At 42.4% G+C, this 144179-nt stretch overlaps 6 protein-coding genes across 22 annotated transcripts; 4 read left to right on the plus strand and 2 right to left on the minus strand.

The window, feature by feature from the left end:
* Positions 1–7978: 7978 nt before the first annotated feature.
* LOC112215749 (ADP-ribosylation factor GTPase-activating protein 1) lies at positions 7979–22866 on the plus strand. Of its 9 annotated transcripts, none has more exons than XM_024375108.2 (14): positions 7979–8162; positions 8480–8550; positions 8786–8895; positions 9208–9379; positions 9545–9645; positions 9768–9854; positions 14271–14385; positions 14592–14648; positions 14740–14772; positions 17824–17853; positions 18525–18581; positions 19015–19074; positions 19504–19571; positions 19680–22866. In XM_024375108.2, the coding sequence occupies exons 2-14, from the start codon at positions 8491–8493 to the stop codon at positions 20059–20061; spliced, it is 1332 nt and encodes a 443-aa protein (XP_024230876.1). In that variant the 5' UTR covers positions 7979–8162; positions 8480–8490; the 3' UTR covers positions 20062–22866. The 9 variants fall into 9 exon arrangements, with proteins under 9 accessions (XP_024230876.1, XP_024230884.1, XP_024230903.1 ...); XM_024375116.2 differs by having other exon boundaries at positions 14286–14385; XM_024375135.2 differs by lacking the exon at positions 19015–19074 and having other exon boundaries at positions 19510–19571.
* Positions 22867–25872: 3006 nt separating this feature from the next.
* On the plus strand, positions 25873–59694 carry LOC112215735 (engulfment and cell motility protein 2). Of its 6 annotated transcripts, none has more exons than XM_024375065.2 (23): positions 25873–25972; positions 27436–27506; positions 40065–40165; positions 40985–41025; positions 42410–42482; positions 43778–43828; positions 46228–46397; positions 46777–46876; positions 47657–47808; positions 48114–48192; positions 52512–52547; positions 52967–53017; positions 53159–53281; positions 53394–53513; positions 53676–53780; positions 53946–54054; positions 54296–54432; positions 54674–54837; positions 55838–55950; positions 56121–56228; positions 56571–56653; positions 57666–57743; positions 57890–59694. In XM_024375065.2, the coding sequence occupies exons 3-23, from the start codon at positions 40088–40090 to the stop codon at positions 58088–58090; spliced, it is 2172 nt and encodes a 723-aa protein (XP_024230833.2). In that variant the 5' UTR covers positions 25873–25972; positions 27436–27506; positions 40065–40087; the 3' UTR covers positions 58091–59694. The 6 variants fall into 6 exon arrangements, with proteins under 6 accessions (XP_024230833.2, XP_024230843.2, XP_024230852.2 ...); XM_024375075.2 differs by having other exon boundaries at positions 47657–47802; XM_024375084.2 differs by lacking the exon at positions 52512–52547.
* A 9856-nt stretch (positions 59695–69550) lies between these two features.
* Positions 69551–82774, plus strand: tbc1d20 (TBC1 domain family, member 20). 2 transcript variants are annotated; one of them, XM_024375027.2, is made up of 8 exons: positions 69553–70298; positions 72152–72337; positions 75693–75773; positions 76313–76499; positions 76860–76961; positions 77097–77238; positions 77595–77779; positions 80742–82774. In XM_024375027.2, the coding sequence occupies exons 1-8, from the start codon at positions 70241–70243 to the stop codon at positions 81007–81009; spliced, it is 1209 nt and encodes a 402-aa protein (XP_024230795.1). In that variant the 5' UTR covers positions 69553–70240; the 3' UTR covers positions 81010–82774. The 2 variants fall into 2 exon arrangements, with proteins under 2 accessions (XP_024230804.1, XP_024230795.1); XM_024375036.2 differs by lacking the exon at positions 75693–75773 and having other exon boundaries at positions 69551–70298.
* On the minus strand, positions 82694–98481 carry rbck1 (RanBP-type and C3HC4-type zinc finger containing 1). Of its 2 annotated transcripts, none has more exons than XM_024375012.2 (13): positions 98247–98481; positions 97905–97952; positions 97557–97701; positions 96890–96986; positions 96559–96757; positions 96262–96368; positions 95982–96155; positions 95624–95784; positions 93875–93986; positions 93396–93575; positions 93183–93281; positions 92706–92849; positions 82694–83888 (listed from the first exon to the last, which is right to left on the minus strand). In XM_024375012.2, exons 2-13 carry the CDS (start codon positions 97942–97944, stop codon positions 83808–83810), a joined length of 1539 nt encoding a protein of 512 aa, XP_024230780.1. In that variant the 5' UTR covers positions 97945–97952; positions 98247–98481; the 3' UTR covers positions 82694–83807. The 2 variants fall into 2 exon arrangements, with proteins under 2 accessions (XP_024230780.1, XP_024230770.1); XM_024375002.2 differs by lacking the exon at positions 98247–98481 and adding an exon at positions 98125–98238.
* Positions 98482–98747: 266 nt separating this feature from the next.
* Positions 98748–104210, plus strand: LOC112215722 (repressor of RNA polymerase III transcription MAF1 homolog). 2 transcript variants are annotated; one of them, XM_024375056.2, is made up of 7 exons: positions 98748–99623; positions 99828–99956; positions 100685–100853; positions 101256–101377; positions 102078–102197; positions 102851–102943; positions 103138–104210. In XM_024375056.2, exons 1-7 carry the CDS (start codon positions 99541–99543, stop codon positions 103160–103162), a joined length of 741 nt encoding a protein of 246 aa, XP_024230824.1. In that variant the 5' UTR covers positions 98748–99540; the 3' UTR covers positions 103163–104210. The 2 variants fall into 2 exon arrangements, with proteins under 2 accessions (XP_024230824.1, XP_024230817.1); XM_024375049.2 differs by having other exon boundaries at positions 98750–99623; positions 103135–104210.
* Positions 104211–107463: 3253 nt separating this feature from the next.
* LOC112215701 (tribbles homolog 2) lies at positions 107464–112729 on the minus strand. Its single transcript, XM_024374987.2, has 4 exons — positions 111921–112729; positions 110767–111069; positions 110169–110461; positions 107464–109723 (listed from the first exon to the last, which is right to left on the minus strand). Exons 2-4 carry the CDS (start codon positions 111067–111069, stop codon positions 109264–109266), a joined length of 1056 nt encoding a protein of 351 aa, XP_024230755.1. The 5' UTR covers positions 111921–112729; the 3' UTR covers positions 107464–109263.
* Between the last annotated feature and the right edge of the window lie 31450 nt (positions 112730–144179).

Below are 144179 nucleotides of genomic sequence, written 5' to 3' on the forward strand. Positions count from 1 at the left end.
GCAATCTAACTGCAATCTTTTTTAGTGAAGTACAGTACAATATATTCAACAAAACATTCCAAATCAAATGGAAAAAGGGTTCTACCTCTTCAAGAAAGTGTGTATTATTGCAGTGGATGAGAATATACCTTTGCTTTAGCCCCTATCAGTGAAATTGTGCTGGGTTGGTTAGCAAGTGGTTTTCCAAACTTTGAAGGTTTTACAAACTTCTACAAACGTGCTGTTTCCAAGTTGTGTCCTTCATTTGTATGAATATGTTGATATCTAGTGGGCATATACAGACATTACAGGCACTCGATCTTTACAACAGTCGTCCTGTGGCCTCATTTATAACATTTGAGTAAATTTCACACGACATTTCTGAATGAGCATTAAATGAGCAAGACACAAATCCACTCACCTTTTTATGGTGATAAAAACAACCCTTTATTTGCTGAATCATTTGGAACTCTTGGCATGTCGTGGCACGGGATACAAAAGACTAATTGTTGTTCAATAGTGTATATATTCTACTAGGTCCAATTAAATGATAGTTGCGCATGGTCATTTGTTGCATGGGAGATCTGTGGCTAAATCGAGGGTGCCTACTGCGCTGGCTAATCGGATAGCTACAACCACAGTGCCTATAGCTTCCATGACACCGGCCACAGCAGAGTTTGATACTAGCCTATATGATAAGTCAGAGTACAACCAATATTGTCTAAGAATAACAATAGTCAGGCCAGGCTTATAGCCAATATGCTGTTATAATGTATTAAGCCTACTGCACAAACCTCATTCCTATAGAATTGTTTTTATAGGTTTAGGTTAATGTTACAATTTTTTAGTCGTGTTTAAAATAATTCTGAGAGGTAGATTTTGACTGTGAAAGTGATCTTCACGCCAAAAAGGTTGGTGACCACTGGTCTAAAGTTCAGGGAGGTGAGCACATTCTCCCCTCAAGTTCATTAAAAACAAAAATCTAACTTTGCGTGAAAACTGGGCTGGCACATTTTTTACTATGCATGGTTTATAAATGAGGCCAGAGGGGCCTCGTCTGGCCCGCCACAAGTAAGTGTTCAGACCCTTTACTCAGTACTTTGTTGAAGCACCTTTTGCAGTGATTACAGCCTCAAGTCTTCTTGGGTATGACACTATAAGCTTGGCACACCTGTATTTGGGGAGTTTCTCCCATTCTTCTCTGCAGATCCTCTCAAGCTCTGTCAGGTTGGACAGGGTATGTCGCTACACAGCTATTTTCAAGTCTCTCCAGAGATGTTTGATTGGGTTCAAGTCCGGGCTCTAGCTGGGCCACTCAAGAACATTCAGAGACTTGTCCCGAAGCCACTCCTGTGTTGTTTTGGCTGTGTGCTTAGGGTCGTTGTCCTGTTGGAAGGTTAAACTTTGGCCCTGTCTGAGGTCCTGAGCGCTCTGGAGCATGTTTTCATCAAGGATCTCTCTGTACTTTGCTCTGTTCATCTTTCTCTCGAACTTGTCGAGTCTCCCAGTCCCTGCCTCTGAAAAACATCCACACAGCATGATGCGGCCACCACCATGCTTCACCGTAGGGATGGTGTCAGGTTTCCTCCAGACGTGACGCTTGGCATTCAGGCCAAAGAGTTCAATCTGGATTTCATCAGACCAGAGAATGTGGTTTCTCATGGTCTGAGAGTCCTTTAGGTGCCTTCTGGCAATCTCCATGCGGGCTGTCATGTGCCTTTTACTGAGGAGTGGCTTCCATCTGGCCACTTTGCCATAAAGGCCTGATTGGTGGAGTGCTGCAGAAATTGTTGTCTGGACCTTCTGGAAGGTTCTCCCATCTCCACAAAGGAACTCTGGAGCTCTGTCAGAGTGACCATTGGGTTCTTGGTCACCTCCCTGACCAAGGCCTTCTCCCCCGATTGCTCAGTTTGGCCGGGCGGCCAGCACTATGACGAGTGTCTCGACACAATCCTGTCTCAGAGATCTGATGATTCTGATCATCTGGACCAGTCCAGTGACTGCTGTGAAAGGACAGCTGACAACATAGGAAAGTCTGTGTGACAGTTTGGAGAGACAGCTGACCGGAGGAAATAGACCCCACTGGGGCTGTCATGGGCTAGCTACCCATGTTGGCAGTCTCCGACGCTGTTTCAGGATGTTGGAGACACCCGCTAAGTGCTACTGAAAGTCAACAAAGGAACATACCCCTAGAGCCTGCGAGAGCTGGGGCGCAAGATGGCTCAACGACTGATCACACGATTACGGACCCAGGAACGGAAACGACTATGAGTAGGAACACAGCACATGAGACAACCATAACAGCAGCAGGACACACACTTCAGGTGTGCAGCTGTGGTTGGGAGAGAGTAACATCGGCAAGGGGGTTAAGGATCCATCAAGGGAGGAAAAGGTGCTTGGGAGAGCAGAGACAGGGACCTCGCATTGACCAGTACTTCTTACGAAGCAGCCAGTCAAATCAGTCGAATGAAGCACAGCGACGGGACGCAAACCAAAGTTCGCAGAGCATCAGCACCCCTGTAACCGAGGAGGATAACACAAGCACAGAAATGCCGGTGGGTGAACTCACCCAACCACAGAGACCTATAAAAGAGAAAAAGATCAAAGGGCACAGACCGAGTGTGAAGTGGCCCAAAGCTGTTGAAAAGAGAGAGTGGGAAACAATCAACAACGACCTGACAAAAATCTTGGAACAACAGGTAGGAACAGCAGAGAAAAAGCTTAAAAGGATGGGAGACATTATCTACCACTACGGAGAAGAGCGCTTTGGAGTAAACGAAAGGAGAAGTGGCAAGACACCACCCGCGCCAGCCAAATCTAGGAGGCAGCAGGAGATCGAGATACTTGTCAGAGAGAGAAGGCAGCTGAGGAAGCAGTGGAAGAAGGCCTCTGATGCAGAGAGAGAAGGTCTCATGCTACTCCAAGCAGACATTAAATGTCGGCTGGCAACCTTGCGAAGAGCGGAAAACTTAAGGAAACTTCGTAGGAAGAAGGAACACTCAAGAACACGGTTCTATAACACCCCCTTTAAGTTTGTCAAAAGATCTCTTTGCAAAGGAAAAGTGCAGAATCCTAAAAACTCCAACGCCTGAACTGGAAGAACATCTGGAAAAGGTCCACCAGGACATGAAAAGGCATGAGCAGATAATCATCCCACATGACATCCCACCTATTCAATCACCAGAATTCAATCTGGACACAGACCCTCCAAAATGGAGGGAAGTAGAGAACGTTGTCCGAAGAGCAAGAGCGGCCTCGGCTCCTGGGCCTAATGGAGTACCATACAAGCTCTACAAGAACGCCCCGGATGTTCTACACTTTCTTTGGAGGCTCATGAGGATAGTGTGGCAGAAGGAAATAATACCAAAGGCATGGCGAAGGGCTGGTGGTGTGCTAATCCCGAAAGAGAAGGATGCGATAGACATCAGTCAATTCCGACCAATCTCCCTTCTCAACGTTGAAGGGAAGATCTTTTTCAGTATAATAGCACAGAGGCTGTCCACTTATCTGGAAAGGAACAAGTACATTGATACATCTGTGCAGAAAGCAGGCATTCCTGGTTTCTCTGGTTGCCTGCAACATACTAGTATGATTTGGCACCAGATCCAAACAGCTAAGAAAGACAAGAGAGACCTCTATGTCATCTTCCTCGACCTGGCCAATGCCTTTGGCTCAGTTCCCCATGAACTCCTCTGGGAATCCTTCAACATTTTCCACGTACCAGAACCCATCACTACACTGGTAAAGGCCTATTTCCAAGACCTGCAATTGTGTTTCACAACACCTGACTTCACAACAACATGGCAGCGCTTGGAAGTAGGCATAATTGCAGGCTGTACAATTTCTCCTCTGGCCTTCACTATGGCCATGGAAGTCATCATCAGGGCATCGAGATGGGTGGTCGGCGGTGAGAGAACTAATGAAGGGCTCCATCTCCCACCTATCCGAGCATACATGGATGACATGACTACACTGACCACCACTGCAGCATGCACCAGGCGGCTACTTGCGAAACTGCAGGATAACATCAAGTAACATCAAATCTCGAAGCATCTCCATAGTCAAGGGACAGCTTAAAGATGTGAGGTTCTGCATTGGAGATGACCCGATACCAACGCTGTCTGAGCAACCCATCAAGAGCCTGGGTAGATGGTACAACGAAATCCTCCGGGATAAAGATCAAGTTCAGCAAGTAAGGCAGTATTTCGCCAACGGTCTTGAGAACATTAACAAGACCCTACTGCCTGGGAGGCTCAAGCTTTGGTGCCTACAGTTTGGACTTCTCCCCCGGGTAATGTGGCCACTCACCGTCTATGAGGTCCCAATAACAACAGTGGAGAAGATGGAGCGAACCATTACCTCATACGTGAAGAAATGGCTGGGTGTCCCACGATGCCTGAGTAACATCGGCCTCTATGGCAAAGGGGTCCTTGAACTACCTCTTACAAGTCTAACGGAGGAGTACAAGTGCTCTAAAGTAAGACTTCAGATGACATTGAAGGACTCCAAAGACCAGACCATTAGCAAGGCTGCACCTCCCCTACAAACTGGACGGAAATGGACATCATCCAAGGCTGTGCAGCAAGCAACATCAGCCCTGAGACACCAAGACATTGTGGGGAATATCCAGCATGGAAGAGGAGGCTTTGGCCTGGCAGCAAGCAAACCAACGTTCCATAAGGCAACAACATCTGAACGCAGGAAGCTGGTGGTCGAGGAGGTGCGCAGACAGGAGGAGACTGCAAGAAGTGCAAAGGCTGTCTCTCTTGCCAAACAAGGGCAATGGACGCAGTGGGAAGGCCTGGAGAGGAGAAAGATCAACTGGAGTGAGCTTTGGCAAATGGAGGCAAGCAACATCAGCTTCATCATAAGAGCTGTTTAAGATGTGCTTCCATCACCAAAAAAATCTACATCAATGGTATGGCGAGGACTCGACCTGCCCCCTCTGCCCAGCGACTCTCAGGCATATAATGACAGGTTGCAAGACCAGCCTCTCACAAGGCCGCTACACCTGGAGGCACAATCAGGTCCTCAAGAGCCTGGCTGCAGCACTTGAGACCAAGAGGAGTGCAACCAATTCATTACCTCCAAAAACAAGCAATCCCGTCAAAACAACAACATTCATCCGGGAGGGACAGAAAAGGCCCAAGTATCCTCCTACGAAGCCAGAAACTGGACACCTAGCCATGGCCCGGGACTGGAAGATGCTTGTCGATATTGGCCAGCAACTAATTTTTCCATCTGAGATTGCTTCTACCAACCTTAGGCCAGACATGGTACTCTGGTCCCCTTCACGAAAGGCTGTGTACATCATAGAGCTCACAGTCCCGTGGGAAAACTCTGTTGAAGAGGCCTACGAGCATAAGAAACTGCATTACACAGAGTTGGCAGCAGACGCAACTCAGCGTGGCTGGAATGCAAAAGTCTGGCCAGTTGAAGTGGGATTCGTGGCTTCTTCCACCATCAGGTTGCTGAAAGAACTTGGAATCCATGGACAGGCTCTGCGGCAGACCGTCAGAGCAGTTTCTCAAGCAGCTGAAAGAGGCAGCCAGTGGATCTGGATCAAACGGAAGGACCCTTGCTGGGCTATAACTTCATGACCCCCACCCCCACCTGAGAACCCAATTCAGATCCCTCCAACTTGAGGAGGGCATATGAGGTATGTGGTCAGCTGTAGGGCTGGCTCAGGGAAGAGGACGCCCCTGCCTTGCATAGTCCCGTGGGACATCTTAATTGGGCATGGGACACAAGGCTTGATCACCCTTTAGCTGGCCACCTTTGATGAGGGTGTTTAGTGATTAAAGGCCAAAACACCCACTGATTCGAAGGCACACTACTGAGGATGTGTCCCAAAATTGACATCTTAACCCAGTCTAAGAAATAAACCTCCCATGCCACTCTGTCAACATCACAGCAAATCTCATGTGAGTGCATTCCATCTATTGGCACAATGGACAGTTTTTAACATCTCGTCCCGTGTTTTATGATTCTAGACAGATGTGTGCCTTTCCAAATCATGTCCAATCAATAGAATTTACCACAGGTGGACTCCAATCAAGTTGTAGAAACATCTCAAGGATGATCAATGGAAACAGGATGCACCTGAGCTCAATTTTGAGTCTCATAGCAAAGGGTCTGAATACTTATGTAAATGTGATATTTCAGTTCTTTATTTTTAATACATTTGCAAACATTTCTAAAAACCTTTTTTTGCTTTGTCATTATGGGGTATTCTGTGTAGATTGATGATGGAAAACCCCCCAATTTAATCAATTTTAGAATAAGGCTATAATGTAACAAAATATGGAAAAGGTCAAGGGATCTGAATACTTTCTGAATGCACTGTATAGGCATATATACTGAACAAAAATACAAACACAACATGTAAAGTGTTAGTCCCATGTTTCATGAGCTGAAATAAAATATCCCAGAATTGTTCCACACACACAAAAACCTTATTTCTTTCAAATATTGTGCACAAATGTGTTTACATCCCTGTTAGTCAGCATTTTATCCTTTACCAATATAATCCATCCACCTGACAGGTGTGGCATATCTAGAAGCTGATTAAACAGCATGATCATTACACAGGTGCACCTTGTGCGGGGGACAATAAAAGGCCACTCTAAAATGTGCAGTTTTGTCACACAACAATGCCACAGATGTCTAAACTTTTGAGGAAGCATGCAATTGGCTTGCTGATTGCACGATTGTCCACCAGAGCTGTTGCCAGAGAATTGAATGTTAAAATCGTTGAAATTGTTGCGTCTATATATTTTTTCAGTATATATAAAAGGTTATTTTACTTAGTTCTATAAAGCAAGGCTACCCCAGGAGTGTGAGTGGGCTGAGGTTGCACTTAACTCGCCACTGATGAACCTCCAACCACTTTGTATAGGATCATGCACGGTCTGTTCTTTGACTCGTGGGGAGGGGTTGGCATGGAGAAATAGGCCTACCGGCATGTTGCTTGTTAGATCCAAATGGCTCATACGCCTCATATTTAGTTGCCTAGATTTCTCCACGACTATGAAAGCTTATTTTGAAGTGTTGCGTAATTTCCAATCGTTGAAGCAAAATAAAATATAGGATTCGCACCCCTGTAGATTATTAGATATGGGTGTTATTCTGATGATGTAAACCAATGTCTCTGATAAAGCTGTGGCTTTCCTTGATCTAACCCTATTAAAATTGATTCGGCTTAGTTAGCTATTTCATTTGGGATGAAATGTAGGCTACATTGAATGTTAATTTGAAATGAGCAAGCAGTATTGACATAAATAAATACAATAAAAAACGACCTATGCATAATTAGCCTAAACTTGTTATTAATAGAGCTCGCCAACTTGTAGTCCATAAAAACCGCAAATGACTTACCTCTGGTTCGTTCAGCCATTCCTATGGGGCAAATGAATGGGGGAAAAAACATGGTTTGGGGATAAAAGCTCAAAATAAGGTCTGAGGTTAACACAGGCTTAGTAGATCTAATACGTTTTGTTCTATGAGATAATATCAGTCAGTTAACATGACCTTTATGAATTAAGAAGCCTTTTATGTGCTTTAAAAAAAGTTCATACATGCTTCAAAATTCACAAAAAGTTACGTTAGCTAATGAATATTATCTAAACGTATGATATCTCCTAAGCCTGTGTTTACCACAGACCTTATTTTCTGAGTTTTTCCCAAATCTCTGCAAAAACTACATTGATTTTCCCATAGGCTTCGTCCAGCAAACCATGGCTGAGTGCCTACAAAAATATGCCATTACTATTGCAGAGATGAAAGCCTCATGACGCTAACATTTTGGCTCTGTAAGTGACATTTATCTTCAATAGACTAATATTGTAGCTGGCTATGTATGCATCCTGCATTTTAATAGGTACAATAACTCAGGCAAATGGAATAATGCTCCACATAACAGTGTTTGAATGTCGGCGTCACAGTCCTTTATATAAAAAAATACAAAAATAAATATACCCATAATGCATTGCAATGCCAACGTAGGCAAATCTGCCACTGGCTAGTTGTCAACATGGCCACCAGTGTTTGCAATCCGCTGTCATAGCTCTTCTCAATGGGATGTCATTTAACTCCACGTATTTCGCAAAAAGCCTTATCGAACTAGCTAAGCAAGAGAGACGCTTTAAACACCGCATTCTTTAGGTTCTACAATACCCAGCCTGGTAAGAGACTACGAGCTAGCAGTAGCATAGTAGTAGTTAACATCAGTTAGCTACAGTAACTATTAGATCTCTTCAGATACACTATCATACATAGTATAGACTATTGAATGACATTCAGCTTTCTAGTTGCAGTCAGTTCGAATATTGTTTATTTAACAAGGTATGGCTTTCAAAGTCTGTCAAAGGCGTCCTACGTTAGCCGCTTGGTAGTTAGCTAAACTATACACGTTATTGCTTTGATGCCGGCTTGGTTGGTGATAACAGAAGAAGCTAGGACATGATTTATGTGTAAGATTGCTAATAATTACTCTCTTCAGTGTCAGTCAAAATGGCAAGCCCAAGGACCAGAAGAGTTTTGAAGGAAGTGAGAACCCAGGAGGAAAACAACGTGAGTAGATAGCTAACGTTAGCTTGCTGTTTGACCAGTAACGTTGTAGCAGGTTTAGTCACGACGTGATTGCCCAAAGGGCCAAGGCTGAACTATCTAAGGTTTAATATGAACACTGACGGTAGGACCTTGTGGGTGAACAATTTCTGTTGAGATATTCAATGTGATAGTGTCCACATCCATGTTTTCAATATCGACATCAAATAGTGAGCCAACATTTCCCCTCTTTTCTCAGCTTTGCTTTGAGTGTGGGGGCTTCAATCCTCAGTGGGTGAGTGTGACCTATGGGATCTGGATTTGTTTGGAATGTTCTGGCAAACACAGAGGCTTGGGAGTACACCTTAGGTGAGTAAATTCCAAAAGGCCAATTTTTCTGATTGTTGGTATTTCTGCTTGCCTGCAGAGGCTCGTCTGTGCATGAATGTCAATCCTCTACTGTTGAATCTCTTATCCTGAATAAGTAATTGTTCAAGCCTTCAGCCAGACCCTTCTAAGATGGTGATTACCACTTATATTCTTTAACCCACCATACTCACCTAGTCATCCAAATGTCTTCCTATATAAGGTCCCATGCCTAGTTAAATAAAACATGAAGTAACATTTCCTGTCAAGTCGGTTTGGAAGTATTTAACCCCTAATGTGATCTCTGTACTGTAGCTTTGTGCGCTCTGTTACCATGGACAAGTGGAAGGACATTGAGCTGGAGAAGATGAAGGCGGGAGGGAATGGAAAGTTTCGTATGTTTCTGGAACTCCAAGATGATTACAATGCCACCTGGACCATGCAGGACAAATATAACAGCAGACCTGCTGCACTTTTCAGAGACAAGGTAAGGAAGCCTCCCTTTTGAGTCATTATTTTAATGGTCATGTACATAATAAAGTTGCCGGGGACACTCCAAATCAACATTTCTGAATTTCCAATGCTAATATCAAACAGTACACCTATAATGGTCTCACTCACTGAAATGCATGCCTCTTTATTCGATTGACAGGTTGCAACCATTGCAGAGGGGAAAGAGTGGTCTATTGAAACTTCCTCTGCCAAGGACTGGACTCCGCCTCAGGCTAAGACCGGACTTTCGACGTCTCATCGGTAAGGGTGAAAAGAGTGTTATTTCATATAGCTAAAGTATTCAATGACTTGAATATTTTCAAAATACTCATTTCCAATGTTATCACATCCCAAAATAATCTGTGGTTGGTTTTCCAATGTAGCTCAGGGGGCCCTGGCCAGAACTCGGGAAACCCTTCAGACAAGGTGTTTGAGGACTGGTTGAGTGACGATGTGAACTCTTATCAGAGGTGAGACCATTGTATCCATGACTTGCTTGTCTCTGAAGCAGATGTACAGCCCCCCCCTCTCAAAACAGCCTCAATTTGTCAGGCATGGACTTCACAAGGCGTTCCACCGGGATGCTGGCTCATGTTGACTCCATTGCTTCCCACAGTTTTGTCAAGTTGACTGGATTCCCTTTGGGTGGTGGACCATTCTTGAAACACACTGGAAATAGTTGAGCATGAAAAACCAGGCATCTTTGCTGTTCTTGACATAAACTGGTGCGCCTGGCACCTACTACCATACCCCATTCAAAGGCACTTAAATAATTTGTTGCCCATTCACCCTCTGAATGGCACACATAGTCTGTCTCAAGGCTTGAAAATCCTTCTTTAACCTCACTCCTCCCCTTCATTTACACTGATTGAAGTGGATTTAACAAGTGGCATCAATAAGGGATCATAGGGGTCAGTCTGTCATGGAAAGAGCAGGTGTCCTTAATGTTTTGTGTATGTATACAGTGCATTTGGAAAGTATTCAAACACCTTGACTTTTTCCACATTTTGTTACGTTACAGACGCATTCTAAAATTGATTAAATAAAAAATGTTCAATCTACACACTATCATTTTTAGAATTTTTTGCTTATTTACCTGAGTATTCAAACCCTTTGCTATGAGACACGGAATTGAGCTTAGGTTCATCCTGTTTCCATTGATCATCCTTGAGATGTTTCTACAACTTGAACGGAGTCCACCTGTGGTAAATTATATTGATTGGACATGATCCTGTCCCCTGGGGAAGGGATGCCTGGTTACTCTTTAAGCGTTTTCCTCACCAACTTAAATAAGCATGCCCCATTCAAAAATGCAGAACCAGGGACAGATATAGCCCTTGGTTCACTCCAGACCTGACTGCCCTTGACCAGCACAAAAACATATTTGGCGTTCTGCATTAGCATCGAACAGCCTCCGCGATATGCAACTTTTCAGGGAAGTTAGGAACCAATATGCACAGGCAGTTAGGAAAGCAAAGGCTAGCTTTTTCAAACAGAAATTTGCATTCTGTAGCAAAAACTCCAAAAAGTTCTGGGACACTGTAAAGTCCACGGAGAATAAGAGCACCTCTTCCCACTGCACCGAGGCTAGGAAACACTGTCACCATCGATAAATCCATGATAATTGAGAATTTCAATAAGCATTTTTCTACTGCTGGCCATGCTTTCCACCTGGCTACCCCTATCCCCGGTCAACAGCTCTGCACCCCCCATAGCAACTTGCCCAAGCCTCCCTGATTTCTCCTTCACCCAAATCCAGATAGCTGATGTTCGGAAAGAGTTGCAAAATCTGGACCCCTACAAATCAGCTGGGCTAGACTATCTGGACCCTCTCTTTCGAAAATTATCCACCAAAGTATTTTCTATACTTCTGGTCTTTCTTTGGACACTGTGTTAACTAACCTGCAGACAAGCTTCAATGCCATACAACACTCCTTCCATGGCCTCCAACTGCTCTTAAATGCAAGTTAAACTAAATGCGTGCTCTTCAACCTTCAACTGCTCATCCCCATATTGTTATTTTATTTTTTTGCTCCTTTGCACCCCAGTATCTCTACTTGCATATTCATCTTCTGCATATCTATCACTCCAGTGTTTAATTGCTAAATTGTAATTATTTCACCACTATGGCCTATTTATTGCCTTATCTCCCTAATCTTACTTCATTTGCACACACTGTATATAAACTTTTCTATTGTGTTATTGACTGTACGTTTGTTTATTCCATGTGTAACACTGTGTTGTTTGTGTCGCACTGCTTTGCTTAATCTTGGCCAGGTAGCAGTTGTAAATGAGAACTTGTTCTCAACTGGCCTACCTGGTTAAATAAAGGTGAAATAAATAAAGTAAAACAACTGTCTATACAAGGTCCCATAGTTGACAATGCATGTCAGAGTAAAAGCAATGAGGTTGAAGGAATTGTTCTTATAGCTCCTAGACAGGATTGTGTCGAGGCACAATCCTGTCCACTAGGGAAGAGTAGCAATTTAAAAAAATATATATTCTGCATAATTGAAGGTCCCCAAGAACACAGTGGCCTCCATCATTCTTAAATGGAAGAGTTGAATCCACCAAGACTCTTCCTAGAGCTGGCCACCCAACCAAACTGAGCAATCTGGGGAGAAGGGCCTTGGTCAGGGTGGTGACCAAGAACCCTCCGACAGAGCTCCAGAGTTCCTCTGTGGAGATGAGAGAACCTTCCAGAAGGACAACCATCTCTGCAGTACTCCATCAATCAGGCCTTTGTGGTAGAGTGGCCAGACAGAAGCCACTCCTCAGTAAAAGGCACATGACAGCCTGCTTGGAATTTGCTTAAATGAACCTAAAGGACTCTCTAATCTGAGGAAATCAAGATTGAACTCTTTGGCCTGAATGCCAAGCGTCTCATCTGGAGGAAACCAGGCACCGCTCATCACATGGACAATACCATCCCTACGGTGAAGCATGTTGGTTGCAACATCATGCTGTGGGAATGTTTTTCTTCGGCGGGGACTGGGAGACTAGTCAGGATCAAGGGAAAGATGAACAGAGCAAAGTACAGAGAGATCCGCTCAGGACTGGGGCGAAGTTCACCTTCCAACAGGACAACGACCCTAAGCACACAGCCAAGAAAATCCAGGAGTGGCTTCTTGACAAGTCTCTGAATGTTCTTCAGTGGCCCAGCCAGAGCCCGGACTTGAACCTGATCAAACATCTCTGGAGAGACTTGAAAATAGCTGTGCAGCAACACTCCCCATCCAACCTGACAGAGCTTGAGAGGATCTGCAGAGAAGAATGGAGAAACTCCATAAATACATATTTTTTTTCACCTTTATTTAACCAGGTAAGTTGTTGAGAACAAGTTCTCATTTACAACTGCGACCTGGCCAAGATAAAGCAAAGCAGTGCGACACAAACAACAGAGTTACACATGGAATAAACAAACACAGTCAATAACACAATAGAAAAAAGTCTATATACAGTGTGTGCAAATGGTGTGAGGTAAGGCAATAAATAGGCCATAGTTGCGAAGTAATTACAATTTAGCAAATTAGCACTGGGGTGATAGATGAGCAGATGGTGATGTGCAAGTAGAAATACTGGTGTGCAAAAGAGCAGAAAAGTAAATAAAAAATGGGGATGAGGTAGGTAGATTGGGTGGGCTATTTACAGATTGGCTATGTACAGCTGCAGCGATCGGTTAGCTGCTCAGATAGCTGATGTTTAAAGTTAGTGAGGGAAATATAAGTCTCCAGCTTTAGTGATTTTTGCATTTCGTTCCTGTCATTGGCAGCAGAGAACTGGAAGGAAAGGAGGCCAAAGTAGGTGTTGGCTTTGGGGATGACCAGTGAGATATACCTGCTGGAGCGCCTGCTACGGGTGGGTGTTATCGTGAGCTGAGATAAGGTGGAGCTTTACCTAGCATAGATGACCTGGAGCCAGTGGGTCTGGCGACGAATATGTAGAAAGGGCCAGCTGACTAGAGCATATAGGTCGCAGTGGTGGGTGGTATAAGGGGCTTTGGTGACAAAACGGATGGCACTGTGGTAGACTGCATCCAGGTTGCTGAGTAGAGTATTGGAAGCTATTTTGTAAATGACATCATCGAGGATCGGTAGGATAGTCTGTTTTACGAGGGTATGTTTGGCTGCGTGAATGAAGGAGGCTTTGTTGCGAAATAGGAAGCCGATTCTAGATTAAATTTTTATTTGGAGATGTTTAATATGAGTCTGGATGGACAGTTTACATTGCCAAGCTTGTGTCATCATACCCAAGAAGACTCGAGGCTGTAATTGCTGCCAAAGGTGCCTCAACAAAGTACTTAGTGAAGGGTCTAAATACTTGTGTAAACACTTTAAAAACCTGTTTTTGCTTTGTCATTATGGGTTATTGTGTGTATGTTGGTGAGGGGGGGAAACTATGTAATCCATTTTAGAATAAGGCTGTAACGTAACAAAATGTGGAAAAAGTCAAGGATTCTGAATTCTTTCTGAATGCACTGTTAACATATTGTACCCAGAAATCAGTCTAAATCCAAAAGTAAGATGCCACAGAGCACATGACTATTGTTTAAAGATAACTTGAATCTGATTTTCTCTTTATATGTTCTTAACCATCATTTTAACTAACAACTTTCAAGACTTTATCTGTAAATGCTCAACCAATGTATAGCACAGGGTCTTAATCCAACAGTAAGATACCACAAAGTACACATTTGTACTTTTGCTTTAAGATCAATTTCATCCATATTTGTCATTTTTTTCCTTTCCCGCTGGGACCACCCATATGCGTACGCATGATTGTAAGTCACGTTACATAAAAGCATTTCCTAAATGTAATTTATTATGTTTTTGCTCACCTTTTTATGAAGACTTATAATTTATGCAAACATACCATTTCCCCTGTAGTGGTGGCGGTTATAGTGGGAATCAGGAGAACCGCTATGTTGGCTTTGGGAATACACCGACCCCAGAGAAGAAGGAGGATGATGTCCTGAACAACGCTCTATCTTCCATTTACTCGGTACGGCAGTAATATGGCACAGCATCTGGGAATCTGCGTGGCCCTGAAGTAAAGGGGGGGGTTCCCAAATGGCACCATATTCCCTATATTTGGGACACAGACATGGAGTTTAAGGTATCTGTCATGGTGACTCGTGTGTCTATTTGGGACGCAGAGTTTAAGATATCTGCCGTGGTGAATTGTGTATGACATGTTTTGTTTGATAGGGCTGGAGCAATTTCACAATCGGAGCAAGCAAAATTGCAGCAGTCGCCAAAGATAATGTAAGTATCTCCAAGGAAAGCTGTTATCCTGTCACAGAACTTAATTTCACTGTTTATTAATAGCTTTTTTTCTGTCTTTTCACTGGAACAGACTGCAAAACTTGCAACCTCAGCAACTCTAAAGGTATTACTTTCTTTTATTAAACAGTTCATTAGTACCCGATTTGATGAGCACCAAGTTTTTAAACTTTTAGTTACTATTAAGATATTGTTAAGGTTTGTTTTACTAGCATCATTTTGCAACTATTTATATGAATGTGTAGATACAAACTCTTAACCTTACAGGTCTGAGATGCCATTTAACAAAGTAGATAAAGATGTGATTGTGTGAATCCCTTTTTGATGAAAAAGCAAACCATTATTATGCTCATGCTCGCATGACACAAGTAATAAATAGGTTTCAAAGTTTATTTGCCACATGCACAGGATACAATAGGTGTAAAGCAGTACAGGGAAATTCTTACCTTCACCTGCATTCTCTCAACCAGCTGGAATGCTTTTCCAACAGTCTTGAAGGAGTTCAGCACTCTTTGGCTGCTTTTCTTTCACTCTGCGGTCCAACTCATCCCAAACCATCTCAATTGGGTTGAGGTCGGGTGATTGTGGAGGCCAAGTCATCTGATGCAGAACTCATCACTCTCTTTTTTTTGGTCAAATAGTAAATAGCACACTCTTTTTTTGGTCAAATAGCCCTGTTGGGTCAGTTGGGTCATTGTCCAATTGAAAAACAAATAGTCCCACATTAGCGCAAACCAGATGGGATTGGGTATTGCTGCAGAATGCTGTGGTCCTTGAAATATATATATTTTTTTGTTGAATTTTTACCCCTTTTCCTCTCCAATTTCGTGGTATCCAATTGTTTAGTAGCTACTATCTTGTCTCATCACTACATCTCCCGTACGGGCTCGGGAGAGACGAAGGTTGAAAGTCATGCGTCCTCCGATACACAACCCAACCAAGCCGCACTGCTTCTTAACACAGCGCCATCCAACCCGGAAGCCAACCGCACCAATGTGTTGGAGGAAACACCTGGCAACCTTGGTTAGCGCGCACTGCGCCCGGCCCGCCACAGGAATCGCTGGTGCGCGATGAGACAAGGATTTCCCTACCGGCCAAACACTCCCTGACCCGGACGACGCTAGGCCAATTGTGCGTCGCCCCATGGACCTCCCGGTCGCGGCTGGTTACGACAGAGCCTGGGTGCCAACCCAGAGTCTCTGGTGGCGCAGCTGGCGCTGCAGTACAGCGCCCTTAACCACTGCGCCACCCGGGAGGCCCGTTCCTTTAATTCTTAATAGATCACTGACAGTGTCACCAGCAAATCACCATCACACCACCACCTCCTTGCTTCACGGTGGCAACCACACATGCGGAGGTCATCCGTTCACCTACGCTGCGTCTCACAAAGACATGGCGGTTGGGAGCAAAAATGTCAAATTTAGACAACAGATTTCCACTGGTCTAATGTCCATTGCTTGTGTCTCTTGGCCCAAGCAAGTCTCTTCTTCTTAGTGCTTTCTTTGCAGCAATTCGACCATGAAGGCCTGATTCACAGTCTCCTCTGAACAGTTGATGTTGAGATGAGTCTGTTACTTGAACTCTGAAGCATTTATTTGGGCTGCAATTTCTGAGGCTGGTAACTCTAATGAACTTATCCTCTGCGGCAGAGGTAACTCTGGGTCTTTCCTGTGGCGATCCTCATGAGAGCCAGTTTTTGTGGCTGCACGTTTTTGCGACTGAAATTTTACGCATTGACTGACCTTGATGTCTTAAAGTTATGGACTGTCGTTTCTCTTTGCTTATTTAAGCTGTTCTTTCCTGCATTCCAGGTGAATACCTCATGAAGCTGGTTGAGAGAATGCCAAGAGTATGCAAAGCTGTAATCAAGGCAAAGGGTGGCTACTTTTGAAGAATCTCAAATATAAAATATATTTTGATTTTAATACTTGGGGAGGGTGGTGTCACTACATGATTCCATATGTGCTATTTCATGGTTTTCATGTCTCCTACAATGTAGAAAATAGTAAAAATAAAGAACCCTGGAATGAGTAGGCGTGTCAACTGTACTGTACATGTAAACAGGGCTGAAAAGTGACTGGTAGCAGATATATATATATATATAATAAATAAAATGCACACATACTGAGTTTACAAAACATTAGGTACACCTTCCTAATATTGAGTTGGACGTCGAAAGCGTTCCACGGGTATGCTGGCCCATACTGAATTCAATGCTTCCCACAGTTGTCAAGTTGCCTGGATGTCCTTTGGGTGGTGGACCATTCTTGATACACACGGGAAACGGTTGAGCGTAAACAACCCAGCAGCATTGCAGGTCTTGTCACAAACCGGTGCGCCTGGCACCAACTGCCATACCCTGTTCAGTCACTGAAATATTTTGTCTTGCCCTCTGAATGGCACACATACACAATTCATGTCTCAAGGCTCTTTAACCTGTTTCCTCCCCTTCATCTAGCTACACTGATTTGAAGTGGATTTAACAAGTGACATCAAATAAGGGATCATAGCTTTCACCTGGTCAGTCTGTAATTGAAGGAGCAATTTGTATACTCAATATAAATACTTATGGTAATGTACAGTATATTTTACCATTAGTATATGTGAACAAGAGTAATAGTGACCAGTAGCATGACAAATAGGTAAATACTAATGGTAATCGTGATCAATAATCAATGGACAGCAGCATAATGGAGTAATAAATCTAATCCAATAATAATTTCAACAGTTGTCTGAGTAGGTAGAGACCCGTGGATGGGCATATAGTCAGTGTGGATAGTCATGATGATCTGCTAAAGATAAATAGTTCTAGCCCCCTCCTCAGGAAATACCAAGCTAGAGTCATTTATTTGAGTAAGACATTTTCATGTATTGGTTAAGAGGTTCAACCTCCTAATTCCATATTATGTACACACAGAAAAATCATTATTCCAGATATAACTTAATTCTATGGATGCACCACTGTATGTGATTCCCTCTGCAGCAGAAACAGCAGTGCAAATGTTTAGCCTTTAGAGCTCATGGAACATAGATTTTCTTCCACGGGTTTCCCTTTTTATTTTTGCTCATAAATGAACTGGACATAAATAACTGTGAACATTACTGTAGTTTGAACTGTTTGTCGCTTCTTTAACTTCCTTGCTTTCTCTGGACGTAGTTAAGGGGCTATAAGCCGCCCCCAGAGCCGGTAAAATCAATAACAAATGCATGCTCTTTGTCCATATTCCTGCATCCCATTTTACTCATTGTTTTCATGAATGTATTCATTCCCACCCTAAGCTTGTCAGCTGGTCATCGGTGTCCTGTCTGAAAATGTATGTGAAAATGACCAGACCCACCACTGCAAAATGGTGGATAAGTACAGTTAGCCTAACCAGTAGTGTTACATTGAGCTTTTCTTGGCTGCAGACAGAAAAACATATTTAGCAGTTGATGGATAATCTTAATGTCAAGGGTTGTCGTAGTTTAAATTATTAAATTAATTATGAAGTTCTTGGTCACGTTCACTTTAGTGGCTCATTAAGACCATGGTTGAGAAACCATTCAAGGAGTGTGAACATTCCTGTCATTTACAAACAAAGAAATCTTGGCATAATAATCAACATGATGACCACTTATTTTGTACTCGCCAACCATAGTTATTTATCCCTGCATGACCGTTCCATTGCTCAGTTCCCTTTGAGGGTCAGCCCTCGCTGTGCTGACTGTGCTTGTTTAATGTCCTAGTGAATGGAATGACAGTTCCCTCGCCTGCCTCAGCTTCCTGCTACTCAGAAATTCAGTCAGTGTCTTGCATTGTCGTGAATGTCGAACTGTTCTGTTTAATTCACACATCTTCTCCCTGTCACTCCCAACTAGGCCACAGAGTTAGGACAGACATTAAATGAGAATGTTATCAAACCTACCCACGAAAAGGTAACTGTTTAAAGTTTAGTTAATAGGCTAATATGCTTCATAAAACCAGCTTTACATTTGATTTGCATTGTCTCCTTTGGAATGTGTCTGCTCTAGTGACTGACTATAGTGTGCACTGTGCATGTGCAATAGCTAATTGCTTGATGTAGAAAAATTCCACATAGCTTCTTAAAATGGGTGTTTTCAAATCTATCTTGACTGAGACTTAACAGAAATCACCTACTGTCTCATAAGTAGGCTAATCATCACATTATTGTCCTCTCAGTAAAATAAAATCTAAGACTAATTCCTTTGCGCACAATAAAATGTGCAACTGTTCACAATTAGAAACACTGCCTGAGCTAGCCTGTGTGGTGATGTCCTGATTTACACACCCACCTCTTGATGCTGTGAGTTGTCTCCATTTCCATTAACGGTGATTTGGCTTGTCCAGGTTAAAGATGGCAAGTTGCTAGATGAAATGTCCGTCGGCATTACTGGGCTGGCATCCAAGGTAGGAGAAGGCGGACCTCTGCCACACTGCACACCTACAACCAGTCTCCTGAGCAAGGGTCGTGGGAAGCTATGCATTCATCAGGAATTAGCCTAAGTTTAGCACGGCAAAATACGTTGGTGCTGTCATCGCACTGCTTACTCTGAAAAGGAGACTAGTTTGGGTGTGTTGATGTACATTTTGAAGATATTCATGCAATTTGTATCTCCCTTTTCTCTTGCTGCTATTGTTATTCTGGTGGTGAGTACTGTGTAGATTGAATTGTACTCATATTAACTTGTACAACCTTTACTTTGGTCAGTGAACTATTGTGAATCTGATAAACATGATTTGTAAACTTGTTTTGGTGAGTAGTGTAGACTTTTTATCAACATTTCATGTCTATTGTTGTTTTCTCAATTTTGTTTGACATGTGTTCCCTCTTCTCAGGTTCAGGATGCTGGTGCAAAAGGCTGGAAAGACATGACTGACTTCTTTGCTGGAAAGCCCGAGGACGAGTAAATCAAAATGATTAAATCTGGAATTTGGCATAGTGATGTGTCAGTTGAGGGTCTTTATTTCTGAGATAACAGTCTCCCCTCTTTGTGACGAACCCTCTCCCACAGATCAGAAGGAGAGAGCTACCAGAACATGGACGCCACTGAAGGTTACCAGTTCAACTCCTCAGGCCCAGAACTAGGCCAGGCCCCTGCGCAGGATTTCTGGACGTCCTTTGGCAGCGCCAGCTCCTCCAAGCCCAAGAAGTCCCCAAGCAGCGACAGTTGGACCAACGTCGACAACTCTGCCGCTGAGAAGAAGAGCTCCGACAGCTGGGACAACTGGGGCTCGAAGGCGGCATCCAACAACAAACACAGCACTGGAGACAGCTGGGAGGCCTGGGACAACAACTGGGACAACGCTGCTGGGGGAGAGGCCAAGGGCAAGACAAGCCCCGCAGCCGCCCCCACCAAACCTGCTGAGGAAACCTGGGACAATGCAGACTGGTAGAGGCCTCACTCACAATCCTCCCCAGCTCTATTTCTCCCTTTTCCTCTACCTTCACCGCCATTCTCTCTTTCCTTCCTTCTCACAGGCACTTTTACAGTTGCACAGTTCTGTCTCTAACCTGGGTTGAGTTCAATGCCAGTTCAGTATGTATTTATTTCTCAATAAGAACTAATTGAAATGAAATTGATCTCAACCGACACTGAGTATTCCTGAATATTTACACATTTTAAAGGAAGGTTGCAGTCTATTTAATTTTGCCTGGATGTGTATACATTTCTTTAATTCATTACAGGAGTTAAATCTAAATCTAAGTCTATAGTCTGACATTTTAATACATCATCCTCAACTAAAGATGGTGGCAGTCACCTACTCAACCAGTGTTTTTAGAGTGAGAGGAGCCCGGTCTGTCAGTGGGTATCCCTTGCAAAACGGGGATTTCAACTTTCTGAGTTTCCACATTCAATTTATGCATAATGAAATTGACAAGGAACTGGAATCCAATTTAGTGTGCCGTAGTGTAAAGCCAGCATCCCTTGCACCCCAACAGTGCGGTCTGTGTTGACTAAAACTTATGGTCAAAATGTTCCTTTGTGTGTCAATTTACGACTGCAGCTAAGCTTGGTATGATGATGCTTAACATTGTGCAATGGCGTTATATGTATAAAATGTAGCTGCTGGATTCATGTGATGCAAGTATAGTATTTTACCAATATTCTTTTCTTTCCATTCTCAGCCGTCTTCATTGAAACCTGAACAGAAAGCTCTTATGAGTCGGTACGACTTGGTTATTTTGATGAGGAACAGGGGATAAGTACATTTAGGTTTTAATACAACCGAGTCTCAAAAGCAGTTGACAGTGTTAAAGTTCTATTGCACCACCCAATCAGTGGTTGTCGATCGCATGGCATTAATCTCAGCAGCTAACTGTAATATAAATGATAATGTGTTAATTTAATGTGGTAAGCTGTACAATTATTGTGTGTGTGTTGAGAACTGGACACATTTGTTTTTGGAGCAGGGACTGTAACTCTGACTTATGGTTCATTGCATGTAATACTGCCGAACCTGTGGGACCACCACAGCAACCTTCTGTGACCTCAGCAACCTTCTGTGACCTCAGTGGGATCTAGTATAGTCTAGTTGTGTCTATTGTCCTCAACACACACCAAAAAAAAAAAAAAAGCTTTCTCATTAAGCTGATCTTTTCAGTCTCCATGTCTGTGTTAAGTGTTGCATCCAAGTTTTCATGACTTTTCATGACTTCATGTTAAAACAGACAATGGGAAAAGAACATGTCTCAGGCCAGTCATGTAAGAATCTTTGATACGAATTTCAGTTTGATACGGACAGTCACTTCTCAAGGAGTGAGGTTGAATACTGCCAATTTTGAAAGAGCTTTTCGCTGGACTTCTAAGATGAGTCCGATGTTTTACATTGACGTGCAAACTTCAGCCATGTAATCCCTTGCCCCTGTTCGATTTGACATGTTTTTGTGTTCGTATGCAGGGGTTAAATGGGCATTTCTATGTCCTCTGAATTGCTGGCTTTTCCAGTCATTTTTCACAGATTAGCCTAGTTCCTACGGTTTACTATCTCCCCTTGTAATGTCTCACGTTGGAACTCTCAATTTCACCCTTGTATCTGTGTGAGAGAGTGGTGTTGCCTAGATTATTTTTTTCACTCATGAAAAAGAGAACAAGGCAAGGCTACTATTTCTTAATTGCACCAGATTGTTGGCATTTCCTTCCCCTGGCTGTTTTCCTGGTGGAACCACAGCAATATGGGCTGATGTGGCTTGCATTGTCTTGTGTGAACGAGAAATGCTTCTGCTAAATGAGAAACAAAGACTGTCTGAGTTGTTTTCTACACACCAGGATAACTTTAATGACTAACTGCAACGCTTGTGTAGTAGTGCATGTTTTGCGGTATTGCACTCTCCCCACCCTCTATTTTAATGTTGTGTTACAAGCCTTAAAGAGCTGTCCTCATAGTCTATCTATTGATAAACCGGTGTCCATTTGGTTTTAAGTGTGTGTTTGGGTGTGTGTTTTCCGTTAATAGATGGACAGCATGTATGATCAAAAGATAAAATATGAACGTAAAACGAGGTGCTGCTGTTTACAGTTTGCCTCCATATTTCTGATGCTTTGACTTTTTTTGTACTATATTAAGTTTTATGACGAAGCACACAGCCTGGATGGTGAACCAGCCTGATGGTGAACGTAGCGATTGGGCTGTCTCCACCAAGCTAAAATACACATTCTTAGTCCCAATTTTGTTATTTAAAAAAAAAATATATATTATTCTTCAATGAATTCCAGTGTTTTAATCTAAAGGATGTTAAATGTTAGATATTATGTTTTATAGATCTACAAGTCTTAGTAGATCATTAGGTATAAATGTGTTATGTAACACTTGCAAATTAAAGAATCTTCTCATTTTTTTACCATTGATGGTAATGAAGACTTTTCAGCAGTGCGGTTTAGTGAAATATAGGCCTAACGCTGAAAAGTACAGTAAACCATGTGCTTTTATGTCCATTCATGTTTTGACTGCCACATTGTTGATTGCCACCCACAATCTTTGTAGTCAAGTCAGTCAACAAATACTATTTTTTGATATTGTACTTGGTTTCCTAATGTGTAACTATGGTTTGGAGATTTTAAAAAAAGGTACTTTTTTATTTTGAAAAAGATAGTATTTCTAAGTACAGTGGGTGTTGGTAAGTTGAGTTCCACTAACTTATCTAAACAAGCATTCCATATTGGTGATTGATTAAAGGGAATTTCCCCCAATGCTCTTGAATCTCATGTGAACCATAATTACTTTAGGCTTATCCCTTATAGTACTGTAATATGTATGTGTACAATTTACAGTTATGGGTGTATGTACAGTGGCTTCAGTATGTATTCATACCCCTTGACTTATTCCACATTCATTCAGCCACGAGCATTAGTGAGGTCGGTCACTGATGTTGGGCGATTAGGCCTGGCTCGCAGTCAGCGGTCCAATTCTTCCCAAAGGTGTTTGATGGTATTGAGGTCGGGGCTCTGTGCAGGCCAGTCAAGTTCTTCCACACCGAGCTCAACAAACCATTTCTGTATGGACCTCGCTTTGTGCACGAGGGCGTTGTCGTGCTGAAACTGGAAAGGGCCTTCCAAAACTGTTGCCACGAAGTTGGAAGCACAGAATAGTCTAGAATGCCATTGTATACTGAAGCATTACGATCTCCCTTCCCTGGAATTAAGAGGCCTAGCCCGAACCATAAAAAAACAGCCCCAGACCATTATTCCTCCTCAACCAAACTATACAGTTGGTGCTATGCATTGGGGCAGGTAGTGTTCTCCTGTCATCCGCCAAACCCAGATTCATTCCTTGGACTACCAGATGGTAAAGCGTGATTCGTCACTCCAGAGAACGCCTTTCCACAGACGATTATCACCATTCTGTGAGCTTGTGTGGCCTACCACTTCGCGGCTGAGCCATTGTTGCTGCTAGACGTTTCCACTTCACAATAACAGCACTTACAGTTGACCGGGGCAGATCTAGCAGGGCAGAAAATTTGAACTGACTTGTTGGAAAGGTGGCATCCTTGGACAGTGCAACGTTGAAAGTCTCTAAGCTGTTCAGTAAGGCCAATGTTTGTCTATGGAGATTGCATGGCTGTGTTAAATCTTACACTTCAACAACCGGTGTGGCTAAAATAGCTGAATCCACTAATTTGAATGGGGTGTCCACAAATTTTTGTATATATATAGTACATGAGATATCCATAAGTATTCACACCCCTGAGTCAATACTTTGTTTGAAGCAACTTTGGCAGTGATTACATCCGAGTCTTTCTGGCTAATTCTATAATCTCTGAACACTTGGAGTGTTCAAAATATGCTCAATATTCTTTTCAAAATTCTTCAAGCTCTGTCAATTTGGTTGTTGATCATTGATAGACAACCATTTTCAGGTCTTGCCATAGATTTTCAACTAGATTTAAGTCAAAACTGTAACTCAGCCATATTCAGTGTCTTCTTGGTAAGCAACTCCCATGTAGATTTGACCTTGTGTTTTGTGTTATTGTCCTACTGAAAGGGGAATTAATCTCCCAGTGTCTGTTGGGAAGCAGACTGAACCGGTTTTCCTCTAGGATTTTGCCTGTGTTTTGCCTCCATTCCATGTATTATTTTTGTTTTATCCTAAAAAAAAACTCACCACTTAACAAAAACAAGCATTCCCATAACATGATGCAGCCACCACTATGCTTGAAAATATGGAGAGGTACTCTGTTGTATGGGATTTGCCCCAAACACAACAAAGGTTAATTGCTTTGCCACATTTTTTGCTGTATTACTTTAGTGTCTTGATGAAAACAGGATGCATGTTTTGGAATATTTTTATTCTGTACAAGCTTCCTTTTCACTCTGAATTAGGTTTAATATTGTGGATGTTGTTGATCCATCCTCAATTTTCTCCCATCACAGCGATAAACTCTCAACATTTATTTCATTTTTTGCCAATTTCGTGATATCCAATTGTTAGTCTTGTCCCATCGCTGGAATTCCCGTATGGACTCGGGAGAGGCGAAGGTCGAGAGCCATGCGTTCTCCAAAACACGACCCCGCCAAGCCGCACTGCTTCTTGACACACTGCTCGCCTTACCCAGAAGCCAGCCACACCATTGTGTCGGAGGAATCACCGTACACTAGGCGACTGTGTCAGTGTGCATGCACCCGGCCCACCACAGCAGTCACTACAGCACGATGGGACAAGGATATCCCGGCTGGCCAAACCCTCCCCAAGCCTGGACGACGTTGGGCAAATTGTGTGCCGCCTCATGGGTCTTCCGGTCGTGGCCGGCTGCAACACAGCCTGGTATCGAACCCTGATCTGTAGTGACGCCGCTAGTACTGCAATGTCACTTGGGAGGCCTCTATAACTTTAAAAAAAATCACCATTGGCCTCATGGGGAAATCCCTGAGTAGTTTCCTTCCTCTCTCGCAACTGAGTTAGGAAGGATTCCCGTGTCTTTGTAATGACTGGTTGTATTGATACACCATCCAAATGTAATTAATAACTTCACCATGCTCAAAGGGATATTCAATGTCTGCTTTAAATTATTATTATTATTTTTACACCTACACCCATCTACCAATAGCTGCCCTTTGCGAGGCAACCTCCCTGGTCTTTGTGGTTTCATTTGTTTGAAATTCAGTGCTTGACAGAGATGAGGTAGTCATGAAAAACTTATGTTAAACACTATTATTCCACACAGAGGGATTTCATGCAATTTGTGTGACTTGTTAAGTATATTTTTACTCCTGAACTTATTTAGGCTTGCCATAACAAATGGGCTGAATACTTATTGGCTCAATATACTTCAGCCTTTTTAAATTTGTAATAAAAATAAAAAAAAACTAATTCCACTTTGACATATGCGGTATTATATCTAGGCCAGTGACACAACATCGCTATTGTATTCATTTTAAATCCAGGCTGTAAAACAACAATGTGGATAAAGTAAAGGGCTGTGATTATTGTAAGTAAGTAAAGGGCTGTGAGGCACTGTATGTGCACTACCTGTTGTCTGAATGGAAAATAAAAACATGTCTGTAGTAAATGCTGTTTTAGATCCCCCCCTTTCCTTGGTAGATATATTTTTTGAAGATGGTGTCATGAGATCAATTATAACATGTACATGTGACATTATGATATGTATTAAATGTTAATGTGTGCATTGCCCTGCACATGCACTGATTAAAATCAAAATGTTGAATTTATGTGAAAGACAGGATTCTTGTGCAGTAGCCATGGACGTATACTCTATGTCCCGCCTACGAGGCGTGGTGATGTATCGTTTTACCACAGATGCTGCATTGGTGGAAGTATCAAACGGCGGCGATCCGGTCCAGGCCATGGGGTAAGTAACCGCAGTTACATGAACTATTTACTATCAGTAAATTAACCCTTTTGAGTAATTATAGAATTTTGTCGTTATATTGTAGTCACTGTTGCGCGCCTGCAGACTAAAAAGCACATCGGCAGTAGCCTAGTGAAAAATAGATGTTTGCGAATGAACAAATCGCTCTCTTATGGAATATCGTGTGTAGGCTTTTTTTTTCTCAGTGTGGTGATTCACTCTTGAGACGAATACGTTCTATAAATTCATACAGTTAGGATTTTATTCACTTGGAGGGGATTTAATTGTTTAAATATGAATGCCCAGAAGTTATGTTGAGCGCTGGCTACAATTTAATTCAAGGTAGCTGTGTTTCTCAAATTAGTAAATGGATTTACATGCTTTGCCGTCCGATGTGGCTCATTTACAGCCCCACTGCCTTCGGTTGCTAGTAAATGATCAACGCTCACTAGGCTACATGTGAGGTTATCATGGTCTATAAAATGATAATTAATATCCGTTTCACAATTTGGCCAGGTTTCTGAAAATACAGCGTTAAGAGCAGGAATGTCATTTTAATAAAGCTATGCATTGTGGCTGCAGCCCATTCTGTCTTAATTACACTGGCCTTACAAGGTGGTGGTGGTCAGCAGTAATTGATACATTGTTACAAATGTATCCAGCTGCCTTGTGTGACACACTGAAACCACCCTCATCTGTCTGAGGGGGACTCTCTGTCCCCATCATTCTACAGAAGGTCGATTTTTGTCCTCCTGCAAGCTGGGGACGTGTCACTCAGTAACCTATCAGATCAGGTACCTACCTACCTGTCATACTATGTGAAGAGCCAGGATCATGTCCTGAAAACAAAGGATTAACTCATTTTCCTGTAACATAAGATAACTGTAACATTGCCACTCAGGATTTGTAGTTAGGGCCAATACATGGTAGGCTATGGGGTCTTTAGGATCAGTAATCTGAAGTCTCTCCTAACTTTTACAGATTAGGTACGTCAGTGGTTGCTTGAGTAGCTGAGCTCCTTAGCAGCATCACCAGCAGACAGGATTATCCTTTATTTTAGTCAGGATGCCTTTGAAAATGTGTATTTTGTCTGGCAGTTTTTACATTCCCACATCAATAAGAATTGCAAGACAGAATCCTTCTGTCTATGAAATAAGAAATTCAATACACTCAAATGATGTCAGTTAAAAGCGTTCTGCAAGATTGAAACCAATCTGAGATGCAATTAAAACAGTTTTAGAAGGAATGTCTGCATGAAAGCAGGTTGTCAGTATTTGACTGGTTATTAACATCAATACAAGGATAAAGGGAACTTCTCAAGGAAGGGATTTTATAGGGGTGGAGAAGCATTAAAGGTGGAATGTTTGACTATATTTTACAGTTCCTCTAATGATACTTTCCCACTGTTAGGCTTTGCACCAGTGTTTGACCCAAAGATGCCTTGACAGTTTCTATCTTTACAGGGGAACTGATGCCATGGTCTAAAACGTGAGATTGAGAGAGCGAGTGAGGTGCCCACTCAACGCTCCAACAGGTGAGGATGGTCGCCATATCTTGTTAAGATGAGACCCAGGATGAGAGGAGAAAACATAAACAATGGCACCCACTTAACCTCTGGGATATTCGGGACGGTAGCGTCCCACCTCAACAACAGCCAGTGAAAGTGCAGGGCGCCAAATTCAAAACAACAGAAATCTCATAATTAAAATTCCTCAAGCATACAGGTATTTTACACCATTTTAAAGATAAACTTCTCGTTAATCCAGCCACAGCGTCTGATTTCAAAGAGGCTTTACGGCGAAAGCACACCAAACAATTATGTTATGTAAGCAGCTAAGTCACCGAAAAACACAGCTATTTTTCCAGCCAAAGAGAGGAGTCACAAAAAGCAGAAAGAGAGAATTCATCACTAACCTTTGATGATCTTCATCAGATGACACTCGTATGACTTCATGTTACACAATACATGTATGTTTTGTTCGATGAAGTTCATATTTATATCCAAAAATCTGAGTTTACATTGGCGTGTTATGTTCAGTAGTTCAAAAACATCCGGTGATTTTGCAGAGAGCCACATCAATTTACAGAAATACTCATCATAAATGTTGATGAAAACACAAGTGCTATACATGGAACTTTAGATACACCTCTCCTTAATGCAACCGCTGTGTCAGATTTTAAAAATCTTTACAGAAAAAGCACACCATGCAATAGTACAGCGCTCAGACAACAAAACAGCCAAACAGATATCCACCATGTTGTGCAGTCAACAGAAGTCAGAAATAGCATTATAAATATTCACTTACCTTTGATCTTCATCAGAATGCAATCCCAGGAATCCCAGTTCCACAATAAATGTTTGATAAAGTTCATCATTTATGGCCAAATACCTCCTTTTTGTTTGCGTATTTAGTACACAATCCAAACTCACGACGCACAGGCAAGTCCATGCGAAAGTTCAGACAAAGTTATATTACAGTTTGATTCTATACTTCGTTTGACATGTTTATACAATCTTCATAAATCTTCGCTATTGTTCCAACCGGAGAATTCCTTTGTCTGTAGAATTGTAATGGAACGCAAGCTAACTCTCACGTGAATGCGTGTGGTAAGCTCATGGCACTCTGCCAGACTTCTGACTCAATCCCCTCTCATTCGCCCCCACCTCACAGTAGAAGCATCAAACAAGGTTCTAAAGACTGTTGACATCTAGTGGAAGCCTTAGGAAGTGCAATATGACCCCATAGACACGGTGTATTCGATAGGCAATGAGTTGAAAAACTACAAACCTCCTGGTTGGATTTTTTTCTCAGGTTTTTGCTTGCCATATGAGTTCTGTTATACTCACAGACATCATTCAAACAATTTTAGAAACGTTGGTGTGTTTTCTATCCAAATCTACTAATAATATGCATATATTAGCAACTGGGCCTGAGTAAGCAGGCAGTTAACTCTGGGCACCTTATTCATCCAAGCTACTCAATACTGCCCCCCCAGTCCCAAAGCAGTTAATGAGATTAGCATTGCCGACTTGAGAGATTTGCCTTTTGGCATTAGAGAAGAGCCCTGGCTGAGATTCTTCTTCAAAGGTGTGGGGGAAAGTTGTGCTAGGATGGAAAAGGAGTAGGGCTTTTTGTTTTGAATTCACATTGAACAAGATGGCTATCTAGACTGCATAGTCCTCGTTATGGGCAGAGGGAGAAGCCTACTAAATTAAGAATGTCTCTTTCAGGCTTACTGGGCATCTGTTTTCAATTCCCTCCCTTATTGCCCAGGCACATAGGTCCTGACATGTACTGACTGTCTGATTCGCCTCCTCCAACCTACACACACACAGACATACTGTTTCTCTTAATAACCTCTTAGCCTTGTCCTTCATGGACTCTGGTTTCTTATTGGTGCTTTGTGGTTTCCCCCACCATTGTGGCTGTAAGCACATGGCCCTCTGTCAACTACTGGAATTCTGAGTTAGTATTCAGACGGTATCCTTACTATGCTGGACTTAGTGTTTCATGCCATGCATATTGTTCCCCATGTAGAATATTGACTCAGCTCTTAATTATTTCCTTAATTTAAAATTAAATGATAGATTTCAGTCATGTTTGCTTGCTTTGGTTCAAGAATTTCATTGATACCCTAATTTTTAAAGATTTTTGTAGAGCTAGTCAGTGAACTGAGAAAATTAACACCATTCCAAATCAAATCAAATCAAATTTGTCACATACACATGGTTAGCAGATGTTAATGCGAGTGTAGCGAAATGCTTGTGCTTCTAGTTCCGACAATGCAGTAATAGCCAACAAGTAATCTAACTAACAATTCCAAAACTACTGTCTTATACACAGTGTAAGGGGATAAAGAATATGTACATAAGGATATATGAATGAGTGATGGTACAGAGCAGCATAGGCAAGATACAGTAGCTGATATCGAGTACAGTATATACATATGAGATGAGTATGTAAACAAAGTGGCATAGTTAAAGTGGCTAGTGATACATGTATTACATAAGGATGCAGTCGATGATATAGAGTACAGTATATACGTATGCATATGAGATGAATAATGTAGGGTATGTAAACATTATATAAGGTAGCATTGTTTAAAGTGGCTAGTGATATATTTACATAATTTCCCATCAATTCCCATTCTTGCCAGCTTTAGGTACACTCTGTGTGTGTGTGTGTGTGTGTGTGTGTGTGTGTGTGTGTGTGTGTGTGTGTACACACACACACAATTATGTGGACCCCTTCAAATGAGGGGATTTGGCTATTTCAGCCACACCCGTTGCTGACCGGTGTATAAAATTGAGCACACAGTGATGCAATCTTCATAGACAAATATTGGCAGCAGAATGGTCTTACTGAAGAGCTCACTGACTTTCAACGTGGAACTACCGTAGGATGCCACCTTTAAAAGTCAGTTAGTCAAATTTCTACCCTGCTAGAGCTGCCCGGTCAACTGTAAGTGCTGTTCTTGTGAAGTGGAAACGTCTAGAAGCAACGACGACACAATCGCAAAGTGGTAGGCCACACAAGCTCGCAGAAAGGGACAAAGTGCTGAAGTGCGGAGCTCGTAATAATAGTCTGTCCTCGGTTGCAACACTCACTACCGAGTTCCAAACTGCCTCTGGAAGCAACGTCAGCACAAGAACTGTTTGTCGGGAGCTTCATGAAATGGGTTTCCATGGACGAGCAGCCGCACTCAAGCCTAAGATCACCATGCGTAATGCCAAGCGGTGGCTGGAGTGGTCTATAGCTCGCCGCCATTGGACTCTGGAGCAGTGGAAACGTGTTCTCTGGAGTGATGAATCACGATTCACTATCTGGCAGTCCAAGGAACGAATCTGGGTTTGGCGGATGCCAGGAGAATACTACATGCCTGAATGCATAGTGCTAACTGTACAGTTTGGTGGAGGAGGAATAATGGTCTGGGGCTGTTTTTCATGGTTCTGGCTAGGCCCCTTAGATCCAGTGAAGGGAAACCTCAGCGCTACAGCATACAATGGCATTCTAAACTCAGCAAAAAAAAAGAAACATCTCATTTTTCAGGACCCTGTCTTTCAAAGATAATTCATTAAAATCCAAATAACTCCACAGATCTTCATTGTAAAGGGTTTTACCACTGTTACCCATGCTTGTTCAATGAACCATAAACAATTAATGAACATGGACATGTGGAACGGTCGTTAAGACACTAACAGCTTCCAGACTATAGGCTAATAAGGTCACAGTTATGAAAACTTAGGAGACTAAAGAGGCCTTTCTACTGACTCTGAAAAACACCAAAAGAAAGATGCCCAGAGTCCCTGCTCATCTGCGTGAATGTGCCTTAGGCATGCTGATAGGAGGTATGAGGAGAGGTGATGATATGTGGCCAGGGCAATAAATTACAATGTCCGTACTGTGAGATGCCTAAGACAGCGCTATAGGGAGACTGGGGACAGCTGATTGTCCTCGCAGGGGCAGACTGTGTAACATCACCTGCACAAGATCGGTACATCCGAACATCACACCTGCAGGGCAGGTACAGGATGGCAACAACAACTGCCCTAGTTACACCAGGAACGCACAATCCCTCCATCAGTGCTCAGACTGTCCGCAATAGGCTGAGAGAGGCTGGACTGAGGGTTTGTAGGCCTGTTCTAAGGCAGGTCCTCACCAGACATCACCGGCAACAACGTTGCCTACAGGCACAAACCCACCGTCGCTGGACAAGACAGAACTGGAAAAAGTGCTTTTCATTGACGAGTCGTGGTTTTGTTTCACCAGGGGTGATGGTCGGATTCGCGTTTATCATCGAAGGAATGTGCGTTACACCGAGGCCTGTACTCTGGAGTGGGATCGATTTGGAGGTGGAGGGTCCTTTATGGTCTGGGGCGGTGTGTCGCAGCATCATCGGACTGAACTTGTTGTCATTGCAGCCCAGCTCAACGCTGTGCGTTACAGGGAAGACATCCTCCTCCCTCATGTGGTACCCTTCCTGCAGGCTCATCCTGACATGACCCTCCAGCATGACAATGCCACCAGCCATACTGCTCATTCTGTGTGTGATTTCCTGCAAGACAGGAATGTCAGTGTTCTGCCATGGCCAGCGAAGAGCCCGGATCTGAATCCCATTGAACACGCCTGGGACCTGTTGGATCGGAGGGCTAGGGTCCGGGAACGTGCAGGTGCCTTGGTGAAAGAGTGGGGTAACATCTCACAGAAAGAACTGCCAAATCTGGTGCAGTCCATAAGGAGGAGATGCACTTGTTGTTGAGTTGTTGAATCTTATGTTCATACAAATATTTACACATGTTAAGTTTGAAAATAAACACAGTTGACAGTGAGGGGACATTTCTTTCTTTGCTGAGTTCAGATGATTCTGTGCTTCCAACTTTGTGGCAACAGTTTGGGGAAGACACTTATCTGTTTCAGCATAACAATGCCCCCATGCACAAAGCGAGGTCCATACAGAAATGGTTTGTCGAGACCGGTCTGGAAGAACTTGACTGGCCTGCACAGAGCCCTGACCTCAACCCCATCGAACACCTTTGGGATGAATTGGAACGCTAAATGCGAGCCAGGCCTAATCGCCCAACATCAGTGCCTGACCTCACTAATAGGGGGACTCCATATTAATGCCCATGATCCTGGAATGAGATGTTCGTGTAAGTAGGCGTCCACATACTTATGGCCATGTAGCGTATCAGAAGTCCATTCACAAAGTTGAGCTGACAGCTGCAGTACTATTTGTACTGGACTTGACTAGTGATGTGGCTCAAACTGTTATCTTAGAGGTTCCTTTGTGGAGACTGCAGTCAGCGGTAGAGGTCTTCACAGGTCCAACTTCCGAAATGGACCTGGGGTTTTCCCGCCCTGACCAGATATAAATAAATGTTTTGAATATAGACCTGTTCCAAACGGACACGGCGACAACTAGACCCGTTCCGTATAGACAGGGTTGGATCCATACCCAGTCCGATCTGAGTGAGGGAAGCAGCAGATTATAATTTTTTTTTTGAGCTACTGCTCAGTACCTGTCTTCACTGCGTCAAACCGGGAAATGCTGATTAAGCTAGGTAACGTTTGCTAGTTAGGCTAGTTGAGGCTGCAGTGCATGTGCTTTCTCATCCTACAGTTACGCAACAACAACTCCATTCAGAATATTAAGTAGCCTGTAGCCTCTCCTTCTCTTTGAACTTTTAATTCCTTCATTGTAATTCCATCTTCCATTGATTAGATACAGTGGGGCAAAAAAAGTATTTAGTCAGCCACCAACTGCAAGTTCTCCCACTTAACAAGATGAGAGGCCTGTAATTTTCATCATAGGTACACTTCAACTATGACAGACAAAATGAGGGAAAAAAATCCAGAAAATAACATTGTAGGATTTTTAATGAATTTATTTGCAAATTATGTTGGAAAATAAGTATTTGGTCAATAACAAAAGTTTCACAATACTTTGTTATATACCCTTTGTTGGCAATGACAGAGGTGAAGACTTACAGAAAATGTTTGACAAGGTTTTCACACACTGTTGCTGGTATTTTGGCCCATTCCTCCATGCAGATCTCCTCTAGAGCAGTGAAGTTTTGGGGCTGTTGCTGGGCAACACGGACTTTCAACTCCCTCCAAAGATTTTCTATGGGGTTGAGATCTGGAGACTGGCTAGGCCACTCCAGGACCTTAATGCTTCTTACGAAGCCACTCCTTCATTGCCCGGGCGGTGTGTTTGGGATCATTGTCATGCTGAAAGATCCAGCCACGTTTCATCTTCAATGCCCTTGCTGATGGAAGGAGGTTTTCACTCAAAATCTCACGATACATGGCCCCATTCATTCTTTCCCTTACACGGATCAGTCGTCCTGGTCCCTTTGCAGAAAAACAGCCCCAAAGCATGATGTTTCCACCCCCATGCTTCACAGTAGGTATGGTGTTCTTTGGATGCAACTCAGCATTCTTTGTCCTCCAAACACGACGAGTTGAGTTTTTACCAAAAAGTTATATTTTGGTTTCATCTGACCATATGACATTCTCCCAATCTTCTTCTGGATTATCCAAATGCTCTCTAGCAAACTTCAGACGGGCCTGGACATGTACTGGCTTAAGCAGGGGGACACGTCTGGCACTGCAGGATTTGAGTCCCTGGCGGCGTAGTGTGTTACTGATGGTAGGCTTGTTACTTTGGTCCCAGCTCTCTGCAGGTCATTCACTAGGTCCCCCCGTGTGGTTCTGGGATTTTTGCTCACCGTTCTTGTGATAATTTTGACCCCACGGGGTGAGATCTTGCGTGGAGCCCCAGATCGAGGGAGATTATCAGTGGTCTTGTATGTCTTCCATTTCCTAATAATTGCTCCCACAGTTGATTTCTTCAAACCAAGCTGCTTACCTATTGCAGATTCAGTCTTCCCAGCCTGGTGCAGGTCTACAATTTTGTTTCTGGTGTCCTTCGACAGCTCTTTGGTCTTGGCCATAGTGGAGTTTGGAGTGTGACTGTTTGAGGTTGTGGACAGGTGTCTTTTGTACTGATAACAAGTTCAAACAGGTGCCATTAATACAGGTAACGAGTGGAGGACAGAGGAGCCTCTTAAAGAAGTTACAGGTCTGTGAGAGCCAGAAATCTTGCTTGTTTGTAGGTGACTAAATACTTATTTTCCACCATAATTTGCAAATAAATTCATTAAAAATCCTACAATGTGATTTTCTGGATTTGTTTTCTCATTTTGTCTGTCATAGTTGAAGTGTACCTATGATGAAAATTACAGGCATCTCTCATCTTTTTAAGTGGGAGAACTTGCACAATTGGTGGCTGACTAAATATTTTTTTGTCCCACTGTATCTCCTAACTTTTGCCACACATGGAGGCTCTGACTGTAGCCTATTGCCACTTTGACTTATGATTGGCCAACAATAAGCTACACACGTCACGCTCCACTCTCATGAAAAAGCAAGAGCAGCAGCATAAATAATACAATTTCTCTTTCTACTGCACCGGTCTCGTTCGAATCTGTACGGCCGTTCTGGACAAGTCAGTTAAAATTACACATACCCAAGACCTGTGAAAATCAGGTCAGACCCGTGACATTATTTAGAATTCTGGATCCGGTCCTGCATTGGGTCTTGAGTTTTCGAGTACAGGTGGATGGATCTGTGAAGACCTCTAGTCAGTGACTTTCGGACTGGGAATGGACGATTCTGTCCGAAATGGCACCCTGTTCCCGATGTAGTGCACTACTTTTGACCAGAGCTCTAATAGGCCCTAGTTATTCCCATTTGGGACTGGGAATGGACTTCTCTTATTTATACCCCCAGACAATAGCAGCATTGTGGCCCAGATGATGTGTCATGGCAGGAGTTCCTGTCTGGCAAGGTTAAGTTAGCCATTACATTGTGCCTGGTCTTCCGGCGTCTATTTTCATGTTGTTGTTGATGTTTGGCCACAAATGCACTGACGGTGGGGTAGTGTGTCAAGAAAAACATGTTGTCTGTGAAATGAAAAAATAGAAATTACTTTGAGAATTAAACCCTCACAAAGAATCCCCAACGCTTTTGATGTGTTCTTATAAACCGTTTGTGTAATTGTATGCAGCAGTGAAACATGGTTCATTAGCATATGCTTTTGTGTATAACAGTGTGGTTAACTTTACAGGTCTGTTTTTCTTGTTCTTTCATTTGTGGATGTGGTGGGTTATAGTGAAGTCAGAGTATCTGAATGTGCTCTGATGAGCTGTCCTGCACTTGCCAGTCTTGGACTAAATTCTTCTAAGTATTTTTCTGCAGCATTTTCACAGCCTTTTTAGGCAGCCTGTTGCACAATGCCCCATTCATCATTCCAAGCCAAGTCTCATCACTGATTGTTGTTTGACTTGGTGTTCTCATTTAGCTAAATTCCCCTATCCTTCCTACCAGGCAAGTCTCCTCATGTATGGATATTATTGCCTGATTTGAGAGAAGAGGAAATACTTTATCAAAAGGCAGTATTGAATTGGATCCAGCTTGTTATTAGAGGTGTTACGAATGGAATTACATTTTCCTCAAGAAAGTAAACAAGTGTTTTCACAGACCATTTAAGAGTTGATCATTAGGCTACTACTGCAGATTATGAATTTAACTTTGTCTTTGCAGTACAGGATATATTCAGTAGAATCAATTGATCATCAACTGAAATGCTTGAATTTATTAGTTCATGGTCCCTGAAATTGTTTGCTGTGAAAATATCCGTATTGAAACTCAGGTGTCCTCAGAGAACCAAGGCAAGCAAACAGACACTTTTAAACCATGTCCACACACCATCTGATCTCCAGCCAGAGTCAGGGCCGGATTACTGAACAGGCACGCAAAGAAAACAATTCTGAAGTTTTGGGGGGCCGAGATAGCATATGATAGCAAAATGTGTACAATTGCAGGAAATTAACTTTATAACTGCAATGTATTTCATGCCAAATGTGAACAAAAGCATGAACTGAGCTGTATAACAGCCCCCGGAGACAGGAGAGGGAAATCCCCCCCCCCTCCAAAAAGCCCCCTACCCTTCTCTTCTCCCCCTACCGCCCAATACTCAACAAAAAATGTTGGTTACAGCTATTTGGCATCTGCCCAGTGCAGTGACAAGCACTGCTTGATTATGTGTTGTGTGGTTCCCCAAGTAAAATGCCCGCTCTTGGCACTGATTTCTACTGCTTTGACGCGCACTCTCATCTGTCATCACACGACGCCAGCCGAGTGCGGAGCAAAGAATCCCTGTGGATTTAGAATAGGGAGGCTAGCAGGGGTATACCTGATGCTGGTGCTGTTGTATCTGCAGTAGATCGGGGAGCTGTGCTAAACCAACCCCAGCCCACGTACAGGTTCTAGGGCTCCTGAGTGGGAGGACTGAGCCTGCCAGAGATGTGGATGTATGAAACTTGCTGTTTCTCACTACCCCAGATTGTGTGTGTGTGTGTGACTGCATTCACATTTTCTGTAAAGAAATGCGCAGAAAGATTCTCAGTCCGTAGGCATCTGAATACAATGTCGATGAATGAGAATGTTTTGATTTTTTTCTGGCAGTAACATCAGAGAATACCACCCTATAGTGGAGTTTCCCATATATTCATTTAGCTGCAGCTTTTAAAGGAATAGTGCAATGTTTTGGCAATTTACGCTCTGTTTAAAAAAAATACACTTTTTTTACTCATGGATACCATTGTTATGCCTTTGCATGCAGTTTGAAGGAAGTTGCTAACTAGCATTAGCACAATAACTGGATCTCTATGTGAACAGCTAGCATGCTGGATGTCTACAGGTGTGGTCAGCAACAGGCGAGGGGGGGATTTTTTGGTAAAAATACTAAAATCACCAGAAATTCAGCTAAAACTTTGTTTAATTTAGTTAATCTGTTCACCTACTATTCCAACGAATAAAAGAGCCATGTGATTGTGTCTCAATGCAATCGAGGTGTAAAATGATTACTTTCAAATACAATCTTTTTTTTGAGTTTGGTGGTGGTCAATTTGCAGTGTACAAATTATTATAACTGTTACGGACCCCCGACCTTCCCTCCATCAAAAATTGTCCTGTGGCTGAATCAGTTGCCTACCGCTGGACTACAGGAACAGCTAGCATGCTAGCTAGATCTGAATGAATGAAATATTCTTATTAAATACTTTTTTCTTTACATAGTTGAATGTGCTGACAACAAAATCACACAAATGATCAATGGAAATCAAATTTATCAACCCATGGAGGTCTGGATTTGGAGTCACACTCAAAATTAAAGTGGAAAACCACACTACAGGCTGATCCAACTTTGATGTAATGTCCTTAAAACAAGTCAAAATGAGGCTCAGTAGTGTGTGTGGCCTCCACGTGCCTGTATGACCTCCCTACAACGCCTGAGCATGCTCCTGATGAGGTGGCGGATGGTCTCCTGAGGGATCTCCTCCTAGACCTGGACTAAAGCATCCGCCAACTCCTGGACAGTCTGTGGGACATGATATCCCAGATGTGCTCAATTGGATTCAGGTCTGGGGAACGGGCGGGCCAGTCCATAGCATCAATGCCTTCCTCTTGCAGGAACTGCTGACACACTCCAGCCACATGAGGTCTAGCATTGTCTTGCATTAGGAGGAACCCAGGGCCAACCGCACCAGCATATGGTCTCACAAGGGGTCTGAGGATCTCATCTCGGTACCTAATGGCAGTCAGGCTAGGCTACCTCTGGCGAGCACATGGAGGGCTGTGCGGCCCCCCCCAAAGAAATGCCACCCCACACCATGACTGACCCACCGCCAAACCGGTCATACTGGAGGATGTTGCAGGTAGCAGAACGTTCTCCACGGCGTCTCCAGACTCTGTCACGTCTGTCACATGTGCTCAGTGTGAACCTGCTTTCATCTGTGACGAGCACAGGGCGCCAGTGGCGAATTTGCCAATCTTTGTGTTCTCTGGCAAATGCCAAACGTCCTGCACGGTGTTGGGCTGTAAACACAACCCCCACCTGTGGACGTCGGGCCCTCATACCACCCTCATGGAGTCCGTTTCTGACCGTTTGAGCAGACACGTGCACATTTGTGGCCTGCTGGATGTCATTTTGCAGGGCTCTGGCAGTGCTCCTCCTTCTCCTCCTTGCACAAAGGCAGAGGTAGCGGTCCTGCTGCTGGGTTGTTGCCTTCCTACGGCCTCCTCCACATCTCCTGATGTACTGGCCTGTTTCCTGGTAGTGCCTCCATGCTCTGGACACTACGCTGACAGACACAGCAAACCTTCTTACCACATCTCGTATTGATGTGCCATCCTGGATGAGCTGCACTACCTGAGCCACTTGTGTGGGTTGTAGACTCTGTCACATGCTACCACTAGAGTGAAAGCACCGCCAGCATTCAAAAGTGACCAAAACATCAGCCAGGAAGCATAGGAACTGAGAAGTGGTCACCACCTGCAGAACCACTCCTTTATTGGGGGTGTCTTGCTAATTGCCTATAATTTCCACCTGTTGTCTATTCCATTTGCCCAAGAGCATGTGAAATTTATTGTCAATCAGTGTTGCTTCCTAAGTGGACAGTTTGATTTCACAGAAGTGTGATTGACTTGGAGTTACATTGTGTTGTTTAAGTGTTCCCTTTATTTTTTTGAGCAGTGTATTTCAGATGGTGTCAACATAGTTGCATTTTGGAGTAGAATGTATTTTTCAAAAGCCACCAGAAGTGACCTTCTCAGTCGTTCTACAAAAAAAATTCTCCCAGGATGCATGTGCCCTGACCCCCGCAGGAAAGAGCACAAACCTCACCCCCCTCCCCTGCTGTCTTTGCCACCGCTGCTGAAAAAAATCCTAGAGAAAACTGCATCGAAAGACAGACAAAACAATGTGTGTTTTAACAAGACACGGGATGTTTTTCTTTGTCAAATCTGGTTGGTTTTAGTGCGTGTCTATTTCTGGCAGCGACAGAGCTGGAGTCTAGTTCAGGCTACAAGATGCATAATATCAGCCTGTTTTCTACTCGGTGGTGCAGGGCTTTGATGTTGAAAACCCCTGGGCACTGATATTTAGAAGACTTTTTCTCCCCATCGTTGGGCTTGTCCATCAGGCTGTTGAAATGCCCTTTTGAAGTGGATGTAGGTAATAGCTAAACAAAGTGTGGTGCTACCTACCACAGGTAATACATCTGAGGATTTAATGGCATTGATAGCTGATACCTTAAGCCACTGCAGCTGTAAAAGCTGTCCTGGGCCCATCTTTTTACATTAACATGTCCTCTTAAAAACAACATTTTGTCATGTGGGGAAAGCTTTACCAAAGATGGGCTTTGACAAACTGGACTGTAATGAGAAAAAATTGAGTGATGTTGTTGCTAAAATGTACATTTAAGAGGGGTGTACTTGTCTGACCTTGTGCCAATGATAAGGAACAGGCTTTCTAGAATACTTTTCGACAGGCGTCATAGTGTTTTTAAGCCACAATTGGCTTTAACTATGAAATGTAAAAATTGCTGTCAAACCTTCATACCAACATAATGTGATTATGGTGACATATGTAATAATATAACATGGTGGCAGACATGGGATCCCTATATCTAACAGTGTAACAGTAATAAAGGGCTCTCATCTTCTCTGTGATGTCTGTCCTCCAGTGGCGTGTGAGAGGACAGCAGCCATGCCACCCCACTCTGACATCGTCAAGGTGGCCATTGAGTGGCCCGGCGCCAACGCCCAGCTCATCGAGATTGACCAGGTCAGTGCCCGTCTACCCCCCACCCCTAAAGGACAAGACATACCAACATGAATGTCGGTCATGCGCAGTAGAATACCTGCTTGGTATCGGCGAACAGTGTCGATTCAACGTGTAGGATCGTCTGGAAATTAACAGAAAAATGAGAGCCGATGTTCTGTGGTCAGAGGCGATAGGACGGCCACTGTGCTCGGCTGCTGATTGTGTTGGTTGGTCTTGTCCTTAACAGCATCAATCCTCCACTCTGTCTACTCAACCAAACATTTTATAGAAGTCTATTTTCCCGGTGCCGGAGACTTTAAACTCCAGAGACTCCATGTTAAATAATTGTAGGGAAAAGACATCTACAGTATGTTTCTGCTCAGACCAGCATAAACTACTGAGATTTTGTTGGTAAGTCTAGCACATCTTTCGACTCTCAGCATGAACTGTAATGTATGTTGCCGGCAATGACATGAAAACAAATCCATCAACGTTTGTTTTCCACTGAATGCCAAGCTAGGCAAGGAATGAGAACCATTGTTGAAGTTACTTTAGGGCAGCGTTTCCCAAACTCGGGCCTGGGGACCAACAAGGGGTGCACGTTTTGGTTTTTGCCCTCGCACTACACAGCTGATTCAAATCGTCAAAGCTTGATGAGTTCATTATTTGAATCAGCTGTGTAGTGCTAAGACAACCAAAACGTGCAACCCTTGGGGTCCACAGGATTGCCTTTGTAAAGCTCTGCTATAGGGCCTTTTTATGACCAATCGGCAACTTTCCTGTGATTCCAGTGGCTTTGCAGAGTTTGACTGTTTTTTTTTGTCTGTTTTGTGTTTGCAGAAGAAGCCTCTGTCCTCTATCATACGGGAGGTGTGTGATGGGTAAGCACCAGGTCCACACCCAGCTGTTTCTGCTCACGCTGGAGATAATGGCCGCACAATGTTTACGACTGATTTATATATGTGTGTGATATGAGCACACACAGACACACACACCCTGCGTTCACTTATGTAAGATTAGTGCTAGCTAGACAGACTTAGTTAGGGCCAAATGTATAGCAGGTCCATATTGAGAACACACAAAGGAACATTAGTAAGAGCCATTACACATGGACTGGATCACACATGAGTTTCATTACAATGACAGAATTCTTATTATAAAATGACTTCTTTAAGGGTCTATATATATTCTATATTATAATATATTACCCTGTGTAGAAATGGAACAGTTTGTGCCTGTTGGAATACTGCAGAACGTTCTGCTCAAAATACAAAAAATGTAATTTGAATGCTTTCTACAATCTTGCTCCATCATAGCCATTGATTCACTACGCTATATTATCACATAAGTTTAGAATTCTATTGCATTCAAAGATGTTGGATATCATTCTTCACTTTTGAGGTGCAGATATTTCTACAATAACATACAAGGCATTTCAGTGTTATCTCCAGATACACATAAATGCTGTGGTACTCCACCTTTTGCTTGGCTCCCGAGTGGCGCTGCGGTCTAAGGCACTGCAAGAGGAGTCACTGCAGTCCCTGGTTCGAACCCAGGCTGCATCACATCTGGCCGTGATTGGGAGTCCCATTGGGCGGCGCACAATTGGCCCTGGGTAGTCAGTCATTGTAAATAAGAATTTGTTCTTAACTGACTTGCCTAGTTTTTATTGCGCTTACTCACATACCACTGCCAATAAACACACACCTCTAGCCAATACACTAAAGGAGGTATAATGGCTCATAGATGGGGGCCAGACTTGAACTTTTAATGTGTTTATATACTTATGTAACCATTTAGACCCCCCTCGAGTGCCTCCTCCCATTGCCTTTCCATTTCCTCTCTCTTGTCTCCTGGTCCACCTTGTCTGTCTATGATTACTGAGACTTTTCCTACCTCGCTACTTCTCCTTATCCCTCTCTCTCCAGTGCTTCCTCCTACTCTCTTGCTCTCCCTCTCGCATCTGAATGTATTTTTTTTGCCCACTGAATATCACCCTGTACAATCTTCTCCATCTGCTTCTCTTGCAAATAGAAATGCTTGAGGCTCCGATAATGACTTTTATTAACCTTATGCACATGGTATGCATTTTCTGTAGGGTGGAAAAACAAATGCACAGCATTACAGTAGGTCTTATTGAGATACGTGTGGGTTTAGCTTCTGCCTGCCTCCATGTTTAGGGAGGTCAGTGCACTCTGGTATTGAGTGGAAAATTGGTGAATTCATTCACCTAGTTTTCAATTGATTTTGTGCGTCTGTCCACAGCTGGTCTCTGTCTGGCTCTGAACAGTTTGCCCTGCGTTACGCTGACGGTCCTCAGCTCTACATCACTGAACAGGTGAGCCTCAACACCTTGGCAGAATTCATTACTATAATACACTACGTGGTTCCTTAGTTAATATGTTACTGTTAGTACACTACATGACCAAAAGTATGTGGACACCTTTTTGTCGAACATCTCATTACAAAATCATGGGCATTAATATGGAGTTGGTCCCCTCCTTTGCTGCTATAGCAGCCTCCACTCTTCTGGAAATGCTTTCCATCAGATATTGGAACATTGCTGCAGGGACTTGCTTCCATTCAGCCACGAACATTAGCGATTAGGGCTGGCTCGCAATCGGCATTCAAATTCGTCCCAAAAGTGTTTTGATGGGGTTGAGGTCAGGGCTCTGTTCAGGCCAGTCAAGTTCTTCCACACTGATCTCGACAAACCATTTCTGTATGGACCTCTCTTTGTGCACAGGGGCCATTGTCATGTGAAAACATGAAAGGGCCTTCCCCAAACTGTTTGCACAGAATTGTCTAGAATGTCATTGTAACCTGTAGCGCTAAGAGTTCACTTCACTGGAACTAAGGGGGCTTGCCCCAAACATGAAAAACATCCTACTCCACCAAACTATACAGTTGGCACTATGCATTGGGGCAGGTAGCATTCTGGCATCCGCCAAACCCAGATTCGTCTGTCGGACTACCAGATGGTGAAGCGTGATTCATCATTTCAGAGAATGCGTTTCCACTGCCCCAGAGTCCAATGGTGGCGAGCTTTACACCACTCCAGCTGAAGCTTGGTGATCTTAGGCCTGTGTGCGGGTGCTCGGCCATGGAAACCCATTTCATGAAGCTCCCAACAAAGTTATTGTGCTGACTTTGCTTCCAGAGGCATTTTGGAAATCGGTCATGTGTGTTGCAACCGAGGACAGAAGATTTTACGTACTTCAGCACTCGGCGGTCATTTTCTGTGAGCTTGTGTGGCCTACCACTTCGCGGCTGAGCCGTTGTTACTCCTAGACGTTTCTACTTCACAATAACAGTTGACCAGGGCAGAAATTAGACAAGCTGACTTGTTGGAAAGGTGGCATCCTATGACAGTGCCATGTTGAAAGTCACTGAGCTCTTCAATAAGGCCATTCTACAGACAATGTTTGTCTATGGAGATTGCATGGTGGTGTGCTCGATTTTTATACACCTGTCAGCACGAGTGTGGCTGAAATAGCCGAATCCACTCATTTTAAGAGGTGCCCACATACTTTTGTGTATATATAGTGTATGTCATATCACCAATATGAAGTTGTTGTTGTTGCTACAGCATCATGCTGTGGTAGTAGCAATGTTCACCATCTTTCTTTCCAGAGCCGTAGTGAAATGAAGAATGGGACCATCCTTCGATTAGCCATATCTCCCGTGAGACACTTTCTCTTCTTGTACATGCAGTTATTTTCATTTTTTTCAAGTAAATTACCAGTATTTCTTAGGTATATTTTATTAACTCTAAATAGTGACTGCAATGCTCATAGTTTCACCAATGATAAACAGGGAGAGGCTATACAGACATGCCTGGTGCCCAAAATTGATAACCTATGTCGCGCAGTGAGAGTTGAGTGTGGACTAATGGATTCGGTTCAGTCAGTCATCCTGATGAGCCCTCCTCAGCTAGCTAGTTTATGCTTGTGGCTAGAAACTTCAGTGAGAATGTGAAACTTGTTTGCCAAAGTTGGGACTTGGGAGTGTTCAGAATTATTCAGTTTTTATTGGACTACATAATCAACAAATGTGCTTTAGCTGCCTGTCACCCTTGCCTGATATTAGCTATACTATAGCTACTTCCCTAAAAATGAGTTACTGCAGGACAGCCAGAAAGTACTGACCCTACCTTTACGCTTGTTTACACTGAGCTGCACTGGGGTTGGAATGCAATCATGCTTACATTAAGACACCGAGGAGCCGGCATGAGATATGGGTCGGAAAATGTACCTCAATTCAGGGATGGGATATCAAATAAAAAATGTATTTGCCACTGTACTCCACACTGCCGCATAGACAAGATTGAAATACTGCTGCTTTTCCGGGAAAACTTCCCTTTCTGTCCTCATGCTAGCTAGCAGTAGCCACCGCTGCCAATTTTGGAATGGCAGTGTCAGCCAATCAGCTCCTTTGTTGTTTGTGACATAATGGCTACTGGTAGCTAGCATGAGGATGCAAAGGGCAGTTTTCGGGAAAAACTTGCAGTATTTCAATCTTAGCAATGGAGCAGTGTAGATAATTGTACAATTTTGGAGTACCGTGGTATATCCCATCCCAGCATTAAGGTACGTCTTCAGACCCATATTGCTCGTCGGCTCCACGGTGTCTTAATGTAACCATGAATGCGTTCTGACCCCCGTGCAGCTCAGTTTAAACGAGCGTAAGGGTAGGTCGGTATCTTCTGGTAGGCTTGGGTGGTATATCATATACCTGGTTATTTGGAAAAAACCATGGGATGGTTTTTCAATACCTTCAAAATGATTTATTAGACATTTTTGAATAAATCTGAATATTTGTAGCTACTTTTTAACTTAATACCTGCAGTCAACTTGTGCAATACTTTAGGAGATAAAGCAGGGTGTGTTCTTCATTTCACCTGTCACATTATTTTACATTATGAAGCTTACCGTAGTTTCTCAGAACAGTTGAGCCAGTCTGTTTGTAAATAGCACAACGGGAGACGGCGGGAGCTGGTGAGTCTATAGTGTTCTATATCGGCGAGGCTCTGTTGTGCAGTGTACATGGGGTGATGAACTTACACTTGTATTCAATTCACTACTAAATGTTTGCCATCAGATATCTTATAATGGCTTTCTGCCAGAAGTCAATGAGCTCTGGATGAGTTATCTGTACAGCTTACATTTTTCCTTATGCTTCCTACTAGTGTTTTTTTTTAAATCCGTTCTTCTCCTCTGTGCTCCGTGTACACATTCTGCTCTTCCTTATGACATTCGGTAGCTAGTAGCTATGCTTGTATAATTTATGAGCTGTTTTTTCCTGTCTTTGGGATTAGTTTATGTTCGTTTTCGCTCATTAGCATTTAGCTAAAAGCATCTTTGTGATTTCGCTATTAGTTTGTGCTCATTTTGTTAGCATTCTGGTAAGAGGCCCAATGGTCATCCTGATAGTTACAGCAAGTTATTTCTCGTGTAGGCTGCTATCCTACTCAAAAATATAATAGAGTATTGAACAAATTGGCTAATGCTAGCGACGTTATACAGCTGCCCGGTGACGAAACTATTGCCCAGTGGGAAGCAACAGTGGGAAGCAGTGAAGCGCCTCGGTACAACATACAACACCGTTGCATTGGTCATTCACACAGGCTTGCGTTAGCTAATTGGCATGTCACGGTGACTTCCAGATGGTGAACAATACTAAGTTATTTATCCCTCGCCCATCAAAAATAAACACAACTTTCTTTTACAAGTTTTAACTAGCGCAGTGCTGTTGTTGCCAGATAGCCAGCATAAACTAGCTAGCTGGAAAGGGCTTATCAGAACGACTGACTGAACTGAATCCATTAGTTTCCACTCTGCTCTCAGCTGAGTGACATGTCATCAAGTTGGGCACCCGACGTATCCGTATAGCCTCTCCCTAATAAACAGATCAAAAACATGGCAGCTGCTTTAGACTAACCCTATTGCTGACTTATACGTTTCGGTCGCTGCCTACATGTATCAAGCTAATGTAGTCGTTGAGGTAAACCAGGTAAAAAAAAAAACTGTCAATAATGGCCAACATTGCCTTGCCTGACCCCCCCACCCACCCACCCACAATAGGCCCGTGCAGCACGGCAGCTCCTGGACAGGATCCAGTCTCATGGCATAGATGCCCGCCTGGAGGCCCTGAAGGAGCTGGCCAAGCTGTCAGCTGACCCCACCTTTGCCACAGAGTTCATCAACATGGAGGGCATCGGGACCCTGGCGCGCCTGGTGGAGAGCGGCACCCAGTGAGTCTCATGCAGTGTATGGTGAACTGCCACTAGACACTGATCCTGGGTCAGTTTTGCATTTTCCCCACTAATGATTAAGGTAAGAATTGGGCGAGGGGAAGCTGATCCTAGATCTCTACCTACGGGGAAACTTCACTCCGGAGCGAGTCTCATTATGGTCTCGTACAGACAGACAAACCATGTTGTAGGGTACATACCACACCACAGCCCTTGGGCTACTTCTACTGGCTACTAGAAGCCTTTCTAGATATGGTTGCCGTAGGCTAACACTGATTGCCCTATACTGATACCTTGCTGTTTGTGGCTGCAGTTGTCTTGCTTCTTTTCCCCATCAGTTGGTGAGTGTTGTCCTCTGACTCTGGTCTCCTCTCATCAGCTTTGGAGAGATGCTGGCCTTCACACTCACTGCCTTCCTGGAGCTGATGGACCATGGAATAGTGTCCTGGGACCTCATCTCTCTGTCTTTCATCAAACAGGTCAGAATCCATACCTGCCTCAACTAAACAGTTCAGGCTGCATATATTGGAAATGCTATTCCCTATACAGTGCACAACTTTTGACCAGGGTGCATAGAGCTCTGGTTAAAAGTGCACTTCATAGGGAAAAGAAAGTGCACTTCATAGGGAATACGGTGCCATTTCGTACGCAGACACTCAACATAACACTTGTCATATAAGGAAGCCACTGTCAGATTCCTACACCATCCACAATGGAAGTAAGACTCAATGTATTTCTGACTTATTTTGATGGAACTTGGCCCTATACAGTGTGTGAACTATCTTTCTCAGTTTGAACACTGGTAAATGAGTTTGGGTGGGTTCAGTAGTTTGAGGCCTTTCTCGAAGTCCTCCCCCATGTTTTTTTTTCTTCTCTTTTCTTTAATTACTTGACCTTCAACACCTCACTGGTTGCCAGAACTGAGTGGGTTGCGGTTACCTAGCAACCCCCCATGTTATTTGGAGCTCTTTCAGCTGAATTGTCTGTGAAGTTTTCACCCTGATGAAGTCCTCTGAAGTGCTGCACAGCAACAAGCACTGTAGAATTTAGATACATCGTTTTCTGTAGGCTGTGCGTTTATGCACAAGTATGGATATTATTCATTTTTTTGTCCACTGTATGTCATTTGATAGACCTACTTTTCAAGTCCTAGTCTTGAGTTTTCAAATCTACTTCCATAAACCAAGTTGTAATCAAGAAGACCCTAGATTTATGTGTCCATTTTAATGGAGTATTTCCCTCCTATCCTGTCTGGTCAGATTGCGGGCTATGTGAACCAGCCGATGGTGGATGTGTCAATCCTGCAGCGCTCTCTGGCCATCCTGGAGAGCATGGTCCTCAACAGCCACAGCCTCTACCACCGGGTGGCGCAGGATATCACTGTTGGACAGCTCATCGGACACCTGCAAGTGTGAGCACACACACACGCACTGGGGCCTCCCACATACAGCTATGTGGGGGATGTAGTCGAAGTTAGTTTGTAGAAATGTAGTGGCGTAACTTACTAATGTCGGTGGAATCAAACGTAGATGACGAGCCTTGCCTTGCTACGCAACCTTATGACTAAGCTTAGAAGTGTAGAACCCCAGACTAATGCTATCTGAGTACTGTATTAATACATTTAACCAGCTGCTACTTTAGTTTTTGTAACCATGTGAGAATTCCTAGAACCAGATGCTTCTAACTGGTGTTGCTGTGTCTGATATGCCTTTTTAGATCCAATCAGGAGATCCAGACGTATGCCATCGCACTCATCAACGCCCTCTTCCTCAAGGCACCGGAGGATAGACGGCAGGTCAGTGCAGTACCTGCTCACCAATACACCGAAAGGGTACCCTTGCAATATACACTACATAACCAAAAGTATGTGGACACTAGGGCTCTTACGGTGACCGTATTCCCGCCACACTGGCCGTCATGAGTCATGACGGCAGTCAAATTCCACTTGACCATTTAGTCATGGTGATTAGGCTTCTCCAAGCTCTGATGCTGCTGATGGCTATTAGTAGCCTACCAAACCTGCCTGGTACTCAGCTCTCTATAGTCCCTCTAATCACTCTGACATCAATGCAAATGTAATTGAAAATCTAATTTAACACTTCATGAGAGCCCATGAGCTCATGTTGCGCAACATTTCAATAGGCTATGCAATTGCATGAGAAAACAGAGTGATGGCCTCTACTAAAAAGAGGATCCCACCAGATTTCTATAGACTAGACCTACTATATTTATTTCTCAACTTTTCTAATATTAAGCACATTGCTTCTCTTTACAACAGGAGTATAGCCAACCTGCCTGGCATGAAAATTAACCACGGAAAAAGCATCCTCCATTCGCTAATTAGTTGCATAGATGGCGCATTTTTTTTCCACTGACCCAGTTTCGAGACATGATAATGGTCCATTCTAAATTTAAAACAAATTTCACACACATATTATTTAGTATATGTAAAGGCAATATTGAATCAAGAATATTGTGATGGGTGACAATATTAGCCTATCACTTTGTGAATGATATATTATCACTTGTGAATCATGCCCAGCTGTTGCGCATGTTGTTTTTTTTGTGAGACTTTTTCCAACTGAAAGTCACACACCTCATATAGCCTAGACCATAGGCCTACAGTGCCTTCGGGAAAGTATTCAGACCCCTTGACTTCTTCAACATTTTGTTTAGTTACAGCATTATTTTAAAATGGATAAAAAATAATCCTAAGCAATCTACACACAATACCCCATAATAACATCGAAACAGGTTTTTAGAATTTTAGCAAATTTATTAAAAATAAAAAGCAGAAACCTTATTTGCATAAGTATTCAGACCCTTTGCTATGAGACTCGAAATTGAACTCCGGTGCATCCCGGTTCCATTGATCATCCTTGAGCTGTTTCTACAACTTGATTGGAGTCCACCTGTGGTAAATTCAATTGATTGGACATGATTTGGAAAAGCACACACCTGTCCATATAAGGTCACACAGTTGACAGTGCATGTCAGAGCAAAAAGCAAGCCATGAGGTCAAAGGAATTGTCTGTAAGCTCCGAGAAAGGATTGTGTTGAGGCACAGATATGGGGAAGAGTAACAAAACATTTCTGCAGCATTGAAGGTCCCCAAGAACACAGTGGCCTTCATCATTCTTAAATGGAAGAAGTTTGGAACCACCAAGACTCTTCCTAGAGCTGGCCACCCGGCCAAAGTACAACCATCTCTGCAGCACTCCACCAATCAGGTCTTTATGGTAGAGTGGCCTGACTGAGTTGGAGTTTGCCAAAAGGCCTCTCAGACCATGAGAAACATGATGCTCTGGTCTGATAAAACCAAGATGGAACTATTTGGCCTGAATGCCAAGCGTTACTTCTGGAGGAAACCTGCCACCATTCCTACGGTGAAGTGTGGTGGGGATAGCATCATGCTGTTGGAATGTTTTTCAGAGGCTGGTACTTCCAATATCTGAATCAAAAGCATTAGTGAGTTCGGAACACACTAGCTCACTAACTGTGAGCTAGTGTGGCCTACCACTTCGCGGCTGAGCCATAGTTGCTCCAATATGTTTACATTTCACAATAACAGCACTTACAGTTGACAGGGACAGTCACCACCACAAAGACAACAGTGTTAAAATGAGGCTTTACACAACAGACTAGAGCTTTGTTCAATAAATCCTGTAGTACAGTGTTTCCCAACCCTGCTCATCGAGTACCACCAACAGTACACCTTTTTATTATAACCCTTGACAAGCACACCTGATTAAACTTGTCAACAAGCCCTTAATGAGCTGAATGAGGTATGTTTGTCCAGGGCTACAACACAAATGTGTACTACTGCTGTAGTAGATGGCTTCCTCTCCAATACAATGTAGAGGACTCATGCAATAAACGTGGTTGCATGAAGATAATGTAAACGTGTGAAAAGTAATTTCTATACCCTCTTTTTCAGGACAAACATACCATACCAGTTTAACATATTTATTCACACAAAACAAAATACATTTTTTTTTAGTAAGGCAACAATTTATACAGACGATTTATATATGAATACCATATGTACAGTTGAAGTGGGAAGTTTACATACACCTTAGCCAAATACATTTAAACTCAGTTTTTCACAATTCCCGACATTTAATCCTAGTTAATATTCCCTGTTTTAGGTCAGTTAGGATCACCACCATTTTAAGATTGTGAAATGTCAGAATAATAGTAGAGAGAACAATTTATTACAGCTTTTATTTCTTTCATCACATTCCCAGTGGGTCAGAAGTTTACATACACTCAATTAGTATTTGGTAGCATTGCCTTTAAATTGTTTAACTTGGGTCAAACGTTTCAGGTAGCCTTCCACAAGTGTGCTCGATTTTATTTACCTGTCAGTAACGGGTGTGGCTGAAGTAGCCAAATCCACTCATTTGAAAGGGTGTTCACATACTTTTGTGTGTATATATAGTGTATTTACACTGAACCATGGTCACTCATACATGCATAGCACCTACAGTGCCTTCAGAAAGTATTCACACCCCTGAACTTTTTCCACATTTTGTTAAATTGGTTTTTTTGTCACTGGCCTACACACAATACCCCATCTTGTCTAAATGTGTACAAATCAATGAATGATAATGAAAAGCTGAAATGTCTTGAGTCAAGTATTTCATCCCTTTGTTTATGGCAAGCCTAGGTAAGTTCAGGAGTAAAAATGTGCGTAATAAGTTGCATGGACTCTGATATTAGTGTTCAACATGATTTCTGAAAGACTACCTCATCTATGTACCACACACATACAATATATAACGTCAAGCAGTGAATTTCAACCACAAAGACCAGGGAGGTTTTCCAATGCCTTGCTAAGAAGGGAATATATTGGTAGATGGGTATACAAAAAAAATGCAGACAGTGAAATATCCCTTTGAGAATGATGAAGTTATTAATTACTCTTTGGGTGGTGTATCAATATACCCAGTCACTATAAAGATACAGGAATCCTACCTAACTCAGTTTGCCAGAGAGGAAGGAAACATCTCAGTGATTTCACCATGAGGCCAATGGTGACTTTAAAACAGAGTTTAATGGCTGTGATTGGAGAAAACTGAAGATGGATCAACAACATTGTAGTTACTCCACCACACTAACCTAATTGACAGAGTGAAAATAAGGAAGCCTGTACAGAATACAAATATTCCAAAACATTCATCCTGTTGGCAACAAGTCACCTAAAGTAATTACGTTTTGTCCTGTATACAATGTGTTATGTTTGGGACAAATCCAACACATTACTGAGTACCACTCCATATTTTCAAGCGTAGGTGGCTGCATCATGTTATGGGTATGTTTGTAATTGTTAAGGACTGGGGGAAAAAATAAACTATGGTGCTAAGCACAGGCTAAATTCTAGCGGAAAACCTGGATCAGTCTGCTTTCCACCAGACACTGGGGGATAAATGTACTTTTCAGCAGGACAATAACCTAAAACAAGGTTTCCCAAAGTCGTTCCTGTGCAGTCCCTGAGACGACCAGCCCTGAGAGGGTGGAGAGGAGGATTTCATGCTTCATGGTGTCAGCCTGAGCTCTCTCAATTAGCCTCTAGAGCAGGGTTCCAGCCCGCTGGCCCAATTTTATTTGACCCCCCCCCCCCCAAATTTTGTGAGCAAAAACAAAGTATTATAAAAAAAAGTGTATTTTTTATTGTTCTAGTTTTTGCTAAAATCATCAAGAAATCATCTCAAAGTGATTAGGAAATCTGTTCCCAAGTATTTCCATTAATAGAGGCAAAGGCCTATGTGATCGTGTCCAAATGTTATCAAGGTTTGAAATTATTCTGTTTTTGTCATGCTATATCTGTTTGGGATTCTTGAGGTCAATTTGCAGTGTACGAATTATTTATGACCATGATCCGGCTCCCCCGCAATCCGCTCAAGGACATCGCTGTGTCATGTCACATACTGTACTGTTGTGCTCCATGTTGCCATGCCATATCGTGCTGTACCTTACTGTACCATGCTGTTACTGTGCATGCTGTATCTTGTGATGTATGCCTGTATCTCGTGAACCATGTATAAGTGTGCACTATTTGTTTCCATTGCCATTGCCATCACCGGGAACCCCTCCCAATCCACCCCCTCTCAGGAAGAGCATAATAACCCCCTGGACCAGCGGCTCACTGTGAGTACACTTCATCCCACAATCCTTCGCTCCATCCTCTCCGCCCCCTCTTCCCTCTGATCCATAGAGAACCATGGGCTGCCACCCTCATAGTTCAATCCACTCAGATGAAGTCAGTGGGGAAGAATACAGTATGCAATCTTGTCATAGTAACTCTGGGTCCCTATAGTGGTAGCAGCTGCGTTCTGCACTATTAGACATCTCACTGGTGATGACGTCTATGATGATGTGACCCCCCACACACACAATAAATATGGAATTGTAACAGTTATGAACCCATCCAGGGCCTAGTGATTTGACTGTGAGCCTTTCCTCAAATGAGCCTTTTGATATTGTTGTCTGGTAGTAAGCTTATTGCCTAGCTGTTCCATACTGGCCTTGCTTTTGAGGCTCACTGTATTTGTCTATTTCCCTCTCAGGAGATGGCGAGCACCCTGGCCCAGAAACACCTACGATCCATCATCCTCAATGTGAGTTTCGGGGAAAGCATGAGTGTACTTGTCTTGGAAAACCGGTCACAACCGAACATCCCTTCATAATAACATGATGCTTTCTAAACAGTACAGATGGAGAGGTGCTGCTGCTCCTAATATGTGTGTCATCTTTCGCAGCACGTTATCCGAGGCAACAGACCAATCAAAGCCGAGATGGCGCACCAGCTCTACGTGCTGCAGGTACTGACCTTTAACCTTCTGGAGGAACGCATGATGACCAAGATGGATCCCAGCGACCAGGTAAAACAACCAGAAGCAGTTTTGCTTTTTGTATTCCCTGAGTCTTTCACCTCAACCCTTTTCACCCTCATACCGTTTGATGTTTTTAAGTTCTGCGCTCATCCATTTCCAGGCCCAGAGGGACATCATTTTCGAGTTGCGCAGGATTGCGTTTGACGGGGAGAACGACCCCAGTGGCACGGAGAAGAGAAAGGCCATGTACACCAAGGACTACAAGATGCTGGGCTTCACTGTGAGTCCAGCTAGTGGGTTGCTTTCATCTGTATAACTGCTCTCTAGAGAGGTTGTTTGGGTCGGAGAGTGAGTGGATGTGTTAAAACGGTTGTTTGGGGTCATAAAGGGATTGCTATGGGTCTGTCCTTGTCATAGACTCACCTGTCGGTTGTTTCTCCAGAACCATGTGAACCCTGCCATGGACTTTACGCAGACCCCTCCAGGGATGCTGGCCCTGGACAACATGCTCTACCTGGCCAAGCTGCACCAGGACACCTACATCAGGGTGTGTGTGTGTGCCATTTTAAGACAGAGCCTGTACCACACTCTCCAGTGAAGGTTTTCTGTGACAAAAAGTTCTGAACAAATACATTTTATATTTCAAATGGTAGCACTTGAGTTTTCCCGAGTGTGACCATATATATATATGTGTGTGTGTCACTCACATCAGATTGTTCTGGAGAACAGCAGCCGCGAGGACAAACACGAGTGTCCTTTTGGTCGCTGTGCCATCGAGCTCACTCGTATGCTGTGTGAGATACTACAAGTGGGAGAATTGCGTGAGTACACTTCTCGCAGATGGACACCACACATTACGATGGCTTTAAGGCGGACGTGACATTCAAGGAAGCCTCAATCTTTTTGGGGCTTCTCCAAGCTAATCAGAGTGGCCAACCTCATTCATTTTTAATGTACTTGTATCCTCAGAGGGATAACTGATGTATAATTTTTCAGGACAACCTCATGCATTATAATAAGTATTCGATGGTGTGTGTGTGTGTGTGTGTTCCTTCTCTCCAGCCAACGAGGGCTGCAATGACTACCACCCCATGTTCTTTACTCACGACCGGGCGTGGGAGGAGTTCTTCTGCGTCTGCATCCAACTGCTCAACAAGACCTGGAAGGAGATGAGGGCCACGGCTGAGGACTTCAACAAGGTCAGAGTTCATCTACCGGAGTCAGTTGATCACTTGGTTACTTAGGACTTTGGCCATTAATGACTCCTATCCATCCCACTTTGTTTATCTGGTTGACTCTGGTTGGTAAAGGAAAAGCTGATAACTCGCATGGCTTCAATGTAATGTAACAAGTGCCAATGTTTCGACAACTAAGCTGCCTTAATTTATCAGGGTTTTCACTAAATGTTTGACTCTGGTTGTTAACCCATTGGTTGGCCAGGTGATGCAGGTGGTTCGGGAGCAGATCACCCGGGCTCTGGCCATGAAGCCCTCGTCCCTGGACCATCTGAAGGGTAAACTGCGAGGCCTCAGCTACTCTGAGATCCTGCGTCTGCGCCAGTCGGAGAGGATGAGCCAGGACGACTTCCAGTCACCACCCATTATGTCAGTCCCACATCCACGTTAACTTTTTGACTTTGTCCATCAGATTAGTCTGCCTTTGTGTTTGGGTTTAACCCCTTGTGTCAGTATTTTAGCCTCTCTTCAGACTTTGTTTTCATTTCAAAAGTTTCATGGTACTGTATGACAGGATTAGGGTCAATTCCATTTAAATTCAGGAAGGAAACTATGGAGCCCCTTAGGGGTCAAGGTGGAGAAAAAAACTGCCAGGCTAATCCATTCCCTTGTTTTTTTTAATCCATTTCTTCGGATTCTTTATTCGTTCCCTCAGTTTATTCCTGATTTGTGTAGCTCTAAGCCTAAAAACAGCATTCTCCTCATGTAGGCTACCATGACAGCCCCACATGGCCGATAACATATTGCAGCCTAACTATAATTCTATTTAGTCAATTACATGCTTCAAATGGTGATGATCACTGACCATTCAATAGCTTATTTCCAGTTTCAGTGCTTTCATATGCCTCCGGGTCATATGGGCAAATAGGTAACGGGTGTGCAAAACCCATGAAGTAGGCTAGGTAGGCTAACACTGAAACTGGAAATAAGCTATTGAATGGTCAGTGATCATCACCATTTGAAGCATGTAATTGACTAAATAGAATTATATTTAGGCTGCAATATGTTATCGGCCATGTGGGGCTGTCATGGTAGCCTACATAAGGCGATGAAAAAAAAATCTGTGAACGGATACAAAAACAGAGGGAACAAATACAAAATCCAGAGGGAATGGATAAAAACAGTGGGACCGGATTAGCCTGGCTGTTTTTTTTTCTTTCTCCACCATGACCACTAAAGGGGCTCTGTGGGACACTGAAATTCCAATTGCACTTTTTTTCTCATTGAAAAGCATTCAGGAAAATTGGAATTTCAGTTTACGTTCTGAGTTGACTCCCACCCTGCTCTATGAACAATATAGGTTAGTTAGCGCGTGTGTGTTTTGGTTGCTGTTCAATGCTAACAGACCTATGTGAGTGTTGTGTTGCAGTGAGCTACGCGAGAGGATTCAGCCAGAGATCCTGGAGCTGATCAAGCAGCAGAGGCTCAACCGCCTGTGTGAGGGAAGCTGCTTCCGCAAGCTGGGCAACCGCCGCAGACAAGGTGGGCACACAGACTTAAATAAACAAAGTGATAGGAGCAAGAGCAGTGTGCGGGTTTTCTTTTAAAAAGCATTATTCCTACGCACCTGGAACAAGATACGTTTTTGAATATTTGCTGAGCACTACCTTTCTGTGTTTTTTTTCACTGCCGTCATCTTTTGTCCTCCTCAGAGAAGTTCTGGTTCTGCCGCCTGTCTCTGAACCACAAGGTGCTGCACTATGGAGATCTGGACGAGTCTCCCCAGGGGGAAGTGCCCCTTGAGCTGCTCACCGACAAGAGTGAGTCTCCTGGCTGCAACTCTGTGTCTCCCCCCACTCACTCTCAGTGATGGGGTCACCGTGACCTGTGCAATCGTGACTATTTGAGATTCGAGTGAGGTTGCCTATCAAAAGGCAAGCTAATCAGGTGAAGTCTCATTGAACATGGAGAGGCATTAGCTCTGAGCTGATGTTGCACAGATTCACTTGTCGTCTGGAGGGCAGACGATCCAGTCAAGTGTTACGACTGACACTGACTGATCCACATCACACCTAGGTCAGTGGAACTGTGTAGTGGTTGACTTAGATAAATGCCTGTTCATCTCGTCTTAATTTCCTGCTCTTTGTCGTCTTCCCCTTCAGTCCCCGTGTCTGATATCAAGTCTGTGGTGACGGGGAAGGACTGCCCCCACATGAAGGAGAAGAGTGCACTGAAACAAAACAAGGTAGGCTACTGTGGCCTCTTATCAGCAGAGTGCATCCCAAATGGTAACCTATTCCCTATATACTGCACTACTTGGATATAGGGTGCAATTTGGGACATAGACCTGTTGGTGTGATGTCTGTTAGCATGACTGATATGTAGCTACGAGCCCTACCTCTTCTTCAGCTCAATGGTTATGGAGTATCTAGGGAGTTTCTCACTCCTCCGTCCTCTCCTCGACTCCTCCGTCCTCTCCTACGTGACCTGGAAACCAATAAGTGGTCTCCATATGTATGAGAGTGTCAGTTCGTTAATATGCCAACAGAGGACTTTGCTCCTCTTCTCGATTGCCATCTCCAGCGGAGGGTACTCCGGTGTATCCTACTGCGGGAAGACTTTTGAATTCTGCCACATCCCCTTTAAAACAGCTGTTTTCTCAGATGAGAAAAGCATGTACACATTTAAAAGCTATATGTAACTGTGTTGCTTCTGTCCCTCTCCTTGCCCCGGCCTGGGCTTGAACCAGGAACCCTCTGAACACATCAACAACTGCCTTCCATGAAGCATCGGTACTATTCCCTCCACTAAAAGCCGCGGCCCTTGCAGAGCAAGTGAAACAACTACTCCAAGGTCTCAGAGCAAGTGACGTCGCTGATTGAAACACTACTAGCGCACTCTGCTAACTAGCGAGCCATTTCACACCGGTTACATATACGCTACTTATCCTTTTATCTATAAAATAGCACAACTAGCTACATTTATTTTTCTCTTTACACATGTTTTGGGATTCCACCTCCTGTAAACGTCATTTGTCTGATAATGTGCTAAAGAAGGAGTCTCATTTCATACAAGCCCATTTGTTTTCACGTTTCCTCGTCTCCTCTCCTCGATGACCTTTTTCAAAAAGGAGGTGAGGAGAGGACAGAGGAGAGGATGCGAGGAAATCCAATTGAGATTCTCCACATCATCCTAGTGCACTGTATGATGTTTATATTAGAGGTTTGGACATGAGGTGTGCTCTCTTGTTTGGGTAGGAGGTTTTAGAGCTGGCCTTCTCCGTCCTGTACGATCCTGATGAGAACCTCAACTTTGTGGCCCCCAACAAATATGAGGTGAACGGCATGTTTAACCCCTCAGAATTAATAACTCTGAAGACATGATCTGCGTTGTATGTGAGGGCATACCGCAAATGTACTGTCTTATCTGACCCGTGCTCTCTATTTGCTTTGTGTGTTGTGTGCGTGCCTGTACTGAGCAGTACTGTGTCTGGACTGATGGGCTGTGTGCGTTGCTGGGCCGAGAGATGGGCAGTGACCTCACCCGCAGCGACCTGGACACGCTCATCTCCATGGAGATGAAGCTCCGCCTCCTGGACCTGGAGAACATCGCCATACCCGAAGCCCCTCCCCCTGTGCCAAAAGAGCCCAGCACTTACAACTTCACCTACAACTACGGCTGAGGGGTGTGTGTAAGGCCGGTTTGTGTGAGAGAGCTGGGCCGTATTTGTGTTAGTGTGTGTGGGGCACGATTGCGTGTGTGTATTTGTGTGTAATAAGACGAAGGAAACCACTCATCCCCTAGCCACTTAATCTTGAAATCAACATCACTTGTCTGATACTCTGAAATCCAACTGCCCACAAATAATCCAGGCAGGCTACGTAACACTAGACAACAAAATGTTCCATTGTATTTTTTAAAAAAAATCACCGTTATGGTACATGCTTGATAGGAACCTGAAAGTTAATATTTTGTTTCGTAATTCATCACTTCATGGCCGTACCAACTTTTTTTGTTAAATAAGCTCTGTGTGTTTTGAACAGTTACAGCTGAGGCCCAATATTGCTTCATGCATCGTCATAATAGAACCAGATCTGTTTGAACTGACACATCACGGCCCAGGGTCTTTTCCAAGGTGTTGTATTCAAGCCACTCCCCGTGTCTGTTCATCCTCTAATTCAGTACTAATCAATATTATTGATGTTTGTTATGCAGAATCTGATTATATTTTTGTAAATGACTGTGAACTCAGACTCTGCTTTGAAGAGAAGGAACATTAACGTTCTAGCAACCTACTAATTTGACTTTAAAAAATTGTGGTTTAGGGCACAAAAGATTGAGCTAGGTATTAAACTGACAGAGGTATCAGAGAACGCAGTAAGCCATTTGATGGCTTATCACATATTTGTCTTCTATAATTATTATACTTTGCACAGTCAAACTCTGTTGCCAAATGGTGATCTGTATGTGGAGACATTTAACACTATACAAAATGGACCTTTCACCACGCAAACACTCTGAAGTCACATATTCTCTGGAATTATTAGGTTAGGAGATGGCCAAAATGCCTCGTAACATAAATCCTCAATGGTCAAGGTGTCAAATATTGAATAATGTGTTTTTGTTGTATCTTGCACTGCTGATAAAAGTAACAAGAAATGTGCTCAGTATATGCTATTGGAGTTTGGTTACACTGTACGTAAATGAATAGGATTCAGTGGTCTTGTATTGCAAGTTATTTGTAAAGGGGTTCTGATATTTGATGTCCCATTGTTCATAGTACACAATCTAAAAGGGATGTTATGTCAAAGACATCACTGTCAAAAGCTTGTAGCTGCTTAGAGAATTCTACAAAATGCCACATTGAACAAAGTCGGGTTGCTAATGGACACCCCAACAGTATGGAGACTTCTGAAGAGGCTTAAGCATTAGGTACTCTTTAACATGACATGCTAAACCATGACCGTGTTCAGGCTAGTGCTGTTAGTGAATGACATGTTAGTCATGAAATACATTTACAGTTGAAGTCGGAAGTTTACATACACTTAGGTTGGAATCATTAAAACTCGTTTTTCAACCACACCACAAATTTCTTGTTAACAAACTATAGTTTTGGCAAGTCAGTTAGGACATCTACTTTATGCATGACACAGGTAATTTTTCCAACAATTGTTTACAGACAGATTATTTCACTTGTAATTTACTGTATCACAAATCCAGTGGGTCAGAAGTCTACATACAATAGGTTGACTGACCTTTGAAGAGCTTGGAAAATTCCAGAAAATGTCATGGCTTTAGAAGCTTCTGATAGGGTAATTGACATCATTTGAGTCAATTGGAGGTGTACCTGTGGGTGTATTTCAAGGTCTACCTTCAAACTCAGTGCCTCTCTGCTTGACATCATGGGGAAATCAAAACAATTCAGCCAAGACCTCAGAAAAAAAAATGGTAGACAATTTCCAAATGCCTGAAGGTACCACGTTCATCTGCACAAACAATAGTACACAAGTATAAACACCATGGGACCATGCAGCCGTCATACCGCTCAGGAGGGAGACGTGTTCGATCTCCTAGAGATGAACGTACTTTAGTGCAAGAAGTGCAAATCAATCCCAGAACAACAGCAAAGGACCTTGTGAAGATGCTGGAGGAAACCAGTACAAAAGTATCTATATCCATAGTAAAACGAGTCCTATATTGACATAACCTGAAAGGCCGCTCAGCAAGGAAGAAGCCACTGCTCCAAAACCTCCATAAAACAGCCAGACTACGGTTTGCAACTGCACATGGGGACAAAGATTGTACTTTTTGGAGAAATGTCCTCTGGTCTGATGAAACAAAAATGGAACTGTTGGCAATAATGACCATCGTTATGTTTGGAAGAAAAAGGGGGATGCTTGCAAGCCGAAGGACACCATCCAAACCGTGAAGCGCGGGGATGGGAGCATCATGTTGTGGGGGTGCTTTGCTGCAAGAGGGACTGGTGCACTTCACAAAATAGATGGCATCATGAGGCAGGACAATTATGTGGATATATTGAAGCAACATCTTAAGACATTAGTTAGGAAGTTAAAGCTTGGTCGCAAATGGGTCTTCCAAATGGACAATGACTCCAAGCATACTTCCAAAGTTGTGGCAAAATGGCTTAAGGACAACAGAGTCAAGGTATTGGAGTAGCCATCACAAAGCCATGACCTCAATCCTTTAGAAAATGTGTGGGCAGAACTGAAAAAGCGTGTGCGAGCAAGGAGGCCTACAAACCTGACTCCGTTACACCAGCTCTGTCAGCAGGAATGGGCCAAAATTCACCTAACTTATTGTGGGAAGCTACCAGAAATGTTTGACCCAAGTCAAACAATTTAAAGGCAATGCTACCAAATACGAATTGAGTGTATGAACTTCTGACCCACTTGGAATGTGATGAAAGAAATAAAAGCTTAAATAAATAATTCTCTGTACTATTATTCTGACATTTCACAATCTTAAAATAAAGTGGTGATCCTAACTGACCTAAGACAGGGAATTTTTACTAGGATTAAATGTCAGGAATGTTGAAATTTTGAGTTTAAATGTATTTGGCTAAGGTGTATGTAAACTTCCGACTTCAACTGTACGTATGGTATTCATATATAAATCATTGTCTGTATATATTGTTGCCTTACTAAAAAAATGTGTTTTGTGTGAATAAATATGTTAAACTCGTATGGTATGTTTGTCCTGGAAAAGAGGGTATTGAAATGACTTTTCACACGTTTACATTATCTTCATGCAACCACGTTTATTTCATGACTCGTAGGCCACACAAGGTCATAGAAACTGGACTGCCGAGTTCTAAATCGTGTAGCGTGTAATAATTGTCTGTTCTCGGTTGCAACACTCAGTAGTGAATTCCAAACTGCCTTTGAAAGAAATGTCAGCACAATAACTGTTCGTTCGGAGCTTTATGAAATGGGTTTCTATGGTCGAGCACACAAGCTTAAGATGACCATGTGCATTGCCAGGGGTTGGCTAGAATGGTGTAAAGCTCACCGCCAATGGACTCTGGAGCAGTGGAAACGCGCTGTCTGGAGTAATGAATCACACTTCACTATCTGACAGTCCGAAGGACGAATCTGAGTTTGGCGGATGCCAGGAGAACAGTACCTGCCCGAATGCATAGTACCATCAGTAAAGTTTGGTGGAGGAGGATAATGGTCTGGGGCTTTTTTTCATTGTTAGTTCCAGTGATGGAAAATCTTAAAACTACAGTATGCAATGAACTTTTAGATGATTCTGTTCTTCCGACCTTGTGGAACAGTTTGGGGAAGGCCCTTTCCTGTTTCAGCATGACAATAACCCTGTGCACAAAACAAGTTCCATACAGAAATGGTTTGTTGAGATCAGTGTGGAAGAACTTAACTGGCCTGCACAGAGCCCTGACCTCAACCCGATCTAACACCTTTTGGGATGAATTGGAACGCCGTCTATGAGCCAGGCTTAATCGCCCAACATCGGTGTCTGACTTCACTAATGCTCTTTTGGCTGAACGGCAGAAAGTCCCCACAGCAAAGTTCCAATATTTTGTGGAAAGCCTTCCCAGAAGAGTGGAGGCTTTATAGCAGCAGGGTTGGGACCAACTCCATATTATTACCAATGACTTTGTAATGAGATGTTCGACGAGCAGGAGTCCACATACTTTTGGTAATGTAGTGTAGGGCCGGCAGGCCAGGAAGATGGGTCCGGCCGGCTGGCCAGGTAGGAAGGTCTGGTCGGCCAGGTAGATAGGTCGGCAGACCTTCACGGTAGATAGGACTGGCCAGCCAGCCAGATAGGTAAGGCCGGCCAGGTAGATGGGTCTGGCTGGCCAGGAGGTTGTGGGTCTGGCTGGCCAGGAGGTTGTGGGTCTGGCTGGCCAGGAGGTTGTGGGTCTGGCTGGCCAGGAGGTTGTGGGTCTGGCCTGCCAGGTAGGTGGGTCTGGCCTGCCAGGTAGGTAGGTCCGGCCTGCCAGGTAGGTAGGTCCGGACCTAGCTGTTAACCAGCCGGCCGGACCTAACTATATCGCTGGCCGGACGGACTTAGCTATCTGACCATCTGGACCTACCTACCAGCCGGACCTAGCTACAGTGCATTTAGAAAGTATTCAGACCCCTTTATCCAAATTTTGTTACGTTACAGCCTTATTAAATGTATTAAATCGTTTTTTCCCTCATCAATCTACACACAATATCCCATAATGTTTTTGGGACATTTTTGCAAATATATTAATAAAAGATTAACTGATGTCACATTTATGTAAGTATTCAGACCCTTTACTCAGTACTTTGTTGAAGCACCTTTGGTAGCGATTACAGCCTCAAGTCTTCTTGGGTATGATGCTACAAGCTTGCCACACCTGTATTTAGGGAGTTTCTCCCATTCTTCTCTGCAGATCCTCTCATGTTCTGTCAGATTGGATGGGGAGCATTGCTGCACAGCTATTTTCAGGTCTCTCCAGAGATGTTCGATCGAGTTCAAGTCCGGGCTCTGGCTGGGCCACTCAAGGACATTCGGAGACTTGTCCCGAAGCCACTTCTGGATCGTCTTGGCTGTGTGCTTAGGGTCATTGTCCTGTTGGAAGATGAACCTTCGCCCCAGTCTGAGGTCCTGATCGCTCTTGAACAGGTTTTCATCAAGGATCTCGCTGTACTTTGCGCCATTCATCTTTCCCTCTATCCTTTTCCTGTGATTTGGAAAGGTGTGTGCCTTTCCAAATCATGTCCAATCAACTGAATCTACCATAGGTGGACACATTCAAGTTGAAGACACATGTCAAGGATGATCAATGGAAACAGGATGCGCCTGAGCTCAATTTTGAGTCTCATAGCATACGTTATTTCCTTACATAAATAAGGTATCTGTTTTTAATTTTTAATACATTTGCAAATATTTATAAAAACCTGTTTTCAATTTGTCATTATGGAGAATTGTGTGTAGTTTAATGAGGGAAAAAATGATGTAATCAATTTTAGAATAAGGCTGTAATGTGACAAAATGTGGAAAAAATCAAGGGGTCTGAATACTTCACGAATGCACTGTATCTGGCTGGCTGTCCTGGACCTACCTACAGTTGAAGTCGGAAGTTTACATACACGTTAGCCAAATACATTGAAACTGTTTTTCACAATTCCTGACATTTAATCCCAGTAAAAATTCCCTGTCTTAGGACAGTTAGGATCACCACTTTATTTTAAGAATGTGAAATGTCAGAATAATAGTAGTGATTTTATTTAAGCTTTTATTTCTTTCATCACATTCCCAGTGGGTCATTAGTTTACATACACTCAATTTTTGGTAGCATTGCCTATAAATTGTTTAACTTGGGTCAAATGTTTTGGGTAGTCTTCCACAAGCGTCCCACAATAAATTAGGTGGATTTTGGCTCATTCCTCCTGACAGAGCTGGTGTATCTGAATCGGGTTTGTAGGCCTCCTTGCTTTTTCAGTTCTGCCCATAAATGTTCTATAGGATTAAGGTCAGGGCTTTGTGATGGCCACTCCAATACCTTGACTTTGTTGTCCTTAAGCCATTTTGCCACAACTTGGGGTCATTGTCCATTTGGAAGACCCATTTGCGATCAAGCTTTAACTTCCTGACTGATGTCTTGAGATGTTGCTTCAATATATCCACATAATATTCCTCCCTCATGATGCCATCTATTTTGTGAAGTGCACCAGTCCCTCCTGCAGCAAAGCACCCCCACAACATGATGCTGCCACCCCCGTGCTTCACAGTTGGGATGGTGTTCTTCGGCTTGCAAGCATCCCCCCTTTTCATCCAAACATAACGATGGTCATTATGGCCAAACAGTTCTATTTTTGTTTTTCATCAGACCAGAGGACTTCTCCAAAAAGTACGATCTTTGTCCCCATGTGCAGTTGCAAACCGTAGTTTGGCTTTTTTATGGCGGTTTTGGAGCAGTGGTTTCTTCCATGCTGAGCAGCCTTTCAGGTTATGTCGATATAGAACTAGTTTTTATTTTTTTTATTTCACCTTTATTTAACCAGGTAGGCTAGTTGAGAACAAGTTCTCATTTGCAACTGCGACCTGGCCAAGATAAAGCATAGCAGTGTAAACAGACAACACAGAGTTACACATGGAGTAAACAATTAACAAGTCAATAACACAGTAGAGAAAAAAAGGGGAGTCTATATACATTGTGTGCAAAAGGCATGAGGAGGTAGGCGAATGATTACAATTTTGCAGAATGACACTGGAGTGATAAATGATCAGATGGTCATGTACAGGTAGAGATATTGGTGTGCAAAAGAGCAGAAAAGTAAATAAATAAAAACAGTATGGGGATGAGGTAGGTAAAAATGGGTGGGCTATTTACCGATAGACTATGTACAGCTGCAGCGATCGGTTAGCTGCTCAGATAGCAGATGTTTGAAGTTGGTGAGGGAGATAAAAGTCTCCAACTTCAGCGATTTTTGCAATTTGTTCCAGTCACAGGCAGCAGAGAAGTGGAACGAAAGGCGGCCAAATGAGGTGTTGGCTTTAGGGATGATCAGTGAGATACACCTGCTGGAGCGCGTGCTACGGATGGGTGTTGCCATTGTGACCAGTGAACTGAGATAAGGCGGAGCTTTACCTAGCATGGACTTGTAGATGACCTGGAGCCAGTGGGTCTGGCGACGAATATGTAGCGAGGGCCAGCCGACTAGAGCATACAAGTCGCAGTGGTGGGTGGTATAAGGTGCTTTAGTGACAAAACGGATGGCACTGTGATAAACTGCATCCAGTTTGCTGAGTAGAGTGTTGGAAGCAATTTTGTAGATGACATCGCCGAAGTCCAGGATCGGTAGGATAGTCAGTTTTACTAGGGTAAGTTTGGCGGCGTGAGTGAAGGAGGCTTTGTTGCAGAATAGAAAGCCGACTCTTGATTTGATTTTCGATTGTAGATGTTTGATATGAGTCTGGAAGGAGAGTTTACAGTCTAGCCAGACACCTAGGTACTTATAGATGTCCACATATTCAAGGTCGGAACCATCCAGGGTGGTGATGCTGGTCAGGCGTGCGGGTGCAGGCAGCGAACGGTTGAAAAGCATGCATTTGGTTTTACTAGCGTTTAAGAGCAGTTGGAGGCCACGGAAGGAGTGTTGTATGGCATTGAAGCTCGTTTTACTGTGGATATAGATACTTTTGTACCTGTTTCTTCCAGCATCTTCACAAGGTCCTTTGCTGCTGTTCTGGGATTGATTTGCACTTTTCACACTAAAGTATGTTCATCTCTAGGAGACAGAACGCGTCTCTTTCCTGAGCGGTACGACGGCTGTGTGGTCCCATGGTGTTTATACAGTTGGGCAAAAAAGTATTTAGTCAGCCACCAATTGTGCAAGTTCTCCCACTTAAAAAGATGAGGCCTATAATTTTCATAATAGGTTCACTTCAACTATGACCGACAAACTGAGAAAAAAAATCCTGAAAATCACTGATTTTTAATGAATTTATTTGCAAATTATGGTGGAAAATAAGTATTTGGTCACCAACAAACAAGAAAGATTTCTGGCTCTCGCAGACCTGTAACTTCTTCTTTGAGGCTCCTCTGTCCTCCACTTGTTACCTGTATTAAATGGCACCTGTTTGAACTTGTTATCAGTATAAAAGTATAAACCTGTCCACAACCTCAGTCACACTCCAAACTCCACTATGGCCAAGACCAAAGAGCTGTCGAAGGACACCAGAAACAAAATTGTAGACCTGCACCAGGCTGGGAAGACTGAATCTGAAATAGGTAAGCAGCTTGGTTTGAAGAAATCAACTGTGGGAGCAATTATTAGGAAATGGAAGCCATACAAGACCACTGAAAATCTCTCGATCTGAGGCTCCATGCAAGATCTCACCCCACACGGAGGGACCTAGTGAATGACCTGCAGAGAGCTGGGACCAAAGTAACAAAGCCTACCATCAGTAACACACTACGCCGCCAGGGACTCAAATCCTGCAGTGCCAGACGTGTCCCCCTGCTTAAGCCAGTACATGTCCAGGCCTGTCTGAAGTTTGCTAGAAAGCATTTTATTTTTTTAATTATTTTTTTTACTAGGCAAGTCAGTTAAGAACAAATTCTTATTTTCAATGACGGCCTAGGAACAGTGGGTTAACTGCCTGTGCATTTCAAGGTCCTGGAGTGGCCTAGCCAGTCTCCAGATCTCAACCCTATAGAAAATCTTTGGAGGGAGTTGAAAGTCTGTGTTGCCCAGCAACAGCACCAAAACATCACTGCTCTAGAGGAGATCTGCATAGAGGAATGGGCCAAAATACCAGCAACAGTGTGTGAAAACCTTATGAAGACTTACAGAAAACGTTTGACCTCTGTCATTGCCAACAAAGGGTATATAACAAAGTATTGTGCAACTTGTTATTGACCAAATACTTATTTTCAACCATAATTTGCAAATAAATTCATTAAAAATCCTACAAATAAATTCATTAAAAATCCTACAATGTGATTTTCTGTATTTTTTTCCCCCTCATTTTGTCTGTCATAGTTGAAGTGTACCTATGATGAAAATTACAGGCCTCATCTTTTTAAGTGGGAGAACTTGCACAATTGGTGGCTGACTAAATACTTTTCTGCCCCACTGTACTTGCGTACTATTGTTTGTACATATGAATGTGGTACCTTCAGGCGTTTCCTGAGGTCTTGGCAGATTTCATTTGATCTTCCCATGATGTCAAGCAAAGTGGCAAGATTTTGAAGGTAGGCCTTGAAATACATCCACAGGTACACCTCCAATTGACTCAAATTATGTCAATTAGCCATGACATCATTTTCTGGAAATTTACAAGCTGTTTAAAGGCACAGTCAACTTAGTGTATTTAACTTCTGACCCATTGGAATTGTGATACAGTGAAATAGTCTGTCTGTAAACAAAAATAAATTACTTGGTCATGCACAAAGTAGATTTCCTAACCGATTTACCCAAACTATAGGTTGTTAACCAGAAATTTGTGGAGTGGTTGAAAAACAAGTTTTAATGACAACCTAAGTGTATGTAAACTTCCGACTTCAACTGGATCTGCCCGGCTTGCCGTACCTACCTATCTGGCTGGCCAGCCTTACTGCTATATCTGGCCCGGACAGACCTACATATCTGGCCGGTTGGCTGGTCTGGACGGCCGGACCTAACTATTTGGCAGACCAGACCTACCTATCTGGCTGGATCTAGCTATGTGATAGGACTGCAGGCCGGGCCTACCTATCATTCTGGCAGGCCATCAATACATACAGTACCAGTCAAAAGTTCAGACACACCTACTCATTCAAGTTTTTTATTTTTTATTACTATTTTCTGCATTGTAGAGTAATAGTGAAGACATCAAAACTATGAAATAACACACATGGAATCATGTAGTAACCAAAAAAGTGCAAAACAAATCGAAATATATTTTACATTTGAGATTCTTCAAATTAGCCACCTATCTGGCCGGCCGGCAGACCGGACCTACCTATCTGACTGGCAAGCCGCACCTATATATCTGGCCGACCAGACCTAAGTATCTTACCTGCTGAAGGGACCTAGCTATTTGACAGACCAGACCTAACTATCTGGTTGGCCGGCCGGCAGGACCAAACTATCTGGCTGGCCAGCCGGACCGAGCTATATGGCTGGCCTGCAGGCCACACCTATATATCCGGCAGGACCTAAACTAGGTGTGTGTATATATACACACACATATATATATATATTTTACCCTCCTTTTTTCTCCCCAATTTCGTGGTATCCAATTGGTAGTAGTTAGTCTTGTCTCATCGCTGCAACTCCCGTACAGACTCGGGAGAGGCAAAGGTCGAGAGCCATGCGTCCTCTGAAACACAAGCCGCACTGCTTCTTGACACAATGCCCATCCAACCTGGAAGTCAGCCTCACCAATGTGTCGGAGGACATAGTTATCTGGCTGGACCCACCTATCTGACTGGCAGGCCGACCGGACCCACCTATCTGACTGGCAGGCCGACCGGACCCAACTATCTATCTGGCCGGTTGGCCGGACCTAGCTATCTGGCCGGACCTATATATGTGGCCGACAGACACAATGCCACAGATGTCTCAAACTTTGAGGGAATGTGTAATTGGCATGCTGACTGCAGCAATGTCCACCAGAGCTGTTGCCAGAGAATTACGTTTTCGAGATATTGGCAATATGTCCAACCGGCCTCACAACCGCGGACCACGTGCAAGGATCTGTAAACAATTCCTGAAAGCTGAAAATGTCTGCATACTCACAATTCCTGAAAACTGGCCTGCATAACTCACCAGACATGTAACCCATTGAGCATGTTTGGAATGCTCTGGATCAACCTGTAAAACAGCGTTTTCCAGTTCCCGCCAATATCCAGCAACTTCGCACAGCCATTGAAAAGGAATGGGGCGACATTCCACAGGACACTATCAACAGTCTGATCAACTCTATGCGAAGGAGATGTGTTATGCTACACTCCAGATACTGACAGGTTCTGATCCACACCCCTACTTTTTTTTAAGGTATCTGTGACCAACAGATGCACAACTGTATTCCCAATCGTGAAATCCATTGATTATGGCCGAATTAATTTATTACTCATTACCCCCACCAATTTATGCTGGGTGTAATAACTGCCGTGGTTGATGCTTTTTGCCCACTCGGAAATTACTATATGAAACGTTGATTTGAACCGTCTGACTTACTTGTGGGTCAGGCGGCGCCCCTCTGATTCATATCGCGTGATTTCTGATGATCGTTCCCCATTATATCGACTGATTGGGTCTGTATGTGGTAGGAATTACAACCATTGTTGAAAAGGCCAGTGGCTTCGGCTAACCTCGTATAAAAAAAATATATATATGAAAAAAGACGGGTTCCAGCAGCATCCTTGCTCTGTACGTCAACATCACCTGTAGCGTATTTATTACGCCGATTCTGTTGAAAAATGTTTTTTAAACGGAAGCAAACTGAACGAAACCAAAACGTGTCGTTTTGCTATGTTTGCTTCCGTTTGGTTCTTAAACGCTAAATTATATACAGTACTCTGTAAGTAAATGGTTTCCGTAATGAATATGCCCCTGCTCGACAGCAATCAGCGCGGGCACCTTCACCAAAGCATCGAATCACAGAGTTTCTAAACCCAGAGGCGCAACATTACGAGACTTCCGGGAATGCTGGCTAAACAGACGAGGCGGGAAGTCAATGAGCGAGGGGAACAATTATTATTTAGTTTTTAATTTTCTCTAAATCTAAAGGCACAACTTAGATTCGAGCCAATGTTTTAAGTAATCGAACATGGTATTACCCCAACCTTGTGAAAGTAACAAACTGACACGTTTTCATTTTCGTCAAAAACGGCTTGATATCGAAAGACTTCCGTTGATTTGACGGCCTGCACATGCGGAGTTTGGCGCTAGACGACCGTTAGTCCCGATTACAAGTTTATACGCATGAGCCTTGCTATACAACGTCGCCATGACATCGCCTACAATTGTGATCGGGGAATTCTATTGGATAAGCAGTTTTAGCCTATCTTCATACTGTACCGTCTTTGATCAAATTAATTGTCCGGCAAAAGCCTAACGTAGCTAGCTGCCTAGCTAAATTGTATCTCTCTAAATTATTACGTTGTTAATTATGTGAGTAATCAAATGTTTGCAATTGGCTATACTTTGCGATAAAATAACCAACAGCTGAATGACGTAGATAACTGATCTATTTAGCTAGCTAGGCTAGCTTGGTATTGGTAACATTTGTCATGTACAGCTAATCAGTTTGTTGGAGAAAGAAAATGATATCTATCCAATAGTATAATCTACGATGACGAGAAGATTGTAGTGTGGAAACCATGAAAAGATCTAGAAGTGTTGGTGCGTCTTCACCTTTGAATGGGATTGGAAAACAAGGTAACGTTATTCTAACGTCATGGACATTCATTGTTTTGTTTAGCTAGCTAGTTAACGTTAGCTAGCTGTTAGCTAGTTAGTTGAGAGGATGTGACGAATGTGTCTGGCTAGCTAACTAGTTGTCATGCCATAACGCATGTTTGCAAACTTGTTTTAACTAGATTAGCTAGCTAACGTTTACGTTAACAGCTGGAAAACGAAATGCAATTAACGTTAGCTAACAACACACCATTGACTGGTAGTTAACCAGGCATTATTTGACATGGTCTCCTTAACTCTTTCACCAATCACCGGAACAGTACTAGGAACGTATAAGAGAACGGGGTTATACTACAGGCTTCCTTAAAATACATAGCTAAATTAACTATAATAAATATTTAATACTCCTGAAAGCACACAAGTATTGCCAGTTTGTGTGGCACAGTGACATCAATATCCAGCAAAGGCACAGTGCAGGGGGACTGTCAAAAGGTCATGAATTGGGCTAGCCAGGTACTAACGTTACATTACATGATGGTTGTAACTCCCCAACCCAGTGGTTAATTTACTGAAGTACTCCCTCACACTTCAGTCAGCTGGGTGTCTGCAGTTCAGTTTTGTCAGGTATGTACTTGCTTGTCTGATGCAGTGTTTCTTAAACAAAATGTTTTATTTTAGGAACTCAGTCCAGCTTTCAACTTAATCTTGAAAGTTTTAATAGTAGAATGCACAAGGTGCAATTTCGAAATTGTGTAGTGCATCATCAGCTTTCCTCTTGTCATGTCAGTCATTGCCAGTGGTGGAAAAAGTACCCAATTATCAAGTGAAAGTCACCCAGAAAAATACTACTTTAGTAAAAGTCAAGAAGTATTTGGTTTTAAATCTTCTTGAGTATGAAAAGTAAAAGTATAAATCATTTCAAATTCCTGATATTAAACAAACCACACAGCACCATTTTCTTGTTTTTATGTATTGTTTTACAGATAGCCCCTGGCTATCTCCAACACTGACATAATTAAGCATTTGTGTTTAGTGAGTGTCTTATGTGCTTATTATAACATACATCAGACTGTTTAAATTTTTTTATTTTTTACAGATAGCCAGGGGCACACAACAACACGCAGACATGATTTACAAACAAAACATTTGTGTTTAGTGGGTCCTACAGATCAGAGGCAGTAGACATGACCAGGGATGTTGTCTTGATAAGTGAGTGAATTGGACCGATTCCTGTCCTGCTAAGCATTGAAAATGCGAGTACTTTTAGGTGTCAGGGAAAATGTATGGAGTAAAAAGCACATTCTTTTCTTTTAAGAATGTAGTGGAGAAAAAGTAAAAGTTGTCAAATGTAAATAGTCAAGTACAGATACCTAAATAAACTACGTAAGTAAAAATACTTTAAAGTACTACTTAAGTACTTTACACCACTGGTCATTGCATACCTTAGAGAGCTATTTATAACTTGTCAGAAAAGTCCAGATCACCTAGCCCATGTGAGCTAATGTTTTTTAGCCCATAAATTTTGTTGTAATGTTTGAGTCACTCAAAATATCACATAAATAAACAATAAATATGACATGTGTAGAATTGCACGAAAATTAGCCTTTAACCTACAAAATGTTCTGTGTCAACAAGAGGGGTGTGGACAGTGCTTGTGCCTATAGAAATAGACATGTGCGTGGGGGGGTTCAGGATGTTCCCCACTGCTGGAAGGGGGCCTGAGTAAAAACGTTTAGGAACCCCAGGTCTGATGGATACTTTGCCTGTCCACTTCCGAGTTTAACTATCTCAGGAGGATGTTCTGGCTAATGGCCACTGTGCTACTGTAACTGCTGTGAGTTAAGACCTCACCTGAACCGTTGTCATGTGGACAGATGGGGACCCCCGGAGGAAGAGGAAGTTGGCGGAGATCTCTCAGGCCCTGAACGTGATGCCAGTTGATGTGGCAGTGCTGAGGAGGATGGCCATCAGCGAGGGGGGGCTGCTCACTGATGAGATCCGCTGTAAAGTGTGGCCACGGCTGCTCAACGTGCCCACCGACATCCTGCCTGAGAAATCAGGTGAGCTGCCTTGCCACTGCCACTGACAGACCAGGGATGCCTCTAAGGCTAAAAAGGGTAATAGTCCTGTATCAAGCGTAGGGGCATGCATTGGAGTTATTTTTAAGGGGGGTTTGGCAGGGGTCTGAGCTTAATTGACAGCAGATTTTGTCACTTGAGTTAGTCTACTAATTGCTGAACCTGAGAGTTTCATAAATTACAGTAGAGTCCACATCCCCACTGCAATTGCCTATATATCTTCCATGTGCCCAACAACAGATGTTGGTTAACAGTAATGCACCGATATGACATTTTTGGCCAATACAGATATCCAATATTTTCCTTCCCAAAAATGATACCAATATTTCGAATTTTAGTGTACTTTTAAGCATTCTTTTACAGTTAAATAGTTAACACACACATGGATGCAGCGGTCTAAGGCACGGCATCTCTGTGCAAGAGGCTCCACTACAGTCCCTGGTTCGAATCCAGGCTGTATCACATCCGGCTGTGATTGGGAGTCCCATAGGGTGGTGCACAATTGGCCCAGCGTCGTCCGGGTTTGGCTGGTGTAGGCCGTCATTGTAAATAAGAATTTGTTCTTAACTGACTTGCCTAGTTAAATAAAGGTTACACACACCACACTGACTAAAAAGTTATTTTGTTGGCATTTACATATGTCCCCATTACCAGTAAAACATATTCATTATTCACTTGCTGCGCTGTTTCGTTATTCAGTCGTTTGATTCTCAAACAGGATTTCTATGGAACGATGTTTGGGTCTTTTCGTGTCTTAAAATATATTTATTATATTTAACACGATTTGACGTGTCGATTAAGCTTGTTGACCAATCAGGACCTGAATATGACTGCACATCATATAGTAATTTAACGCGTTGGTTATTTTTTTCAACGTAGTTATTACACATTTACGTCATGTACCACTCACTCGTATTTCATATGTCATAACAATTCATTGATGTATGCTATGATGCTGGTAAAGTTGTCTCGCGCACCTACAGAGCTGGTCATTAAAAAAAAAGCTAGCTAGCTCATGGATTCAAACAATGTTCTTTCCCAAAAACATAGCAAAACGACATCTGTTTCAGTAGCTATAGTTTGCTAGCTAACTATATAGCTAGGTGTCATCTAAAATAACCCTAATTTATAAGACAGTTCTTATTTGATTAATGGTGTTCGGATCCATCTATGTGAAGCTAGTCACAATAAGGATTAGCCACAACAGCGGACCTTGCGGTTAGCCTTCAGAATAAAAGTATGGCATAATTATACTAATTGTACTTATTTTCATCACTGTCAATGACATACTTTTATTTAGAAGGCAAACCGCAAATTCCTTTTTTGTGCCTAATCCTTAATGTGGCTAGCTTCACAACCCGGTCCGGTCGAGCCTCACTAGCCAGATGAAGCTAGCTGGCTGCATATAACGTTAGCTTTGGGCAACAATGTTAAGTAGCTGGCTAGCTATTTATTTTCATGAACTTAAGTTATATTTCAATAGAGCAACAAGTGGCAACCTAGCTAATACTTACTCACACGGATTCCTAAATCATTGCTAAGAATAATGAAAATGACTGCAGTTTCTACTGGTCATTGTTTTCAGGCTTGTTGTATTGGTGCTATCTAGGTACCAAGCTAAAGCTAGCTACGCCAGATGTTGTGGTCAAACAAATGAAGCTTTATTACCAACGCGGTATTGTAAACACATCATTCGTGACCGGTGTTTTCTTGTTTGCAGAATTTTTTGGGTAAATTTTTTGACAGTGCTACTGTATCTTTTTTGACACGCAAAGGCCCAAACGGTGTTCCATAGTATGTACTTCTTAACCTGTTGCGACGAGCAATCCCGTATCCGGGATCCTATTTATAGCCTCAAGCTCATTACCATAACGCAACATTAACTATTCATGAAAATCGCAAATGAAATGAAATAAATATATTTGCTCTCAAGCTTAGCCTTTTGTTAACACTGTCATCTCAGATTTTCAAAATATGCTTTTGAACCATGGCTAAACAAGCATTTGTGTAAGAGTATTGATAGCCTAGCATAGCATTAAGCCTAGCATTCAGCATGCAACATTTTCACAAAAACAAGAAAAGCATTCAAATAAAATCATTTACCTTTGAAGAACTTCAGATGTTTTCAATGAGGAGACTCTCAGTTAGATAGCAAATGTTCAGTTTTTCCAAAATGATTATTTGTCGGACAAATCGCTCCGTTTTGTTCATCACGTTTGGGTAAGAAAAAACCTGAAAATTAAGTCATTAACAACGCAAACTTTTTTCCAAATTAACTCCATAATATCAACAGAAACATGGCAAACGTTGTTTAGAATCAATCCTCAATGTGTTTTTCACATATCTATCGATGATAAATCATTCGTGGCAGTTTGGTTTCTCCTCTGAAGAAAATGGAACGCGCATGGACCTGGAGATTACACAATAATTTTGACGGAGGACACCTGGTAAATGTAGGCTCTTATGGTCAATCTTCCAATGATAAGCCTACAAATACGTCACAATGCTGCAGACACCTTGGGGAAACGACAGAAAGTGCAGGCTCATTCCTGGTGCATTCACAGCCATATAAGGAGACATCGGAACACAGGGCATTCAAAATCTGGACCATTTCCTGTATGAAATCTCATCTTGGTTTCGCCTGTAGCATTAGTTCTGGGGCACTCACAGATAATATCTTTGCAGTTTTGGAAACGTCAGAGTTTTTTCTTTCCAAAGCTGTCAATTACATGCATAGTCGAGCATCTTTTCGTGACAAAATATCTTGTTTAAAACGAATGTTTTTTATCCAAAAATTAAAAGAGCGCCCCCTATCTCGAAGTTAAAGCTAATAGCAGTGACGCCATTACTGTGTAACTCTAGTAGGGCAACATCTGAAAAATAGCGCACTTGGTAGTGTTTACCGGTGCACGACCAGTCGGCGACAGCCAACATCACCCACGACAGAGAACGGTTGATTGTCAAGGGCAATGAATTCCATTATCTTGGCTTTAATGGATTACGCCTTTGAGTTGTCTGGCTGAAACTGTCTTACTCTTTCAAATGACTGCTCGACTTGTTGACTGCTCGAGCCACACAGCAGACATTGTGGGCTAAGTTAGGAATGCTGTGTTGCACATTTAGCGGCAAATTTTTACGTGGCGTCATTACGTAATGTACCTACGTTTATATAGGTATGAACATCAGCTTTGACATCGGTTTTGCACATCGGTGTTAAACTAGACATCGGCCGATACCGATGTTGGCATTTTTGAGCTAATATCGGCGGATTCCGATATGTTCACCCGATATATCGTGCATTCCTAGTTAAGTGTGACCTGATCTCTCTCTTCTCCAGAGGAAGTAGAGCGGGAGAATAATAGGGACTATAACCAGGTGCTGTTGGATGTCCAGCGTTCCCTGCGAAGATTCCCTCCTGGTGAGTGACACTGGTCTTAGAATAGCACTAAATCATGTGAGGCAGTGGTGTGGTTTGTCATCATTGTCTGATCTGCCTGCGATCCCGCTTGAATTTGACTTGGGTGATGTAGGCCTACAGACTACGCAACCCTGTCAGTTTGTATTGGTTTCTTTTGGAGAGTGTCCTAGATGTCTGTATGTTACTGCTTTTATTTATTAAAGCAGCAGAAAGTTCCAAAATGATTACTGGGAATTCTTTGGAATTCTACCATGCTTGTGTTTCACTGGCCAAGAATTCAGGACAACCTTTTTGTATGTGAAAGTTTGGTCATTTTGTCAGGAAGGGTGTGACGTCTTCTTTTTCAGTTGTATACTACAGAAGCCTAATTTGGGAGCTGCCTGCATAACTTGATCTCCTGTTGACATCCGTGCATAAAGATATACACAAAGGCCAAGTTATACATGCTTTTCCCTAGTTAGGATTTGGCCCATAATGAGGAAATCAGCTGGGCCTTTTGACTTGTGACCTTTTGACATTTGACTCACCTCCCTGTGTAGGCATGCCAGACGAGCAGCGTGAGGGCCTCCAGGAGGAGCTGATTGACATCATCCTGCGGGTGCTGGGAAGGAACACTCAGCTGCACTACTACCAGGGCTACCATGACATCGTGGTCACCTTCCTGCTGGTGCTGGGTGAGCGGCTTGCTACCGCTCTGGTGGAGAAACTCTCCACGCACCACCTGAGGTGGGTCTCTGTCTCTCTAGGTGCTTCCCTCCCATAGGAGCTTGGCTTTCAAACGGGTTTTAAGTAGAAGGGAAGCCATGTAGAAAATAGAACGTAGCCAGTTACAATAACAGCACCTCCTGTTAGTTTCAGCATTTTATACTGTGTACAGGTTTAAATAACTGTGAACTGCGCACAGCTGGCTAGATGAGTCATCCTATACAGTTGCTGCTGGAGACTAGGCAAGTCTCGAAGCATTTAATTGAACAATACGCAGTGCTACTTTCTATTTTTATGATTTGACAGACTGTCTTGTTGATTATCTGATTCTGGTTCAGTTTGTCAAGTGTCCAGTTTCTCTCTCCTGTTTCTTTACTGCAGGGACTTTATGGACCCCACCATGGACAACACTAAACACATCCTTAACTATCTGATGCCAATCATCGAGAGGGTCAATCCAGAGGTGCATGACTTCATGCAGCAGTAAGCATCTTTTCTCTTGTTCTGTTAGTACAATCAGTCATTTGTTCAAATAACTAATGAGCACAACTAATGTAGCTATAATACCAATTATTTGACTTATTGCTAAATGGGTGTCACTACGTTTTGTGTCCTCAGGGCGGAGGTGGGCACCATCTTTGCCCTTAGCTGGCTCATCACCTGGTTTGGCCATGTCCTGTCAGATTTCCGACACGTTGTGCGGTTGTATGACTTCTTCCTGGCCTGCCATCCCCTGATGCCAATCTACTTTGCTGCTGTGGTGAGTGTTCCTTTTTGGGATTAAAGTGGGGCATTTTTCTAAGTGACTCCAAACATAACCCTATTTTTCCTTTTGTCAGTTGACATGGATCTGATATTTGGAAATGTGGCTTTAGCCATCCTTAGAGTTCAAATGTGCCTCACAACTAGTGTTTTATTAAAAAATGCAAGTAAATGTTTTTTTCCAGCAGCAAAGAGCTTAGCTGACCACTTATGCTGTGTTCTTGTCTTCGGACAATGTCTTCTAAGTTGCCGTAGAAGTTTGATAACATCTATTGAATTCAATAAAATGTTAACTGCTTGTTGTACTGTGGGTGTGTGCGCGCTCACACGCCGTTTGGTCGGTGTCTGTTCCAGATTGTGCAGTACCGGGAGGATGAGGTGTTGGACTGTGAGTGTGACATGGCGTCGGTGCACCATCTCCTGTCCCAGATCCCCCAGGACCTGCCCTACGAGATGCTCATCAGCCGCGCAGGAGACCTTTTTGTCCAGTTCCCCCCCTCCGAGCTGGCCAGGGAGGCTGCCCAGCAGTACAGTCAACAGTAAGCCTGCCTGCCTCTCTCGCTTGTCTCTGTCACGTAGTCTCTCCCATGGATTCTCTCACCCTCCCCCACTCGATCCTCTACCTCATCCTACATCTCCTTTCTCCAAGCCTCTTTTCCTTTTTCTGTCTTTCCCCCTTTCTTTTTCTTTCTTTCCCCCCTCTTTTTACCTGCTGTTGCAAGTCGAATTCCCTCATTAACACTCTGAGATGAGTGTAATCTGACAGAATAACCTTCATCTCCCCTGACAGGTGAACTGTGCGCTAATAACCTGACACTGAAATATATATATTACATTCTAAAATATGAGAATGTGGATATTGCATGACTACATAGATTGGGGTAAGTCTGGCGACTTTTCTGTTTCCTGTGTGGCAGACGCAGGCACACATAAAGCCATGAATAGCGGGAGCATTAATCTCACCGTCGCTGTTTTTATAATGAGAAAGTGACCAAAAACCAGGTTGCTTTTTTTTAACGGAAGGATTTATATGGAAAGCCAAGTTGAAGCCAACATTAGATGTTGTCCTCATAATAACCGCACATGGTTTTACCTCAACAGAGTAGAGTAACACCCTTCAATTGAAGTAGCGGGAAACATACAAAAGTGGCCACATCTCACAAAAACGGCTAAGAATTTAATCACAGATAATTATAAGGGAGCATGGGAATTTATCAATTGACTACAATAATTACAAGGACTTTTCAACCACCACATGTTTAAGGTAGGCCTATACCAGTACTTGAATTTCTAAGCTCCAAGTTCAAGTAGGCTACTTCAAGCTCCTTGTATTGTTTAACATTGCAGTTGTAACATGGAAGCCAAAATGTATTTATCATGTTGTTTAATTGAAAAACAGAAAGGAAAACGCAGCACACTGCTGCTCATGCTCCCAGGTGATATTTATCTACAACAACGTTTCCACCCGTAGGTCTTCATCAGGCGTTGTTGTAGATAAATATCACTTGGGAGCATGAGCAGCAGTGTGCTGCGTTTTTCAATTAAACAACATGATAAATACATTTTGGCTCCAGTAACTGCAGAAAGTACCTGGATGTGCTTATGTTCTTCAGCTTTTGTTCATGTTATTTCATTACCAGATCATATTACCAGATCATAAGCCCACTAGGCTATGTCATTTGTTGCCATATATATGCAGAATAATTATTAGGAATAGCGTTGGGTGTTGCGCTATAGCCTATCCTACACAATTGCACACAGTAGACTGTCCAATCATGAACTCGTTACCTTGATGCATTCTCTGTTAAATCTAACGAGTTCCTGTTGTAAATCAAACCGACAACATCCGATGATCAACAACAATTCACTAGGGATATTCGATCCAACGTGGATCCAGGCACAACTGTCTTCACCAGCGTAACGAATGAGAGACAAATATTCTTGACATTCCTTGCAAACACTTGGGCTGTTTTAATCGCATGCGCGATCACAACAGCTTTTTGTCACTTGACTATCATTCTGAAAATTCCTTCCTGGATCAGATGATGTGTGAAAATACGCATCCAACAAGTATTGTGCATAATTATTGAAGAACCACAGTGTCAATTTAGGTTTGAAGGATACAGGTAAGGTGACTCTCGGTTAGAAGCATTCGTTTTTTGCAATCACATACATTATTTTGGATTTGTGTGCCCATAAAAACTGTTTTCACGCCGTAACCTAAGGAGACACAAAATGTTACACTGCGGCGTGGTAGGAAGGCCCGGAAAATCGCTAAGACTCCAACCACCCAAGCCATAGACTAATCTCTCTGCTTCTGTATGGCAAAAGGTACCGGTGCAACAAGTCTGGCAACAACAGGCTCTTGAACAGATTATACAAGCATTAAGATTGATAAATAGCTACATGGACTAATTAATTGAACTTTTTATTTTTATTTGTGCACTGTCTCCATTCACATTCACGGGGCCCTGCACACTTCCACACACACTTCATCTGTTCACTCACACTTAATATGCACAATATAATTTCTACTGACCCTACAGACATGCACACTCACTCACATACAAACTGCTGCTACTCTGTTTATCATATATCCTGTTGTCTAGTCATCTTACCCCTATACATATCTGCCTCCATAACTCCAGTGTCCCTGCACATTGTAAATATGGTATTGAAACTGACCCTGTATATAGTATGCTTGCTTACTTACTGTGCTCTTCCTATTTCTAGTTTTTTTTTCTAGTATAACATTGTTATTGATTATTGCATTGTTGGGTTTTGAGTTTGCAAGGTATTTCACTGTACTTATGCATGTGACATTAACTTGAAATTTAAACTTCTGAGATCTCCATACAAAACAATCCAGGATTCTTACAGGGTTCAAGTTCAATGTCTAATTTAACTGATTCATGCGTAATATATTATATAATGACAACTTACTTAGCCATAAATGCAAGGACAGACAAGTTATGTTTTATGTCATACAATTTGAGAAATCCGTCAACACAAACCATGAGAGAGGGTTAAAACAGGTTTTAAATCAACTCTTGAATTTAGTTATGTTCCCCCCTTATATCTTAGTATAATGACATGGAAATAAATTGGCAGATTATTATCAATTAACAAGTTGTCCAGCTTAGGAAATCCTCACGGGTATCCTAGTTTATAGAAATACACACATACCCCAAGCGAAGGTTCTGTATATTTAGGAAAATACATGTCCTTCTGATGTTTGTTCTCCTAAGCTAGACCAATAGAACTAGTTTGTACTAGAACAAGTAACACGGTTAGCCCCAAACAGCCATGAAATCATGCAAATTCCTCTGCGCTATCCCAGCAGTAGCTGCCTGGTGTTAATAACATTGTCCTCTGTCTCCTCCTTGACGTTAGCCTGTAGGTCTGTTATCATGTAATTATCAGCATATTAAGCAATGACTCTTGAATTTGAACATGGCTGTAGCCCTCCTGGTGTTAAAACCATTGCCATCTGTCTCTCAGGATGGCAGCCTCCACCTTTAAAGACTTTGATCTGACCCCGGAGCAGCAGCGGCCGGACACGGTGCTGCGGAGGCGGCGGAGAGAGAGGCAGGCACTGAAGGGAGCTGCTGCAGGTGCTATGGTGGCGACCGCCCAACCCACCACGGCTCGGCGCTTCGTCCGACTGGCCGTCATGGGGCTCACTGTGGCCCTGGGGGCAGCCGCCCTAACCCTGGTCAACACGGCCCTAGAGTGGGCGCCCAAACTGGACCTACACCTCTTCCCCTGAGAGAGAGTGAAGGGGACTTGTAGGCGAGTGAAGGGGACTTGTAGGCGAGTGAAGGGGACTTGTAGGCGAGTGAAGGGGACTTGTAGGCGAGTGAAGGGGACTTGTAGGCGAGTGAAGGGGACTTGTAGGCGAGTGAAGGGGACTTGTAGGCGAGTGAAGGGGACTTGTAGGCGAGTGAAGGGGACTTGTAGGCGAGTGAAGGGGACTTGTAGGCGAGTGAAGGGGACTTGTAGGCGAGTGAAGGGGACTGACGGCCATTACATCAGAAGACATCCACGGGAAGGAGAGAGAATAGAGATCTTTGTAAAGAGAATATGAAGTTATTTTCCACATTAATATGAAGGACGTGAATGGAACAGAGACTTGACTGTCAACGTTGTATTTAATTTATATTTGTTAATAAAACCGAATAGTGATAAATGTTGTGCTGAGCGATATTAAACTATTAGGAGTGATGGCAAGTGACAACTTATAGCAAAGACGAGTTGTCACTGGGGTCGAAACTGTTGCCAATGAAGAGCGTGTGTGAGAGTGTGGATGTGTCTGAAATGGCTCCCTATCTAGTGCACTGTATAGGGAATAGGGTTTCATTTAGACGGTCTGTGCTGTCAGGTTCAGGGGTGAGTTAAATGTCCCTCTGAACCTCACATGGGCCATATTGGCACAAGGACAGAGATCCCGCTAGCCCGCCACTGGTATGGTCCCCCCCGCAGATCATCAAGTTGAATCCTCTGCCTTCAGCACATCATGTCCCTCTTCCTTTCATTCTGTACCGAGACCAAATACACACGTCTTAGTCCCATCTTTGTATGTTTAGCACTTAATTTTCAAATTTTCTTAAAGCATCATTATTATTGTTAAGTAAGTTATAGGAAATATAATTTTTGTACAAGCACACCCATATTTAACATTTATATCAAATTAAATTAACAGAATCCACTTGGGTCTTCTGACCTTATGGATGACAATTTGCAATAGCTCTTTTCCACAGCATGCCTAAATTAGGTTAGGTTTGGAATAGGTTAGCTTTGTGATCTGCGACAAAGCACCGATAGCACTCCCAGACAATCCCATGAGCCTTGGCTTGATCCCATGCTTTTATTGCACAATAATGAAGTCCTATTACATTGTTTGCACACCCTATCCTCACATTTCAACCAAACTCACCAAATGGCCTGGTTGTAGAAATGACAAGTTTTTTTTGCACATTTAATTTTAAGAAATGTCACTTGAGCTTAAAGACTACAGTTGACACAATTTTTGAATGTGTCGCATTGGACCTACTGAAATTTGTTCAACAGAGATACATGAGTAGAATCGACTCGATTGTGACATGCATATACTCAGCGGTGCCTATTGACTCCATCAGTGTTAGCCATGGATGGTTTTCATTGCACTGAAATAGCCTCATTCTGTATCATTGCAATGGTTTTTATCTGCCTTTTATGTTGAATTGTTATATTTGTCATGAGAACAATAAAGAATAAAAAACAAGATCAATGCAAACTGCATAGGTTGAGTGGACATCTGTTTAGTTCCTATGTATCGCTACATATAGACTATTTCATCAAGGTGAATGCAGTAGTGAAAAAATGAAGGAAACGTTGGAAATCACCGGAGTCTAAGGTTTCTACCATTTTTGTTTACGCTAAGGGCTAAAAATTACTCAAAGCAGCAGACAGACAACACAATAAAAAACCCTTTATTCAGGATCATTCATGAAGAAAAGTTATTTTCCCTAAAGTAATTAATGCTTTACATTCGACAAACAAAATAGTAATTGTGCCCTGCAATGGTATCATCCTTCAAAAAAGTAGCTAATGAACATAGCTAAGACTTGCATTATACTGCACTGTATGCAGTGTTAAACAATTGGCTACGCTGAACAGATCGGTTTAGTTGTAGTCATCAATAACGAAAAAGTATGGATGGCTTCTGCTGGAGTGTTCAAAAAAACACTTCCAATAAGGCTGGAGGAGTGGTCAAGCCAAACTACAGAAGAATTGTGATTGTCCATTACCGCCTTTGATAACTTACAAAATCTAACAGAACCAATGAATGTTAAATATCCCTTAATTACAGTTGTACACGGTCAGTCCAAAGAAAAGTAAATAGTTATCCCCATTACCAGGTTACAATATGTATCTGTTTCAGTATCTCTAGTGTTAATGCTTTTAAGGTCATGACTAGAACCTTACTGCTGATGAGAAGTTAAACAATTAGCCAACATTTATTTTCTACATGAAGGACAATATACAATATTCTTCCAGTGTCTAAGACTCTTACCATTTAACAAAACAGAAGCGTGCATCTCAAAGAAAACAATAAGCATCTTGAATGTATTTCACAACCCTGTTTTGTTTAAATGTTTAAGTGTCCCCTGTCAGATATAGGTGGTTATACACCTCTAACATAATATTTAACAATTGTCCTACATGTATAGAGCAAAACATTTATATTATTCCTCTAACTAGGTAATAAAATGTGTGATACACCAATGTCAATTGAACCATCAATTAAACACCGCCCAGGGATAATTGGTGTTCAAAGTAATATAAAAGGTCTTTGGAAGTAAGACCAGCCAGTGTCTTCACAAAGGCCTGAATAACTTGAGATCCATGTGCAGAACTAAAGTTTTTACCCAAATCATCCCTTGACATCCGTGCATGATTTTTTTCAGGTTAGTCCAGGTTAGGATTACTGAGGAGTGAAAAATAGTCCCCTTGCCTCACAGGACACTGAGTGTGTCCCGATATGGACTACCCATCCAGCACCATGTTGAGATGGAGTGGGGCCCCTCAGTGGCAGTTCTGGCAGTTAGGGTGGCAACGCGCCCCATTGAATCGACATCCACAGCCTCCTGAGTTGTCCCCAGAACCCTGCAGAGAGGCATCAGATACGTAAGGAATAATCAACAAGTTCCAAGATGCACTAGCGGAGTGGAACTGACCAACACGAGTTTAATTATTTTCCAGAGAACACATTGAGCCCCGAGTTGATTATCCCTCATACCATGGCTATAATTTAACACATTAGCCACTAGAAATGAATGTATTTAGCACGTTTATAAGATTGTGACAGTAGTTGCCTTAGTGACAAAACAAACAGACTTGCTAGTTTAGCTAACTAAACCATCAAATGTATTTATAAATCCCTTTTTACATCAGCTGATGTCAGTGCTGTACAGAAACCCAGCTTAAAACCCCAAACAGCAAGCAATGCAGGTGTCCTAGCTTGCTATTATGAAAATGGAACTCAACAATGCCAATAATGTTTTCAATTATACTTTTGCATTCAAAAGCAGCTCAAACATAGAACATGTAGGAACGAACTATAGCCATTGAATTCTACTGCGAAAATATACCATGCATTATGGGGAAATAATGCACGCGCTAGAATGCCCTTCAAGCCAATCAGAAATTAGTATTAAACAATGCCATGGTACAAACTTTTTAATACACTCAGTTCTACAGGATATGCAAAGCCTTATAGTACTGTACCATGTATTTAACACCAAAGCAGTACTGGATTGGGGTAGATCAGCTAATAATATAGATTTTTTGTGTTTTCACTATAGAATCCATCAGATTTTAATATCTGACCTAAGATATCTGAATGACGTAATAAAGAGTATAGCATTCAAACTGGGCATGGTAACTTTCAAATCTTTTGGTGACCATAGTGATATACTGCAGTGCTTTCAGAAAGTGTTCAGACCCCTTGACTTTCAAAATTGTGTTACGCCTTATTCTAAAATGGATTAAAGAAAAAAAATCAGCAATCTACACAGAATACACCATAATGACAAAGCGAAAACTGTTTTTTAGGAGAAACAAGATTCTCTGGTCTGATGAAACCATGATTGAACTCTTTGGTATGAATGCCAAGCACCACGTCTGGAGAAAACCTGGCACCATCCCTATGGTGAAGCATGGTGGTGGAAGCATCATGCTGTGGGGATGTTTTTCAGCGGCAGGGACTGGGAGACTAGTCAGGATAGGGTAGTAATGACTGCTAGATGGCTGCTATTTAATGGGATCTTAACCAACCGTGCTATTTTGTTAGTTTTTATCTCATTGTTTGTAACTTATTTTGTACATAATGTTGCTGCTACCATCTCTTATGACCGAAAAGAGCTTCTGGACATCAGAACAGCGATTACTCACCATGAACTGGACAAATCATTTGTCTTTAATGAGTTGGACGAGAGGGATTTACTCCAGACACCCGACGAGGCCCTCATCCCCGTCATTCGCGGGAGAAAAAGATGTAGATATCACGGAAGGAGATTGGGGTGCCTTGTAAGGATCCGGCGACGAGTGGCTAATCTGCCTTTGCCAACGTACAATCGCTGGATAATAAAGTTGACAAACTACAAGCACGTGTATTCTACCAACAAGACATTAAAAATTGTTATATCTTATGTTTCACCGAGTCGCGGCTGAACGACGACATGAATAACATACAGCTGGTGGGTTACACACTGTATCGGCAGGATAGAACTGCAGCCTCTGGTGAGACAAGGGGTGATGGTCTATGTATATTTGTAAACAACAGCTGGTAAACGATATCTAAGGAAGTATTGAGGTTTTGCTCACCTGAGGTAGAGTATCTCATGATAAGCTGTAGACTAATGCATCTACCAAGAGAGTTTTCATCTATATTCTTCGTAGCTGTCTATTTACCACCACAAACCGATGCTGGCACTAAGACCGCACTCAATGAGCTGTATACAGCCATAAGCAAACAGGAAAATGCTCATTCAGGGAAACTTACCAGCATGTTAAATGTGCAACCAGAGGGAAAAAAACTCTAGAACACCTTTACTCCACACACAGAGACATGTACAAAGCTCTCCCTCGCCCTCCATTTGGCAAATCTGACCATAATTATATCCTCCTGATTCCTGCTTACAAGCAAAAACTAAAGCAGGAAGCACCAGGGATAAAAAAGTGGTCAGATGAAGCAGATGCTAAGCTACAGGACTGTTTTGCTAGCGCAGACTGGAACATGTAATGGGATTCTTCCGATGGCATTGAGGAGTGCACCACATCAGTCAATGGCTTCATCAATAAGTGCATTGATGATGTCGAACCCCCACAGTGACTGTATGTACAGTGCCTTGCGAAAGTATTCGGCCCCCTTGAACTTTGCGACCTTTTACCACATTTCAGGCTTCAAACATAAAGATATAAAACTGTAGTTTTTTGTGAAGAATCAACAACAAGTGGGACACAATCATGAAGTGGAACGACATTTATTGGATATTTCAAACTTTTTTAACAAATCAAAAACTGAAAATTGGGCGTGCAAAATTATTCAGCCCCCTTAAGTTAATACTTTGTAGCGCCACCTTTTGCTGCGATTACAGCTGTAAGTCGCTTGGGGTATGTCTCTATCAGTTTTGCACATCGAGAGACTGAAATTTTTTCCCATTCCTCCTTGCAAAACAGCTCGAGCTCAGTGAGGTTGGATGGAGAGCATTTGTGAACAGCAGTTTTCAGTTCTTTCCACAGATTCTCGATTGGATTCAGGTCTGGACTTTGACTTGGCCATTCTAACACCTGGATATGTTTATTTTTGAACCATTCCATTGTAGATTTTGCTTTATGTTTTGGATTATTGTCTTGTTGGAAGACAAATCTCCGTCCCAGTCTCAGGTCTTTTGCAGACTCCATCAGGTTTTCTTCCAGAATGGTCCTGTATTTGGCTCCATCCATCTTCCCATCAATTGTAACCATCTTCCCTGTCCCTGCTGAAGAAAAGCAGGGCCAAACCATGATGCTGCCACCACCATGTTTGACAGTGGGGATGGTGTGTTCAGGGTGATGAGCTGTGTTGCTTTTACGCCAAACATAACGTTTTGCATTGTTGCCAAAAAGTTCCATTTTGGTTTCATCTGACCAGAGCACCTTCTTCCACATGTTTGGTGTGTCTCCCAGGTGGCTTGTGGCAAACTTTAAACAACACTTTTTATGGATATCTTTAAGAAATGGCTTTCTTCTTGCCACTCTTCCATAAAGGCCAGATTTGTGCCATATACGACTGATTGTTGTCCTGTGGACAGAGTCTCCCACCTCAGCTGTAGATCTCTGCAGTTCATCCAGAGTGATCAAGGGCCTCTTGGCTGCATCTCTGATCAGTCTTCTCCTTGTATGAGCTGAAAGTTTAGAGGGACGGCCAGGTCTTGGTAGATTTGCAGTGGTCTGATACTCCTTCCATTTCAATATTATCGCTTGCACAGTGCTCCTTGGGATGTTTAAAGCTTGGGAAATCTTTTTGTATCCAAATCCGGCTTTAAACTTCTTCACAACAGTATCTCGGACCTGCCTGGAGTGTTCCTTGTTCTTCATGATGCTCTCTGCGCTTTTAACGGACCTCTGAGACTATCACAGTGCAGGTGCATTTATACGGAGAATTGATTACACACAGGTGGATTGTATTTATCATCATTAGTCATTTAGGTCAACATTGGATCATTCAGAGATCCTCACTGAACTTCTGGAGAGAGTTTGCTGCACTGAAAGTAAAGGGGCTGAATAATCTTTGCACGCCCAATTTTTCAGTTTTTGATTTGTTAAAAAAGTTTGAAATATCCAATAAATGTCGTTCCACTTCATGATTGTGTCCCACTTGTTGTTGATTCTTCACAAAAAAATACAGTTTTATATCTTTATGTTTGAAGCCTGAAATGTGGCAAAAGGTCGCAAAGTTCAAGGGGGCCGAATACTTTCGCAAGGCACTGTACATACCCCAACCAGAAGCCATGGATTACAGGCAACATCCACTGAGCAAAAGGGTAGAACTGCCGCTTTCAAGGAGCGGGACTCTAACCCGGAAGCTTATAAGAAATCCCGCTATAACCTCCGACGAACCATCAAACAGGCAAAGCATCACTACAGGACTAAGATCGAATTGTCCTACACCGGCTCCGACGCTCGTCGGATGTGGCAGGGCTTGCAAACTATTACAGACTACAAAGGGAAGCACAGCCGGGAGCTGCCCAGTGACACGAGCCTACCAGACGAGCTAAGTTATCTCTATGCACGCTTCGAGGCAATTAACACTGAAACCTGTATGAGAGCATCAGCTGTTCCAGACGACTGTGTGATCAAGCTTTCCGTAGCCGATATGAGTAAGAACTAAACAGGTCAACATTCACAAGGCCGCAGGGCCAGACGGATTACAGGACATGTACAACGAGCATGCGCTGACCAACTGGCAAGTGTCTTCACTGACATTTTCAACCTCTCCCTGTCTGAGTCTGTAATACCAACATGTTTCAAGCAGACCACCATAGTCCCTGTGCCCAAGAACACTAAGGTAACCTACCTAAATGACTACCGACCCGTAGCACTCACGTCTGTAGCCTTGAAGTTCTTTGAAAGGCTGGTCATGGCTCACATCAACACCATTAACCCAGAAACTCTAGACCCACTCCAATTTGCATACCGCCCCAACAGATCCACAAATTATGCAATCTCTATTGCACTTCACACTGCCCTTTCACACCTGGACAAAAGGAACATCTATGTGAGAATTCTATTCAAAGACGACAGCTCAGCATTCAACACTATAAGTGCCCTCTAAGCTCATCATTCAGCTAAAGACCCTGGATATAAACACCTCCCTCTGCAACTGGATCCTGGAGTTCCTGACGGGCTGCCCCCAGGTGGTAAGGGTAAGTAAACAACACATCTGCCATGCTGGTCCTCGCCACAAGGGCCCCTCAGGGGTGCGTGTACTCCCTGTTCACTCATGACTGCATGGCCAGGTACGACTCCAACACCATCATTAAGTTTGCCGATTTTTTTATTTTAAAAAAATGTTACATTTATTTAACCAGGCAAGTCAGTTAAGAACACATTCTTATTTTCAATGACGGCCTGGGAACAGTGGGTTAACTGCCTGTTCAGGGGCAGAACGACAGATTTGTACCTTGTCAGATTACACAACAGTGGTAGGCCTGATCACCGACAACCACAAGACATTGTATAGGGAGGAGGTCAGAGACCTGGCCGTGTGGTGCCAGGACAACAACCTCTCCCTCAACGTGATCAAGACAAAGGAGATGATTGTGGACTACAGGAAAAGGAGGACCGAGCACGCCCCCATTCTTATCGACCGGTCAGTAGTGGAACAGATTGAGAGTTTCAAGTTCCTTGGCGTCCACATCACCAACAAACTAACATGGTCCAAGCACACCAAGACAGTCGATGAAGAGGGCACGACAAAACCTATTCCCCCTCAGTAGTCTGAAAAGATTTGGCATGGGTCCTCAGATCCTCAAAAGGTCATACAGCTGCACCATCGAGAGCATTTGGTTGCATCACTGCCTGGTATGGCAACTGCTCGGCCTCCGACCGCAAGGCACTACAAAGGGTAGTGCGAACGGCCCAGTATACCACTGGGGCCAAGCTTCCTGCCATCCAGGACCTCTATACCAGACTGTGACAAAGGAAGGCCCTAAAAATGGTCAAAGACTCCAGCCACCCAAGTCATAGACTGTTCTACCGCACGGCAAGCAGTACCAGAGCTTCAAGTCTAGGTCCAAGAGGCTTCTAAACAGCTTCTACACCTAAGCCAAAAAATGGCTACCCAGACTATTTGCATTGACCCCCCCTTCTTTTACGCTGCTGCTACTCTCTGTTTATTATCTATGAATAGTCACTTTAATAATTCTACCTACATGTACATATTACCTCAATTACCTCGACTAACCGGTTCCCCCGCACATTAACTCTGTACCGGTACCCCCTGTATATAGCCTCGCTATTGTTATTTTACTGCTGCTCTTGAATTATTTGTTACTTTTATTTCTTATTTTTTTAGGTACTTTTCTTAACTGGTTAAGTTGGTTAAGGGCTTGTAAGTAAGCATTTCACTGTAAGGTGTTCCAAACCTGTTGTATTCAGCGCATGTGACAAATACAATCCGATTTTAATTTGAACGAGGGAAAGATGAACGAAACAAAGTACAGAGATTCTTGATGAAAACTGGCTCCAGAGCACTCAGGATCTCATACTGGGGCAAAGGTTCATCTTCCAACAGGACAACGACCCTAAGCACACAGCCAAGACAACTCAGGAGTGACTTCGGGACAAGTCTCTGAATGTCTTTTGAGTGGCCCAGACAGAGTGGCCCGGACTTGAACCTGATCGAACATCTCTGGAGAGACCTGAAAATAGCTGTGCAGCGACGCTCCCGATCCAACCTGACAGAGCTTGAGAGGATCTGCAGAGAAGAATGGGAGAAACTCTCCAAATACAGGTGTGCCAAACTTGTAGCGTCATATGCAAGAAGACTCGAGGCTGTAATCGCTACCAAAGGTGCTTCAACAAAGTACTGAGTAAAGGGTCTGAATACTTATGTAAATGTGATATTTCCATTCTTTGTTTTTTATAAATTAGCAAAAATGTCTAACATCCTGTTTTTGCTTTGTCATTATGTGGTAATGTGTGTAGATTGATGAGGGGGGAAAAAAACATTTAATCAATTTTAGAATAAGGCTGTAACCTAACAAAATTTGAAAAAAAGTCAAGGGGTCTGAATGCTTTCCGAAGGCACATCCCTTCATGGCTATTTCAGCCACACCCGTTGCTGACAGGTGTATAAAATCGAGCACACAGCCATGCAATACACAAACAATGGCAGTAGAATGACCTTACATGCTGACCACACCGGTCGCGTCGCATGAGCGAGTGTTGCAAAAATAAATGTACACATACATGTTATTCAATCATTGCACCCACTGCTCGCGCGCGCGCCAACGCGTGTCTGCGTTGCCAGACGCTAAAATAGAAGTTGATTCTATTTGTGATGCAGAACGTGCTGCAAGTCCTGCCTCTCCCATCTCCTCATTGGTCTTTAGAAGCATATACCCACGTGCCATCTTCTCATTGGTTTTTTGGAACATATACCCACGTGGGTGATTGAAAGATAAACTGAGGTCGGTTGTGGTAATGCACCTTATTATGAAAGTTAGTTGTCAAAAGCCATATAGTCCAAAGAAGAAAAAGAATCCTGGAAGGAGGAGAGATGACTAAAAACGATTCAGTTGACTGTTTTACGTGTAGATTAATAGAGTAGAGGACCTTGTGCATTTCAGGTAAAATAACAACTCAATGTTTATATCCCAGGACAAATTAGCTAGCAACAGCAAGCTAGCTAGCTAAATTGCCATAAATGTTTAATGCTTTTTGACCTGTCCCCAAAATATAATTGGTTCAGAGTTTGTTTTGATATTTCAACCTGCATGTCGTGATCACGTTTGATGTGGGGGGACAAAATCAATTTGCGCACGATGGCGCACGCACGCATGCGTCCGGTTTGGGCATGGTGTAACTGAAGAGCTCAGTGACTTTCAACGTGGCACCGTCATTGGATGCCACATTTCCAACAAGTTAGTTCGTTAAATTTCTGCCCCGCTAGAGCACTATAATATAAACGTCTAGGAGCAATGAAGGCTTTGCTATGAAGTGGTAGGCCACACAAGCTTACAGAACAGGACGGCGAGTGCTGAAGCGTGTAAAAATTGTGTGTCCTTGTTTGCAACACTCACTACTGAGTTCCAAACTGCCTCTGGAAGCAATGTTAGTACAATAACTGTTCTTCGGGAGCTTCATGAAATTAGTTTCCATGGCTGAGCAGCTGCACACATGCCTAAGATCACCATGCGCAATGCCAAGCATCGGCAAGAGTGGTGTAAAACTCACCGCCATTGGACTCTGGAGCAGTGGAAACACGTTCTCTGGAGTGATGAAACACACTTCACCATCAGTCCGACAGACAAATCTGGGTTTGGCGGATGCCAGGAGAATGCAACCTACCTGAATGCATAGTGCTAACTGTGAAGTTTGGTTGAGGAGGAACAATGGTCTGGGGCTGTTTTTCATAGTTCGGGTTAGGTCCATTAGTTCCAGTGAAGGGAAATGAACACTGTAGCATACAATGACAATCTAAACGATTCTGTGCTTCCAAAATGTGGAACAGTTTGGGGAAGGCCCTTTTTTGTTTCAGCATGACAATGCCCACGTGCACAAAGCGAGGTCCATACAGAAATGGTTTGTTGAGCTTGGTGTTGAAGAACTTTACTGGTCTGCACAGAGACCTGACTTCAAGCCCATCAAACACCTTTGGGATGAATTAGAACGCAGACTGCGAGGCAGGCCTAATCGCCCAACATCAGTGCCCGACCTCACTAATGCGCTCGTGGCTGAATGGAAGAAAGTCCCCGCAACAATGTTCCAACATCTAGTGGAAAGCCTTCCCATAAGAGTGGAGGCTGTTATGGAAGCAAAGGGGCAACCAACTCCACATTAACACCCATGATTTTGGAATGAGATGTTCGACGAGCAGGTATCCACATACTTTTGGTCATGTAGTGTATGTTTGAAATTGTGCCATAGGGTAGGTCTAAGAAGAATGGTCTGCACGGTGAGGTATTAGAGTGGGGAGGAAGTAGCTGTAAGAGTACAGTTCATTGTAACTGAAGGGCAAATCAAACGAAACGCCAACGAGTGTTTACATGCTGGAATTAGAACGCATGGTAGTGAATGACAGAAATCAGACGGGCCGCGAGCGTCGATGCCGTCAAAATCGCCATGCGCTTCAAATTAGACAGCAAATATATTTTTCTTGCGCCGAACGAGCAACGCTCATTCATGTTTCGTTTGATTTGGCCGTAACTGTCTTACGTTTGGTCCCCAGCGAGCCTGCTTGGTGACCCAGCAGATCTCCGTCTTACACATCAGGCAGCAGATCCAATCACAGCCGTCCTTCTTCTGAACTATGACCTTACACTTAGGACAGTGCATGGCCTCCCCGTTCTGCAGTAAGGACTATCGAAGAAGACAACAGGAGCTCCAGGTTAGGTTTACCCATAGATATCATATCACAGTACAGTCGTATAATAACCCAATAGTGGGTTTAATCAAGATTGGGTATACCAGTAGACTTCACATATGGGTTCGGTAGTGTAATAGGCTGACAGTATGTGTAATCTAAACCCATAAGCTTCATAGTTCAGTTCAAAACTATAATAGGCCGATAGTATGTTTCACCCCCCAAAAAACAGACTTCAAATAGCAGTTCAGTAGTGTAGTATATCATGTTCAATCCAAGACAGTGCTATATCACTGAAAGGGAATACTATCTGCCTGTTACCACATTACCTCCAGCATCTGTGTGGTCTGTTTTGCAGCCACGTCATTCTCAGCTCTGATCCGGAGATCATCTTGATACTCCTTGCAGTTCATGTCTTTGTGGATGGCCTTAAAAAGAGGTTGACAAAAATGTTGTTGGCCAAGCACCTATTGTTATCTTCATAATTTATTTTAGCATTCAAAGGGGGACAAAGGAGGAAGAGTGAGAGAAAGTTGACACACCTTGCAGAGGAGGCAGTTGGTCTCTTTGCAGAGCTCACAAATAAACTCATTGACTTCGTCCTCAAAGATGCACCAGCCAGCGCAGTCGGGGGTTTTGCAGTGGTAGCTGTTCTCACTCCGCGTCTCAGCAATACTGAGCCTCAGTTCTAGAAGCTTCTGGTGCTCCTCCTGAGAGAGAAGCTAAAGAGACAAAGAACAGGACACTGTAGAGTACAATGGAATGGATTAAATATATGTTATGGTGATGAATATCTTTCACAAAAATCATCTTTGGGTCTTTGAAAAGCACTATATAAATGCCATGTATTATTATTTATTATTATTATTAGCACCCTACATAAATGATACAAGGCATTATCATCACTTGATACAGAGAGCTATAGTGAGATAGCCTGGGTACAGTTCTGTTTTTTCTTTAGCCAACCAAGCATAAACTGACTGGCTGCCAGGCTAATGGCGAGAGCACCAGTAGGACTCACAGATTGGATCTCCCTGTCCTGCAGCTTTCTATCACAGCTGTAGTCTTCATCCCCATAAGGGCAGGTCACCTCTGGATCCATGCTATTCACTATGGTTCCTTTAAGACACTCCCTGTTTAAAGAAAACACTCAAATAAGAAGGCATTTAACCTGTATATGTCTCAAATTATTTTATTATTTAGATGGTTGTTTTTTTATTTATTACAGATAAAACATTTATGGGAACATCTCTAAAATTGATACAAGGTCAGTAAGTATTTAATTTCTATATTAATGATAGCAGTGGAGCGACAGTGATCTACTCCAGAGATTACCAGCCAGGGCTGTGTCTCAATAGTTGTAGCTTTGTTTCCTCGTGCATGAGACAAGTAATGGAAGTCATTTTATAATATTAAGGATTGATCAAAATGTACAGAATGGTTACCTGGAGGGAAATTGTGTAGGGTCCTCCTTTTTTAATCTCAGTCAAGGGGAGGGTTTAGTACTTTTTCAATCTAATCCAGGGGAGGGTCATGTAATTTGTAATTGATGAAATTTCAATATTTCTCAGGGTTTTAGAATTAGTTGCTTATTAGGCTCTATATATCAATGTGTGCTCGATGCCGTTCCTCATCTCTGATTTGCCGCTGGGCGTGCAATATCAAGTGTGCCTATAGGAAATTTAGTCTGGTCTCAATCCAATGATCCATAGCCTATAGGCCATAGGCTATGAAGTGCATGCTCAGAGAGGCACAGAACAAAGTTATATTTCTAAGATAGCCACAGTGAAAATAAAACTAGGCTGCATTACACACGGCAATGGATATTCCAACCCTGAACCCCGACCTTCTCTGCTCTTGCTGATCCCAAATTTTTTGTCTGCTGCCAATGGCTGTGCTGTGTAGGCTTGCAGTGGCAGTTCAGGAGGAGAGTCAAAGGCTGCTTCCAAATGTTTTTATTTATTAGGCCAAGTCCACAAAATGCACTATCTTGCGCGCGGACTAGCCTATATCCTATGTTCTGATCAGTTTGAAGAGAGCGCGAAAATGAGAACTTTGATAGCTTGCTAATACTTTAATTAATTTTATTAAAAACAATATGTTTCTTGTCCATGATGTAGTTATCATATTTATTGACATCACAATAAGCCAAATTTGAGTAGTTTACATCGTGGGGCTAAAACCTGAAGCAGCAGCCGCGTCACAATCAATCGGAAATGGACACCTCATGGTGCTCAAAGTAGGCAAATTCAAGTAGACATAATTCATTTCAACCATATATATATATTTTAAGACTTAACTAACAACAAGAAGGCTTTATATTTGAGTCTATTTCTTCCTATTTAAGAAATAAGAGGTAGGCCTACCTGTTTGACAGACGAAATTAGGCTATAGCCATAAATTTTGTCGGTCAATTCCTCCACCCACAACCTCCTGGCCTGCAGCCCTCTGCGCTATCACTCTCCCTGCATTGCCATGTAATGCTTACAGGATGAAGAACAGTTTCTAAAACTAAGGCTCTGGTCTGTCCAGGAAGTGAGGGTAAACGGTATACATATTCTCTGCTATCTTTTTTATTTTAATTATTATTTTGGGTATAGGGGATGGTCACTTGTTTTTTTTTCAAGTGTTCAGAGGGTTTAACTAAAATATATTTTGCTGAAGGGAGGGCAGTCCATTTTCATTTCAGAGAGGTCCGATTTTCTCCATGTAACCCCTATTATAAATAACATTTACCCCCTTACTGAGATGTAGCCAAGATGTGTTATACCTGCAGAAAACATGCAGGCACTCCCGCAGTGTGGCTCCCTCCCCTGGAGGAATGGAGCAGAGGCAAATAGGACAGTCCAGCTCCTCTGTGTTGGGGACGAGGCTGTGGGCGTCTGTTTCCACCAGACTCAAGAAATTCCTCTCCCGCTCTTCATCCAATGCCTTCATCGTCCCACAGCAACAGAGCGGTAAAATTAAGGGAACGCTGTCTTTCTCATTTAATAAGGTGGCTACACACATTAAAACAGTCATACCAAGTGTCTTTTTAGCTATATGTAATTATGACATGATTGTCACGAAAATCTGAGTAACACGTGTATATCTCATATCTTGCAACTCATATCTTGTTTAAAGCATACCTGCTGGTACTGTAGATTGGCCATCTCCTCTAGCTGGAGTCTCTGGATCTCCTGCTCATCAGGCTGGTAAACCTCAGGTACTTTATAATCTTCTGGTCTTTCAGACCCACACATCTCACAGCCCGGCCTCGTTGGCTTGTTAGCATAGGTGCACACAGAGCATGACCAACCCACCTAGTTGTCCCCACACACATATGCAAGCACACATTATTGTAGAAACGGTCATGGTTATCGTATATGTATACAATGAGTCATTGCACAGTTTGCATTATAATATTACCGGAGGCTTTGGTTGCAGAGGAGGAGGTGCTGGTTGTTTAGTTTTGGGAGGTGGGGTTGGTCCAGTTGCTCCTCTGGCCAGTAGAGGACTCAATGACTCAATGATACCTATACCATGATGGCAACAAGTCAAAATACAAACATGGCTGTCTATAATGGGGGGAAATATTTTAAGGTATAGGTTGGTGTAAGTGTGCATGTGTGTGTCACAAGCTGATACGTTGACAACCTGTGCCTTGCTCAGTATACTTGGTTTTATTGGAAGACTAAACAGTGCTGTATGACAGAGTATCCTTACTGTCTAGCCGACGGTGCTCCTCCTCCTGGTTCACTTGCTCCCGGCTGAGGTTGGCAGCCTGGGCAGACTTGATGTACAGGTAGGCTTGGTCTCCATTCTTCCTTACCCCATGGCTGTACAGAGTTTTAGAGTCCCGTGCCAGACGCTTACCGATCACCCAGCTTTGCAGAGATGGATGAAATCCATAGTCAGTATTGATCTGTAGAGAGAAATTCAAGAATGCATGGGGTCTCGGTCTCCACTTTTTTTCACTGCAAATATGTGTGTTCAAGATAATGAGTAAATATCAGAGCTGTTGTTGAAAATGGGTTGCAACAATTATTTATTTTACCTTTTCTTTCAGATCTGAAATGGTCATGTCAAGTGTTACCAACAAAGTAACCGGAATATAGTTTTCTGACTGTGCATCCCCGACTCCCACCTTCAACCTGCAGCAAAGTAACCAATAGAGGTAACTGGGTCTGAATGTCTCAGCACTAAAACAACACAGTTACAAAGGTGTTACAATTTATTAAAGCTGCAATATGTCACTTTGTGGGCCAACCAACCAAATTCACATACACATTGGTGTTATAGATGTGCCATTCTCATTGAAAGCAAGCATAAGAAGTTCTATGTGCACTATTTCTATGCTTCACGTGCTTAAATTTCGTATTTCCATATTTCAGCTTAAAATGCAATAACTTTGTTTATGGAAAATATATTTCATAGCGGTTTGAATGGTACAATGATTTTCTACACTCTACTTGTTTGTTTTGACAATTAGACTTGTAGCAACCAGGAAATGGTGGGGCGATTTCTGCATAGTGCATCTTACGTTTTTCAAGGTGGTGAGCAATAGAGTAAAGTAAGTAATCCACAATCGCTTGTACCTAATAGCTTGTTACAGCCTAATTACATGTTGATTATTCTACTTGCGTTTATTCTGTTATAGGCTAATCCTATGTAACTAATGTAAAGTATGACCCAAAAGAATACTACTAAATGATTCCACCTACCGAATAGAGTCTTGGGAGTAAGCCTTGCGGGAGATCATGACAGATACTGGTACACACAACTCTGCCAGCTGCTCTGAACACCTTTTGGCTTCCTCTTTGTCACCACAGCTGATGGCCTCACTCAACAACTGGGCTAGCTCCTCCGCTGCAATAGAAAAATGACATTTTCATCAATGCACAGAACACTCGATACTCAATTAAACTTGGTCAAAAATAGACCAGCTATTGTACGTTTCACGTTCATATAATGTCATACTATAATTGCTCTTTGGCCGTTTATTGACCTACCCATTTAGACATGATCAGGAAATCAGATAGGAGACTATTATGAAAACTCTCTATTCTTACCCTCTACTAAGTTGCTTGTGAAGACCTCAGGAGAAGTCATAGTTAGACCTATTTTAAGAAATGACAAGAATAAGAAAGTAACAATGCAGAGAAGAATAACACACAGTGAAAAACAACATAATGTGAAACGGAAACGTTCACTTTGACAGTACTCTATCCCATAAGGAAGACCATTACTATTAATATTGTATTGTATGCTAAACGACATGTGATACTTTACCCATAAGTATCCAGAGACTACCAAAATTGAGAGAAATTTACATAGAATGGGTCACACAGCAGAGTGAAGGTGGTAAAGGCGCTCGAACTTCAAGTTGATAAAACTGCAAATGGGTTTCTCACCTGATCAGCGCGCAGTTACGTAATAGGGCTATCAGGCTTCTTCATAGAGTTTCCTCATCTGTTGACAATTAATTTACCTTTCTCTTTCCAAAAAATGTTACGTAATTATAGAACTTGAAACCACTTCTCTTTACGTGTAGCTACTTCATTATCAAGATTATAAGGATAGCTGAATGAAAAGTGAAACGAAACTTAGCTAGCTATATTCAGGAAGTACGTTTTTAAAGGATTAATTTGCATATTGCAATTTATGACATATCAGTACTGTACATAGATAGTGATGAGAGACTGCCGTTTCATAACATCCAGATAGACCAATATGTATTTTAATAATTTATTACATGATATTTGCTTTTTGTGTGTTAATAACTTCTAATGCAAGTGCAAGGATACTACAAATGGACGAAGAGGGGGTGGGTGTTATGATAATACGTCATTGCATGTTTATATGGCCCCATGGCGCCCCCTCGAGGCAAAATGCGCTGAAAGAGGAAGGGCTTGTAGGGAAGAAGGAAGTGCAGTTACACTGAGGAAGGATCAAAACAACAAAATTGCTTTGCTGTTTTAATAGACAAATTCAGGTGCATATCGAATGCGAAAGGCTTCGAGAAGCCTGGGATTTCTCTTTAAGTTCTGATACAAAAGCTGGGATGAAGATTTTTGTATCTAATTTCAGTTTATTTAATGGCAGGTATTGGAAATTTCACAGTAAAAAGGAAGATATTTTTATCAGAAATATAAGTGCCTTAAGCCATCGACAAAGGTATTTACATCATCCGTAAATGAATCGTGCAATATTGAATTTGAAGTGTGTTAATGAAATTGGTTACTTTGGTGTTGAGTTAAGCGAGCGCAAAATACACCGAACTGTTTTGTGCGCGCGAGCTGAGGATCTTTCTTCTCCACGGCCCGTTGTCTCGGAGGTATTAAATGCAAGGCAAGCTTTGTTGCAGGATTAGCAAAATGGCTAGCTCCATTAGCTACGCAGCTTGATAGGCCTGAAAAGTTTAAGCGTTCGCTGTTTTTTTGAACGAGACATTTGACCGAGTTTGTTGTGGGCCAGTGCATAGCTAATTGTTAGCCTAACTAAATTAGTACGACCATTGTTGAATATCTAACTAAAGTGTACAAAGCAAGACAGGGATGTAAAGACAAGTGTAATTTTGTTTATCAGAATTGATGACCTGACCTCCTGGTGGTGACAAATAGCAGTGTAGTATTCAAACCTAGGTGCTAAACAGGGGATGAGTGCATTTTAAACAATTTATATTTTGCATAAGAAAACACACTCAAGATGAAACTCCTGGAAAATTCAAGTTTTGAAGCCATAAACACCAGACTCACCATTGAAATGGGGGACTGTCAGATAATAGGAAGGTAAGTTTTCAACACTTCAATGTGCCACCAACCCATTTGGTATGTAGACCTAGAAATGGGGAAGAATTTTTCACAGAATTTAACAGACCTAACACAACTTAACTTTGTTACACAGGAAGTTGATTTTCACAATCACATAATTTGCTTAAGTAGATGCATGATGTGAAGAACACATTTTTTGTTTTGCACTGTGTCTTTCCTCAGGATCGAAAGCTACTCTTGCAAGATGGCAGGTGAGGACAAGCAGATGTTCAAACAGTTCTGCCAGGAGGGACTGCCTCATGTCCTGGAAGCCCTGTCCCCTCCACAGTCCTCAGGAATCAGCCCCAACAAGTAAGACTACAGATCTGCAGAAAAACATTGTTTTGAGCTCAAGAAGCAGTAATAGCAGTATGCAAATCAGAGAGCTAAATGAACAGCTCTTTCACTGAGGTGATTCGGTTCCAGACATTCACCGAAAAGATCCCTTCAAAAAGAGCTGTTCGTTCGCGAACGACCCATCACTAGTTGGTATCAGACCTCATGCTCCGATACTGCCTGCCTGACGGTAAGGGAGAGAACAGCTCGTGTATGGGGTCCTAGATGATGTTGCGTGCCTTCCTCAGGCACCGTTTCGAGTAGATGTCCCGGATATGGGTGGGAGCACGGTCCCAGTGATTTACTGGGCTTCACCACCCGGTCAGGATGCTCTCGGTGGTGCAGCGGTAGTATTTGGAGAGGACCCGGGGCAGCATGTCAATTTTCTTCAGCCGCCTTAGGAAGTAGCGATCTATTCAGTACTTGGGAGAAATGGTCAGTGTTTTTCAGATAAATGTAACTAATGCATGTAGTGTTCACACACACTTTATAGTAGATGTATAATATAGTGATAGTGAATTGAATGTGTTCTAGTCATTACACTTCTATCTGTATTCTGTAATGATCATGGCCTGGTAACTTGGAAGACCTAGAAGAATCCTTTAGTTCATGTCAAGCAGACAGTGTGAATGACAAGTATTCACAAGTGTGCACTGAATATCTTCATAACACTAACTAGGGTGTGGTTTTGTGCTGTGGTGTAGGTTGAGCCAGAGTCAGAGTGGAGACGAGGGAGAGGGGCCTCTCTCTGACAAGTGCAGCAGGAAGACCCTCTTCTACCTGATTGCCACCCTCAACGAATCCTTCCGCCCCGACTATGACTTCAGCCGCACCAAGAGCCACGACTTCAGCAGAGAGCCCAGCATAAACTGGGTGAGGATTTAATATCTCCTACCTACACAACTGTGCCTGTACCTGCCTCACGTTGCTGGTAGGAATTGCTTACACCAGAACCAGCGTATTCTGCTGGTTTTGCGTCGTGGCTTTCACTACACAGTAGCTGGAGTTGATTGGGCTTGACGTGCCGAGGCAGCTTGTACACGACCCAAAGCTTGTCTGGTCTCATGTGGTGTGAGACTGTAATCCATTACCTGGAGGACAAAAGGCTTGGGAAGGGGACTAACAGATCAACTCCAAAATAAAGTTTTGGACACTGTGCTTGAATCTATTAGTTGATGTCTAGACATGGTCAGTGTTGGCTAAATCCTAACAGGGCCTGATAAATACGAAAGTTCTGTGTTTGTGTGGCATTATTAACGCAGTGTATGATGTTAGGTGTTCAACGCGGTGAACAGCAGTCTGTCGGCGGCGGCTGGGGAGGAGTACAGTCGGCTACAGCCCCAGCTGTGGGAGGCCATTGACACAGAGATCTGCCTGTCGGAGTGTGACATCTACAGGTGAGCAATTCCATTTTTTCTTAAAGGTAGAGAGGGTATGTGTGGTAGACAGCGGGTATTTGTGGTCTGGAGTTGGCAGCGCTATCACTACACCAGGCTCCGGCACGAGCACCGCCACCTTTAAACATGTGCGAGGAGACATACCGGTAACTGACAAAATAAAGGAGACACCAACGTAGTGTCTTAATAGGGCATTGTGCCACCATGAGCCAGAACAGCTTTTAAAACACCTTTGCATAGATTCTACAAGTGTCTGGAACTCTATTGGAGGGATGCGACATCATTCTTCCACAAAAAATTCCATAATTTGTTGTTTTGTTGATGGTGGTAGAAAACACTGTTTCAAGCGCCGCTCCAGAGTATCCCATAAGTGTTCAATTGGGTTGAGATCTGGTGACTGAGACACACACCCTGTAAACCCCCTATGCTCCTTTGAGACCCCTCTTTCAAAGTCACTGAGGTATTTTCTTCTAACAATGGTAAGCAAAATAATGGGCAACTGGGCATTTTTATACATCAACTTAAGCATGACGGGATGTTAATTCCTTAATTAACCCAGGAACCACACCAGTGTGGAAGCACCTGCTTTCAAAATACTTTGTATAGTCATTTACTCAAGGGTTTGCTTTATTTTGGTAGTTACCTGTACATGTCATTTGTAAACCAGAATGTAAAGGCCATTTTGTTTTGGATGTTGCAGCTACAACCCAGACCTGGACTCTGACCCGTACGGAGAGGAGGGCAACATGTGGTCCTTCAACTACTTCTTCTACAACACAAGGCTGAAGAGGATCGTCTTCTTCACATGCCGCTCGGTCAGGTAAGACTGAAGACTGCAAAACACATCATTATTACAGTTTTGTGCTCTGTATTTAAAGTCCTCAATTTTAATAATCTTGATTGATGTGCACAGTTCTTTGGGGTTGTATTAAAAATGGACTAATTAACCAAATATGAATGTATTACTTTTGAGTGACCTATACCTTTTTTTAACTTCTCATGTCCATTTGAAGTGACAGTTGTCTGGGTATGGTATTCTTTTATCTGAGTGGAAATCATCTGTTTACGATCTGAACATGGTTGGTCAAAGACAATATAACTGCATACTGGCAATACGATCAACAAAATAAATACTTAACTTTTGCTCAAAGCTCAATGCATGGATAAATATCCTTGGCTGTCAGTCAACATAGCCAAAGAACCAGGGAAGGGATAGAAATTAAGCTAGCCCGCTAGCCTGAGGCTAGTACTTTTCAGACTGGGCTGTTAGAAACTAACCCGGCAGTGATATTTGTCTTTTCAAACATCGCATGGCACCGATTTTGGACCCGACTGTTACCTGGGCCAGTAGAAATCTGTCTACTACTCCGACTGGCGAATGCCCAAAATACTTATATGCCATCCCTGAAAGAATTTCTTATACATTGAGATGGTCTGTGGTGAGCAACATTTGCCTTTGTCTCCGCATGTTAGTTTATTCATGGCCCCACGGGACTCTGGCATTGGCAACGAACTGGACCTGGAGCTGGATGAAGATTGTTATGATGAGAACATGGATGAAGAGAGGTGAGGAGAACACACTGCCTGCATTCTCCACAGAAATAATTTCCCCAAATAGAAAAACTGAAAATGTGATTGGTATGGAAAACATGGAGAATGAAACTGTTTTACAGTCTATGTTGAATTAGTACTGTTCGTGGATGCATCGTTTGGGGCGGTCTAATCTTCTAATTTGAACCATTTATTTCTTCTCTCAGTAGGTATGGTGCCCTGTGTGCCCAGTGACGCGCCAATCCCATTCTCATGCAGGAGCAGACAGTATACTTGGATGTCTGTCTGTACCCACGTCGCCACCATTTCTCTTACAATCTTAAACTCGTTTGGATTTTATTTAAACATTTTTCTTATTCATTTGTTTGGTGGACCTCATGTTTTACTGAAGTCAGACTGTGAGCTTGGAGCTCTGTTACTCTGTTACTTTATTTGTGTCTCATCTTAGTTTTCCATTGCTATGTTCTCCTTACCTTGTTTATCAGAAGCAAAAGCATTTATGTTTGGTGTGTGTTGTTTGGCCTGGTATTGGAGCAAGTTCTGGCACTCATTAATTTGCAACATATTTCACATTGTCTATGCTGGTGTTGGTAAGCACAGTTTGGGATTTTTATGATCATGTTCTGTTTTTCAAGCTTTACCATTCCAAAGTGTAGGATGTCATCGTACCAAATTGACTCAACTTAGGTTTAGGACCATTCTCAGACTGCATGCTTGAGGGCATGTTTGAACACAAGGGGGCATACTCAACTTAGCTGATGGAAAACTCACATACCAGCTTGAATCAGTCTGCCTCTTGGATATGTTATGCCTTCCATACCAATGCTACTCAAACCTACAATGTTTTCATTTATTTAGCGACAGGACTTAGTGCAGTCTATAGTTTTATGGGCCAAGCCAGCAAATAGAATTTTGCTGCATCGCTGTTCCAAAAGTACAGCAGAATCTAGTTCTGATTCTCAATCCTATGATGTTTTAAGGACGAGTGTGACGTGCATTCTCACACCAAATACAAACTCTGCCTGTAGAGTATACTGTTTGAACCTAATTTACATGTCTTGTGTTTTAATAACTTCAAAGTCTTATTAGGTATTGCTTTAGTTGAACAGTTTTTAGTTTGTCTGAAGAGTTTATGACCGCAGAAGTCTAGCTATAGAGCAGTTTCCGTTTAGTCCAACTGTCGCTCTCTCACCATGTGTGGTGTTTTGAAATGTAATTTTAGACTTCTAGTTTCAAAACAAATCTAGTTTGAGTTTCCTTTCACTAAAAAACTGCCAGTAGAGATCCGTGATGCCTATCGTCCAACTTTCCTTATCAAATGACACGATGGAAATGTACTTAATATAGAATAACGCATTTGTGATTAATGGGAGGACTGAAGGCTACCTATTTAGGGCTAGTAGTGTGAGTGGTTGGTTAGCTGGATATCGATCCTCCCAGCCACTGTATCAGTATTGTGTTTGTCCTACTGAATACCAGCTGGACAGTGTTACTCTAGCAGATGTAGGATATTCATTTGATCGCCCTGTTGCAGGTGCACTTTCCTGCAATGCAGAACATTTTAAACGTGTAGTGTACTTAAGGTTTAAAAAGTAATTTCCACTTTGAAATTTTAGACCGGATTTTCCCTTACAAAACATGTCAATTAGTTATAATTCACATTTCCTGTTGCTGCAGGATTATTTTCCTGCTGGAGCAAACGGCCTCAAATTAAGATCCTATATCTGTATGTGGCATAATTCTTGCTCTTGGCTGTTTTTGTTCAAGTAAAATGTGACAAAGACACGTACTTTGGGTACAAAATAGTAGAAAAATACAGGTGGGTATTCTAAAGTTGCATCCAGTCCCTTCTATGTGATGTATATCTATCTGCCTCTAGTGTAGAACATGCTCCCTAGAGATGTTAACGCAAACCTGTCCTGAATTTACTCAGATTGATTTCAAATGTCAACAACATCCAAAGTGATCAGCGAATTAGCTTTAGACATACATACTTTGTGCAGGTAGATATGGCTACAGTACATATTTCCTTGTTGATTGTCTTATTCTTTGTCTACTTAACAAGACGTTTTAGACGTACATCAAAAGTTTGGACACACCTGCACATTCAAGGGTTTTTTCTTTATTTTTACTATTTTCTACATTGTAGAATAATAGTGAAGACATCAAAACTATGAAATAACACATGGAATCATGTAGAAACCAACAAAGTGTTAAACAAATCAAAATATATGAGATTCTTCAAAGTAGCCACCCATTGCCTTGATGCCGCTTGGCCATCGCATATATTTATATGTACATATTCTTATTCCATCCCTTTACATTTGTGTGTATGAGGTAGTCTTTGTGGAATTATTAGATTACTTGTTAGATATTACTGTGCACTAGAAGCACAAGCATTTCGCTACACTCACATTAACATCTGCTAGCCATGTGAATGCGACCAATAAAATGTTATTTGAATTTGAAGACAGCTTTGCACACTCTTGGCATTCTCTCAACCTCTTCATGAGGTAGTCACCTGGAATGCATTTCAATTAACAGGTGTGCCTTGTTAAAAGTACATTTGTGGAGTTGATTTCCTTATTGCGTTTGAGCCAATCAGTTGTATTGTGACATGGTAGGGGTGGTATACAGAAGATAGCCCTATTTGGTAAAAGACCAAGTCCATGTGATTGCAAGAACGACTCAAATAAGCAAAGAGAAACAACAGTCCATCACTACTTTAAGTCATGAAGGTCAGTCAATCCGGAACATTTCAAGAAAGTTTCTTCGAGTGCAGTTGCAAAAACCATCAAGCGCTATGATGATGAAACTGGCTCTCGTGAGCACCGCAACAGGAAAGGAAGACCCAGAGTTACCTCTGCTGCACCCCAAATAAATGCTTCACAGAGTTCAAGTAACAGACACATCTCAACATCAACTGTTCAGAGCAGACTGGGTGAATCAGGCCTTCATGGTTGAATTGCTGCAAATAAACCACTACTAAAGGACATTAAATAAGAGACTTGCTTGGGCCAAGAGACCCAAGCAATGGACATTAGACTGGTGGAAATCTGTCCTTTGGTCTGATGAGTCCACATTCAAGATTTTTGGTTCCAACTGCTGTGTCTTTGTGAGATGCAGAATAGGTGAACAGATGGACTCCGCATGTGTGGTTCCCACCATGAAACATGGAGAAGGTGTGGGGTGCTTTGCTGGTGACACTGTTGGCGATTTATTTAGAATTCAAGGCACACTTAACCAGCATGGCTACCACAACATTCTGCAGCGATACCCAATCCCATCTGGTTTGCGCTTAGTCCCACTATCATTTGTTTTTCAACAGGACAATGGCCCAACACACCTCCAGGCTGTGTAAGGGCTATTTGACCAAGAAGGAGTGTGATGGTGCTGCATCAGATGACCTAGCCTCAACAATCACCTGACCTCAACCCAATTGAGATGGTTTGGGATGAGTTGGATCGCAGAGTGAAGGAAAAGCAACCAACAAGTGCTCAGCATATGTGGGAACTCATTTAAGACTGTTGGAAAAGCATTCCTCATGAAGCTAGTTGAGAGACTGCCAAGAGTGTACAAGGCTGTCATCAAGGTAAAGGGTGGCTACTTTTGAAGAATCTCATATATTTTGATTTAACACTTTTTTTGGTTACTACATGATACCATATGTTATTTCATATTTTTATGACTTCACTATTATTCTACATTGTAGAAAATAGTAAAAATAAAGAAAAACTCTCGTAGCTGTGTCCAAATGTTTGACTGGTACTGTAGATGTCACTGTTGATTTGTTGTGATCAATTTGGCCCATGTGTGATGACCAGGTGGTTGTCATGGTAGGGACAGGCAAGGTTTTTTTCTGACTTCCTGATGATATGGTCCAATTACATACTATGAAGCAACATAATATTGCTGAAGAAGGCTAATGCTTTTGTATCAGAGCCACATTTATTTTAGTCTGTGTTAAAGACCAGGATATATTATCTGTCAAAACATTTGGTTTTAAATTCCCATCGCAAGGTTGACCTATTTATTTAATACATTGCAGAAGAGTTTAATTTTCTTTCTGGTACCTTTTAAAGACCTCATACTTGTTGTTTTTCTCCATTTGTCACCAACTCACCATGTACAACAAAGGTCTTGACTAAAACATGTTTTTATAACACTGATTTAAATCATGTAGATGTGTTATTTTCTTGACAAACTCAGGTGAGTGTTTTTCTTCAAAATCGGTGTTATCCAACCAGTACAAGACTTGGAATGAGGCTAGGTAGTGCATCATTACTATTGTCAGCCGTAGCAGAAAACCGACAGAATCTTTACTATTAAGTACGAATTGGCCATAACCTCGGTCCTTGCACGTTACATCCTGATATTAGTCCAAGCTGAATCAAGGCGTGCTTATAGTTAAATAATTTCTTGATTCCTGCAATTATTTTTCTGACCCTGAAAATAGAGATTGGGTAATGAAGTGTTACAACCATCTCTGACAACACAGTTTGGTCTTATCGCAAAAAAAGCTAATTTGCAAACAGTCAGTTCAAGGATTTATTTTTACTGGCAACAAATACTTGTTCACAAAAGTACATCCACCAAACAAACATCAGAAAAAGTGTGTACTTTTCTTACAAAAAGAGTATTTACAAAGTCACAATAAGAGCTGTGGCTTAGTGTAGGATCTTAGATCTATTTAGGGTCAGCGAACTGCATGCAGGCATCACAACTAACACACAGTACTGTGTAATGTATGTGATGCCTTTGTTTCTTCAGGTCAACAGATACTAACACAGTTTCACCATTACATGGGTTTTCAAGATGTTTAAAGTACACTACAGCACTGTATTCTTCAGGATCTAACCCACTGCACTATATACTTCTACAGACATTAACTCACGCCTGAGGTAATGACTACACTTGTCTAGGGATCTAGGACACCATGCTAACTCTGACATCATACGTTTGTCAGAAAACATACAAACCCTGTGACCGAGGCGAACGATCACTGAATCACAGATGACAAACTATCAGCACACCACAAGTGATGATTGAGGGTAGCCTAGTGCTGCGTTCATAACCAAGTGGGAAGGTGGTAAGGACCAGTTGACCAGTTGTCAAGTCGTAAATACCAGTTGGATGCATTGATGCTTTAAACTTGTTGAGAATGCCGAGTTGGGTAATGGCCAACAAGTTGTCAACAACTAAAAGCACAGCTATCATGCTTGTGAACAATGTGTTCAAAAACCATATTAATAGATTGCTTTTTATAAATGTTTTGTTGCATTTAACTGCTGAAATTTCCTTAGTAGGTGACCTCAGATCAGCATGTAAGAGAAGTCAGGGATGATAGACGAGTTTCCCACTAGTAATTACCAGTTGGAGGGGCGTTCAAGTGGACTTTCCCAGTCGTATGTGGTAAATACCACCTTCCCACTTGGTTATGAATGCAGCATTAGTCTTTGGTAAAGCAAAACTCAACTTCTGATAGGGATATAGGGAGGGGGACTAAACATAAACTGTGGTTATGAAAACAAGGCACTTCAATGGTTGGTAGGATCCATCGGTCACTGAAATATATAAACAGTAGGCCTACATAAAAAGGCACAAAACGTGCATCAAGTATTCCAGGATTTTGTCAAGTTCGGAGGTATCAGGTATCAATCCGGTCAGATATAGATCTTTGATTTAGTGTTCCCAACGGAGTTGCTCAACAAAAAAATAGTAAAATTACTGCTTTTTGTGAAGGGGAATACAGCTCGACAGACTGCTTCTATTGGGCATGTTATCTGAAGACTTTTCACCTGTTCTTCCCATTGAGTCAACAAAACATTTTCATTGGTTAAAGCACAATAGTTGGGTAGCTTTTGAAAAGCACCTCTTGATGTTTCACAGCAGTGTGGGACTAACTGCATTGGACCCTAGACCAGCAAGTGTACAACTACCTCGACAGAGGTAGGTGTACACATGGCCAGGAGATACAGTATACGGTAGTTACTGCTTTGTTGTCTGCAATGCCAACAGATGCTTTGACACAGAACTATGTTATACATTCGGTAACACTTCAGATTGACGGCCATGCACAACATGTTCATAACTTCTTCAAAAGCACAACTTCAACATATATACATGCTAATGTCTAACAGCAGGTTAACAACACTGCAGTTATAGACATTTGCAATGCCTTATGACTATGATATGTTTCTTAAATGTCACCAAAAATTTCAGGTAGGGAAAAAAACTGCATTACCAGTATTTCCTATATGGAGATTATGCCGCTGTACTTGCATCAGTAGGACAAAGTGGACGATGAAGGACAGAGGATATTTAACATTTTTATTCTAGAAACACGTGTCGTCGGTGTAGCTGGGGACCACTTGGTCAGTGCAGTTCCTGGGGTTGAGGTGCGTGTTGGGAGGTGTTGTGTTGTTGGAACAGTTCAGCCACGGGTGGAACAACAGCTCCGAGGCCTCCAGTCTCTCTGAGGGAGCTTTTCGCAGCATGCAGCACACCAGCGACTTGGCCTGCACTGAGAGTGACTCTGGCACTGTGAATGCCCCCCGGCGGATCTTACTGAAGAGCGCAGCAGGCTCCACGTCTTGGAAAGGGTAACGTCCCACCACCATGGTGTACAGCACCACACCCAGGCTCCACACGTCGGCAGCCTTCCCTGAGTAGGAGTGGCGCGAGTTGAGGATCTCGGGGCCCACGTAGGCCGGGCAGCCGTGCTTGTCCGTCAGAGAGTCATCCTCCCCATGGAGCAGACATGAGTCTTCCAGGTTCTGAAGAACAAGCTTGGTCCTAAGGAAAACCAGAGAGAGAGGCTGAGTCATCATAGTAATCAAACCCCCATGGTGGGACATCATGTTTTCTGCTTTGTGTGATTTACAGGTGGTGCACTGGGTCATATGCATGCATAATACAGTGGCTTACATAACTGTCTGGAATAACACTGGAATTTACAGGGTTGGATAAATTGCAGTCCTATATGACAGTTATGATATCATGATTAAGGCATTATGAAGATCTTTAGAGTCATTTTAACAGTTACCCAACTAAAGGGCTTTCTTTAGCAGTGACATAATGGAAGTTAACATAGTCCACATATGCCTGGCCGTCTAAACATTCAGATGATGAATTTGGGACAGGTCTCAGTCACTACTGTAAGGCAATCTAACCTGCAAACAGATGATCATGTTCCTCAGCTAAAACTCGATTTAAGTTAAGAAAAGTGTCAACTACTAACCTCTGCTGGTCCACGAAGACAAACTTGCGCAGCTTGAGGTCACGCAGGACAACGCCGTGCTCGTGACAGTGGGCCACCGCCGCTGCCATCTGGCCGAAGAGACGGACCGCCTCCTCCTCCTGGAGCCGCTTGCACGCGCGCACGTAAGAGTGCATGTCACCGTAGTTATGCTGAAAGAAGACGTAGACGCTGTGCTCGCCCATCACCACCTCTGCGATGCGGCAGATGTTGTCGTGGGGCAGTAGGCGGGCGTAGGGGGCGATGAGCTCCTGGTACCGCCTCATAGAAAACACCTGGTAGAGGACATGGGGTAGAGTTGGGTTACAATTCATAAGTTCATGGTCAAATTACAGACCGGACTACAGTACAGCTATGCATATTCTTTATTGCCTGAGGATAATGTACCCATTCGAGTGTCAAAGAACACTGTGTGTTCCTTGTGCATATGACAAATAAGCTGAACTTGAACGGCACAAAAGGGATGTGTGTGCATAGGTCGCTTTCACAGGCACAGTATCAAGCAAGTACCGACAGACAGTTGGGCCTTGATTAAGCAAACAGTCACACCACTATCTGGTCATGTAGCTACAATACATACCTTGCAGGTGTACTCCTGCTCTGTGACCCTATGGACGGCCCTGTAAGTCTCTGTTCCCTCTGTGGGTTCAAGGAGGACGTAGGGCCCGATACAGGACACACAGTGGTGGTCAGCGCCCACAGGACCTGGACTGTGTCTCAGGGGCCTCAGGCATGGGGCCAGGCCGGGGGATGAGGGTGGCAGGCTCAGTCGAGGACGCTTGCATTTTAGGGCCTCAGTGTAGTCCTGGGGGTCATCCAGCTCCAGCCGCTTCAGCCGCAGGGGACGAGTAGGCGCAGGGGCGGGAGAGATGTTCACACTCATCTGAAAGAGTCACATGGATTGTTTTAGTGGGTTTCATTGCAATATGTGTAGGACGTGACTGAACCACATGGTAACCTGTAGGGTTATCCTAGTGGGTTGTATGATTCGTGTTTGATTGGATATGCTGATAACCACATTTCAAATACACAGTGAAATAACTACCTATAAAAACTTACTGTGTGCAAATACTGTATATTTTTTATTGCACATACAAAGCATAATTTACAACTTGGGGAACTTGGAGAGGAGATGTGAATCATACCCACCATTAAACAGTGCTAAATAACAGGCTAAAAGTTATTGGATGACGCCATGGAGCCTTGACTGATGAGCAATGTTGTCTGTCATATGCATTACTCAAATTACTGACTGTTTCTTTCGAAATGTGGCTTGTGAGTCAGTCACTCTCAGCCAGCCAAATGAAAAAAAAAGTTAAATAAATGGATGGACGTCATGATAAAAGTGACGTCAGGCTTCCCTTAGCTTGCGCCAAGGCCTGAAGTTTTACAAGTAAAATAAACATGATACATTTACATTATAACTAGAAGAGGTCACATGGGGGTCATGTTATTAGTCGAAATAAATATTTATTGAACCGGGTAAAACTGGTCAGACCAGCGAGCAATTCTGAGAAATAGAGCGACCTCGGGATACTTCACCGAGCGCGAAGAGTGGAAGGGAGAATTGCACCATCACTTTCTAAAAGTTTAACATTGTTGTTTCACGACAACATACAACTAAAAAAAAGGTATGAATTTTCAATACATGTCGGGACTGCAAAAGCAACCCCTTCAACTGTATGATAAAAATAGGATACTGAGATAGGGTGAAAATGGTGAACAAGTTCTTACCTTGGCAGTGGAAGACAAAGGGGTCAGCTCTCCAGAACAGAACAATGGTATGGTAACTCCAGCTTTTGGTGTAGTGCTTTGCTTGTCAAGAAACTCAAAATGTGCAGTAAACGTAGCAAAACCCTTGCTGTGTAGAGGAAACCAAATAATTTTGATCGCTTCAGACAAAATGTTTTTCTTCCTTCTAGAAGAAAGTGGTTAAAGGGAGTCTAACGTATTTACAGTTGCATGTGCAAATTATGTAACCATAACATACGAGTTCAAATTAGCTTTCGTCGTTTGTTGTGCGGGATGTCTGTTCACATATCCAAAGCAAAATGTGTATTAAAGTCCTTGACAAATTGAATAGGTTATTTTGCTTTGAAGAGAGGCGGCAACACTGGTGTCTCTACTGTTGTTGGTACAGATGCCTTTGTTCCATTCCCGGTGTGTAGCGACTTGTGTATCCAGTGTTTTCCTTGCGAAAAAGCCAGCGACTTTTAGTAGAAAACCAGCAAAACCTTCTATAAATAGTGAAAATACACGTTTAAAGACTCTTGCACAATAATGAAGAAAGAGCGCCTACTTGTCCGAAGTAGTTATGGAAACTCGTGGACGCGTCCAGATAAATAATTGGTCATAGGGAAGAGTAAGCTACACGTCCCCTATTTGGTCAATTGCATAGTAAACCTTTAATTTCCAAATGCAGTCCCTAAAAAGTAGATTTCTAATCAGACGTGCCCCCACCGACTGATTGAGAATGGACTGGACAGCACATTGGCTTCAAATATCCTTTCTGTTACAGCAGTGAAGTTGGTGATGCGCGACTGAGCATGATTGCAACATCGTAGCTCCACCCCCTGGTCTGACGACATCAGCCGGGGAACGTCGCAATAGTCACCCAGGCAGTTTACATCTATTGAATGGAACAAAAATAATCTTGCAATTTAAATCTGAAATTGCAAGGTGTGGTGCAAGTCATTGATCATAAAGTAATTATGTGTCAAAATCCAGTTGAGGTGGAATACATCCAAATGTGCACTGACCAAATTAATTCAAAACGATTTACTCTACATGCAAGAGTTGCATATATAAAAAAAACTTTTTTTTTTCTCCAAAGGACATTGGGCATGTTATTTAATAAGATAAAACAAATTGTCACTATAAACCCAACCATATGTTGGACAGGGTTTGCCACACCCCTGCTATGACTCAATAGCAATGATTGTATTGCACCATTCTTCACAATGCATGCTCTCTGGATGGCATGCACATGGGGATGGGTTAATATTAATCATGTATATAAACCATGGATTACTGATGCTATGTATTGACCAAGGACAGGCTTTGAAGCCACCGGTTGGCCATATTGACACTCCTCAGAAAAGCAGACCTAAATAGAAATGAATGGAATACTACAGTATTTCAATTAAATGTTTCAAGGACAAAATGTATTGAAATATGGTTTGTTGTAGTGGGGACAGTAACATTAGTACATAAAAAACTATATACTTGAAGGAAAATCTCTATATTTTTTAATTATTATATATATTGTTTTATGTTTAGCTCACATAATATAATTTAAAAGTATGCATTAAGGTGTCTGTAATAGCATAAAAGTAGCAAAAACAAATGTAGAAATGAAATAAATGCATTTCTATATCTTCCAAAATATTTTTAACACCTGCCAAGATGGAGGCGCGGTGGCTTCAAAACAGAGGCCCCTGTCAAGTCATCTTGTGTATATGTAAATCATCGGTTATTTTGGGTTAGCAAATATCTGTTTGATTGTTGTAACTATGGAAAAGTAGAGAAATTGACTTTGAAAATAGAAGTGTGTTGTCCTCACCATTTATGTTCAACACATTTTGCAAGTATCAGAAAATAGTGCCTATCATTGATTACAAAGCTAAACAAATTCAGTAGCCTGGAAATAAAGTGGACAAGGATCAAATACATTTTATCCGGCTATTGATACAACTTCCGGCATGCGTCACATACACACGTATGTATGCCTCACTAACACACACGTGGAGGACAGTTTCACATTATTAATGCCAATGAAACACATGGATCTTTAGTACTGCATAGGTAGCTTTTAATGGCCTGAGCTTGTGCTTGAGTTGCACAACGTTCACTTCAAAGTCATGTCTTTGTGTGACCAAAGATAGGATGTAATGCTTCATTACTGGTGTGGTCTTGAGCTGAGTCAGAGGGTGTGTGTTTGTGTGTGGTCTCATTTTACTGCTTTTGGGTTCCAACAGTCCTCACAAGGATAGTAATTCAATGAAAATTTGTGGGGACATTTTGCTGGCAACCTAAAGAAAAAATTACATTTTAGGGTTAGGGTTACAATTAAGGTTGCGATTAGGGTTAGGGGTTAAGATTAGGGTTAGGTTAATTTAAGGTTTAGGAAATATATGATTTTGAATGGGAATAAATTATTTTGAATGGGAATAAAGTTTTGGTCCCTACTTGGGTAGTAAAACCAACGTGTGCATGGGGGAAGCGTGAGGGAAGCGTCCTGTGCCTGTGCCGTGATGACTCCTAGTCAGACCTATGAGTGGGAGTTCATCCTTGCCTTAATATTGAAACATTTCAGTCACACACACAGTGTTGCATGACTGGTAGAGACATTGCCTGAGGCTACAGCCATGAAATTGTCACTCGTCGCAATGTAACTTGGCAGCACTAAATATCCTAAAATATTCTCTGGGAGCCTTTCTCTCCCTGCCTGCCTGCTGCCTCAATCTCCCTTCATTAACTCTGTGAGTCACAGTTTGATGATGAATGAATCACCCTCTGTATTAACATTTACATGGAAGGATTATGAAACAGAATAATTTGTGTTGGCACCATAGCAGTCTGCAAATAGTGCAATGATAAACCAATAACTATCTCAGTACAATAGATGGCAATCAGAGGAAATTGATTAGTGGGGGAAAATGACTAGATTTCTCTGAAACTCTCAGCTGTGTTGAAGTCATACTTCCTGGGTTGAGCAACAGTAGGCCTATCGCAATGGGAGCATAAGTCGCTGTTCTCACAGTGGCGTGTCTTGATGCTGGAGTCATGTAGACTTGGCTGTTCTGGTAACCCATGATACAAAATGTCCTGGTAACCCCTACACAATGTTCTGTGGTGACAGACTCTCAGCCTGGGGAACATGGATCGGAGAGGGCTAGCTCAATGAGAGGGCTAGCTCAATTAGCCTAGCTAACAAAGAGGTTATAGCTTTTATTTCTGTGGGTAATTTGATTATCAGTACTCAATGGCTCTTTTGGAGTTTGGGTCTTCAGCTATCAGACGACAGAGTTCCTGGCATTCACAACAGACAGACACTACCATGAATTGGGCCTCTTCCCACTACTGTAATGATTCAGTCAGGGGAAAGAAAAGGGCAAGTTTGGGGTATTGCATCATAATGCTGCTTTTGTGGTGGATGGTTCTCTGTTAGGGAAAATATCTGCAGGACTTTTTAACTGTGACCAGGAAGATAAATAACAGCAGAGCCAACCATACTCGGCTTGGCCTTGTTCTGGCACGGCCACAGCAATGCAAGAGATTACGAAAGCAGAAATTCCATTGCAGCGACAGGTCTTTTTGCATAAACAAGTTAGATAGTGGTGTTCTTCTCAGGCAAATGGTACCTGCTCCTCTGACCGTGCTCCTGAAAAAAGCTGCTCATGCTCCCCAATGACATTTGACAAAACTTCTATTTCAGTTATAGCTCATTGTTCTTAAAGATATTTAATGAAGACAATCATTTGTGACATCAGCTGATATAAAAAAGGCTTTATAAATACATTTGATTGATTGATTAGACAGATTAAAAGACAACTGAGCCTGATTTTCCCATTAACTAAACAGAACAGTTATAATACAGCTTCATAATTGTGTTAATTTATCCACTTAACCTGATGATGCCATCTGGTTTGCTCTTTTATTAATCACATTAAAGATTTGTCCTTTGAAACAGAAGCTACAAAGTACCTGTCACCTTCCTCTAGCCTTTCAATGGAGAGGAGATTCAATTAGCTGGCATCTGTCAATGTATGCTTCTTTCTAGAATTGAATTATAAGAGGCCACACTGCTGCCACTGTCCCTTATGGCCTGTCCTAAGGCCTTCATCCAGCCAGACATTGTATTGGAACCTATCGTGACCTATTTAGCCCTGTTGACTGTAACTAGCTGTGCACTGACAGACCTCCCCCTCATTAGACACTGAGCGCTAATCTCTTTACAGATCAAAAGTCGCAGGCGTCAGGTTCCATTATGACTGGCCTTTAACGCTTCTTACTGCTGGCTGTGGTGGAGCAGCTCCACCACACATAACTGGGCTGTGGGTGTTTGTGTATTGCGTAGGGAGGCACAGTTTGTGTATTGTTTCTAATGGCTCATTAATGTCTAATGCCCTTTGAGGAAGCAGTAAATCCCCATGGCCTTCCCCTTCCCCCCCCATCACCAGTCCCTATTTATTTCTTTATTCTAGCTCAGTGACGACAGAGTTTTGCTTTCAGTCCTTTGTGCCTACTGCATAATCTGCACATTACTTTTAATGGCAGTTCAAACCATTTCTAAAGAGTGATGCATCCAAAATGCTGTTGTGCAAACAAGTTCCAGAGACTATACAGTTTTAAATAGATTCCATGACCTACCCCAAATATTTATATTATCCCCTAAACAAATCATCAGAGACATTTGATCCTTTTAAACCAACGCCCTTAAGAAAGTAACATGTACACTGAACAAAAAATATAAACGCAACATGTAAAGTGTTGGTCCCATGTTTCATGACCTGATTAAACAGCATGATCATTACACAGGTGCACCTTGTGCTGGGGACAATATACAGCCACTTTAAAATGTGCAGTTTTATTACACAGAACAATGCCACAGGTGTCTCAAGTAGAGGTCGACCGATTAATAGGAATGGCCGATTAATTAGGGCCGATTTCAAGTTTTCATAACAATCAGAAAATCAGTATTTTTCGGGGCCGAAAGGCGCGAACCCAGGGACCACTGCGACTCCCGGGTGGCGCAGTGGTCCCTGGGTTCGCGCCCAGGCTCTGTCGTAACCGTCCGTGACCGGGAGGTGCGTGGGGCGACACACAATTGGCCTAGCGTCGTCCGGGTTAGGGAGGGCTTGGTCGGTAGGAATGTCCTTGTCTCATCGCGCACCAGCGACTCCTGTGGCGGGCCCGGGCGCAGTGAGCGCTAACCAAAGTTGCCAGGTGCACGGTGTACCCTCCGACACATTGGTGCGGCTGGCTTCCAGGTTGGATGCGCGCTGTGTTAAGAAGCAGTACGGCTGGTTGGGTTGTGTATCGGAGGACGCATGACTTTCAACCTTCATCTCTCCCGAGCCCGTACGGGAGTTGTAGCGATGAGACAAGATAGTAGCTACTACAACAATTAGATACCACAAAATTGGGGAGAAAAAAGGGGTAAAAAAAATTTAAAAAAGGGGAAAAAAAGAACACATTCTTATTTTCAATGACGGCTTACGAACGGTGGGTTAACTGCCTCGTTCAGTGGCAGAACGACAGATTTTCACCTTGTCAGCTCTGGGGATCCAATCTTGCAGCCTTACAGTTAACTAGTCCAACGCAATAACGACCTGCCTCTCTCTCGTTGCACTCCACAAGGAGACTGCCTGTTACGCGAATGCAGTAAGCCAAGGTAAGTTGCTAGCTAGCATTAAACTTATATTATAAAAAACAATCAATCATAATCACTAGTTAACTACACATGGTTGATGATATTTCTAGATATTATCTAGCGTGTCCTGCGTTGCATATAATCTGACTGAGCATACAAGCATACAAGTATCTAAGTATCTGACTGAGCGGTGGTAGGCAGAAGCAAGCGCGTAAACATTCATTCAAACAGCACTTTCGTGTGTTTTGCCAGCAGCTCTTCCTTGTGCGTCAAGCATTGCGCTGTTTATGACTTCAAGCCTATCAACTCCCGAGATGAGGCTGGTATAACCGAAGTGAAATGGCTAGCTAGTTAGCACGCGCTAATAGCGTTTCAAATGTCACTCGCTCTGAGCCTTCTAGTAGTTGTTCCCCTTGCTCTGCATGGGTAACGTTTCTTCGATGGCGGCTGTTGTCGTTGTGTTGCTAGTTCGAGCCCAGTGAGGAGCGAGGAGAGGGACAGAAGCTGTACTGTTACACTGGCAATACTAAAGTGCCTATAAGAACATCTAATAGTCAAAGGTTAATGAAATACAAATGGTATAGAGGGAAATAGTCCTATAATTCCTATAATAACTACAACCTAAAACTTCTTACCTGGGAATATTGAAGACTCATGTTAAAAGGAACCACCAGCTTTCACATGTTCTCATGTTCTGAGCAAGGAACTGACGTTAGCTTTCTTACATAGCACATATTGCACTTTTACTTTCTTTTCCAGCACTTTGTTTTTGCATTACTTAAACCAAATTGAACATGTTTCATTATTTACATGAGGCTAAATTGATTGTATTGATGTATTATATTAAGTTAAAATAAGTGTTCATTCAGTATTGTTGTAATTGTCATTATTACAAATAAATAAATAAAAATTGGCCGATTAATCGGTATCGGCTTTTTTGGTTCTCCAATAATCAGTATCGGCGTTGAAAAATCATAATCGGTCAACCTCTAGTCTCAGGTTTTGAGGGAGCTTGCATCTGGCATGCTGACTGCAGGAATGTCCATCAGAGCTGTTGCCATAGAATTTAATGTTCATTTATCTACCATAAACTGCCTCCAACATAATTTCAGAGATTTTGGCAGTACGTACAACCAGCCTCACAACCGCAGACAACTTGTATGGTGTCGTGTGGGTGAGCGGTTTGCTAATGTCAATGTTATGAACAGAGTGCCCCATGGTGGGGTTATGGTATGGGCAGGCATTTCTACGGACAATGAAGACAATTGCATTTTATTGATGACAATTTGAATGCACAGAGATACCGTGACGAGATCCTGAAGCCCATTGTCGTGCCATTCATCTGCCGCCATCACCTCATGTTTCAGCATGATAATGCACGGCCCCATGTCGCAAGGATCTGTACACAATTCCTGGAAGCTGAAAATGTCCCAGTTCTTCCATGGCCTACATACTGATCAGGCATGTCACCAATTGAGCAGGTTTGGGATGCTCTGATTTTACATGTACGACAGCATGATCCAGTTCCCGCCAATATCCAGCAAATTAGTGTGACAACATTCTACAGGCCACAATTAACAGCCTGATCAACTCTATGCAAAGGAAATGTATTGTGCTTCATGAGGCAAATGGTGGTCACACCAGAAACTGACTGGTTTTCTGCTCCACGACCCTACTTTATTTTTATTTTTAGGTATTTGTAACCAACAGATGCATATCTGTATTCCCAGTCATGTGAAATCCATAGATTAGGGCCTAATGAATGTATTTCAATTGACTGCTTTCCTTACATGAAATGTAGCGCAGTAAAATCTTTGAAATTGTTGCGTGTTGCATTTATATTTTTGTTCAGTATAGTTTTGGCTAATAGATGTTCTGTGTATTGACCGAATTGAATGCTTCTGTGTGGTTGGAAGGAGGAATGTTTAAGGGCACTGCCGCCTCTGGCTAATCCACAATCAATTATATACTGTGGTCATGTTTCTCTTGACCTGTTATTTTTGAAAAAGTTAACCAGAGGTGGGTAGAGTACTGAAAATCTGTACTTAAGTAAAAGTACTGTTACTTAGATTGTAATTTACTGAAGTAAAATTAAAAGTAGCTATCCAAAGAAACTACTCAAGTACTGTGAGAGTAAAAAAGTATCCAGCCAGAAAACTACTTAAGTACTAGTTACACATTTTTTTTGGTAATTTTTTACACCTCATAGTAAACTGTGACAGCAAACAAAAATAACAACAACTTGACATTAATTTATTATTTAAGCCTGCCAGCACCAATTTGCAGATGTCCACCAGCACAGATAGTCTCCAATGAAGAATGATATCAAACAAAGTCCGTAGGCTGTACAGTTTCAATTACAGTCTTATTCAAAGTTGACTTAATATCTATCAATGTGCTCAATTTCATCAAAAAGGTAAATGGTACTCGATGCATTGGAATAATTTCACAATTTCAATAGCATTAAATATCTATCATATACATTTATTTCACAATAACATTTCAAGTACATGTGATGGTGAATGAGTGCTTTTTACTCCGAATGAAATATCAAGGAGGATCAGGTAAGTAAAGACTTGGTGGAAGCACCAGCCTCCTCAGTCTTCTGAAAACCTAACCCTGGGAGAGAGTTGTATTTTTCAGAGACAATTACACACATTTTTATGTCAAAGACACACCTGAATGGCTTTCCAAGAGGTGTCGCATGTTCCTGAGTGGTCTAGTCTCAGTCCTGACTTAAATTAGCTTGAAAATCAGAGACAAGGTTTGAGTATTGCTGTCCATCAATGATTCCAAACTAAATGTACCTAAACTTGAGCAATTGTGACAAAAACAATGGACATATATTGCCCTAAGAGTTGTGAAAAGTTTGTATAATATTTTTTCTAAATGATCACAGCTGTAATGGCTGCCAAATGTGCTTCCAACAAGTATTAACTCTGGGGTGTGAAGACATGCAATCAAGACATCTTTGTTTATTTTTGGATTAATAAGGAACATTTCTATAAGCAGGTTGTAGGTTGTGTAGATCTGTAGAAAAATAATATAATTTGTTCCCTTTTTAGATTAAATGTTGAGGCAGCAAAATGTGAATACTCAAATAGGTGTGTAGACTTTCACTAGGCACTGTAACACAGTATTTAAATGAGTTATTTTATACAGTCATTATTGCACATCTTTATCAAGGTTGACATGTTCGGACCCCACTATATATCATTCATTTATAAGTCCACAAATGGATTTAGCAACTAAGGAATCTAGGTTTTAAATGATTGTGAATGCACTCCATAGAGTGTGTACTACATGATGAAATATTTAAGAAATGATTGGGAGGAAAGATGGGAATGCTAATTTAAGTGGTGTATGATTATAGACTTGAGGGGGAGAAAAGTTCAACTCAATCGCTCACATTGATAGCATAGCATGACACCCAATAACCTATTAGGGACTTCCCTGTTCATTCCCCTTATTTGTTTATTTCAGATGAAATGTGTGGCATAACTTAACTCAGAAACAAAGCGGAAAATGCTGAGTTAAGCAGTTCTTGTGAAAGATTTCACAATTATAAGTCACGTCCCTAACGATGCAATAATTATTCGGAAGTGATGACCATGAAGGAAACCGAAAGTCTCCAAGCAGTTGGCAAGTTTTTTGGGGGGGGTTAGCTGGATATTTTCTGGTTAATAATAATGACGAATTAACACAGACTTTCTTCTATTGTAACTTATTTTGGTCCATTTTGGTAAATGAAGAAAAAAAATCTATGAACATTGAACAGCTGTTTGAACCAGTTCATTCTCCTGCTGTAGGCTATTGCCTAACGTTAGCCGATGGAAAGGTGCAGACAATCTATCTTTGATCCCCTCCCTAACGTTAGTTCAGCTGTTTTGTGCCCTTTTCTATGAAAACAATAAAAAAGCCTGTCTCCACAATGAACTCCTGCCTTTGTGTTTATGTGAGTCATGTAAAACACATATCTTCCAGTCTTGTGTAAACATAGAATGGGGCCTCTGAAACCGAAATGACCTTTCACAAGCGAACAGAGCTTGTGTTGCCGAGGGCAACCAATACAATCTCACAAGAGCCTTATGACTGTCATGAAATCAAAATGTGGGCTAAGTAAAATCATACCGACCTGGCATAGAAGCCGAGGAGCCTGGGTCTACATGAACAGAGCCAGTGGATGCCTAGGTCAAAAGAGAATGAATAACTAAGACCCTGTGTTGAGCATGCAGTGAAATACTGAGAAATGTATTTTGTTTTTTGCTGACAAGGCCACACACAATGAGCCCATTCTCTTCCCTATAGTCTACAGTATGTGTGTCTCTACCATTAAGGCAAACCACTAACAAATACACAAGAGATTTACACATGACAAATCAGCAATTTCCTATTTTCAACAGAACACTAAATTAACATGGGATTTTCACTGGTACAGTACAAGGCAGGATTTGGGTCAACCAAATGCTTCATTTTGTGTCCAATGCGGAATTATCATGTAAAAAGGATTTATACATTTGTAAAGAGTAATGCTGTATGTGTTGCCGAGTGTTGCCATGGCTCACTGTAGCCTTCAGTCCAAGCTAGATGTAAACCACTAGGGCTGGCATCCTATTCACTATATAGTGCATGACTCCTGACTAGGACCCCAGAGAACAGGGTGCCATTTTGGGATGCAAAGAGATGTGATTTTTAAAGGCCTCCAAGCCACTGTGTTTCATCTCGTTCCATCGCTGCTAGCTGGTGCAACGGATCTATCTCTATATTGAGATTGACATTTCAGATGCATTTCCACACCCAGCCACAAAAGTGGCCTTTTCGAGTCAGCTGCGTTTTCTCTCTGAATCACATGCCTTTCATAACAAAATGTGATGAAATCAGAGGCCAAGTGCTCTGACTCAACGGTGGTCTGCCATTAACGCCAGGCTATGCCCAGAGACAGAGCACAGCCTGGTCTGGTCTGGCTACACTTAACACATACATACAGTATGGACCAAAACAGCAGGGTTCTCCTTGGCTTATTGTTAAGCTCTGTTTTCCCATCCAAAATGAAGGTCTGATCATCAAAACAGAGTCTTATTTGCTCTCTCTCACTCACTTTAACCTACTCACAGTATCACCTTTTAGGCTTGTTTTGTCAGACTATATTTCCCAAAATATCTATTTATTGGATGAGGGATGTGCAATCAATCCATGTCGAAAGCTAAAGCAAAAGTAGGAAAGGCTATACAGAGACACTTGGCTTGACTAGCACCTTGACACAATTGACAGATGTCCACCACATAGACATCAATCAAAATCAGATTCAATAGTCTTAACCTGGGGTTTCCTTCTGTTTGATTTGGAAGAGTCTACTGTATATTGAGTGGCTAGTAGTGAGCTATTGAGTTCACAGATGTGTTCAGCTGTCAAAGGTATAAATGACTCAGTCTTTCTGTGACTGTGGTACAGATTATACGGTCTCTAGTGTGGGTAGTAGTGTTTGGTGTTGACTCCATAGTGACTGTTTGTGTGTTTTCTCACTGGCTTGGCGTGTCACAACCTGTGGGATTCCCCAATAAGAATGTTGCTTTAAAGTAGATTGTTCTGTAGTTTTACTGATCATTTTACACCTGGTACCTTGCCCTCTGCTGGCTCCTCTCTATCACACCCTTATACGTGTGTTACTAACAGGTAACATCTTAGTTGCTTTCCAAGCTGTATTTAGGAGAGAGAGGACTATTTTGACTGAACTGATCTCTGTCATTCTGATGAACTAAGACAGTGGGTAGCTAGATATAGATGTAAAGGGGTTCCATGTGATTGATTCTCCACCAGACAGCTTTTTGAAGTTTTGGAGTCTAAAATAGTTCTCTGTGATCAAGGGATTTCACTAAGGACCCTGGAGACAGGGCTGGGACAGTAGTCAGGAATCAGGATGCAATTATCTGGGACACTTCCCATTGGATTCTCTGAGAGGATTTCCCATCTCAGCCCCCATCAAAGTCCCACACAGGTCCATTGGCAACAACAAGGCCCATTCCAGCAGGAAAGGGTGAAACTACTGTAGTGAAGTGGTGTGGCTGAGGTCTGTGGTTTAGCCAGCGTTTCCGCTCCCCACTCATTTGACTCCTGTGAGTAACCAGACCCCCTAGACCATGCAGCTGCGGGTAGAACAGTCCCCAGAACTGCATGTAGAGGGTTGTGAAATCCATGTCGAAAAACACTTGACTTGACTAGCACCTTGACACATTTGACAGACTGATATGAGTCTAGCACATTGAGATCAGGGAAAATAACATTTGATATCTCTCATGACAAGGTCATTCAAATGTAGATAAAATAATACTGCCGTTCATTAGAAAATAACTCTTATCAGCAGTTGCCAACTCATCTCAGTGTTGGGAGCTTCATCCTGCTAGGAGCAAGAAACTGATGGGACTGTCTGTGCTTTATCTGAGCTTTGATTGATTTCCTCATATCCTCCTTTCTACTAGTGCTTTCCCCTCGGCCACCACAGCATCCGTCTCCCTGTCGCCCATGCAGCCGAGTCGCACACCAGGAAGGAAAGGGAAGTGAACACGTCGTTTGCATAGCTGGGTGGGTACAGACAGATACATGAGAAATGTCCTGGAACTGAAGTTCATCCTGTGTGCAACTTTAATGAGGACTAGTCAGCGTGGTTGTACAGTATTCATACCCAGTCAAGAATTAAATATTGATTGATAGAGGGGATTTGATATACACTAGATACTAATTAATGCAGTGGTATGAATAGGTTACGATATACTTCCGAGATTACAGTTAAAATAATTAAAATTAAAATAGCAATAGCACTGTAGTTCCCATATACAGTGCATTCGTAAAGATTTCAGACCCCCCCACATTTTAAGTTACAAACTTATTCTACAATTGATTAAATAGTATTTTTTCCCTCATCAATCTACACACAATACCCCATAATGACAAAGCAAAAATGTTTTTTTTTTTTTAATGTAAATTTAGCAAGTTTATTAAAGATAAAAAACTGAAATATCACATTTACTTAAGTAGTCAGTACTTTGTTGAAGCAACTTTGGCAGCGATTACAGCCTCGAGTCTTCTTGGGTATGATGCTACAAGCTTGACACACCTGTATTTGTGGAGTTTTTCCCATTAGTCTCTGCAGATCCTCTCAAACTCTGTCAGGTTGGATGGGGAGCGTCACTGTACAACTATTTTCAGGTCTCTCCAGAGATGTTCGATCGGGTTCAAGTTCGGGCTCTGGCTGGGCCACTCAAGGCTATTTAGAGACTTGTCCCGAAGCCACTCCTGCGTTGTCTTAGCTGTGTGCTTAGGGTCATTGTCCTGTTGGAAGGTGAACCTTCGCCCCAGTCTGAGGTCCTGAGCACTATGGAGTAGGTTTTCATCAAGGATTTCTTTGTACTTTGCTCTGTTCATCTTTACCTCGGTCCTGAGTAGTCTCCCAGTCTCTGCCACTGAAAAACATCCCCACAGCATGATGCGGCCACCAACATGCTTCACCGTAGGGATGTTGCCAGGTTTCCTCCAGATGTGACGCTTGGTATTCAGGCAGAATAATTAAATCTCAATCGCAATTGAGACAGCTCAGACACGAGACCTATGTGGCAGAGTCTACAGGCAATCACGGACTACAAAAAGCTTGACATTCAGGCCAAAAAGTGCAATCTTGGTTTCATCAGACCAGAGAATCTTGTTTCTCATGGTCTGAGAGTCTTTAGGTGCCTTTTGGCAAACTCCAAGCGGGCTGTCATATCTTTTACTGAGGAGTGGCTTCCATCTGGCCACTCTACCATAAAGGCCTAGTTGGTGGAATGCTGCATAGATGGTTGTCCTTCTGGAATGTTCTCTCATCTCCACAGAGGAACTCTGGAGCTCTGTCAGAGTGACCATCAAGTTCCCTGACCAAGACCCTTCACCCCTGAATGCTCAGTTTAGCCAGGAGTCCAGCTCTAGGGAGAGTCTTGATGGCTCCAAACTTCTTCCATTTAAGAATGATGGAGGCCACTGTGTTCTTGGGGACCTTCAACACTACAGACTTTTTAGGTACCCTTCCTCAGATCTGTGCCTCGACACAATCCTGTCTCGGAGTGCTACGGACAACTCCTTTGACCTCATGGCTTGGTTTTTGCTCTGAAATGCACTGTCAACTGTGAGACCTTATATAGACAGGTGTGTGTCTTTCCAAATCATGTCCAATCAATTGAATTTACCACAGGTGGACTCCAATCAAGTTGTAGAAACATCTCAAGGATGATCAATGGAAACAAGATGCACCTGAGCTCAATTTCGAGTCTCATAGCAAAGGGTCTGAATACTTATGTAAATCGGGTGTTTGTGTTTTGTATTTTTTATAAATTTGCAAAATGTTCAAAAAACCTGTTTTCAGTTCATCATTATAGTATATTGTGTGTAGATTTATGAGAAAAAACATTTATTTAATAGATTTTAGAATAAGGCTGTAACGTATCAAAATGTGGAAAAAGTCAAGGGGTCTGAATACTTTCTGAATTAACTGTAAATCTGCAGATTTATACAGGAATTCACTTATAACCCCAACCCCATTCTTCTTATTACTTCAGGCTTATATCACCCGCATTCCTAATACAACACCTAACTCCCCTTGCCCAGATGACTGCTAGGGTAGTGGCAGCCATTTCAGTGCATGCAGGCTTGGGAATGGAACTCTGATGAAACACTCTGTAATGCCGCATGTCGGCATGACAATTCAATAGAGGGTCATACACCAGGGTCAAAATAATCTTCCTCTACCATCGGCACTCTGTTTGGTTCAAATTGCAGGCATTGTTCGCTTTTGACAGTTGAATAAAAATAACTTTAAATAGTTTTTATTTTTCTTGCGAACTCCCACTGGGGAGAGTGTGTACAGCGCTGCATGATGCAATTCAGACATAATCACATGCACTTAATGAAAACGACACAGAGTCTTGTGAGAACTCTGGAGAAGTAGGATTCTGAAAGGTAGGGTTTCTGTCACGAGTTAAAGCCTGTGATAATATGAGCCTTCCTTCTTCCTGATAAATTAAGTAGACATTTTTGCAATCGGCGGTAGGAATCAATTCTGTGGAACATCCCTATTTCAAAGAGCATGCTATGAGGAAAAAGCAACCTTCCTATTACCTCAGTCTCAACTGAACTTCTGGGTTTAAACAAAGAGGCAGTGTGTAACTGTGTTAATGTCATACTTCTAACAACAGAGTAGGATCAAATGGGTTTGGGTGTCCTCAAGGTGGCCTCTGCCTCAGACCACTGTCATGTGGTGTATTCTTATAACTCAGTGTGACTCTCCTGAAATCTTTGCTTGTCTGAGATGATAATTAGCCTCATAAATTCTGTGAGATCAGGATGGTTGTATGAGGCTAGATGATGATGGTGATGATGAGTATTTCTCACACCACACACTCAGATTTTCCATACAGATGCACCACAAATGAGCACAGACAGTGAAACCTGTATATAATTAACTACAGTAACATGCCTCGGGCTAATCTGGGAGTGCAGCAACCTCTCTCAACGATTTGTTTTGGGAAGAGAGGAGGACGGCCACATTTTTGAATATTTAATTGCTGGTAGCATGTGTTGATAGTTACTATAGTGACTTCTTTGCGCTGACTTTTGTTTTCGCTCCTGGTGTGTCGACACAGTTCCTGTTGGCGGTGGGGGAGAGGTTGAGCAATCCCCTGGGCCATTGCGTAAGCTGGCCCCCTTCACTTTCAGGTACGAGCTAGTGAATCTGTCTCTGTGGCTGAAAGTCAAGCCTCTTCTAGGAATGTGATACGTGTCAGAGGAGCGGGATTGAGGTAATGCCATGCAAATACTGCTCCAGCTCCACTGACTGCACAGCTACACAGTCAGACAACACAGCACACAGGGGAGGTTGTGCAAGACCTGACACCTGCTGAACAGTGGTAGGCAGAAACGCATGAGGGGGTGAGCGAGAGAGAGGAAGAAATAGAGAGACAGAGGGAGAGAGAGGAAGAGTGGAGAAGACAAAACAAGAGGTAGATATAAAGAAAGGTTGAGAGAAAAGGTTAAGGGAGGAAGAGTAAAGAAGAGGAGAAAGATTCAAAGGGAAGACGAGCATTGATAAGAAGTGAAAGAGAAACCAAGAGATTGACAGGTATTGAGTCAGACAGTGTGTGAATGAGAAGTAGCTAGGGACATAATAAAAAAGTGAGTGAGAGAGTAGATGGGCTAAGAAATTGGCAAGGAGCATGATTGACAGGTAGAAAGGAGAGAGCAGAGAGAGAGAGAGAAAGTAAAAAGAAACAGAAGCAGACAAGCCACAGGTTGAGAAAGAAGTAGAGGCACAGAAAGTGAGTAAAGGAGAGACTGACTGAGAGGGAGAGAATGGGAAGCAAAGAAAGTGAGGAAAAAGTGGAAGAGAAAGAGAGAAACATTGTTTAGACCAGTACTACACACCAGGCAACTTTATAATTGTCAGTCTGATCACTGTACCTTGAGGTGAACTTTTTCACTCAGGAATGATTTTTCTTCACATCTCCATGTTAGAGCCCTTTTTCTGACCTCAGAGCGCCACGGTTAAGGCTTGTGTGTGTGTGTGTGTGTGTGTGTGTGTGTGTGTGTATAAGCTCTTAGGGATGACACAACTGCCCAGACAGGGCCGTGTACATACTGTAGTGTACACCGTCAAATGCAATGCCAGGCAATAACAGTGTCTCCATTGCAACAGATGGAGCAGAGCGGGACTGACTGCTATCATGCCGTAACGAGTTGCAATCAGTGTGCAATGATGACCAACACTTAGGCATCACCTCTCCACACACATAGTCTGCTTGCGTGTTTCAAGCGGCACCACAGGAGTCAACAGCAATGGAAAATGCAGTTCTATTCATAGATTGCATGAGAGTTGCAGGAGGTGAGAGTGTATGTTGGATCATGAGTTTTCAGTGCCAGGTGCTGAAGAGGAAAAGGGTTGACTGGAAACGTTATGCTTTTTTTTGACTGGAAACGCACAACATATTCATGAACTATGTGTAATATATTCATAAATGCTACATACTGTAAATGCATATAGTAGTTATGCATCCATCAGTAGGGATGTCACTGTCATTGTCTGTTAACCTGTGGTTGTTGAAATAACATGACCTAAAATGAGCATTTATTAATGTTTAGTGCCAACAGACACAATAAAATACATTGACATCTGTCATCCATATATTGACTCAATTAATCATGGAGATCTAGTGTGTAGACTCCCAAGTTTAACAGGTTTGATTGGGCGCCAACCGTACAGTAACACCCACAGGAAAAAACAACAACACCCCCTCCCCCAGAAATTCACCCCCTGCGAAAGGGAAGTGCTTATCTGGTGTTCACAGCCTCGTTGGGGACTCTTTGGTTTGGTTTCCACAAAAAAAATAAAAAAGGAAGTGCTGAGAGGTAAATCTTTTTCTGTGAAGGGAGTGTCTGATAACATTGGTATTCCCCTACATACACACACACACGCACGAGCAACACACGCACGCACACGCTCTCTCTCTGACAGAGCTAATTGTGGAAGGGCAATGTCGTAGCAAGTTCTTCTTGCTGGAAAAAGTGACAGGCCCGGGAAAGGGGGGCGTAGGTACGCTACAAACGGCTGAGAAGTGGTCAGAAAGCATTACTCATTACCAGAAACAGAAAGTCATATTGGGTGAACAGATAGCCCAGCATTTTTCCCTCTCAAGGGCATTTCCATGTTTTTTTGCTGACCTGTATGTCTTGACGTAGACATAATATACGATATTGGTGTACTTTTAGAGACATTTCAATATACTCTTTTAATACAGTCATAATATCCTATAATTGCTATATGCATCCAGATGTATTTCAATATCAAAGACATGTAACTTTTGTTGCTCTTGTTTTGACTCCAAGCTTTTGTTGGCGTGGTTGTGTTCTGCTGTGGAACTGGTTGTAAGATGACTGTCTGCAAATATTTGTGTGTGTGTGTGTGTGAGTCTTTCTGTAAACTAGGGTACCAGTGATTTCCTACACTGGACAACTTGTTACATCTGTTGATACGTCATTGATAGTAATCTGCCATTTTCTTTATGTCATTAAATTAAGATGTAAGGGGGATCATAACCATATTCAATCAAATGTACAAGTTGATGTAAAACCTGTGTTTAACACTTTATCATGGTTGGTGTCTTGACAGATTTGTCTAAAATCGTGTGGCATAAACAAATTCTGTCCTTGCATTTATGGCAGTGTAAGTTGTCGTCATGTAATATATTAAGCATTAATCAGTTAAAATAGACATTGAACTTTAACCCTATAAGAATCTAGCTGTCGGACAGTTTTTGGTATAGAGCTCAGTGTCACGCCCTGACCTGAGATATCTCTGTTTTCTTTATATTTTGGTTAGGTCAGGGTGTGACTAGGGTGGGTATGCTAGTTTTGAATTGTCTCTGACTTTTGTATTGTCTAGGTTTTGTTTTATGTCTAGGGTTTTCTAGGTCTAGGGGTTTTTGTAATTCTATGTTGGCCTGATATGGTTCCCAATCAGAGACAGCTGTTTATTGTTGTCTCTGATTGGGGATCATATTTAGGTAGCCATTTCCCTTTGGTGTTTGTGGGATCTTGTCTATGTGTAGTTGCCTGTCAGCACTCGTTTGTATAGCATCATGTTTCGATTTGTTAGTTTGTTCAGTGTTCATTATTTTAATAAATAGGAATGTACGCATACCACGCTGCACCTTGGTCCGATCTTTATAACGAACGTGACACTCAGAAATACATTGTAGCTATGTAACATATTGTGTCTCCTTATATTACATGGTGAAAACTGTTTTTATGCGCACACAAATCCAAATAATAAATGCAATTGAGAAATCAAATACTTCTAACCAGAAAAGTCACCTTACCTTGATACATAAAACCTAAATCGATACTATGATTAACGTGGTTCTTCAATAATTATGCATAATACTTGTTGGATGCATGTTTGGTGTCCAGCTGATTAGTTACGCCATGATATTTTCACACATCATCATCTGATGCAAGAAGGATGACAGCCAAGTGACGAACAGCTGCTGTGATGGCGCATGCAATGCAACAACAGCCCAAAAAGGATTTGCGAGGAATGTTCAAAATATTTTGGTGTTTCATTTGTTACACCGGTGAAGACAGTTGTGCCTGGATTTGTTTTTATTTAACCTTTATTTAACTAGGCAAGTCAGTTCAGAACAAATTCTTATTTAAAATGACGGCCTACCTCGGCCAAACGATGACAACGCTGGGCAAAGTGTGTGCCGCCCTATGGGACTCACAATCACGGCCAGATGTGATTCAGCCTGGATTCGAACCAGGGACTGGAGATGCAGTGTCTTAGACCGCTGCGCAACTCGGGAGCCCCTCCCCAGACCTCGATCCAGTGGCGATTTTAGCTTGTAAATGTTGCTGGGGCAAACTCAACCAATTTTTGTAGATGGTGCCAGAAAAGCCACTACATAACAGAACACTAAACAATTAATTAATTGCACGATAATGGTGACAAACGGTGCCTACAAACTGTTAGAACTTTCCTTTCAGCACCACGGAGTGAATCCTTACCACCGCTCCACCTGGCTATCAGCGGAGCCTTGTCTGGCAGCGAAACAGTTAATTCAGCCTCATTTACTGCCTTAAAAAAACATAGCTGATATGACTGACTTCCTTAAATAAATATGGTTTCTACTGACTCCTTGTGGATTTGTGTAACTCGATAAGAACCGCATTCTCCTTCAATATTAATGCCGGAATGAGTTTTGACTTTTGAACCATACACAAACATTATTACATTTATGTTCAGTAATTTCATAATGTTTGTTATTATTTCATGAACACTTAGCTCTAAGTACAGTGCATCGGAAAGTATTCAGACCCCTTTACTTTTTCCACATTTTGTTACGTTACAGCCTTATTGCAAAAATCACTGAAGCTGATTTTTATCTCGCTCACTAACTTTAAGCACGAGCTGTCAGAGCAGCTCACAGATCACTGCACCTGTACGTAGCCCATCTGTAAATAGCCCATCCAACTACCTCATCACCATACTGTTATTTATTTATTTATTTTTTGCTCCTTTGCACCCCAGTAATCTCTACTTGCAGATTCATCTTCTGCGCATCTATCACTCCAGTGTTTAATTGCTAAACTGTAATTATTTTTGTCACTATGGCCTGTTTATTGCCCTACCTCCCTTATCTTACCTCATTTGCACACATTGTACATAAACTTTTTATATTGTGTTGTTGACTGTATGTTTGTTTATTCCATGTGTAACTCTGTGTTGTTGTTTGTGTCGCACTGTTTTGCTTTATCTTGGCTAGGTTGCAGATGTAAATGAGAACTTGTTAAACTGGCCTAACTGGTTAAATAAAGGTGAAATAAATAAATAAATACAATTATTCCCTCATCAATCTACACACAATACCCCATAATGACGAAACAGAAACAGCCTTTTAGACATTTTTGCAAATTTATTACATATTAAAAATAAATCACATTTATATAAGTATTCAGGCCTTTTACTCTAGTACTTTGTTGAAGCACCTTTGGCATCGATTAGGGTGCAGGCCAGGCAGCAGGCTGTTAGCCAGCCTGCCAGCTTAGTGGAGTCTGCCACTAGCACAGTCAGTGTAGTCAGCTCAGCTATCCCCATTGAGACCGTGTCTGTGTGTCGATCTAGGTTGGGCAAAACTAAACATGGCAGTGTTCTCTTTAGCAATCTCACTGGAATGAAGACCTCCTCCATTTCTGTCATTATTGAAAGAGAATGTGATATTTCACATCTCAGAATAGGGCTACTTAATGTTAGATCCCTCACTTCCAAGGCAGTTATAGTCAATTAACTAATCACTGATCGTAATCTTGATGTGATTGGCCTGACTGAAACATGGCTTAAGCCTGATGAATTTATTGTGTTAAATGAGGCCTCTCCTCCTGGTTACACTAGTGACCATATCCCCCACGCATCCTGCAAAGGTGGAGGTGTTGCTAACATTTACTGTAGCAAATTTCAATTTACAAAAAAAAAAGACTGCTTTTTTATCTTTTGAGCTTCTAGTCATGAAATCTATGCAGCTTACGCAGTTTTTATAGCTACTGTTTTACAGGCCTCCTGGGCCATATACAGGGTTCCTCACTAAGTTCCCTGGATTGCTATCGGATCTTATAGTCATGGCAGATAATATTCAAATTTTGGTTGACTTTAATACTCACATGGAAAAGTCCACAGATCCACTTCAAAAGGCTTTCGGAGCCATCATTGACTCAGTGGGTTTTGTCCAACATGTCTCGGACATACTCACTGTCACAGTCATACTCTGGACCTAGTTTTGTCCCGTGGAATAAATGTTGTGGATCTTAATGTTTTTCCTCATAATCCTGGACTATTGAACCACCATTTTATTACGTTTGAAATCGCAACAAATAATCTGCTCAGACCCCAACCAAGGATCACCAAAAGCCGTGCAATAATTTCTCAAACCCAAAGATTCCTAGATGCCCTTCCAGACTCCCTCCACCTACCCAAAGACATCAGAGTACAAAAATCAGTTAACCACCTAACTGAGGAACTCAGTTTAACCTTGCGTAATACTCTAGATGCAGTCACACCCCTAAAAACAAAAAACATTTGTCATAAGAAACTAGTTCCCTGGCATACAGAAAATACCCATGCCCTGAAGCAGGCTTCCAGAAAATTGGAACGGAAATGGTGCTACACCAAACTGGAAGTCTTCCGACTAGCTTGGAAAGACAGTACTGTGCAGTATCGAAGAGCCCTCGCTGCTGCTCGATCATCCTATTTTTCTGAATTAATTGTGGTAAATAAGAACAATCCAAAATTTATTTTTGATACTGTCACAAAGCTAACTAAAAAGCAGCATTCCCCAAGAGAGGATGGCTTTCACTTCAGCAGTGATATATTCATGAACTTCTTTGACGAAAAGATCATGATCATTAAAAAGCAAATTACGGACTCCTCTTTAAATCTGCGTATTTCTCCAAAGCTCAGTTGTCCTGAGTGCACAACACTGCCAGGACCTAGGATCAAGGGAGACACTCAAGTTTTTTAATACTATATCTTTTGACACATTGATGAAAATAGTCATGGCCTCTAAACCTTCAAGCTGCATACTGGACCCTATTCCAACTAAACTACTGAAAGAGCTGCTTCCTGTGCTTGGCCCTCCTATGCTGAACATAATAAACGGCTCTCTATCCACCGGATGTGTACCAAACTCACTAAAAGTGGCAGTAATAAAGCCTCTCTTGAAAAAGCCAACCTTGACCCAGAAAATATTTTTTAAACTATCGGCCTATATCAAATCTCCCATTCATCTCAAAAATGTTGGGAAAAGCTGTTGCACAGCAACTCACTGCCTTCCCGAAGACAAACAATGTATACGAAATGCTTCAGTCTGATTTTAGACCCCATCATAGCACTGAGACTGTACTTGTGAATGTGGTAAATGACCTTTTAATGGCGTCAGACCAAGGCTCTGCATCTGTCCTCGTGCTCCTAGACCTTAGTGCTGCTTTTGATACCATCGATCACCACATTCTTTTGGAGAGATTGGAAACCCAAATTGGTCTACACGGACAAGTTCTGGCCTGGTTTAGATCTTATCTGTTGGAAAGATATCAGTTTGTCTCTATAGATGGTTTGTCCTCTGACAAATCAACTGTAAATGTAGGTGTTCCTCTAGGCTCCATTTTAGGACCACTATTGTTTTCACTATATATTTTACCTCTTGGTGATGTCATTCGGAAACATAATGTTAACTTTCACTGCTCTTCGGACGACACACAGCTGTACATCTCGATGTACCCTCCCTGTAAGCTTGTGTTTCAGACATAAGAAAGTGGGATGGCGGCAAATGTTCTACTTTTAAACTCAGACAAAACAGAGATGCTAGTTCTAGGTCCCAAGAAACAAAGAGATCTTCTGTTGAATCTGACAATTAATCTTGATGGTTGTGCAGTCGTCTCAAATAAAACTGTGAAGGACCTCAGCGTTACTCTGGACCCTGATCTCTCTTTTGACGAACATATCAAGACTGTTTCAAGGACAGTTTTTTTTCCATCTACGTAACATTGCAAAAATCTGAAACTTTCTGTCCAAAAAGTATGCAGAAAAATGAATCCATGCTTTTGTCACTTCTAGGTTAGACTACTGCAATGCTTTACTTTCTGGCTACCTGGATAAAGCACTAAATAAACTTTAGTTAGTGCTAAACACAGCTGCTAGAATCTTGACTAGAACCAAAATAATGTATCATAATACTCCAGTGCTAGCCTCTCTACACTGGCTTCCTGTTGAGGCTAGGGCTGATTTCAAGGTGTTACTGCTAAACTACAAATCATTACATGGGCTTGCTCCTACCTATCTTTCCGATTTGGTCCTGCCGTACATACCTACACGTACACTACGGTCACAAGACGCAGGCCTCCTTACTGTCCCTAGAATTTCTAAGCAAACAGCTGGAGGCAGGGCTTTCTCATGTAGAGCTCCATTTTTATGGAATGGTCTGCCTATCCATGTGAGAGACACAGACTCGGTCTCGACCTTTAAGTCTTTATTGAAGACTCATCTCCGTCCCTAGGAGGGGTGCGTCACTTGAGTGGGTTGAGTCACTGACATGATCTTCCTGTCCGGGTTGGCGCCCCTCCACCTGGGTTCATGCCGTGGGGATCTTTGTGGGCTATACTCAGCCTTGTCTTAGGATAGTAAGTTGGTGGTTGAAGATAACCCCGTGGTGGGCTATGCTTTGGCAAAGTGTGTGGGGTTATATCCTGCCTGTTTGACCTTGTCTGGGGGTATCGTCGGACGGGGCCACAGTGTCTCCCGACCCCTCCTGTCTCAGCCTCCAGTATTTGTGCTGCAATAGTTTGTGCCGGGGGGCTTGGGTCAGTCTGTTATATCTGGAGTATTTCTCCTGTCTTATCCGGTGTCCTGTGTGAATTTAAGTATGCTTTCTCTAATTCTTTCTTTCTTTCTTTCTTTCTCTTGGAGGACCTGAGCCCTTGGACCATGCCTCAGGACTACCTGGCCTGATGACTCCTTGCTGTCCCCAGTCCACCTGGTCGTGCTGCTGCTCCAGTTTCAACTGTTCTTCTATATATATATATATTCTTATTCCATCCCTTTACTTAGACTTGTGTGTATTAGGTAGGTGCTGTGGAATTGTAAGATTACGGTTAGACGTTACTGCACTGTCAGAACTAGAAGCACAAGCATTTCGCAACACTTGCATTAACATCTGCTAACCATGTGTATGTGACCAATAAAATTTGATTTGAATCTTGGTTTCATCATACCAGAGAATCTTGATTCTAATGGTCTGAGAGTCCCTTCTATGCCTTTTGGCAAACTCCAAGCAGGCTGTCATGCCTTTTAGTGAGGAGTGGATTCCGTCATACCACTCTACCATAAAGGCCTGATTGGTGGAGTGCTGCAGAGATGGTTGTCCTTCTGGAATGTTCTTCCATCTCCACAGAGGAACTCTGGAGCTCTAGACAGGTGTTTGCCTTTCCAAATCATGTCCAATCAATTGAATTTACCCAGATGGACTCCAATTAAGTTGTGGAAACATCTCAAGGATGATCAATGGAAACATGATACACCTGACCTCCATTTCGAGTCTCATAGCAAAGGGTCTGAACACTTATGTAAATAAGGTATTTCTGTTTTTTATTTTTAGCTAAAATTTCTAAAAAGCTGTTTTTGCTTCGTCATTATGGGGTATTGAGTGTAGATTGATGAGGATATTTTTTAGATTAAGGCTGTAATGTAAGGAAATGTGGAACAAGTCAAGGGGTCTGAATACTTTTACGAGTGCAAGTGCAAGCAAACAAGCTGCAACAAGGTAGGCGTTCGTTCAGCACTTTCAAAATGGACACCTATATGGTCTAAAAGGGAAAAAGGAAAATACAATCACAACGATCAACTTTTATAGACAGTATACAAGTGCTTAGACAGCGCATTGGGCATACAAAACAACCCTTGCAATATCAACTAGAATTACATGGGTCTATTACTTTTGAAATGGACAGCGACAGAATTCAGAACATGGGCAGTTCTTAAAGTATTCTAGAACGAGGCCCGAGTTCCCGACTTGGAATTCCGAGTTGGATGACCATTCAAAATGTATTTTCCCAGTCGGAGTTCATTTTTTGCGAGTTCCGAATTGTCTTGAATGCACTGAAGTTGGAGATTTCGGAGTTCCACGTTCTGAGTTCCCAGTTGTTTTGAATGAGACAAAAGTCATCCTGAAGTGACAGCATGGACAATGTATTAAATCTTTTCTGGCCGATGGTGCTGTGTGTGAATGTTTAACCCTTTAAGCTTGGAAAAGAGACCCTTTTAGACATGACAGAGGCCAAATATTTTCTATGGGTTTGAGATCTGGAGACTGGCTAGGCCACTCCAGCACCTTGAAATGCTTCTTACGAAGCCACTCCTTCGTTGCCCGGGCAGTGTGTTTGGGATCATTGTCATGCTGAAAGACCCAGCCACGTTTCATCTTCAATGCCCTTGCTGATGGAAGGAGGTTTTCACTCAAAATCTCACGATACATGGCCCCATTCATTCTTTCCTTTACACGGATCAGTCGTCCTGGTCCCTTTGCAGAAAAACAGCCCCAAAGCATGACGTTTCCACCCCCATGCTTCACAGTAGGTATGGTGTTCTTTGGATGCAACTCAGCATTCTTTGTCCTCCAAACACGACGAGTTGAGTTTTTACCAAAAAGTTATATTTTGGTTTCATCTGACCATATGACATTCTCCCAATCTTCTTCTGGATTATCCAAATGCTCTCTAGCAAACTTCAGACGGGCCTGGAATGTACTGGCTTAAGCAGGGGGACACGTCTGGCACCGCAGGATTTGAGTCCCTGGCGGCGTAGTGTGTTACTGATGGTAGGCTTTGTTACTTTAGTCCCAGCGCTCTGCAGGTCATTCACTAGGTCCCCCCTGTGTGGTTCTGGGATTTTTGCTCAACGTTCTTGTGATCATTTTGACCCCACGGGGTGAGATCTTGCGTGGAGCCCCAGATCGAGGGAGATTATCAGTGGTCTTGTATGTCTTCCATATCCTAATAATTGCTCCCACAGTTGATTTCTTCAAACCAAGCTGCTTACCTATTTCAGATTCAGTCTTCCCAGCCCGGTGCAGGTCTACAATTTTGTTTCTGGTGTCCTTTGACAGCTCTTTGGTCTTGGCCATAGTGGAGTTTGGAGTGTGACTGTTTGAGGTTGTGGACAGGTGTCTTTTATACTGATAACAAGTTCAAACAGGTGCCATTAATACAGGTAACGAGTGGAGGACAGAGGAGCCTCTTAAAGAAGAAGTTACAGGTCTGTGAGAGCCAGAAATATTTCTTGATTGTAGGTGACTAAATACTTATTTTCCACCATAATTTGCAAATAAATTCATTAAAAATCCTACAATGTGATTTTCTGGATTTGTTTTCTCATTTTGTCTGTCATAGTTGAAGTGTACCTTTGATGAAAATTACAGGCGTCTCTCATCTTTTTAAGTGGGAGAACTTGCACAATTGGTGGCTGACTAAATACTTTTTTGCCCCACTGTATATAAATTCTACAATTGCATAACATTGAGGTCCTTGAAAATTACGATTAAATGCTTGAAAAAGTCCCTGAAAGTCCTTGAATTTTAATTATCAATGTCTGTATGAACCCTGCTTAAAGGATGTATAGTTCTAGGCCTATGTTGTTGTATAGCTGGAGTTATCTTCTAATTTGCATATATTCACTTTTATTCCTCTATGTACACACAAACTGCATAATTATTATTTTTTGGTTTCAAACCATTTAGAATGTTGTATTCCAATGTCACACATTTGCCCCATTATTTATAGAAATACCCATGTGTTTGTGTGTGTGTTTAATAATAATAATAATATCGTTTGGTGGGTTTCACAAGTGTGTATTATACGCATGTGTGAAATGGAAATGTGTTTTTTTTGCATATCCCAACTCCTCCTGAGACACCCTCGGAGAGTAGGGTCACGGCCAGGGTCATATACGTGAGTCATACAGAAAGCATGTGGGGGGGACCTGGCTGTAGTCATGACTACGGTGTGAAGCCAAAGGTTTCACAGTGCCGTGTATATGCCAGTAGCGGCCCATGGTTTCATAATGGCATGGTTGTGTTGAATTTTACACAGCCATGTTCTCAACGTACAACTAACCCTCCAGTCAGACAAGTTTACTAGATACTATTCACCATAGATACTACTCATTTTTATTTACAATGACGGCCTACCCCGGCCTAACCCGGCCTAACACGAACGACGCTGGGCCAATTGTGTGCCGCCCTATGTGACTCCCAATCACGGCCGGATGTGATACAGCCTGGAATCGAACCAGGGTCTATAGTGACACCTCTAGCACTGAGATGCAGTGCCTTAAACCTCTGCGCCACTCGGGAGCCCCAACCTTAACCCTAACCGTAAATTTAACAAGCAGTTGCTTGTCAACAGATAGTTTGTTGATAGTATGACCATCTGTAGAGCACCGACAGATAGAAAATCCTGACTATCCAAATAAAGTGTGACCAAAATGATGAATAGTATTGAATGTAACATTTTGTGGCATGTGCATTTCTTGTGTTTGTGTGTATGTTTACATATTCTTGCTGCTCTCTTTCCTTCTGTTCCTATTGGAGAAGCTGTGGATGCAGTTGAGACACATTTCATTGGAGTATGTTTTCTTTTTCTATCTCTCCATGCAGGTACCAAATATTCAAATCCATCCAGACACAAGTGGTGTCTCTACCTTGACTTCACACGCAACGCCAGAGTGAAACCGGTTGCATACAATCAAAGCAAAAATAGCGGATTAGATTTTCATTCAAGATATGAGATGGAAGGAAAGGAAATACATCTTACTGTACATCCATATACAGTGCTTCCGGAAAGTATTCAGACCCCTTGACCTTTTCCACATTCTGTTACGTTACAGCCTTATTCTAAAATGTATTAACATTTGTATTTTTTTCCTGTTTTCGCTTTGTCATTATGGGGTATTGATGAGAATTGTTTTTTAGAATAAGGCTGTAACATAACAAAATGTGCAAAAAGGGAAGGGGTCTGAATATTTTCCAAAAGCACTGTATAGCTACCTATTTATAAAACATGTGCTACTACAGTATAGATGTGAATCTGAAAACGATGAAGCCCTCAGAATGGATTTCTGAGACCTACAGTCATGTGATGTATCCAGTTACCCATTCAGCTCCTGAATGCTCAGCTGAGAGTGGTCTCACTGATGCTCATTGAGATAGGGAGAGAGAGAGACATTGTTAAATGTCATACCCTTTAGCCATGTAGAGTGAATTGGCGTGACACCCTATACTCGTGTAGATGGAGAGCGGTGCTCAATTTGACAGCCTGTGTGTTTGTATAAATACAGAGACTGTGTTACTGACGCCATTTTCAGTGAGAACCTGCATCCCAAATGTCACCCTTGCACTACTTTTGACCCTATTGGTCCTGGTTCCAATGTAATTCCACTATATAGGGAACTGGGTGCCATTTGAGACGCTGCCTTACAGATTGAGAGATGGTGTTTGATAACCCTCATTGCATAGCCTGCAGTGTGATTGACCTTAAATTGTACTCTTGTCTGTGCTGAGGAAGTCAGTGTTCACACATTCTTGGACCGGCTATTAATACAAGGAATTTGTGTTTCCCGTGAAGGAGAGAGCTGTGGCTCTGTGGTGTGTGTGTGTGTGTGTGTGTGCGTGCATGTGTGTGTGTGTGTGTTTGCGCACATTCTAATGTGTGTGTGTCACTTTATGCAGCCTTGACCTCTCACTTCCTAACACATCTGACATTTAAGTGGAGCCGTTCCCAGAGCAGAGCATGTCAAAGACTTCCCGGGTGAGATGGGGTAAAAATGTTTTTCTAGCTAGGTCTGTGATCCTGTAACTATCAATCCCTGAGCTCAGACAACAAAAAACAACAGATTTTCTGGTTAGGCCTGCTCTGCTGTGCGGGCTTGAGGTAATGGTTTGGTGTTATTCAATAGTGAATGTTTCATTTCCCCCTTCATTCAAAAAAAGGAGAATAGTTCATGATGAGAAGGGGGAGGTTGGTTCTTTCCTCAGGGTGGCTAAATTCTGGTAATTCTTTCCCCCAAAATCCTTGGTTTGACCGAAATCCTGGTTAGAGTATTACAGATTTTCTGTTTATTCCCTTCTTATTCTGGGAAATTTTCCAACTAGTAATTCTTCAAAACCTGGGTATTTGGGGAAAGTTATGAGATTTTTGCAACCCTAATCCTTCTGCTTTGTAACATGAGGACGGTCCTATTCCCTGTGGGCCACACCACAGAGCCTCCAACATCCTCCCAGTCACACACAATGAGGCTGCTTCATCATCACAAAAGCATCTTTGTCACATGCTATTGGTTAGCGCTCGGCTAAGATATCTTCCTTCCACTTGTGTCTCATCCCTGACGATTGGGGCGACACAAAGAGAGAGCCTGTCTGAAAAGCATCATGCCACATTTCCCTGTTCCAGCCCTGAAGTAGTGTAGTGTGCTCTGCGGACGAGACAAGGGTGGTGTGACCACAATCCAGTCATTACATGACATAGCCTCTAGCCAGTTTAAACAGGTTTGTGTTTCTGTACTTAATGTGATACTAGCGTTGACTCCAGCTGTTGATGTCCCATAGGGTCTGATATCGCAAGACTACTGGTACATTTAGCTCTCTTCCATCCAAGTGTACATTCAACTCCTCATTAATGAGTAATGACATGGCTTGGGACTGTTTTGAGGGTAAACCGGAGCCGCATGTCCAGAGCAATTAAGACAGACATGCACCTTTGACTGTACATAGAAATGACACATTATCAACAGCTACACAATTAGGAAACACTGTAAAGTACTTGCAGGCATCAGAAGGATGTAAAACAATACTCATTCTCAGTAGCACTAGCTCCAGACACACTAGGCTATGTTTCATATCCCCCAGGCAAAATAAACCTGCTACTTTTCATTTGAAGGACTACATTTAGATATCTCCACATCGACAGTAAGCACAACAAAAGCCTGGTGTACGTTAGATAGACTGTAGTCCTTCAAATAAAAAGTGGCAGGTTTATTTTGCCTGGGGGATATGAAACATAGCCTAGTGTGTGAGATAGACTCCAAGTATAGAGACATTCTCAAAGGATGATGTCATTCTTTGTAATTCACACCTCAGTACGGGCGATACACTAGCATTGAGCTTCTCCGGCTGAGGAAAGATCCCCTAGATGAGCGCTCCTCCTCGACCCAACACGCACACATACACATTGCCTTTTGTCAGGATTGAGTTCACAAACAGAAACACAGTAACTTCAACATATTATGGCATCATGCCAAGCCTGGGAGTCAGCGAATTCAAAACCATATTCCCTGTCAGAGAGAATGGACTGTTTGGAGCCAATTGTAATTTTCCAATTATTTCTATTGCCACATTGCTATTTGTCTAATTTTCTGTCTCCTCCCACCTTTTATAATAAAGTGAGCGATTACACTAAGCACCAATGCACTTTATGGCTCGACTGCATTTCCTGCATCATCTCTTAATAGCAACTGAGGCCTCATCCTGTTGCTGCTGTAAGATACTACACTAATTGGTCAGTGTTGTTGGATTCCTCTCATGAAACAGGTTTTGGGCTCATTACAGGACACTCTCCTCCTCCTCATCCTCTTCCTCCTAATGCCCAAAGAGAGAGGCTGGATGAGATGACCGGGGCCTGGAGGAGGGCCAGGTCTGCTGTTAATGGACTATTGTCTCTCAGATAGCCTGGAGAACCTGCACAGTCACAGACTGACACACTTGCAGACCTAAAGGTAGATGGAGAAGGATCCAACAGTGATATCTTCTGCATCTCCAGATTATTCTGACGGTAGAGCTGCACTAGACAACAGTTGGAACTCTCAGTGAATGGAAATGAAAGGAAGGATTGGAACTGCTGGCTTGCTAAATCTACTTCCTGGTCTAATATGAGTTTCTGTCAAACTTGACTGAATTCTAGTCACAGACGCATATTTGTACCATTGTTCATTTCATGAGAGGAAGTGTGGAAGTAGTGCCCACTTCAGGAGAAAGATGGAGAATCGAGACACAGCCTGACTCCTCTCCCCTTGGGCCCGGCTGGTTAGGTCTGGGCCCATTGCTCAACATTCTCCCTCCCTGGTCATGTGAAAAGAAAGCGAGAGGCAGCGACGCACAGGATGTGCAGTCTTGGAGCCCACATGCGGGCTACATATTTATCATAATCATTTTATTGGGTACTGTTGGCCTACTTCAATATATTTCCATTCATTCATTTGTACAGTATATGTTGTAAGCTAAATTTTTATCAATCAAAATGTATCAAATTGAGGAGGCACATGCTGGCTCAGTTTCATTGAGCCTGACATGATGACGCCATACAAATCAAAGGAACAAAATACACAGCTTCCCAAAACGTGTCCACTTCCTTTAAAACAAGATGGGCAACTGAACTCAAATTTCCCCTGTTCAAATTCCCCTGATCATGACAGAGGCTCATTTTATACATACTGTATATATATATATTTATCAAGTGGATTTCCCTCTAATCTTTAGCATGATTTATTTTTCTGAGGGGCTCTTCAGACCAGGAGGTGTGGATGTGAGAAGGGAAGGGGAGGAAAGGGGGAAGGAAGTGGGAGCAGTGATGGAAGAAGTACTCAATTGTCTTACTTGAGTAAAAGTAATGATACCTTAATAGAAAATGACTCAAGTGAAAGTCACCCAGTAAAATACTACTTGAGTGAATGTCTAAAAGTATTTGGTTTTAAATGTACTTAAGTATCAAAATTAAATGGAACTGCTAAAATGTACCATTTTCAAATTCCGTATATTAAGCAAACCAGACGGCACCATTTACCTTTTTTTAAATTGACGGATAGTCAGGGGCAGACTCAGACAACACATCATTTACAAACAAAGCATTTGTGTTTAGTGAGTCTGCCAGATCAGAGGCAGTAGTGATGACCAGGGATGTTCTCTTGATAAGTTTGTGAATTGGACCATTTTCTGGTCAAAATGTAACGAGTACTTTTAGGTGTCAGGGAAATGTAGGGAATAAAAAGTACATGATTTTCTGTTGGAATTGTATTTTAATTTTATTTAACTAGGCAAGTCAGTTAAGAGCAAATTCTAATGTAATGAAGTAAAAGTAAAAGTTGGCCAAAATATAAATAGTTAAGTAAAGTACAGATACCCCCAAAAACTACTTAAGTATTACTTTAAAGTATTTTTACTTAAGTACTTTAGGAAGGGGAAACGAGGGGATATGGCTTTAACATTCACACAGTAAGTCAGTCAGGAGAATTGTTTTCAAAGCTCAATACTGACCTGATCATGAATCACTTAATTTTCCTTTCCCTGATAGCCACACCAATGCACCATTCTGCCTGCTTGGCCTCCTTTAGTCTCACTCATTGCAGAAATGCATGCAAGTTTCATAAAAATGAAGAGATACATAGGTACTTTACAGTACTGAAATTAATACTTTTTTGTGTTAAGTGCAAATATCAGTTACATGTTTATAAATGT

The sequence above is a fragment of the Oncorhynchus tshawytscha genome, linkage group LG02 (assembly GCF_018296145.1).
Source record: "Oncorhynchus tshawytscha isolate Ot180627B linkage group LG02, Otsh_v2.0, whole genome shotgun sequence".
In the NCBI taxonomy this organism is placed as follows: Eukaryota; Metazoa; Chordata; class Actinopteri; order Salmoniformes; family Salmonidae; genus Oncorhynchus; species Oncorhynchus tshawytscha.

Excerpts from the sequence above, each read along its gene's own strand:
- LOC112215735 (XM_024375065.2), top strand. The coding sequence starts at position 40,088 with ATGCCACCCCACTCTGACATCGTCAAGGTGGCCATTGAGTGGCCCGGC. Across the intron at positions 42,483-43,777 it reads AGCTCTACATCACTGAACAG|AGCCGTAGTGAAATGAAGAA; the intron begins GTGAGCCTCAAC and ends CTTTCTTTCCAG. Across the intron at positions 57,744-57,889 it reads TGGCCCCCAACAAATATGAG|TACTGTGTCTGGACTGATGG; the intron begins GTGAACGGCATG and ends TGTACTGAGCAG.
- tbc1d20 (XM_024375027.2), top strand. The coding sequence starts at position 70,241 with ATGAAAAGATCTAGAAGTGTTGGTGCGTCTTCACCTTTGAATGGGATT. Across the intron at positions 76,500-76,859 it reads CTCTCCACGCACCACCTGAG|GGACTTTATGGACCCCACCA; the intron begins GTGGGTCTCTGT and ends TCTTTACTGCAG. Across the intron at positions 77,780-80,741 it reads GCCCAGCAGTACAGTCAACA|GATGGCAGCCTCCACCTTTA; the intron begins GTAAGCCTGCCT and ends TCTGTCTCTCAG.
- LOC112215722 (XM_024375049.2), top strand. The coding sequence starts at position 99,541 with ATGAAACTCCTGGAAAATTCAAGTTTTGAAGCCATAAACACCAGACTC. Across the intron at positions 99,624-99,827 it reads GACTGTCAGATAATAGGAAG|GATCGAAAGCTACTCTTGCA; the intron begins GTAAGTTTTCAA and ends GTCTTTCCTCAG. Across the intron at positions 102,944-103,134 it reads GAGAACATGGATGAAGAGAG|TAGGTATGGTGCCCTGTGTG; the intron begins GTGAGGAGAACA and ends TTCTTCTCTCAG.
- rbck1 (XM_024375002.2), bottom strand. Across the intron at positions 93,987-95,623 it reads TGCCTGCATGTTTTCTGCAG|GGAGTGTCTTAAAGGAACCA; the intron begins GTATAACACATC and ends TTCTTTAAACAG. Across the intron at positions 93,282-93,395 it reads CCAACTGCCTCCTCTGCAAG|GCCATCCACAAAGACATGAA; the intron begins GTGTGTCAACTT and ends CCTCTTTTTAAG.
- LOC112215749 (XM_024375108.2), top strand. The coding sequence starts at position 8,491 with ATGGCAAGCCCAAGGACCAGAAGAGTTTTGAAGGAAGTGAGAACCCAG. Across the intron at positions 9,380-9,544 it reads CTGCACTTTTCAGAGACAAG|GTTGCAACCATTGCAGAGGG; the intron begins GTAAGGAAGCCT and ends TTCGATTGACAG. Across the intron at positions 18,582-19,014 it reads TCAAACCTACCCACGAAAAG|GTTAAAGATGGCAAGTTGCT; the intron begins GTAACTGTTTAA and ends TGGCTTGTCCAG.
- LOC112215701 (XM_024374987.2), bottom strand. The coding sequence starts at position 111,069 with ATGAGTGTGAACATCTCTCCCGCCCCTGCGCCTACTCGTCCCCTGCGG. Across the intron at positions 110,462-110,766 it reads AGCAGGAGTACACCTGCAAG|GTGTTTTCTATGAGGCGGTA; the intron begins GTATGTATTGTA and ends GTCCTCTACCAG. Across the intron at positions 109,724-110,168 it reads GTCTTCGTGGACCAGCAGAG|GACCAAGCTTGTTCTTCAGA; the intron begins GTTAGTAGTTGA and ends GGTTTTCCTTAG.